Source organism: Haliotis asinina, chromosome 15 (genome assembly GCF_037392515.1).
Source record: "Haliotis asinina isolate JCU_RB_2024 chromosome 15, JCU_Hal_asi_v2, whole genome shotgun sequence".
Classification (NCBI taxonomy): domain Eukaryota; kingdom Metazoa; phylum Mollusca; class Gastropoda; order Lepetellida; family Haliotidae; genus Haliotis; species Haliotis asinina.
This window is the reverse complement of record NC_090294.1, coordinates 50,182,689-50,326,867: the sequence shown is the minus strand read 5'-3', so window position 1 is coordinate 50,326,867 and position 144,179 is coordinate 50,182,689. Positions and strand designations below refer to the sequence as shown.

Here is a 144,179-nt window from a genome sequence, read left to right as displayed (position 1 = left end):
ATGCTTCCGAATTCCAACATGCAAAATTGCATTCCTGAAAAACCCTCAGACAGTTCTTGCTTCCTAGCAGGTGGGTGTTTGTTTACTTCAGTGTTTATATAGACTGTGTGAATGACGGGTGTCATCGGCAGGCAGGTCGGCTTACCCTTTGGGGTACAACTGGTACCATGAGAGACTGTCAGTCGTACATTCAGTATGATATAGCCTCTGCTGTTGTGTTTCCCTCCAGGCCCAGTGGAAACTAAGTGGCCAGATAATCGAGACTTATCTGGTATTGCCGTGTTATATTTACTGGTATCCTGCATATTTATATTATTAAATCCATGACACGTTTTATGGACAAGAACGTCTTTTTTATTCTTTATAAAACGTATAACAGCTAATTCTATATCCTTCTTCATGGGGGCGGTGGGGTAGCCTAGTGGTTAAAGCGTTCGCTCGTCACGCCGAAGACCCGGGTTCGATTCCCTATATGGGTACAATGTGTGAGGTCCATTTTCTGGTGTCCCCCGCCGTGATATTGCTGGAATACTGCTAAAAGCGGCGTAAAACCAAATTCACTCACTCACTCCTTCTTCATGTAAATGCTGAATTGTGCACAGAGTAAATATACAGTGGTAAAACATATTTACACAGTGCAAGGAGGGTAAAAGTACAGTCACTCTGTCATTGTTTGGTGGTTTTGCTTCGTCGCGAGCTCAGCTTGAAACAGTGTAAAAGTCAGAGAAAAGCTATATTACTATAGTACTATGGAATGGAATAATAGAAATGTTTGGTTGATGCTGACGACCCGGGTTCGACTCCCCACATGGATGCAGTGTGTGAAGCCCTGTTCTGATGTTCCCCGCCATGATATTGCTGGAGTGTTGCTAAGCGCGGCGAAAGATTCACTTACACACTAAAATGCGCAAAGATCCAAGAGTCAGGCAGGGTTCACATAATGCACGTTACATTACATTACATTCAGTAGCATGCCCTATTAAACACGAAATACTTCCGTGTGGCTCTTTCCAAACATGAGAGGAAGAGTATGAGAGAGGAAAATTATATTTGTAAGTTTGAACTTTGGAGAACCGGTGGGCGAACAGAATATTACAAAGGGTGTGAAGCTTGAGTTATTAATTAAACAGAAAGTATACACGATATGTGAGTGTGATTAGAGTACACCATGAAATTTCAATGTCAAGTACACTTGTTTAATATCACGTGCACCAAGGGGGTACGACCACTGCGGTCATATTACCGAATGGTATTCGGCATGTGTCTGTTACCGATGGATATACAAAATCTGGCCTGAAGAAACCGAGTGTTGTACATATCTCGTGTTCTTGTGTTCATTATAGTGGAATTGCGTGGTTATGTATCAAGAGTAAAGTGCATTTCTAGAGGATAATGATCTTGTGAATACCAGTATATACTTTAATATCCACATAAAATAACCAAATATTATTTCATAACGTGGCATGCAGCATATCTAAAGGTTGCATAGTGGGTTTTGAAATTCTCATGAAGTAATAATTATTTTTTTTTTAATTTGATAGTACATGTAGTATCTTCCTTCAACATTACAAAACCTAAATTCAGTGATGACATGCAATATATATTTGGTCTCCAGGTGATGAAAGAGTTAACGAACAGAGCGGTCTCATCAGCATGCATACAATATGGATGCGAGAACACAACCGGATTGCCCGAGCTCTGAATCGACTAAATCCTCACTGGGACGATGAATGTGTCTTCCAAGAAACAAGGAAGATTGTTGGCGCCATGATCCAGAAAATCACCTACGAAGAGTTCTTACCAGTTCTCCTCAACAAGCACACCATAAAGTTCTTCCGATTGGAACCAAGCCAAGGGGGTTACAGGACCGTGTACAACGTGACTGCAGATCCCAGCATAAGAAGTGCATTTTCAACTGCAGCCTATCGTTTTGGACACACTTTAATCCGAGGAACATTCTCCGAACTAAAATCCCCCTATGAAATTCATGGAAAATCTTCGCTGACGTCTATGTTTGGTAACGCTTCTTTGATATTTGACACGGAAGGTCAGTCGATACCTTGGCTGCTTGGTGGAATGACCAGAGATCATGTCGAAACATTTGACCGTTTCATGACACCGGATGTGACGAATAAATTGTTCTTGGACAAGGAAGGAAACAGTCTTGACTTGGCATCGCTGAACATCCAGAGAGGGCGGGACCATGGTCTACCAGGATACAACGCCTGGAGGAGATGGTGCAAGCTGCCTGAAGCTGAAAACTTTGGAACTGGATGCAGCGGACTTGTTGACCACCCTGAAGACGCAGCTCGGCTTCTGGGACGGCTATACAAGTGAATCCATGACACGTCTCCGTTTAAAGTTAAATCAAATGAACTACAGAGCATTTACTGTCATGTATAACACATTTGTAAGGGCAACTAATATCCATCCCAAACGCTGCGTGGCAACAAGGACAAATAGTCGAGGGCAAAGCTCAGATACTATTACCCGGTTGCCCGTTGCTGTTGTGTATTAATATCTATAAAGGGGTCACCTGCAGAGGGATTGTGTCGGGACAGTGGCAGTGGTAGCGAATACGTGCTGTTATTATATATCTGAGATGTGCGTGAAATTCGTCGTTAACGATCGCGATGACTTTGATTATTAAAAGGCCGTGTAACATATAATAACATATAATGCCTAGAGAATAATAAGACAAATTGATCCTGTTACTAAAACATGAATTTAAAATTTGAACAGAACACAAAGTAGCTTTTGTTACACTTTACTGTGGATTTAACGAAATTAATCTACGTTGAATCAATAACATGAAAATTGTCAGAGAAAGTATCCATCTCGATCAACACACAGCTGATGGAATACCAGTGACGTCATTATTCTAAAATGTCTTGACCAATGATATCCTGCCATTCCCTGCTCCAGTCACACTGACGACATCGACCTGTTTCCTGGTGCCATTAGTGAACGCCCCCTCCCTGGAGGTATTGTCGGACCAACGGTTGCATGCATCATTGGCACTCAGTTCCAGCTCCTCAAAGAAGGGGACAGATTTTGGTACGAGACGGCAATGGATCCAGTCCGTTTCTCTGTCGGTGAGGCGTTAGCGTACCGCGTATATGCATCCTTGATGTCATGCTATTACCACCGCTGTTGGCGATGTCATCCCGAATACGGGTCCCAGCAACTGAGGAGTTGGTAGCCCAATCGTTATAGGGTTCGTTCATAACGCTGAAGTCCCGGGTTCAATTTTCCCTAATGGGTGAATGGATTTTCATGTGTCTCCCTTCATGATTTTGCTTGAATGTTGTATAAAGCCCAGCAACACCACACTCACAAGTTTGACTTCTTGATAGGATCTGATAATTGATTGTACAAATGAACTGATGTACAAAACTAAGTAGCGGTATTTATTTTAACCCAAATCTGCATATTATGAACGTGTTTGATTGTGACGTGCAAACCACAAACAATGTGCACCTTTTACAAAAACAGCACAGAATTTAAAATAATCCACAAAACAAGTGTTTACTATCTTTTGCGCGTCAGTTTGTATAAATAAACCCTAAGATTGACCTTTCAGAGATTGTCTTCCTATCCAGTTCTCCGGGAAATATATCTCTACGGGTTTTTGGCACAGGTCAGCTCCGCTCCCTCCAGTCTGTGACGATTGCCAAGGTTGTTTGTGAAAATGCCCGACTGGCTCTCATCCAGCCATATGCTTTCCATGTAGCGGACTATATGTAAGTGTCTCTTAACAACTGGGTTATATATGAATGTCTCGTAGCAGCTCGATTAAATATGTGTCTCTTAGCAACTAACTGCATGAATTGGATGTAAGTGCCGTTTGTCCAAACCCGCCACACTCAGCACAAATACTGCTATATGGCGTCTGTCTGTAAGTAATGGCGTCTGTACCATCATGACGTCATGAACATCACTAAGATTTGGGATTCGGTAATATGAACAAACCAAGTCGCCAAGTTTAATCCTGCAATCCATTTTGTCACACAGAACCCTTCTAAAGCAAAGCCACACACCTCCACAATCCTAAACACAAATTGTTTGACTCCTCACATTCAGAGGTACCAACATGTTGATATGTTTGGTTCATTGCTCTGCAGTACAAACCCTCTGGTCCGATGTAGAGACCTGCCTTATCTTGACCTTACACCCTGGGCAGAAAAAGCTCCTCTTCGTAGCGACTGGTCACGGTGGTCAAGGTGGTCACGGTGGTCAAGGTGCATCGGCGGGATGCAACATCGTCGACGGGAATGCAGCTCCAGCTACAGCCGGTGTCTTGGGCCAGACATTCAGAGAAGGCCATGCAGAAGGACGCCATATTATAACAGATACGGACGAAAGCTCGGGTAACTTTTATTCCGTTTATACCCCTAAATGGTGAAGACAGTATGACGTCACTGACACGTCATCATACAGGAGTCTGAGATTCTCCGTTCACTGGACGATGCATCCACGGACATGGAATCACGGGGAAATAACACACGAAAGTGTAAATAAATGACACGCTGTCACTCTTACGTGTTTTTGTCTTATTGTGATCCTAACACGTACATTAACGGTGATAGTTTACTTACACATTGTAAAGCCATGATACATACTTAATTATGATGTTGAATTATACACATTTATACAATTTCGTTCAATTGTTCTGTATCCACTGCTATATCTGGAATGAGTGGTAATTGTTGCTTAACGTCGCATCAAATATTGTACAGTGTCTCGCTGAGAGGTAAGCAGAATTTTGCATTACATTATTGTACCATGCTTGACCATGAATGTGTTGACAGAAGTGCATGATGTTTTTGTGAACATTCAAGATAAAATGTTTCAATACAAGCCAGGCTGTGAGAAACATATTCCTCAACAACACTGATCAGATACCAATGTCACAAGACATGAAAGTTTAGCATCAAATTCACAGGTAATAAAACTTATCGTATTTCTTTGAAAATAAAGACACACCAATGTGTCGTCCACCTATGTGTCTATAACGCGCGAAGTAAAACATGCTGTACACAAAATGTATGTGAACACCCTAAAATATGATTGTCGTATACATACTCTACATTTATAATCTAAGGTAAATGCAATGAGGAGGAGGGTAGTGACGAATGTGTCCACCAGTGACCTGATATTTTGTTAGTGGATCAACGAGAACAATCAGATATGACACAAACATGCTGGCTGACCAGGTTTAGCATGGTACTCTCACAACCTGGCTGTTTTTTTTAAACACTTCACTGAAAGAATGACCTAACCTCTCCTAGTCATTGCTATATCCAAACTGTGGTCTGGTTGTATTTGCTTGTGCCATACCCTAAATGATACAATTTTGCACGTATCAAGTAATGCCCTGGTTCCACGACAGTGTACGAACACATCAGCCAGCCAGCCAACCATGTGATAACAACCACCTCTATAGTCCGTTTGTCTCGAAGGCGGGCTGATGAATTGCAGTCTGGCTCGAATACTAATAAACATAACAAACTCCAAGTCTGCTCTGAAGTGACTACTGCTTCAGATCACACTAATCACAATGTTCATAACATGCAAGGAAATCATGCAATTAATCTGTTGTGGACAAGATGCACCTGTAATCAACACTATAAGCAGCATTATCTTACCTCACACCAGGGATACTCTATAACCAGGGATACTCTATAAAACTCTCTATATAGGCTCCCTGCTCACACATAAATGTATTCTGATTGGCCAAGTGCTCATCTATTAATTTCCGTGTAACCCGCATACAAGCGAGTAACATTTCTATGTACCCCGCTGTGAATGCCGAACTTATTTGGTACTTTATGGTAGTAAATCTTTATCTCAAATAACATTGAATGGCACATGATGTACGGAAATTACTGATGCTATATCTATCTATATTGTCTGCAAAATCTAGCGATTTTGTATCCATGCTTCAAACAACTCAAAAATAACATTGATGTGTTCGGTATGATAAATACGTCAGCAAACTAAAACATCGAGGGTACATCAACCGATGAGCTCCGAGGGACCGGTGAATAACGTATTTATCATACCGAAACACTGTGTACTACAAGCAACAAAAGTGGGTGCTAACTATTATCGTAAGCTATGAACCAAGTCAAACAGATGTTACATACATACATAGTGTTATATACTTACTAATATTTGTCTAGAACAATATCCAGCTCAAATTACAGTACCTTAGGAAACACAAACTGTGGTCATACAAAACAAACAACTTGCATTAGTGGACATATCAATTTATTTTATGACAAAATTCATGTTATGACATGGCAAACAAGTTAAAAACTTATGATCTTCTCCAAACATGAATCACTGGAAAGAGATGACCAACATTAAACTCATGTTGATTTCAGCACTGGAAGAGAAGCTTTGTTCAGTGTAGAGGACAATAACAGTCACAGTGACTGGCCAAAGCACTGACGTTCATTTCACATCTACAAAGTAATAGAGCTTCCTCCATCCACGTTAGCAGATTAACACAACACTGTTATCCTGGGAAGAGGGCATTGTTTGTCCACAGCTAGTTTCAATAACTTCACTTCATTGTCCATCAGCATCTGAGGGGCCGCTACCCTCTCCCCTTCTCAACTGTAAAGTATCATGCTTGGAAATAATCCAGAAGAAACATCTTGAAGGAGCATGCAATCATCAAGAAGTGGAACTACCACTTGCATTTTTTTCAGCTGTTCCTTTCCCCATAACGCAACATGACACAGGTCCACAGGCATACGTTTGAATCCTCTGTCATTTAAAACTACAGCAGCATTCAATCTGTCATTATCTATTTTCATTTTTGCTTGTTTAATGCTGTGCTAAGCAATTTTTCAGCTATATACATGTAACAAACAATCCACTTACTGACATCATGACCATAGACTGATACAGTTAAGATACAATGACACGTATAAAGCAAATCAGCGAGCCTGACCATTCAATCTTGTTAGTTGCCTCTTACAGCAAGCAAGGGCTGCTGACCACATCGGGCACTGACCACAAGCTTCATACTATGCTGTATCACAGATGATGTCTACAGCTGTATACTGTTCCTCATTCCAGCGCATCAATCAGTTCCCCCATGTCAACGTTCTCAATGTGGACACTTGTGTCAGTCTCCATGTTAGACTGGTGCCAGTGTTTGGGTTTCCGGCGCCCCCGAGGTCTCTGGAAGCTCCGTGTAGACCCATGACCAAAACATATATTCTGAGGCACTCTGGAAAATAGCACAACAGCTCTATAAACAGAACACACAGACTAGTGAGATATCAAGCTACTTGGTGAACCTCCACAAAGTATAAGTTTGCTTTCTGAAAGATTTGATCTGATGTAAATTCTTTTGCAAATCTCACTGCTGTTGACTGTCATGTTTCCAATTCAAAAACATTTCTGCCTCAATGAAGGGAAGAATCTTATGGAGGGCATACGTAATGTTTAAATTTTACCCTTTTAATATTTAAAAGGGTACATTTTCTTCAATTTTGATCTATGCACAAACAAAATTATAGAGATCATCCACAGTTTGGGACAGACTGTTTGAAGGATGGTCGTTATGCACCAAGTCATAAGTTCACATGAGCAGCTGGCGATAATGGTTGCATAACAATGCACGAAAATGTAAATAAATGACACGCTGTCACTCTTACGTGTTTTTGTCTTATTTGTAATCCTAACACGTACATTAACGGTGATAGTTTACTTACACATTGTAAAGCCATGATACATACTTATGATGTTGAATTATAAACATTTATACAATTTCATTCAATTGTTCTGTATCCACTGCTATATCTGGAATGAGTGGTAATTGTTGCTTAACGTCGCATCAAATATTGTACAGTGTCTCGCTGAGAGGTAAGCAGAATTTTGCATTACGTTATTGTACCATGCTTGACCATGAATGTGTTGACAGAAGTGCATGATGTTTTTGTGAACATTCAAGATAAAATGTTTCAATACAAGCCAGGCTGTGAGAAAAATATTCCTCAACAACACTGATCAGATACCAATGTGACAAGACATGATAGTTTAGCATCAAATTCACAAGTAACAAAACTTATCGTATTTCTTTGATAATAAAGACACACCAATGTGTCGTCCACTATGGAGATATTACAATAACCATCTTCAAACTAATAAACTCAAGATTACTGATGTCCTTGTTCAGTAATTAAATACATTCTAACATATATCACTCAAAATTAGCATCACAAATATTTATGAAGTAATCTGTATCAGTCAGTATGCAGTCTGCTGGGTATGAAGCTTGACTGTGCTTTGTACTTACTTGTAACTGTACACACGTCTAGCAGTGCCCTCTTGGGGAATGTTTTCCTTCTCCACCATGGTGACCTCCATGTCATCACCAGCCTCATTCTGGACACCAGTTCCTGAGTCACCCGCAGCTTGACTTTTCTGATTGGTTTCGTTGTTCACCCCGGTCCGACTCTGCTGAGCACTACCCATGTCGCCTCCTGCCTTATTCGGATTCACAGATGCCTTACTGAAATCACACACCGACTGAAACCATTAGGCCATTCCTGTGTTGGAATTCAATTAGTGCATTCAATTAAGGAAGTATGACAACATATAGATGAACAACTTCTATATTGCTATGAGAGCGACATTTCCGTGCAGGTTTTAACACCATTAAGCAAGTGCATTCAATTAGGTGCATCCACAAGTCAGGACAGGGAATCACATCAGACATCATTTATCATTGTCACTATGTCTAACTTGGAAACATGGCAACACAGATTATTACACCACCTTAATCAGTTCAAGGAAGATCTTTGACAGATAAGGTCTCTTGTAACTACACAATACAAGAGGCAAGATGCTGTTGTCTTGAAAAACATAACCATTTAAGAACACACATCAGACAGGTACCTGAACATTCTATGAACATATTTTGTCTGACATGCTGTGTCACCTCACCCTGATTTAGCTCTATCAAATCTGTAGTTGGCAGGGTATTTATGCCTCTTGACCATGTGGTTCTTCCTGATCTTTGGGGCAGCGAACTTCTGCTCACATCCTTGAACCAGACACACAAACTGAAACAGTCAACAGTCAGCATCTCAGACATGTCCTCTGTCAACAAGACATTCACCTCTGCAGATGGTTGGCACAATCACACAGCTTTTCAGTGAACGAGTGTGTGAAATGGTTTGAACAAGGAGATCGCTTTCTTACAGCAACATCCATGGTTGTGTGTACAGCAGCTTGTTTGTTCTGTGTGTTTGTTGTTTAATGCTGCACTCAGCCATTTTCCTGCTTTATAATGGCAGTCTGTAAACAATCATGTCAGGACCAGACAATCAAGTGATAGAGTGAGTGAGTGAGTGAGTGAGGTTAGTTTTATGCCACACTCAGCAATATTCCAGCTATATGGCCGCAGTTTGTAAATAATTGAGTCTGGACCAGATAATCCAGTAATCAACAACATGAGCATCAATCTGTGCAATTGGGAACCGATGACGTGTCAACCAAGTTAGTCAGCCTAACCACCTGATCCCGTTAGTCACCTCTTACGATAGCACAGTCGCCTTTTATGGCAAGCATGGGTTGCTGAAGACCAATCACCAATACCTTACTTAGTGAACATGCTGTGGTTAAAGAGTAAGGGAGATAAGTCAAAATGCCTCACCTTGTCCCCAGACTGGAGTGAGAAGAGAGGATCATGGGCTTCTCTCAGGTGTATCTCAAGCAAGTGGTTGGATGGATAGGAACGTCGACACTCACTACAGGTGTGACGGTGGACACTGTTGTAGTGACTCTCATACCTGGGACAGATGAGGGGGGACACACGAATGTTATTTCAAAGAGGAAAATGATGGATGGCAACATGACATTATGGAGCATTGGGATGTTTTGACATGCACAGATGATACTAATATCTTTGTATCCTTTCATTCCAGTATGTTATGTTACAGAATGAGCAAGTGAGTTTTGCACCATTTTAGCAATATTCAGCAATAGCATGGCGGGGAGACACCAGAAAGGTCTTCACACATCCTAACCCATTCTCTTCCCACAGAGGTTACACCTGTCATATATTCCTACGTAAACCTCTGTTCTAATACAGCCATATTTCCCGGTCATCGAGAAACCCCTTTGCGCCAAAAAATCGCAACAGGAATTATCTCCCTTGTTACTATCCAATCAGACCACCTGTTAAATAGACTTAGCTCCAATATGGTGGCCCCCATGGAGTTGGTTCATCAACGTGCGAAGGAAAGCTTTGGTATTTCATGCTTAACTGAAAATCAGAAACTGGCAATAGAGAGTGCAGGAATCGCTGTTTGTAGAAACACAAACTGGTAGTGACAAGTTTTCCCGATGCATTCGGAAATTACCTTGATCTAGCGAATGATCACTCTTGAAAAAACGTCTCTGATTGCACAACTAAATCTGAATACATCCAATCGTGAGTCTTGAACACTCGTACCATGAAAGGGCCGTATTAGAACAGAGGTTATGTAGGAAGATATGACAGGAGTAACCTCTGTGGGAAGAGAATGATTGTAACCTTGTTAGGAATGAAACCTGGGTCGACAACATGACAAGTAGATGCTTTAACCACTAGGCTACCCCACTGCCCCCTCATGTTTTAGAAGTAAACGTCCATAAACTTTCCCCGCAACATATATCACTTAAAATGTCATTCAAAGACTGTGGAACATTTTTTTGCTACGTCAAAATGGAGTGAGATTCAAAATAGTATATGTCACTACGATGTTAATTATATCAGCTACATTAGATGGGGAAGATGATGTGGCACAGAAGCTGGATGTGAAGGTGGTAGCACACAACAACAACAACAACTGTCCTGGCTAAGGGAACAGTTAATAAGAATTGTGTATGAAATGAGACAGGGACACACTTCTGAATCAGCCAGTGAATAAATTTATTTATTATTTTTGGTAACTGTCCACCAAAATCAAAAACTATAAAAGAATACCACATACTCTGTGGATGACTGACTACCCATGTAGATAGATCACAATCTATGATTTGTGTTTGACAGCCTTCTTTTACACTTCTGTACTGTGCTAGGCCACCATTAAAATTGCTGTCTAGTTACGTGTGCCCATCTCATGAACTGTCCATGATGCCACAAGACCCACTAACACGTAAACAAAGGTACATCCTAGCATAAGTAAATCTTCTTGTCAGGTGAAGAGTAGTCTAGTGGTTAAAGTATTTGTACATCACACCATAGACCTGGGTTTGATTCCCCACATGGGTGCAGAGTGTGAAACCATATCTGGTGTCCCCACTGCGACATTGCTGGAATATTGCTAATAGCAGCATAAAACCATATTCACTCACTGTTATCAAGTGCTGCAGCTGTAAGTATATCAGAGCATTGTGACTGTATTTATACAACCAACCTGGACCAGACAATCTGGTGACTGATGAAGCAATCCACACCGTCAGGGCTTGATAGCAACCCCACAAAATACACACATCCTGACAACCGATCAAGATACCTTACTCCCATAACCAGCGTCACTCACGCATTCTATCCCAGAATCCCTCTGGATTTCATGTACAAATTTGTAAACTTACCCTAGGAGTGTATCGAAGGTCTCAGGGCATCCTGCAATGCTGCAGGGAAACACAGGTATCCTGAAACAGAAGCCAGCAAAACTGAGCTACTATCATCTTTACAATGAACAAAACTGCATTTACACAATCAAGTCCTAAGTTCTTGGGACAATATTTGGTGACACCAACATGTGTAACTTTTTCAACAAATGTTCAGCACACAGTAACCAAGGTAACTTTAATCGACACTTAGCACAGAAATCTTGCCTGTGAACCGCATTCAGAATATTTTTGTTATGATCCAGTTTAAGAGAGCGAAGTTCTATCAGTTAACAGTGAGTACTATCATACACTGGCTGTGTTCACAGTTAGTGTATACTGCATGCAGTGTATACATTTCAAAAAGAGATTAAGTGGTTTCCCTTCCTCATGCCATGTCCAGCGCCTAAGACATAACATATGACACGACACTGTGATGCATGATCAGGAACGTTTCAGTATACACAGCTTGATAATGGTACAAGAATCTATACTGAAACACTTCATAATATGTTGTCATTCATAAATTAAGATCATGATCATGCCTTTCTTATTGCTCTATCTCATCAACTTCTATACTACCAATCACTCTGGAACAAATGGTAAATGAATGGGAACTTCTTCCTTAATCTGAACAATATTAACTTTCTTAAGAAATTATTGGACATTTCTATCTTATTTTCACAGTGTAATTCCAGCATGTATGAGTAATAGGAGTTTCTCCCCATGTTAAAATTCACATGGATATTCTGTATTTCAATGGGTATAAGTCCCCACATCCCAGATCAAAGTGATCCTGAAATGACTATCATTCCCCGTTGGTATATGTGACACTGTCAGTATAACCTTACAAGGGTTGAGATGGGTCCAAATTTTCTACCCGGTACTCCACCTCTATTACCCTCTCCTACCTGGATACCTGTCACATCAATTCCTGACAATATATTCTTCAGTTTGGAGGCTAAAATTTTTAGTTTTTCAATAACTTAACCATGTATCATATTAAAAAAGTGACTGTAAATTATATTATTATGTCTATATCTTCAAAGACAATGCGTTTTAATTATGAAGGAATATTAACATATTACATCGTCTAATCTATTAGTCCCATGAGCATAATGGGTCCGGGTACCCAGGTCCAACTCATAACCCACACCTCCCGGGTATCCAGCTTACCTGTCAAAGCCCTAAACCTTATTAATTATATTTTCACTTTTCCTGCAAAGCTGTTCCCACTAACCTCCTGCAGTCCTCTGTGTCTGTCTCCTGGGGCAACTGTTTGACAGAGTAGCAACAGAATCGGTCACCGTCCTCAAAGAACTGGTCTCGGATGTCTCGGGGCCTCTTCTGTGGTCTCCACTGCCAAACTGAGGTCTGGGTCTCCATCAAGCTGGAACATACACAACATACTGGAGATGGTAGAAACAATCCATTCACTTCTACAGATTATGTTATTAGATTTTAATTAGTTTTAATGACTTGAGCAAGCATCCATCAACATGATTCAAATGAATATATACTGAACAGCAAAAGAGATACATAACCACGAAAGTTTACTTGTACATGTATCAGATTCCATTTTTTCGAAAGTTGATTTTGCTGTCAGTATAGATACATAAAAGAAAGGGAATACTTGTTGGTCCACCTGAGTTGTGAACAACTGTGGGCAAGGACTAAATGTTGCCATCACTGTGTGACAGTACTAGCACAAACATGTCTTCTTGGTGCTCATTTCGCAGGCAGAAAAGTAGGCATTACCTATTCATTATGAACAAAATATTTCAAAGCGACCCTGCAGATAAATAACCTTTATTTGTGTAACAATGGTAACTGAAGAGTTGCTTTGATCATTTGCCACTTGCTAGTTTATGGACACAACTGGAACAGTTAGTCTACAGGAAGGTTTCATATCTAATAACTCAAAGCTCACTTCTCCGAATTGCTACCCCTTTCCCGGAACAACAAAAATCTAATAATAAGATAAACTATTAATTAAAGTGTATGTGTTTAATTCATTACTCCATAAATAGCACTGCAAATGACGGTAACTGGTGGCTAGTACATGTTGTTATGAAGTCAAACTTGACAGTCATATTGACATTTTAAATCTACACACTCTCAGATTGAACTGTTGAGAGTGCGTGGTCACATGGCACATACCAGAGTTACTTCCCCTTGTCTTCTGAGCTTGCGACCGCCTTCGTGAATTAAAATACAATCCAGCTACGTATTAGAATTAAACTTGTACATATAATGATATGAACTACACAGAGATGCTGTTTTGTTTCGAAGGTTTCTGAAATACGCGTTAAGGGCACAAAAGACAGTTCACTTCTCCGCCAGTGGGAACGATAGCCTGTCCATCAAGTCATCAATTTTATCCTGTAATATTTCAACAATATCTGCAGAAATAAACATATGAGTGTCGTCCAGGTCCTGTAACACAAACTTCTTTCCCAAAGCGTTCGTATCGTCCAAATGTAGCAGGAACTGTTTCATCGCCGGGTCACATTCGACCAACACACCTTTCATTACATTCACCATCTTGGCGCTCGGTGTTGTGTGTAATAATAGCCCGTGGAAATTGTTCCCCTCAAAACACGGAAAGTCAACATTGCACTGCTCTGAAATTGAACTGAAACAATTATCTGATGTCTCATGGTTTCGAGTTTCATAAGTTTTGACAAACAGTTCATCATAAAAAAATAAATGTTTAGATTTCGGACAATGTACCAGGGGTACTCTACAACTCTGTACAGGCTCCCTGAGTATACTTACAATATCTGATGGGTATCCTTGATACTGAGTAAGTTCGCTTCTTGTGATACATTTAGACATTCAAAACAAGGAAAGGGTCACAAAACGCAAAAGTATCGTGAGAACATGTGTTAACATCAGCTGTCCTTGTAAAAAGCCTGCTTTGAAACATTTTTGAATACATTAATAATTAATTCAGATATCTTATTGCATGTGGGGAATGGAATGGACATTAACAAAATGTTAACTGACACTATCACACTGCCCTAAAAATATAGTGTAAAACTCTCACAAAGCGTTCTAAAACACCTTTCCAGTTTTGTCAAATAATAAGAACCACAAGAAAGAAAAAAGTTATGGAACTATAACCCGCAAGCATCAGTGGTGAATCAGATCAGATCGGCAATATGTCACATTTTTCATACACCTCAAATACACCCTAACTTTCTTTTTTAGATTATGAAACTATCACTATTACTTGCAAACACATTTCACCTGATATTATATTCCCCTCATATGAATTAAAGGTGTATGTGAAAGATGTTTTTGAGGAAGTAACTAGCATTACTCAAACAACGGCGTATAGCATTTCAATGGCGAAATGTCATATTTCACACACCCCAATTACACCCTAACAATGTTTAAGTCATAAAACTGTCACTGTTACTTGCAAATACCTTTCAACTAAAGGTATGTTCTCCTTCTAAATATTTAACGAATGTGTGAATATATAGGCTCCCTGGTAAAACAGAACTCGTCATACTCTCTTTCGACCATCACCGAAAACGCTGCTCGGATTTACTCGAATTTCAAGAGCAGCGCCATTAACTATTTCAGCTTTAGTTTCATATGTTGCATGAGCGTTTGAAATGTATGGACAATTCTTTAACACGTCTTCAAATGTAACATTTCCGATCCCATTGTGTAATTTATTTCTTTAATTGAAACACATTCACGAAGATTGATATTTAAGTCGTCTTGCCATCTGTAGATTTGTAATATATGTGATAACGTATGTAGCAGGAATTTACTTTATGTACATTTGATTGTTTTTATGGTCGTTTCCAGGTTTTAATGTGTTGGAACAGCGTGGGATATAGGCAAGTTGATTGTACCCGGCATTCTGTGTTGTCCAATGTCAATAAACACCGGTCACACACCGACGGCTATGATAAAGAAGTGGATGCACAGTGTGAAAGCGACAGCGAAGGGCATATGCACATGGCATTTTTGCTGACGTCAGAATATTTCTATTTGCTCAAATCATTTCACCTGTTTTCATATTTATGTATTGACGGAATATGTAAATAAATAACACAAGACATTTCCACAATTTTGATAAAACTGATATTATTACATAACCCATTATGTTTCATTACCCTAATGCCCTTACCCCGTCATTAAATCCACCAATAGGTGAAAGCAGGTGAGGTCGGCTCCTTTCAAGATGGTTTTGTAATATTGGGAAGGAGAATAAGGCAACTGCTGTTCTTTTGTGTTTTTTTTTTAGTTTATATTAATTATTTTCTTTCTTTCTTTTTTGAGAGTGATTATTTAATCCTTAGGTTGGTTAATCTTCACAACTTCACACGGGAAGATGGCGGAGGGAAAAACTACGCAGGAGACCACTACTAAGTATACGGATGCCGTCGCGAACTTGATAAGTGTGTAGGAATATGCTCTCTTTATATGAAATTTATTGTTTAAAACTATTCACGTGTCACGAATAACAATCCCTACATCTGTTTTATCTTTACCTCTACTAATAGATATTGACGTTGGCTGTTTTGAGATCGTTTTTCTTGAAGTGCAATCCTCCTGCTCAAATGTACAGTGTTAATCGGTCAACTACTATACCTTGTACTATAAATTGTTATAACATTCTGCCGCTCACGATGACAGCAGGAAAAACGTTAAAAATGTCTCAGTACTTAAAATACATGTATGCACATACGAACTTCTCATGTGATATATAAGATGCAAACAGGCGCTACTCCACATGTATTGTTGTATATTGATCAGCACACACAGTTCCAATCACAGTATATGTTTCCCACAGGGAATTACCTAGTCTGATTTACCCACACCGTCCATAAGATACGTATATGGGGTAGCCTAGTGGTTAAAGCGTTCGCCCGTCACGCCAAAGCTTCGGGTTCGATTCCGCAGATGGGTACAATGTGTGAAGCCCATTCCTTGGATAGATTAGTGGTTAAAGCGTTTGATCGTATTGCAGAAGATGTACCGTTCATGGTTACAGGAAATGTGAAGCCCATGTCTGGTGTCCCTCGCCGTGGTATCACTGGTATATTGCTAAAAACATATACAACCATCGCATTCCAATTGTGCAGTCCGATTCTTATACTGTTGAGCACTGAGTTCCCCCTCTAGACTCGATTATTTACCGACCTCCGGCATACAGCTGGAATATTGCGGCGTCAAAGAACAAACATCTACACAATCCCACAACAAACTGACTTTAAAACTAAAGGGTCGTCAATAAATGATAGTGGTCATGGAATAAATGTGTCAAATGCATTGTCATCAACGGCGATACACCACTTCTGGTTTCGTTATATTCAGGACATAAATCCAGGAAGTGTCGCCACCAAGGGCGATACGGGCAATTAGATTACCATCAAACAGGGCAATTTTCATCCCGTATACATGACACAGATTTAACTGGCCTCTTCAGACAGGTGGTATGGCGTTAGGAGACCACCTGTAGCATCCCCCGGACCTCCATCCAGCTTAAACACTTACAGGTTACCTGTAGAGGTTTAGAGACAGGTGTAATGCTTGGCCGAGCCGTATTAGCGATCTGCGGTACGTTTTGGTTTAGATGATATTTATCCTGCTTGGATAAATTCAGAATCCCTTTTCACCTGGCATTAATCGTTTTTATTATATCTGTATGCACACAGGTAGACTTCACCGGAATACGGATTGTAGGGTAGGTCTGTGGTTTCCCCGCAGCATCGAGGGCCCGAGACTCGACTGCATCCATAAGTAGAGTCCGTGAAGTTCTGTTCTGGTTTCCCTCGCCCTGGTGCTGTTTGAATATTGCCGAAAAGAGGTAAAACTAGATTCACTGACGTTTAGCGTAACGTGGTCTTTTTTCGCCACATATTCCGGTCCTGCCTGATCACAGGTGCGTGACTGCCCCCAGACGAGGAAGAGTGGATGCAAAGATCTGAATCTTTGCACATTCTCGTTTTTTGCTTCCTGATATTTTACGTTTGTGAAAACCGTGCCTGGAACGAGAATTAATTCTTTTACAGAAATATTGTAAAGAGGCTGACACCTGGTAGTAGAGGATAGCGATCTGAACGTGGAACGTGAAGGCATTCAAATCAGAAAATTTGAACCCACTAAAAGAACCTTGCACAAAGGGTATGGGACACCATGGAGTCGTTCGTCTTTTGGTCCGAGTTGCACTTTCTATATGTGCCATAGGAATGACACGCTCTCAGAATGCTGATGATTTGGATCAGAAAAACAGCCCAAACAACGTAAGCTCGGCGCCTCAAAGTAACTCCCACCTCGACAAGACGTTCCCTACCCTGCAGTCGCCAATCTTCGCCTTTGAGAAGGAACTGGACGATGCCATCAGACGTCTTGGCCTAGACGACGAAACGTTTTTTGAAACAGGCGAGTTATTGTTACACTTTGTACATGTATCAATTAATTGTTGATGATTAACAATCAGACATGATCCCTTGTTACTAATTTCAGATGTTTCAGTGGCAACTCGTGCTCGTATACATGCCAATTAATAAGTGACTTTTGCAAATGAAAATGTATCACTATGTTTTTATGACTACGCTGTGGATTGTTATGTGTTTTATGTCATTCATGAAACTGAACATATCAAAAATAATTGGTCACGTGACTTGATCTGAAATATATCCGACAAAGGAAACCTTTTACGAAGTACGAAGTACGAACTACACGAACTACTCTGCGCCCTTCCCTGCAACCGTAGTTTACAATAATTATTACTTGTGAGAAGGTTATATTACCTGAGGCAAAAGAAAATCCACAACCATATTTAATGGCTGTTACAAATGAACCAAACTCAAAATAGTTATATAATGGTGATATCCTCCACACGACTATTGCACATATTAAATCAGTTCTTAAAGTTGCAGTGTTTCGGTAACTGGTTTCATCTTATTAATGTTTGTAACTTTTTGGTTCAGTTTTGACTCTTGCACTTTTTCTGACTACCAGTTCAAGTCTATATTCATCTTTGTTTTATCTACAGGCGTTGATTTCTTTGGCGGATCTTCTGCTATAGCCCTTCATTCCATGGTGATCAACACCAAGGCGGAGGCAGTGCGACTGGGCATTACAGAGAGACAGAGGATATACGCCATTAAAGCGGTATCCAAAAGGTAAACGTACTCGGGACGAGGGAATCACAGTTACAAACACTAACGCATAACTAGGTTTTACTGCTTGATGTTTTCCAAGTTCGATGTTTTGGCATGTCCGTGTTAGTATCAATCCTCTTGTGTTTTGGTAAAGATCAGCTAGAAATCATATCTTCTTGCACAAATACGTTTACCAAAGATTTATTTTTTACTGAAGATAAATGGTATCACTAAGAATTTGAAACCCCTGGGCTTTTTGATGCATTTTACAAATATGTTTGTGCTATGTGCAAATGCTTATACTGATAGGATGTTCTCATAAATTTCAAATATAAATTTAGCTGCAGAACGGGACTTCACAATTAAATATCAATGAAATAAGATATGGATTAAATACATTCCATTTATATGTTCCCTTACTTCATCTCATGAGTATACGTTTGAAGGATACTTAGGAAATACATTATTATATCATACTTATATTCAGATGTTTGAATATTTGATTTAACAGCCCTGCTTTTGTCAACTCCAGTCGGTCTGATGTAATTTCGGAACTGCGGAATTTCTTTTCGGAGAGCGACTCTGACTTCAGAGACTTTTTCCAAGACGTGGGAAAATGTCCCACCGACGAGATAATAACGTGTGACCCGAAGTCTCGTTTCCGTGCATCTGACGGGAGTTGCAATAACTTCAAGCATCCCAGATGGGGGAAGTCCTTCACCCCTTTCCGAAGGTTCATCCCCCCACAATACGATGATGGTAATATGCAATTTTATTTTATTTACTTGACAGACGAGTTATTAGAAACACACACCACACACACGCGCACGCACTCACACCCATATAAAGAAATTAAAAATGAATTAAAGATTAAATAAAACTCGGCTGTCAGGGTTCTTTTATTCACTTGACACTCGGGTTAATAGGAAACACACGTAAAAAAGATAACAGATTAAAACTTCTGATTCATAATGAATATAAGTGTTAGGAAAGAACGTGCTTAAGATTATATATGAACACATGTAGAATTTACTCATACTTCCCAATAAGATATGTCACTTGAGGTCATATGTCACTTTATAAAAGCCATTGTGCATTCCTAACGACTTTCCACACATAGCGAATAGAATCTAGCAAGACGCTAATCCAGGATTGCGAGTTCGCTCCCAAGTCATCTATTTACCCACAAATGAAACCGAAGTTTAATATCGCCTTTTATTAATCATTGTGTTGATTCAGATGCTAACATCGAAGAAACCCACTATTAACTTGGCTTTGTTTCTATAATTGTTGCAGCAACTGTATAAAATAAGAGCGACGATACACAGATAATGTAAAGAATTTCAAAAAGACAAAAGAAGTGTGTTTTGATTTTAGAACTAGCTCCCCAACAGTGCACCTTTGTTTATTAATGGTGAAGCAACTCACACAGTCACTGAATACAAGTACCTTGGAACGTTTAGTGATAGGTTAACGCGGAATACCACCACTGATGTCCTTTACAGTAAATGCCAACAACACCTCCATCGAATGTGCAAACTGTGATCTTTTAATCTTTCCCAATCTGTTATGATGTTGTTTTATATCTCTTTTATTCAGAGTACACGCACTTTTTCTTCTCATTGCAGATTCAAATCCCTTTTAGTCAAAAACAAATCAAAACTTAACAGAATTGTAACTTCAGTTAGAAAATCGTCGGGGTCACTTTCGATCATCTTTCTCTTAAAGCACATTCAACGTCTCAATAAAATCATAAATGGCCCAACACATATTTTGAATCAAGAGTATAAATGTTTACCATCTTGCCGCCGCTACACAGTGTCAATCACCAAGACTAACCACGAACGTCTTTTGTACCGCAAAGTATTGCAGTTTGAAAAAATGTTGATTGTCCTGTTATGGTCTTAATCATCTAATTAGTTTTTAACACATGTTTATTTTCCTTTTATGTTTTTAGTAAATCAATGTTGTGATACATTTTTTATCTGAAGCTGTGTGATCCAAAATTAATTACTTTCATGGCAATAAAGTATTGTCTATCGTTTATCTATTATCTAACAGTCGGTCAAAAGAAAGTACACGACCATGTTTGAATATAACAAACACACGGTGAAGTATTTGAATGAATAACACAAGCTGCATGCTGTCATTTCTTTAAGGCTATAATTGTATGATCAGGTGTGTCCAAGCCACGGAGCCATGGACGAGATGGTTCCCCCCTCCCGAACCCTCGTGTGGTCAGTCACACCCTACACGCCAGTGACGAGAATGTCCCCAACGCCCCGTCAATGAGTCACATCGTGATGCAGTGGGGCCAGTTTGTTGACCACGACATCACTAGTACACCGATACACACAGGTAGGTATATCACGACATCACTAGTACATCAACACAAACAGGTAGGTTCATCACGACATCAACGGTACACCGATACAGGTCAGTTTAGACATCATGATATCACCTGTACAGGAAGACGCAGGTAGGGCAGTTTATACACCACGACGTCACTTGTACAGGAAGACACAGGTAGGACAGTTTATACACCATGATATCACCTGTACAGGAAAACACAGGTAGGACAGTATATACACCATGATATCACTTGTACAGGAAGACGCAGGTGGCACAGTTGATACACCACGACATCACCAGTACACCAATACATACAGGTAGGTTAGTTTATACACCACGACATCACCAGTACACCAATACATTCAGGTAGGTTAGTTTATACATCACGACATCACCAGTACACCAATACATACAGGTAGGTTAGTTGATACACCACGACATCACCAGTACACCAATACATACAGGTAGGTTAGTTTATACACCACGACATCACCAGTACACCAATCCATACAGGTAGGTTAGTTGATACACCACGACATCACCAGTACACCAATACATACAGGTAGGTTAGTTTATACACCACGACATCACCAGTACATCAATACATACAGGTAGGCTAGTTTATACACTACGACATCACCAGTACACCAATACATACAGGTAGGTTAGTTTATACACTACGACATCACCAGTACACCAATACATACAGGTTGGTTAGTTTATACATCACGACATCACCGGTACACCAATACATACAGGTAGGTTAGTTTATACACCACGACATCACCAGTACACCAATACACACAGGAAGGTTAGTTTATGCATCACGACATCACCAGTACACCAACACACACAGGAAGGTTAGTTTATACACCACGACATCACCAGTACACCAATACACACATGAAGGTTAGTTTATACATCACGACATCACCAGTACACCAACACACACAGGAAGGTTAGTTTATACATCACCAGTACACCAACACACACATGAAGGTTAGTTTATACACCACGACATCACCAGTACACCAATACACACATGAAGGTTAGTTTATATATCACGACATCACCAGTACACCAACACACACAGGAAGGTTAGTTTATACACCACGACATCACCAGTACACCAATACACACATGAAGGTTAGTTTATACATCACGACATCACCAGTACACCAACACACACAGGAAGGTTAGTTTATACATCACCAGTACACCAACACACACAGGAAGGTTAGTTTATACACCACGACATCACCAGTACACCAATACACACATGAAGGTTAGTTTATATATCACGACATCACCAGTACACCAACACACAGGTATGTCAGCTCACCTTTAGTTAATGTTCCCGTTACTGGACATCCCGGTACTGGAGACGGAACATGAACCAGCCGACACTGCCAACCATTGATATGTCCTTCTTACCCCGTCATTGCAGGGCTGAATGGTTCAATTGTAAGATGCTGTATAGATGACCTCCCAACGGGTACCCCTGCAGAAATTGTCAAAAAGATCGCAGACAGGTATGTTCTTTTGATTTGACTGCAATATCTCGTGAATATTCGAGTCTGGATAAAGCAATCTAAGACATTCCAGTGATTGATATTATGAACAATAGTCGATGGGGACGGTGCCATGCCATCAACCAGATTTGGCCAGTTGATCCACACGTTCTTCCGCACAAGGGTTACAGGCTCGTACTTGGCATTTCAACGGGGTGCGAACATGTATGATAATGATATAACCGGCTATTAATAAATATCTCAAGATAAGAGTAAGATACATTCAGCACGAGGAAGCGTCACATAGGTGTGTAAGAGTGTAACACATGAACATATGCCAACAAGCACTGTGTATGTGGGCAGTGTGATTCACTGTTAAAACACATGCTTTTCCACGTCACTCTGATTGAATGAATGTATGCACCTGGGACCAAAACAATAACAAATGCACCATAAAAGAAGACAGAAGATACCCAAACACACGTGTCGATGCAGGTAGTGAGTTAACATGTATGTGCAGTTCATGACACTTGACAGTGGGTGTGGGCATAGAAGACTTCATGTCGGTTGCCCATAAACTGCACTCTTTGAAACTGAAACTGTTTAGATTTTCAAAGTATTTTAATTTTCTATTGAATGCAAGAAACAGGACCCCGTTTGATTATAAAAATGAGTGAGTGAGTTTGATTTTTCCCTGCATTTACCAATATTCCAGCAATATCACGACTGGGAACACCAGAAATGGGCTTCACACATTGTGCCCATTTGGTTATGAAAAACGTAGACATGTATATTTCCGAAACGTCAGTTCTATGTGGCATCATGTCATAACAGATAAGACCGAATGTAGGGCCCTGTGGTATCATGTCATAACAGATAAGACCGAATGTAGGGCCCTGTGGTATCATGTCATAAGAGATAAGACCGAATGTAGGGCCCTGTGGTATCATGTCATAACAGATAAGACCGAATGTAGGGCCCTGTGGTATCATGTCATAACAGATAAGACCGAATGTAGGGCCCTGTGGTATCATGTCATAAGAGATAAGACCGAATGTAGGGCCCTGTGGTATCATGTCATAAGAGATAAGACCGCATGTAGGGCCCTGTGGTATCATGTCATAACAGATAAGACCGAATGTAGGTCCCTGTGGTATCATGTCATAAGAGATAAGACCGCATGTAGGGCCCTGTGGTATCATGTCATAACAGATAAGACCGAATGTAGGGTCCTGTGGTATCATGTCATAACAGATAAGACCGAATGTAGGGCCCTGTGGTATCATGTCATAACAGATAAGACCGAATGTAGGGCCCTGTGGTATCATGTCATAAGAGATAAGACCGAATGTAGGGCCCTGTGGTATCATGTCATAACAGATAAGACCGAATGTAGGGTCCTGTGGTATCATGTCATAACAGATAAGACCGAATGTAGGGTCCTGTGGTATCATGTCATAACAGATAAGACCGAATGTAGGGCCCTGTGGTATCATGTCATAAGAGATAAGACCGAATGTAGGGTCCTGTGGCATCATGTTATAAGAGATAAGACCGCATGTAGGGCCCTGTGGCCCTGTGGTCCTGTGGCCAGTTAAATGTAGTATGCTGAACAGCAAAAGAAACGCAAGTTTAAAAAAATCAAAAGAAAAAGACAGCGTTCACATTAATGTCTTCTATTTTTTAAAACAAACCCCCAACCCCCCACCATGCTACGAACCTTCAAGGGATTATATCAATTTCAAGTCTTGATAAAATTTAGGGGAAAAGAATCCTGTATACGTTGATATCGTATAGGGATTTTGTTGTTCAGTATATTCTATTCCAAAGTTGTATGTCAGTCAGTTTTTTTATGATAAACCAAACCCTTATTATATGCCACAAGAGCGCTTTGCATAGAAATAATTACGTGTTTCTATTTCTTACATGTCCTGAAGGTGTTTGTCACTTGTTAAGTCGCAGAATACTTTAATAGTATATAACACTTATGACATGTTTTGATGTGTCCATGGGAGTTTATTCAACACCAGTTACTCCATGTACTGACATTGCTAATAAAAAATAAATCTTTTTTTCTTACAGGGATGTCTGTTTCCCCATCCCCATTCCGCCTAATGACCCCAAGTTCCGGAACCGGACGTGCCTAAACTTCGTACGCTCCATACAAGTTGCCAACTCCGACTGTCAGTTTGGTGAGATTTATCATGCCGTATTTGGTCACATGGAGTAACAAATGCTGTTTTACCTTTCAAAACCAGTATGTAAATGTATATCATGAATATCCATATCTGCATCAAGATTAAGCAGACACGGTTTCGTATCCCAGTGGTTTCAGTTCCTGGGTTCGATTCACCTCAGGTACACGTTTATGTACTTCAACCCATGGATGTCGGCCTTAATCGTGTATGTCGGCCTTAATAAGGGAAGGCCTTAATCGTGTATGTCGGCCTTAATCGTGTATGTCGGCCTTAATCAGGTATTTCGGCCTTAATCATGGATGTCGGCCTTAATCATGGATGTCGGCCTTAATCATGTATGTCGGCCTTAATAAGGGAAGGCCTTAATCAGGTATGTCGGCCTTAATCATGTATGTCGGCCTTTATCATGTATGTCGGCCTTAATCAGGTATTTCGGCCTTAATCATGGATGTCGGCCTTAATCATGGATGTCGGCCTTAATAAGGGAAGGCCTTAATCATGTATGTCGGCCTTAATCGTGTATGTCGGCCTTAATCGTGTATGTCGGCCTTAATCAGGTATGTCGGCCTTAATCATGTATGTCGGCCTTTATCATGTATGTCGGCCTTTATCATGTATGTCGGCCTTAATCAGGTATTTCGGCCTTAATCATGGATGTCGGCCTTAATCAGGTATGTCGGCCTTAATAAGGGAAGGCCTTAATCAGGTATGTCGGCCTTAATCGTGTATGTCGGCCTTAATCAGGTATGTCGGCCTTAATCATGGATGTCGGCCTTAATAAGGGAAGGCCTTACTCAGGTATGTCGGCCTTAATAAGGGAAGGCCTTAATCAGGTAAGTCGGCCTTAATCGTGTATGTCGGCCTTAATCATGGATGTCGGCCTTAATCAGGTATGTCGGCCTTAATCATGGATGTCGGCCTTAATCAGGTATGTCGGCCTTAATAAGGTATGTCGGCCTTAATAAGGTATGTCGGCCTTAATAAGGTATGTAGGCCTTAATCATGGATGTCGGCCTTAATCGTGTATGTCGGCCTTTATCATGGATGTCGGCCTTAATCGTGGATGTCGGCCTTAATCGTGTATGTCGGCCTTAAAATCTGTTAATCAAAATTGATAAAATATGTTCCAACAACCTTATATTTGCGATAATAATAGACAAACGGTTACTCTCTGAATATGAATGTTTTTGATAAAAACAAATAACTCCGTTTACCTGGAAAGGAAGCTGAACTTGGGGACATTCTAGGCGTCCTTCATGTAGGACTTGCAGAGTTAACCAGACTATAGTAATTATTGTTACATGTTGTATTACTGGCTGTTGTATCTATGATAGAGCCGGTTGAACAGCTGAACCAGATCACCGCGTACCTGGACGGGTCTCAGGTGTACGGCTCTACAAGGAAACAGCAAGATGAACTCAGGATGCATCAGAAGGGTGAGTGAGTGAGTTAATGACCAGTCGCTTTTAGCAGTATTCCAGTGATAGCGTGTATAAATGGGTTTCGCGTATTGTACCCGTGTGGGGGATCCTCGGGCGTTTAACCACTAGACTTCCCACCTGTCAAAGGTGAAGGACAATTGCAGACTCTCAAAATCACCCGTTTACATCGAAGCCGTCGGGTGATTACCTCTCTTGAAGGAATGGGCAAGGCAACTGGTAGGGTACAGGTATAGGTGCTTTGATACATGATCATGTGTAACTGAGTATTCGTTCTATATAGTCTATGTCTGTTATATCATTATTTACGTTTTCATTTCCTTCAAAATTTATGGTAGTTTGTGGTGTTTGTCAGTGATCAAAATCTGAACTCTTATCAAGAAGGTAATAACTTGAAGTGACATTTTGTTTTGATGAACACCAGTCTGTGTGACAAAACTTGTTGGTTTAAAATTTGTTAAAATGTTTGTTATAGTTGTTAAAACTATAGCACTATGTACTTCACGGATCGTGTCATGCTTTGCAGGACTGTTAAAGGTTTACGATCTGCAGCTCCTGCCAGAGTCAAAGATGAAAAACTGCATTCCTGCAAAACTACACCACTTTTGCTTCTTGGCAGGTAGGGGTGACGATGATGATGATGATGATGATTTTGAGAGTTTACGTGCTCTTCCTAAGCTGCGATATAGCACTGAACAATGCCAAGGATTGTGTATACTGCTGTTTGGCCAGTGCTTGAATAAACAGTCTAAACTGTTGCCATACCTACTTCAAAGATTTACGATTTTGTGATTATTGCCTTTGTTGAAGGAACACAAGGAACCATGAAGTTTTAAATGTCCAAAATATTATTTCATTAAATCGCAATACAGGTATTTTAACACAAGCAATGTAACTGGTGGCATGTGGCTAACTGCACATCACTGCACAGCTAGTAGAGCTATTGCATATTCATATAGTACCACAATGCATTTCATCAGGCGATGAGCGAGTTAATGAACACATGGGTCTGACCAGCCTTCATACAATTTGGATGAGAGAACACAACCGAATCTGCCGAATCCTGAACCAACTTAATCCTCACTGGGGAGATGAGAGGTTGTTTCAGGAAGCCAGGAAGATCATAGGAGCTATGATTCAGAAGATCACATATGATGAGTTTCTCCCAGTCCTGCTCAACAACCCCACCACAAAATATTTCAACCTTGACTCAAGCCAGTGGGGGTACACCGCTGTTTACAAAGACAACATTGACCCCAGCATCAGAAGCGCTTTTGCTACAGCAGCCTATCGTCTGGGACACACTCTCATTCGCGGGACATTCTCCAAACTGGCGTCACCCTTTCTAATATCTGGAGAAGCGACCTTGAAAACTCTGTTCGGAAACACTTCTTTCATACTGGACACGAGAGGTCAGTCCATCCCGTGGCTGATTGGTGGGATGACCAGAGATCATTCCAGAACGTTTGACCGTTTCATGACACCGGATGTGACGGATAACTTGTTCTTGGACAAGGATGGTGACAGTCTGGACTTGGCATCCCTGAACATCCAGAGAGGGCGGGATCACGGTCTACCAGGATACAACGCCTGGAGGAGATGGTGCAAGCTGCCTGAAGCTGACCATTTTGGAATAGGAAGTGGTGGACTTATAGACCACCCATCAGATTCTGCACGAATACTCGGAACTTTGTACAGGTAAATCATTACCCGTTGGTCATCTGAGCAGAAGCTTTTGGTTGTAAATACACTGACCAAGCAATTTCTATAAGCATTATGGAGCATTTATTTATGTGTCAAATGTAGAATGTTTTACACTTTCAACTGCATATCATAAGCATGTGGATATGCATTCTTTCTCGTGGATGATTCTGTTGTAAGTTTTCACGTGTTTGATATAAACCTATACTACACTGCGTCAGTGATATAGATTTTATTACGCTTTTAGCAATGTTCGAGAGTCTTTAGATGAGTGAATATGTTTGGTGGCATGCCGCCTGAGAGTTTCTAGGACTTCAGTCCTTTACAACGAAGCATATATGATACAGGCGGTCTCTTCTGTGACTATGTTGGAAATTGTCTTTGTTCACGAAAAGGTCCATAGAATTGTCATGTACCTTCTAGCACCACGCAGACAACTTGGGTTGAAGTACACACTGTTCCACTGTCCGCGGTAATAATGTTAGCGCTGTCAGTATTAACCTCGTGTATGGAAGTTAATACAGATGTGTAGAATCTAACACGAGTCTTCAGCTTCAAGACCAAAATCTTGAACTCTTACTTCACTCATCCAAAGTTTTGCATAATATCATCTTAATATCTCTTTCATGTGAAGCATTTTACCAAACCGTCTTGCAGAAGATAGCCTGTCGTTCCCTGTTCCAGTCACCCTGATGACATTGACCTGTTTCCTGGTGCCATCAGTGAACGCCCTCTCCCTGGCGGTGCGGTCGGACCAACTGTTGCATGCATCATTGGCACTCAGTTCCAGCTCCTCAAAGAAGGGGACAGGTTTTGGTACGAGACAGGGTTGGAGCCAGTCCGCTTCTCTATTGGTGAGGCTTTAAGATAAAGTACCTTTGCTCATTCCTTCATGTGTATCCTGCAGCATGTCACAACAAAAGGAAAACATTAAAAGACCCTAAAGACTCGGTGTGCTTCACTGTATAAGATGACTCGCCTGTGGGGAAGGACCATTTATCACGGGGGAGAAGAGATGTGGTGAATAGATGGGGTGGAGAAGGGGTCGGCTTTGGCCAGAACTACTTCTGGTTGTGGTGAGAGTGTTCGGCGGAGTCATCTGAAATAATGAGATACAAAATTATATATTCTCATTATTTATTTACTGGTCATATAATATTGGGACAGAATTGATGGTCAAATGCTACATTTTTTTAGGGAACGTGTGAAACACTACAATGAACAATTTCACAATTGTTCAGATTGTGAGTGAGTTGTCTTAAGAAGCTATATAACCACATACACGCCTGTAAGCACTAAATTAAATGTATCTGTTTCTGTTCCTGTGAATGTTTGACTTTAAATATTTATCTGATCTACTTATTAATGTATTGATGTTGCTTTCCAACAGGTCAGCTCCACTCTCTCCGCTCAGCCACACTGGCCCGGATAATCTGTGACAACGCATACATGCCATTAATCCAGCCCAGCGCCTTCAGGGTGCCGGACTTCATGTAAGTTGGATCCAAAGCTGATTGGTTGTTGACTTCTTAACGAACCAATGGCTGGCCCTCCTGTAGTCCGTTGTCTGACACTGGGTACTCCAAGGTTCGTTGGGCTTGAAGGTATTAGCTATGTCCCCAGGGGTGTTAGGTGGGTCCAAGATACTCAGGAATGACACGACCTGATCTGTCCGGAGATCCGTGTTGTGTTATTATTTCGGAAACTACTTCTTATATATATATGTGCTCGATACATTTAATAAATACTTGAAATACAGTCTATGCTGAAAGGGAATTTCGTTCACAAATTGTTGTAATGGGTCGAACCCATTTCCACCGATCTCGGGCGCTGCATATAAGTAAGGACGTATTCATTCATGTGGGTTTTTTTCAGCCACAACCCGTTGGTCCGATGCCAAGACCTGCCACAGGTTGACTTGACCTACTGGAGGGAAGTCCGTCCTCTCTGGAGCATGTGGTCAACGTGGTCGCCGTGCATCAACGGCATGCAACATCGTCAGCGGAAGTGCATCTTCGGCTACAGCACATGTATGGGTCCTGACATGGAGCAGAGGTCGTGCATGATGTTCCCACACATGGCCTTCGCGACATGGACGCTGTGGTCAAGCTGGTCACCTTGCACAAACAACCTTCGACACAGGCACAGACTGTGTGTACGGAGTTTCATCCCTGTACACACGTGTATTGGGGATACAGTACAGATGATGGGATGTGGTCAGCAGCACAAGTTATGCCAGTTCTCTGAGTACAGCGTAGCGCAGCAGGCTTGCCTGAGACAATTTTCATTTCGAAAGAACATCGGCTGAGGCGTTTCGCTCACTGGGAAGCGCCGAACTTAATATACTTAAGTAAGCAATGACTTCTCGGTCTCAGTTATATTTCTAAATTGACGACCGATCAACTACTAAATCTGTGTCTTTGTTGATAAGTGTTTATATGTGTGGTGAATAATATGAAATATTCCAGTGAAATTATCAGTTTTAATTTTGTGTTTATCATGTTTTATGGAAGGAGAATCAAGTGGTAACACATGTTACATCTGGGATTATACTTTTTCAGTGTTTACATGTAAAGACTCACACCTACTCGACAGCACACAAAGTTAGCCGTCAGCAAGTCGCACAGCTGGGAATCTAGACCACGGACCTTTCCTACTCCTCTAAGTGTTGACCAATACTTTTTACCAATCAGTGTTTAGTGTTTGTTTCTAATAGAATTGTTTTGTTTGAGGATGAAAGTCGTACACATGCGAATACATGCAACAATCAACTTTCAAGAGCGTTTCAACTTTACAGTACAAACAACTATGATCGTCAGGAAATACAAGTGGTGATGAACTCTCAAAACATTGATCAGTATAGTATCATATTAACATTGAATGACTCCCATATACTTCCATCTTTTTATCGTAAATCATAAACTAAGTTCAGCTGCTTTTTGTGACGAGTATATCTGGTGAGACATTATTCATTCAGCCCAAGTTAGCTCAGCGCGTGAAGGGAATTTTTTTTTGTGTACAGATGTTTCCAAGGACGAATTATCTTTCAGCGTATGAAAATGTTGGTCAAGAACATATCCAACTGTCCAGATGAAGGACCAGTATATACACATGAGCATTAATTAAGCACCCCAAAACTAATTGTCGATTGTAGCAAAAAGGGATCAAAACAGAGAAGTCAACCAGTTATATCTAAATACACATGCAGTACGCGCTGACTCAATTGCATGCTTTTCATGCTAAAGTTCCATAATGGTACAAGCGAATGAGGGATATAAAAAGGTGAAATGAAGTATTCTGATTGCATTCTTATCGACGCATCAATAACTGAACAGTGCTGAAAATGAACTTTTTGGACATGCCGAGGCGTAGGCGTTCTGAAAATAACAGATGGCAGATTATTGGTACGCATGAAGCTGGTTTGTCCTGTCGCAGCATTGGGTCAAGATTGAATATCAACCACACTGTCACTAGTCGCCTTGTAAGGAAACATGCGGCTACTGGTTACGTCAAGGATCGTCCGCGATCAGGAAGGTCGAGAAAGACCACTCCCCGTGATGACCGTGCCCAAGTTGGCCTAGTCAGACGCAGGCCCATGACCAATGTCAAAGATCTCAGAGAACAATGGAGAGTGGGTGTTCATCTCTCAACCAGTACCATCCGAAGGAGGCTCAGGTCCGCTGAACTCCGTGCACGTCGTCCAATCAGACGTCCCTTACTCACTGACAGACACAAGGCTCAATGTTTTGGCATAGAGTAATCAACGGCAAAACCACAATCTGAGGACATGGCGCAGGATCCATTGGTCCGATGAAAGCCGTGTTACTGATGGCCGTTGGAGAGTTTGGAGAAGGAGTAATGAGGCTTATCAACAGCGGATGATCCATGCCGCTGAACCCTTTGACGGTGGTTCTGTAATGGTGTGGAGGTGTATATCCTGAATCTTATCTCCATTCAAGGGACACTCCATGGTCTGAGATACCAACAGGAAGTACTGGAAGCTGCTGTTGTCCTGCATTTTGATAACTACCCCTTCGCCAGTTGGCCAGTATTTATGGACGATAATGCTAGGCCCCATCGTTCCAGGGCTGTTATGGCATACTTGCAGAACAACGCAGTTGACAGATTACCTTGGCCTGCGAGAAGCCCTGATATCAACCCAAAATGAGCATTTATGGGACCATCCCGGGCGTCAAGTTCAAGTAAGAGATCCACCTGTTCAAAATCTACAGGAATTAGCCCAGGCTCTTCGTGAGGAATGGCAGAGGATTCCAATGCGCATTCGGCGTTTGATTTCCAGCATGAGGAGGAGGGTGTCAGCAGTTATCCGTGCGAGGGGAGGATACACCAAACACTGATGTCACCATTACTGTTGGCATAGGATTAAACAGTGAACGTGTTTTGAGAACTTTGTGTACGTTGGATCACAGACATTGTCTGTGTGACCATAGGTTTGGACATGATTATTGATACCATTTTTAGTGCCCCCATAGGACCGTCAATAAATTACAGCAGTGCTGGTAGTTGGTGGGTTGACGCTTTAGACGGTTTAGTTAACGAAATTAGAACCATGTGTTTGGTTTCCATATCATGAATGACCAGTGTTCCGTGTTCAACACAATCTTATAGCATGAAAATGGGTGGTGCTTAATTAATGCTCACGTGGATATATCTGTTTGTGCAACTATAGTATTTGTATCTAAGTAAAATAAGTTTCTACAGGGAAATAAGGAAACCAGAAAACAATGGATAAACGTATTGTTTTTTATTTTAACTATGATAAACGTTTGGAACCATGGGTCGGTTGGTTACAAGGACAGCACCGTCTAGTTGCGAGACCTTCGTGGAGGGGGTCTTTGGCGGTTATTGTCAATCCATTTGTCCAGATCGATACTTGGAATGCTGCTATCACTGCACAATACCACGCCATTTCTGTAATTAACAAAAAAACCATCATTTACTGTAAATAGATTTCATTCACCGTCATGCTTAAACTCTCATCTCGTACCTCAAGTGGTGAGAAAACGCACAAAAGACCTTGATGGTTTTTACATGTTGAGTTAAAGATATAACCAAGTTGCAATATTCAGAGCTAGTTGCTGTTCGTGGTTTGTCTGGGTTCTATATCAGTATGTCCGGTAACAATGATTGAACCCATAAACTACGTGGGGTGAAAAACTACATTTTATATACCAGCCCCATTGAGGGGCCGTGTTCAACACTCACCCTGTGACATCCTTGGTCCTGAAAGCGTTGGGCTGGATGGACGTCGTGTCCGTGTTATCACACAGAACACGGGACAGGGAAGCCTTCCTAATTTCATCAAGTTGCTCTGAAAGGTCATTGATCAATAATAAATTTTACAATCACATCAGGTCTTCCAATCAAAACCAGCAGAAATCTGGAATATGTGCAAGCTTTACATAGATATAGACACTCATGTACAAACAAGGTACAATGTCTACATATGTATCATGCCGATAAACCCCGCCGCAATTTCGATGGAACAAAACATCCACGAACCCATCAAACCAAACGCGATTGTATTCGGGACTTAAATACTCTTGAAACCTGAATATTAAACCACTCATGTACACAAAGAGACATTTTCTTTTTCAAAAAGTACCATCTTCCCTTCACCACACATCCATGCTAGACCTAACAATTCAGTGATCAACAGTAAGAACATCGGCCCACGTATATGGGATACAATGACATGCGTCAACCTGCAAGCCTAACCATCAATCTCAGCGCCGCTCACAAGTATGGGATACTGCAGACCTCTTCATTGGTAACCCCAAAGCAAGTAACAACCTTTCAGCAGGAACACCAAATGCTGCAGGTGATGGTGTACTCATGGACATGAAGGGTATATTGAAAAATGGAAAGTTGAGTGTTATTGCTGTACAGTCTTGAACATAGCTAGCCAGTACTGTTGACTCTGTGATAAGGTTACCGCTTTCTTTAATACGGGCGTGTCACACGGAGGACTCACCAGGTCTAAAGCGAGTATCTCGATCGTCTGTCTCAAACCAGAATCTGTCGCCCTCCATTAGACGTTGGAACTGTTTTCCCAAGATACACGAGAAAGTTGGTCCCACCAAACCGCTGGTTACCTCCTCCGCCAGACCCCCAGTGAACAGGTCAATGTCATCAGGGCTTCTGTGGAGTAAAAGAACACATGCGATCATAACAGGAAAATGAATCTTACGAATGTTAACATTTTTTTACGAAACCTAATATTTCCACAGTGATCGGTTTCGTCAGGGGTGTTAGCGTGTTATATTACTGTTTCTCAGTAAAGTACAGATTCTATGACTTTTGTTGGATTGCATCTGTCTACAATGTTACAGTGTAACTATATTACCTAAAACGTACTAATATAACTTCTGTGAATATGCTACTTACTCGTAAAGCTCAGCCAGTTTTAATGCACTCATGTCATCAATAGGTTCCAGCTCAAGAAAGTTGTTGGCCCTTCGCAAGCCGCAGTGTTCACGCCAGGCATTGTAGCCAGGTAAGCCATGATCGCGACCTCTCTGGATATTTAAGGCTGCGAGGTCAAGGCCGGTTTGTGCCGCCTCCTCGAAGAGCTGATTGGTCACCTCAGTTGTCATGAACCTGTCGACTTTCCTTGCTTCTTGGGATGCCATGCCGCGGAGCCAGGCGCCAATGGAGGTCGTTGAGGACTGGATGAGATTTGTTCTTCCAAAGATGTCGTGGAGCAAGTTATCATCGTAATTGGTGTAGCTTGTGCTGTACTTGGAGAATATATTCCGTATCAGGGAGTGGCCGAATCTATAACACAATTATAGAACCGTGTGTTAAACTTATTATCCGCTCTATTAGTGTATACAACATGTATGCTGTGCTGACGGAGGGCAATTGAAGCAGTTTCGGGAGTGTTGCCAACACTCCGTCTTAACGCCTTTCGTAATTGCTTAATGAAAAAAAACATATCTGTTTTTCTTGATCAGGTGACCCGTGAAGGTCCCGGGGTAGAATAGGCCTTCAGCAACCCATGCTTGACATAGAAGGCGACTCAGCTTGTCGTAAGAGGCGACTAACGGGATCGGGTGGTCAGGCTCGCTGACTTGGTTGACACATGTCATCGGTTCCCAATTGCGCAGATCGATGCTCATGTTGTTGATCACTGGATTGTCTGGTCCAGACTCGATTATTTACAGACCGTCGCCATATAGCTGGAATATTGCTGAGTGCGGCGTAAAACTCAACTCACTCACTCACTCACTTGATCAGGTAAAGTGCGTTCCGATTCGCCCGGCTCTAACACGGATGTAACCCGTAATGTTCACATATCTGTGTTTAGCTGTAGCTGAAAGAAGGAGCCTGAACTACAAACTGATTACATCTGGGTCACGTGATTACATCAGTACACTACCTGTATGCAGCTGTAGCAAAAGCGTTCACGATGCTAGCGTCCTGGTCGCGACGGTGAACGTTCCTGAAACCGGATGACGCAAGTCTGAGATTGTACGCGTCAATCTGGTTGCCAAGAACAACGGGCAGAAATTCGCCGTATGTGATTTTCTGCATCATGGCACCAACAATTCTCCTCGTCTCTTGGAAGATTCTGTCGCTGTCCCAGTTGGTGTTTCGTGCCCTCAGACCGGTAGCGATACGGTTGTGTTCCCTCACCCAGATGGTGTGCATGCTGGCCAGAACCATCTGCTCGTTGACTCGCTCATCACCTGCAGCAAATGTTCACTTATTGGACTTACAGCAAACGACGTTTATATCAGACACGCTTACCACGAACTCACGAAACTTGGTCCACATGTTGTAAATTTCAGCCGAAGTATAACGAAGTTATAACGAACTGAAATTTATAGCAGTCTGAATTCCTTGTATCCGTATTTTACGCAACATATTTCATGTACGTTCAGACCAAGACAAGGGTTTATATATTTCTGCATATTTTTAAGTATACACGTCGAAGATTTTCATGACAGTGAATAATATTGTTGTAACCGACATCAGAATCCGGTTTTGATACTGGTAAATACACAGTTACGAGAACCCGAGAATTATCCTTGTCACCTTGGTTACTGATAAATTACATTTCCATTGAGGTAAACAAAATACAACCTCTGTAAATATATGTTGAAAAGAAATATGATTTCAGATATGCTATTTTTAGTCGTCACATTATACATATTAATCCTTTAATCTTTAATAGCAACACAAAACTACTTCAGCCATCGTGGGACGTCCTTATCCCATTTGTGCTAAAGCGATGTACTGTGAAAAAAGAATTATAATACTTTGGGATACGGAGAAAACGGCATCACCGAAAACTGACCAAACCAAATTGAGAAAACGGCCATCGCTCTAGAGAGAATGGCCTCTGCACCTGGACAATATGGCCTCTGTGCCGTGAGAAAACGGCCAACATAGTTGTACCAAGATATTTTTCACCAACACCTGGTGCAACTGGTTATTTTCAGCGACCCAATCACATCATTTTCACCCCTCTCTTACCCTTTACTTTTAATGTATTACGCTTTGACAGAAATGGACACTGATTTCTCCGTAACGTTGACGTTTATTATTCCGACTGTAGATTCTTTCAATCAGATGAGCCGTTGTGCACTTACCAGCTTTGAAGCAGTAGCTGCCGTCTTCAGATACACAGGCAGAGGTATCGGTGTCCTCTGGGAGGAGAGTAGTGTCCTTGGTCTTCATGAGGCCTGCAACAGTGACGGATACATGATATAAACACTCTAATGATAATGTCCATTATAACGCGCCAGTTTCCACATGCTTAAACACCGCTAACGTTTACCCCGGATAAACTAAGCTACCACTAGGATATAACTACCGGGTACCCACTGTCTGCTGGGGAACAGAGGCAGTGCTGAACGATCTCTTTTGCCTAAGGTGTTTGGTTGTGTATCACATGCGCTTCGTTGTAGGGCAGGACGGAAGTAATTAAAACTCTCGAGAGTCAGCCTGCAAACACGGTCACTCATGCAAGGACTCCAATCCAACGCTGATCAGCTTCATTTGATTTGTGACTTGAGTTCAATGTACAGGACCACATACCACCATACATATACACAATGCCATGGCAGTGTTAATTGTGGAGTATTCAAATGTTTTACACGTAATGTTATCAAAACCTTGGTTTAAACAGTCGTTAAAATAATGACAACTATAAATTCGAAACATAATTATGATACGCATGGAAACTAGTACCACTGAACAAACATTTGATCGTTTCACCCATAGCCAACATTTACCTACTAGTCAATACGAATGATTTATCAGAAGATATCACCGTATTACAAGATTAGAAAATATCGTAGAAAAACGCACGTAACGTGATTACACACACATGGTGACCTGACATGTGTCAAAGTCAGCATACCCTAATGTGACCGCGCCTATTATCTTCCTAAAAACTTGTAGTGAACTAGACGGCCTCGACTACTACCGTTCATTGGTCAGAAACGTTTTTATCTACACACACACACACACACACACACACACACACACACACACACACACACACACACACACTCACACACACACTCACACACACACTCACACACACACTCACACACACACTCACACACACACTCACACACACACTCACACACACACACAGCCATGAGATCCGCTGTGCCCCGGCAACAACAGTCTCGTCACACAGCATCCATATTTACCATTGTTTCCTCTCAGTTCGTCCATCTCATGGTCAGACGACCCGTAAACATTAGATGCGTCGATGTAGGCCGTGATCTGGTTTAGCTGTTCGGCGGGATCTGAACAACAATTGAAAAATCAATTCATGGGAAAGAATTTGTTCCTGGATTGGATAGAGGAAATAGTGCATGATGTTAAATGCCTACTCAGTCAGTGTCTTGTCTGATGACCAATATCTATCCGGACAATGCCATTGTTCTTTATACACCACCACTACACAGAATACATTGCGTAGAAAGATTTTTCAGTCATTTAAGGATGTGACTTGATCCATCAGGGCAAAACGTACTAGCATTAAACTAAACAGATTGTATATTTACTGTACGGAATATTGTAAACTCAGTCGTCAGCACACATGGTTAGTAAGTATGATTTTAGCTGTATTTTAACCGTGGTCTTCATGGTTGCTGACGATCAGTTCTGACTCTAGTCTTCGTCGGGGACAATGATAGGTTCTTGAAGATCTGTTCTGACCCTAGTCTTCATGGGGACAAAGATGGGTTGCTGAAGTTCTGACCCTGGACATGGAGCAAGGATGGGTTGTTGAAGATCAGTTCTAAACCGGATCTTTACGGGGACAAATATGGGTCGGTGACGATGAGGGATATCGTCTGACTGACCAGCTATGTAATACGAGAAGTTATAACATATGGGCGCCTGAGAGACTCACGTGTGTCACATCTGGGGTTAGGTACTTGGATGGAACGCACGAAGTTCAGGCAGGTTCTTGACGTAAAGTATTCATCTCCTGATGGAATGGTGATGGCGTCACAGACGTTTCTGAAACACAGATACATAACACTGTGAATCTGGAAAACAGAGAAAACATAATATATACATGTGATTTGACAATACACGTATATCTATTTACGAAAATATTACATGCCTACGTCAATCAAACGTAAGGTCGAAAACACAACAAAGACATCCCCATACTTCCTGCATTTGCACGTAGTCTATGCATGTTATATCCATGTTTCGCAAATTTTGTAAAATAGCATTTCCGGACACTCATTGTGATACCAAAGGCAACTAGTATATTTCGGAATACACTTTCCAAGTACTCGTTCTCAGAATGAATATATTAGAAAACTAGGAAACTGATATCATGTATCGTATGAATATTGGAGTATAGATTCTTTCCTTTGAATAATCACATTTTCATAATGTTACACTATAAATTAGAACATTACATGTTTGTGAAGAGGTCCCGTCCATTGGGCGCGTCGCTGGTGTATACATCCTCACAACACACATACTGGCTGATGGTCCCGTCCCCGTCTGAAAACATAGTCGGACATGACTACAAGCCAAACTAGATCTTTGACATCCAACCTAAGAAAACCTAGGCTCAGTGTTACACTGCTATAGTGAGTCTCAGTTTACAATTGAACAAATAATGCAGAGCCCAAGTTTACTTAGACTGCCTTTGATATCTATCTTCAACACAAAATTCAGTTGTCTGCACGTACGAATATTTTTCCTTCACTTCGCAGCATGCGTGCGTGTGTGTGTGCGTGCGTGCGTGCGTGCGTGCATTTATGTATGTATGTATGTATGTATGTATGTATGTATGTATGTATGTATGTATGTATGTATGTATGTATGTTGGTCAGTTGTTTTAATTTCAACAAGAGATACCAAGAAACACTTACTCTCAGCCTCCTGGAGCGGCGTAAGGGTGACGTCGTGGTCCAGAAACTGGCCAAACTGCATCACCATGTGGGTCACTCCGGTCGCGTCGGGCCGGTCCGTGTCGTCCGTGTGCATCGTCCTGCTCACCAGACGCGCGTTGGGCAGTGCTGCACCACTTACTGCCTTTCTAGGAGTTGAATTTCCTGGAAAAAAAACAAACAACATATATACTACAGTCTACTGCGATTCGTTATATCCGATTTTAGTTATACTTTTTCATATGTACCACTTAAAGAATCCGAATAGGCCTTGTTTATTCATCTGTTCGATATATTAGACTTCCTCACAACACATGTCCTAATATTGTGAGCTAACCGATTCATTTACTAGATTAGAAGTGTTCCACATACTATGGAGAATTCCTTACATATCCTCATATTGTAAAGAAATTCGGGAGTGGATAAAGCTATTACACATGCCAACATATCGCCAACAAGGAAATATTATAATATGATTCTTTTATATGATACAAATGGACACAAAAAAGTGGGTGGTACATATATAACAAATCTCATTTTCTAATGGATTTGGAGATATTTGGCTTCACCTCAAAATTCGAACAGATCAGGAATTCACCATATCATTTATTCAAAGACTAAAAGATATGTATTTTCAAATTTGATAGAAAAATTATCTAAATTTGAGAAGCAAATAAAACAATTGCCTAACGTTTTAAAACAATACCTATACCGAATTCCATTTATCGTGTTTAAATGTAAAAAAAGTGTGGATTAATTTCAGCTCGATTCCAGTGCTCATCGTGAACATTGTAGAACTTGTCAATTCTGTACTTTAAATGCAATTTGAGACCAATATCTTTTTTTCATGTATATCCTAACTACAGTAATCTTCGCCGCAAGTATGTACAAGATAAATATTACGTCCATCCAAACAAGCTTAAGTTTTCACTACTGATAAACAGTTCAAATACTAAAGAAATTGAAAACATGACCAAGTATACTACAAACAAAACGCATGGAACATCCGTAAGTTTGATAGTTATATATTAATGCACACGTGGTGAGGTCATATATACTCCAACGTAAATGAAAATTCTTGTGAGCTTAATGGGAAGTTTCAACGACTTGTTAGAACTTGCAGTGAAGCAACTGATTCAATGTTCGTTGAACACACTGGCACCATGTTTGATTCAAACTCCCGCACACAAAAACAAATGTATGCAAGGCAGTATAGGCCTTTGGAGTAAAGGAATAAACATTGAGTGTTCAGTTGCGTAAAGGAATTTCTAATTTTACACATATTTTTTAAAACCGATTGAAAACCTTTCACATCTTACAATAGGCTTTTGAAGAAAACAGTAAACCGGGTGTATTACAAAAGTAAAACTGAAAACTGCATCGCATGGCAAACTGGCTTTGGATAAGGGGTGCTTTCCGTGTATTTGTAGGCAAGATAACAATGAATGTAGTTTTACTAACTATCTCCATATTGTGGGGGTATCAGTCTTCTCATTGGAATGAGCGCGCTGCCCCAGCCAGGGTGATCAAGGTTGTTACAGGTGCCGTCTGCAGTTCTGAATTTGGACTCCTCTACATCGCGAGGACATCGGATATCTGGGGCACAGCTGCTCGTATCACTGCAGTAGAAGTTGTCAGTAATTAATACCCTCGTCTCATCTCTATACCATGAAAATATGCAGTGATCCTTCTGTCGACATATGGGACACAAGGGTCCTCGTGCTTTAACTATAATAAACCCACATATAATTACCCACGTAATTCATTATACAGTAAACGGAGTTAGGCCGATATGTATTCCTCAATCTATATTTAAAGTAGTCATATTTGACCGACACATAGTAAATGCATTAATTCACGGAAAAACAGAAAAAAAACTACAGTATTTTAAAACTCTCTACCTTCAGCATAATTTGGAATCCAAAGCGGTAATGCCAGAAAATAGTCTGATAATTTGCTGAAATACGTTCCAATGGGTGCAATGATTCAATAAACAGAACGACGTTTTTTTCTTACCCATTAGAGAACTGCTCTCCGAGCCTGAGGGCATCCCGTGAACTCCTCCTGCCGCCAGTCTGGACATTGCCAGATCTCTGAGTTGAAACTGTGGTGGTAAACAACAGAATTGAGATATGTGGCCGATTTGCCATTAATCATATTGTTATGCATTTAGATTTAGATGATTTTATGAATTTTTACTACGAATGAGTTGCAATTAATAGTGTTAATCACTTGACTGGTCCAGACTCGATTGTTTATATACCGCCACTATGTAACTGGAATATAGTGTGGTGTAAAACTAAACTCACTAACTCACGACTGAGGTTGCCGCTTCACAGGAAAACAATCACCCCCAACATGGGAAGAGCAACGTGTTGAGAACTTATATTTCATGATCAACACAATACAAGGAACACTGGTTAACAGGACGTAACGTCATTTGAAAACATTTGATGTACCTTGATATGCTAGGAGCACCAAGAGCGCCACATGGACTAGCGCGTTCATCGTGTTGGCCTGGAAATATAAGAAGGTTGAACACTGTTGTAAACGTAGATTGCCAGACAGCAGGAATACCAATATTTTCATACAATATGAGCCTTGTAGGTCACAGTCATCATACTACATACACATTTTCCCTTTTGTTTGTTTTGTAGTTGGTTTTTTGTTTGTTTGTTTCTCAGTGTCTGTTGCTGCTTTTGATTGTTTTGGGGATCGGGTTTTTTCAAGATATGCACTTTCGTCTCTAAGTCAGTTTCTAAGAATGGTTCGAACTTATTTTGTCAGTGGATTCGTTTGGATAACCCAGTGGTTCTATATACACAACACCCGTTATAAACACATACAGAGACAAGGAAATTATTCAACAGATAATGAAAACAGAGGAAACATAGCGTCTAACGTGTTAACGAAATGTCAGCACATCTGAAGTTGAAAACTTTAACTATTCTGCATTGGTCAAACACGAATTCATCAAGAAACAGCACTTACCGAACTGACCGTATGGCAACAATCTAACGCTTCGCAGCAGCGAATGAAACATGGAGGAAAGATGCCTGTCTTATATATCCTCAAATTTGTTCATTACATGGTCGAATGATCTTATCGCATATAAGCTAAACGGGCTAATATAAGCCTGTTTACAAACAGCTCGAGGTTGACCATTTGTTGATTTGTATCTCAGTACCATAACGGCCACTGACCCTATACAAGGGTGGTCAGTTAATGATTCATCAACACAAGTTCGTGATATACCCCTGCAGTGTGCTATTGTAAGGGATTTCGTGTAGTTAAGGGAAACGGTTTCTTATCTTGCACTTTATGGAATAAACACAGACAACATATCGTCTGATACTCTGGATGGGGAGGGAGAATGTGACTCTGTAATTTTATCCGAAATTATGAGAAACATATTTTCAGCCATATTTTGTGTGTTCTTAAACTGTTTGGCAGATAATCGTGCTTGATTATTGTTTGACCTTCACAAATCGTTTAAAGATACCGCGTATACCGAGCTTTTACTGTCTTATCTTACCACTATATAACTTGTCCTCATTTGTCAACAACATAAAACAGTTTGGGAAACATTTCTCGAATACGTGTCATGACATACGATGAAAACGCCCCCTAAATCAGTAGAAATTGCCTTCGTCATTTCTCAAGAGAACCTTTCAGCTTCGGATTAGAACGTGTCAGTGAGACAATATTTGTTTCTCGAAAACACAAAGTTCTAAGAAAAGCCATTTGTCTTGCTTTTAACATGGCAGTGTTACTTCACCTGGTGGCAGTTAAACAACGAATATCGCCTTCAGCAGCAATTCCTTTACTGAAAACCTGCTTCTGTAGGTTACTTGTTGTTGTGAGACCTTTCCCCCGTCCCTGCGGGCAATGTGGGATGTCATCAAATTTTGACGAGAAGCCAAGTTGCATGTGCTTTCCAAGTGTCTCTCATGAGCCTAGCAATGGTGAAACTCCTGTCTGATAACGTGCCCTTAGTTTGTCATGTACATCGTCCCTTCTTTGCTTAGGCGTTTGTCTGTTACGAAAGAAGATTCCCATGTGTTTTGTTAGATGGGCTATTGACCATGACGGGGCCACCGATCAGGTACCATTTCACCTGATAACGGTACCATCTTCATAAAAATTTAAGATTATGTGGAATCTTATAATGGATTCTGCTTTCTGTTGGTTCTGTCATAATTGCGATCGAAACGACAAAAGCAAGAAACAAAAATTCTATATTAATAACACAAATCACCATGAATTATTGTAAAGCTTCTGGCACTGAATCTAATGTATTTCTGAAATTGATGATGAAGGCCTTAGGCATGTGAATTAATTAGATTTACTAACACACCTAAACGTCACCAAGTCACCTGTGTGTATACATCGTATTTTCTGTAACTTGGCCGAAAATATTGGTGTTTTTTATCGATTATATAACGCGCGCCTTTAAATCATCATCAACATGTGCCTGTGTCAAATCTGGTGTATAAACAATTGGACTTCAGTGTTTATTCCCTATTAGCCTCTACCTCGGGGGTGGGATAATTGAATAACAGCAGGGTACTGACAGACGGCCATATTGTCACGATAAATCCAACTATCCACGTGACGGACAAACTCACTAACACATGTGTTTATGTCCTGTGCTATCAACTGGAAACATCCCCGAGCACAACAATGATAATTGCAATGATTAAAATCACGGAGGCACGAGGAAACTTTCACATGGAGATATGCTCCATCTGGTAAAACAGGCTTTAAATAGGTACGGTTAACTGAGAATGTCTAGTAACCTTCTGACCATCCCGTGCCAAATTGGGCATGCACTGTTAGTGCGAATACGCAACACGAGGTAGTATGTCAACAAGCATGTTGACGACGATCGTGATTAACCATGGGGTGACTAAATTTGAAATACAGTCGCGGTATATATATGTACGCTGAATGACGCAGGGAGATTTCACGCGCGTCACAAATAGGTGGACAAGAACTGAGTCGTTTTGCGTTGCAAAATTACGACATTCACGTGTGTTTATGTAGACTGCGACGGAATTTATTTACTTCCATTTTCACTTCCATCGACGTGTACTGGTTTCTACTGGGGGCAATATGAAGCCACTTGCGGGAGGTCTCCCCGCCATGATGAAGCTGTCTCACATCACTGCCCCATTGGACAGTTTATAAACACATTCAGTTTTATTGGAACATGAAGATTTGCAACAATACTGTTTGTATCACTGAATGGTATGTTTGACTGCGATTGTAATCATCTACGTTAGTGAAAGCGGGTGTTTTTAGTGGTTGTGTTAAGATTCAAAATTAACAGTGAAACCTGTCGGTGTTTCGGATAATTTCAGTGATAAATACACACAGAAAGTCGATCTGATATTGTTGAACTCAGTCAAACAGTTTTTCTTCTGTTTGAAATTAGTTACGTTGGAAGCTGGCATTAGACAAATTACAACAGCACCCGTTCGCACCGTGCCACAGCAGGTAATTAGCAGACTACATTGACGATGTCGACAGAGAAATACGTTGACGACTGACGTCGAGTTGGTCCACATAGAGCGACAACTGGCGTGCAAGGTATTTTTGTCAGAACGACTGTGTTACCAAACTATAGAGTGTGGTGGTGGATAGAGCTCAGACTGCCGTTGTACAAAGCAACTTAAGCGCTAACCCTATCTTAAGCTTGTGTTAAGGTATGGGAGTTTTGGTCACCTCAGTACTAACCGTACTTTAAGCCTGTGTTAAGGTATGGGAGTTTTGGTCACCTCAGTACTAGCCGCACTTTAAGCCTGTGTTAAGGTATGGGAGTTTTGGTCACCTCAGTACTAACCGTACTTTAAGCCTGTGTTAAGGTATGGGAGTTTTGGTCACCTCAGTATTAACCCTACCTGAAACCTGTGTTGAGGTATGGGAGTTTCGGTCACCTTAGCGCTAAGGTCGCTGTGTGCAACCGGACCCTGGTCACCCTGGCCACAAATCAGTTGAAACTTGACTGAGAGTTTCTAGGACTTCAGTCCTGCCCCACTCCCCTTCCCCCCACCTAACGAAGCATATGTGATATATTTGATCGCCCATAGTGAGTTGATATTTAACGTCGCATCGACAATATTTCAGCCATATCGTGAATCGTCGTTTGCGTCAAAAGCGGTAGCGTTGGATCACGTCGTCGTTGGCGTCAACAACGGTAGCGTTGGATCACGTCGTCGTTTGCGTCAAAAGCGGTAGCGTTGGATCAATCGTCGTTTGCGTCAAAAGCGGTAGCGTTGGATCACGCCGTAGTTGCCATCAACAACGGTAGCGTTGGATCAATCGTCGTTGGCGTCAACAACGGTAGCGTTGGATCACGTCGTAGTTGCCGTCAACAACGGTAGCGTTGGATCAATCGTCGTTTGCGTCAACAACGGTAGCGTTGGATCACGCCGTAGTTGCCATCAACAACGGTAGCGTTGGATCAATCGTCGTTGGCGTCAACAACGGTAGCGTTGGATCACGTCGTAGTTGCCATCAACAGCGGTAGCGTTGGATCAATCGTCGTTGCCGTCAACAACGGTAGCGTTGGATCAATCGTCGTTTGCGTCAAAAGCGGTAGCGTTGGATCACGCCGTAGTTGCCATCAACAACGGTAGCGTTGGATCAATCGTCGTTGCCGTCAACAACGGTAGCGTTGGATCACGTCGTAGTTGCCATCAACAACGGTAGCGTTGGATCAATCGTCGTTGCCGTCAACAACGGTAGCGTTGGATCAATCGTCGTTTGCGTCAAAAGCGGTAGCGTTGGATCACGTCGTCGTTGCCGTCAACAACGGTAGCGTTGGATCACGCCGTAGTTGCCGTTACAGCAGGAACGTCGGATTACATCGTCGTTGGACACAAGCTATGGTTTACTTTGTATTTCTGTGACAAGTATATCCACCAAGCCTTATTTGGCAAATTATTAAATCATCCTTTACGGTTTAATTTTGTGTATGCTCTCTGAATGTGGAATAACTACTCACAGATCTGATTTTCAGAAAAGTCTATTAGTGATCACTGGTGTTTGCTTATATCTATTTTATCAAATCATCAGTGAACATGGCCGGTGAGATAGTCTTGTGGTTAAGGAGTTTGCTCGTCACGCGGGAGGATCGGGTTCGATTCCCCACATGGGTACAATGAGTAAAGCCCACATCTGGTGTCCCCAACGGTGATACTCCTGGAATATTGCTAAAACTAAAACCATACTCATGCACTCTGACGTCTGAAATGTCGTCAATGACCCCAGTATCGCAAAGAATGTTTTGGAAAATACGCAGCCATGTGTACGAATGCCGACTTATCGTAGTGTGTTCATAAAGTCACGTTATACGTATGTCGGTTACGTTACGCCTATCACACACACACACACACACACACACACACACACACACACACACACACACACATACACACACACACACACACACACACAATTGCATAAAGATATCTAATTCCTGTTACTCTGGCTTCCCTAGCTGAAAAAAATACCCCTCAAGTATTTCATTACTGATAATAAGCCTTTCAATTTTCAAAGCCACAAAAATTGAGTGCACATTTTCAACCATTCATATTACCCAATTCTAAAATACCGTTTTATTTCACATAAATAATACACATGAATATAGGAGCTTATTAAACAATGAGTTGACTGGTTCACCTCTGCTTCACTTGTGACCCAGGGGCCCATTGTGAGAACATTACAGTCTGTGACGTGAAGACAATATTGGTGTTCAATCTGTCATTTCTATCAAATAGAAAGTACAAAGACGATAGATGATGATGAAATATAGCCTTGTACAGTTCAATTAATGTACTTGTATGAATTATGGAATTGTTCAGATCGCTCCTCCGGTACTTTAATAACGACCAGCGTGTAGTTAATAAAATTGTCGATCTTGCAATATTTGGCAGATAATATAATGATTTAATAATGATATGATACATCTCGTGATAGTATACTGACGATACATTGCTTATTACTCCGTTGTTGGTATATAGATCTAAATGATCATTATTATTATTGTTATTATCATGACTCATTTCTACACTACAGGACCTGTGACTCCTTTCTACACTACGGGACCTGTGACTCCTTTCTACACTACAGGAACTGTGACTCCTTTCTACACTACAGGACCTGTGACTCCTTTCTACACTACAGGACCTGTGACTCCTTTCTACACTACGGGACCTGTGACTCCTTTCTACACTACAGGACCTGTGACTCCTTTCTACACTACAGGACCTGTGACGCCTTTCTACACTACGGGACCTGTGACTCCTTTCTACACTACAGGACCTGTGACTCCTTTCTACACTACAGGACCTGTGACTCCTTTCTACACTACGGGACCTGTGACTCCTTTCTACACTACAGGACCTGTGACTTCTTTCTACACTACAGGACCTGTGACTCCTTTCTACACTGCAGGACCTGTGACTCCTTTCTACGGGACCTGTGACTCCTTTCTACACTACGGGACCTGTGACACCTTTCTACACTACAGGACCTGTGACTCCTTTCTACACTACAGGACCTGTGACTCCTTTCTACACTACAGGACCTGTGACTCCTTTCTACACTACAGGACCTGTGACTCCTTTCTACACTACAGGACCTGTGACTCCTTTCTACACTACAGGACCTGTGACTCCTTTCTACACTACAGGACCTGTGACTCCTTTCTACACTACAGGACCTGTGACTCCTTTCTACAGGACCTGTGACTCCTTTCTACACTACAGGACCTGTGACTCCTTTCTACACTACAGGACCTCTGAATCCTTTCTACACCACAACACCAGTGACTCCTTTCTACACTACAGGACCTGTGACTCCTTTCTACACTACAGCACCTGTGACGATCCGGGTTAGAACTGATCTTCAGTAACCCATGCTTGTCGTAAGAGGCGAATAACGGGATCAGCTGGTCAAGTTCGTTGACTTGTTTGAAACATTCCATCGTATTCCAGTTGCGTAGATCGATGTTCATGTTGTTGATCCCTGAATTGTCTGGTCCAGATTTGATCATTTACAGACCGCCGCCATATAGCTGGAACACTGCTGAGTGCGGCGTAAAACTAAACCTACTTATTCTACAGCACAGAGACCTTGGGGACATATACAAGTTTAACTAATAATGTTTCAATCTTAGATATATAATATGTTTCTACATTCATAATACGGTAAATGAATTCGGTTTTTTAGATGTAGAGTTTGACACTTCAAAGTGTGCATCAGTTGCACCAACTGGTCACTGTTCTTGTGTTACTCCGCCTTCAGGAATATCCCTGCAATATCACAGCGAGGGACACCAGACATGGACTTCACACATTGAACCCATGTGGGAAACTGTAACCGTGTCTTCGGCGTGATGAGCGAACGATTTAACCGCGGGGCTACCCACCGCCCTAGATTGTTGGAAGTTCCAAACATACTGTACAGGATATAACAAGTTACAATCCTTATACGCATGTCTATGGTATATGGGGTGAGCTGTATACGCGTTCGTATATATTCATGTATTAAATTTGTTCACTCATGCAGTTGTTCGCTGCTTTATCTTGACTTTATTTCATAGACATCTCTTCATAACTGAAGCATTGTTTTTATGCAGTTCGTTACCCGGAATCATCTAAACAGTTTTAGAAGATACGGATACCGAAGATGTCGACGTGTTAGAACTTGAAAGGATCATCTGAAGTCCACATTGACGAGTACTAAAAACTCTTACGCTTTGTTGCTACCCGGGGTAGCAGGTGCTATTCATACATTTCTATGCTGCCCAAAGCAACAATAAAATGGCTGAAGGTTTAAATGCATGTCAGGCTTGTACTCCGATGTTCGTGATCAGTGGTCCATGAATACGGTTATCATAACTGACTTGCTGTTTTCACTGTCTGGAATCTGGTTCGACAACATTGACATTTCATTGTTCTCTGGCGTTGACGTGTGGAGAGTTAAACTTGCCCTGCGTCAGCGTTTCGCGATAAATTGAAGGATATATAAGTGCAGACATGGTTTGAATCACTGACTGCATCAAACAAACCTTGTTAAAGCGCCAATAGGTTTGAACTGGTACCCCTCCAAGATAACAGTGAAGGTGTACAGTGTTGCATTCTCACGTTTTCGATGTTCATCTCATGATCTATTTATAGAAACTGGACGCACTAGTAGTATTAATCGACAAGATTGTCTTTGTCAACATTGTGATTTAAATACTGTCGAGGATGAGTACCGTTTCCTTCTTGTTTGTCTGTTGTATTCTGGTCTTTAAAGAAAATACTTACCAAATCATTCTTATAGACATTCATACGTTATTAAATGTAACGTCGTTACTAAAAACTACAACCAGTTTTATGCTTAGAATGTCTACATTCCATGCAACATTACAAAGAAGACTCAAGAAACAATGTAAATATTTAATACTAGGTGAATATGAATGTATACATGCTTTATGTCCCATAGGCCTATCTTTTTTTAATACGGACCAACGATTGACTGATAAATCGAATATATAATGTCATGTCTGCCATGGTTGATCTCTTATATTTCCCATTCCTCGTTCCTTTCACCGAACTGCATGGTGAACCAAGAAGAAGAATATTTCATTCAAGTGTTACACGTTGTAAGTGACTGACAGACTTTAGTTTTACGCTGCTTTTATCAATATTCCAGAAATATCACTGCGGGGGACACCAGAAATGGACTTCAGTGTATCCATGTGGGGAATCGAACCCGGGTCTTCGGCGTGACGTGAGAACGCTGTGACAGCTAGGCTACCCCGCCACCCTAAACGTTGTAAGCATGGCTGTGCATATATTTACAGAAGTAATGAAATGTAGGGTGAGGTGATACCTAACACAGAATATACTCATATTTGTCGAGAAAATATCAAGATGCATACAGTTCCAAAACTCCAATAGGTTTACAATAAGGAGAAGAATACAAAAGTACTTCCTCCGATATGTTCCTTTGAGTGTTGTTGATGGATGTTCATTGTGTTACCCACTGTGGTGGTAGCTGTTGGTAACTGTAGTGTTAAGTCTTATTGCATGTGTTTGTCTGTACGGTCAATAACCCCACCTTCATATTTCAGTCACTTCGAGAAAGATATGCTTTTACTCGTTTGCCCCTCAGTTTACCGAAACATATTTGTCACTCTGCAAACTGTTTTAGTAAAATTACAGTTATCCCATTTCAAATAAAAGTTTCCATTTAGAATCATATGTATTCATGCTAGAACCGGATAGAGGGGTTAAATTCAAACTACACCTAAATAAAATTCTTCGAAGGCATTTAGAAGTAGGTGTAAGGATACACAACAAATGTCACGGAAAACAACTTCTATATTTGACTCTCATACTTCCTGCCCCTTCTTCGAGTAGCTGAAGACCACTAGTACTGCTTCGGTACACTTCACTTTTACCAGTGATCTGTGAAATAAACCTGTCTTGACCTGTGAATACATTTCAATAACATCATACATGTATTGACAGGCCCTCCCATTCTGAAGAGAACAGTTGACATGTCTATTAGTTGAACCCTGCTGTTTACGTCCCAGCTTTCCTTATCTGAAATCTGCTAAGTTCAGCAATTTCTTCATAAACATTGTCAACGAGACATTACGGTTGATCTGCTACTCAAAGGGCTACCTCTTTCACATTGATCTGACAATGGCGCAGAGTACTAGTGACTCCCGTCATGCAGGCTCGTCTACCGTGACATCCTTGGACCTATCCTCTTCCGTAACTACTTAATACTTTTGATATCAAAGTTATTACCATTCGCTGCATCTGATGTCAGCGGAGAGAGCGCTATGAGGAATTTTATCAGTTTATGAGGCAAAACTGAAGTGCCATGAATAATAATATTACACTAAGAAAGTGTAATCCAAAATATACTACCAATCAAAAGTTTTTCACTAGTGTAAATTTAGCCACTTACTTCAGTCAACTGTTCTAAACTAGATTTTGCAAACTATCCCATACTGTTTAAAGGCACTGTTTACACGTGAACTGATATATTGCAAAAGAAATTCGGTAGGTTGAAAATATTTGTCATGAATAAAAATGTATATGATGAAGATGGACATCAGTGAAAACTGACGAATTCCTTCCAAAAAAATCTTGTTCACTTGCAAGATATTTGCGTTCCAACAATTTAATGCAAAATTCCAAGGCAATTCATCTGCATAATGTTTGCAGTTGGTTGCCCCATTCATTGTTCATATTTGTTGTTTAATGCGGACACGTGACATTCATAAGCAGCTACTTTCGTAAATGTGATACGATTCGTTGCCTTTTACAAGCATAGTTAGTTGATCTTCATTTTAACCCGGATCTTCACGGGTGTGTTTAAAGGGTTGACTTTTGGGAATCTTGACAGAGAAGCAACATTCATTCGTTCGTTCGTTCGTTCGTTCGTTCGTTCGTATAGGGAACAAACGGTGTCTTACTCCTAAACCTAAAACAGTCTATTAAGTATTTCCTGAAATGATATAACAATTACAATTAGTATATTCCGCAGCGTCTGTTTTCTTGAATGCTTCGTGCTACCTGCAAGACATGCTTATCCATTCATGTAATGTTCAAGGCTATTTTCTTCTTTACGTTATCTTTGCTGTCTGTAGCATGTGCCATTTTGTTTGGGTGTTACCTTTATATACATTTATTCGACAAGAATGAGATGTGTAAGAACAGTCTTAGTTAAACCGATCTTCGCCGACAAATTAAAATTCACCCTTCCAAATGTTTATGAGAATAATCATTTAATGTAAAACTTGACTGCATTTGAATTCATATACTGACATCTACTTCTCAAGAAAACTACAGCCTGAGTCCCACCCGGTGGTCCTATAGTAAACAATCAGATGTGACACATGTCATGTTTGGTACTACACTCTCTCAGTATTTGTGCCATGTATGTGATATTTGAGGAATCATGATGCATTTGTGTCTGTATTGGTGTGTTTTAACCAGCGAGTCCCAGAGATATGTCTACAAAATAAACAGTAAGATTCAGATGGAGGCCGAGAATAGTGCTAAATTTGTCAGGTCATGTGGTGTATCACTCTAGAAAAACGTAGTAAGGATTTTATTACATCTTTATTATGCATACTTTCTGGGACCAGACAAATTACACTTGACATATCATTAAGATTTCCGTTATAGTCGTTATTCTGAGTAAAGTCAAGACTGTGGCACCCACTGGCACTTACTGGCACTTCTTTACTCTGTATTCTCTAGAGTCTGGCAGACAGACTTGTATACACATGTATATCCCGAGATGACCCGGATTATGGTTCTGTATATGATTAATATCAACCTTCTTTCTTCTATGTAACTTACGTGAAAACAAAGCCTGTTACGTGAAAATCAAGAAAGATGATGGACTGATCCTACATGCGAATTAAATCTGAATTCCTTTTAGTAGGGAAACGAACGATGAAACTTTTGTTCATACATTCTGTCGAATTTTTCACTCTGAGCAACGGTGAACCATTTCTTCCAACCACCTGTTTCACCTGAAAGAAAACCCAAATAACTTAGTTATTGGAGAGTGAGTGAGGGAGTGAGGGAGATTTTACCCTGCCTTTATCAATATTCCATCAATATCACGGGGTGACACCAAAAATAGACTTCACACTTGTACTTATGTGGAGAATGGAACCTGAGTTTTGGTCGTGACGGGCCCAAAACCACTAGACTACCCTAGCGCCCTAATTCCAATTACGTATCAGCTATGTGTGTATAAGAAAACACCAGCCTCGAAATAAATGGCTGTTATGATGCCCCGGAAAGCAGGAATGACCATTACTTATCCCTCAATGTCCACAAGTATCTTACCTGTCCTGAAGACTCCAGATGACCCCTCTACCCACCGGTTAAGGTGTGTTGGATCTTTGTGCACGGACGCCTGTTTGAGATTAGGAAATTTGCACGCATCAGCGATTTCTTCGCAGACATTGTCAGAGAGAGGACGACATAGGAACTCAGCAAGGCGCTTTACTTCCTTCACACTATTCTGACAAAAGACGGAACAATATGTTGTGATGACAATGTCAGATAAATCAGATGTGTGTTTGCATTTATGAAGACGTGACTGACTAAATCTGACGTACGTTTAGCACATCTGCATGGAACTTCAAGACATCGCCGTGGACATTAACCTGTCAGTTCATTATAAAGCAATACTTCATACATATATACTGCACAAAAAGATTAGGTGTGTTACTTAAAATATTTCTGAATTTTAAATTATAGCAAGTTTAAAAGTTTAGACGTCATTGATTATTGATAAACACCTCACTCACTCACTCACTCACTCACTCTTACTCACAAAGTCAGATACTCACTGTCTTCAAATCTTCAAACTGTATTTGAAGAAAGGGCACATCCGGGTAGTCTTCTTTGAACCTGTTCCAGGTCAGCATGTGATCAAACACCGAGTCATACAGTACTGAAATCAACATATTGTGACTAATTAGTTGTCATGATGCAGCTGATTGTCAAAGTCACGTGCAATAAAACTGGATGAAAGTGTGTGAGTGTGTTTGTGGGTGTTTGTTTATTATAGTACTGATACAGGCAATTTACACTTGCCGTATCATTTAAGATTTGAGTCAGATTCGTGTTTCTCTTCATGGTGAAGAATGGGTTTTCCCTTCCACTGACGTTCTATAATATATTCCTTGTCTTCCCTTGCAGTTATCCAGCATGTGTGTCGGTGGTAGTTTACAAGTCTAAGGGACACAACTCTGCATCTGCCAAGGTGTCATGAATGTGTTTGATTCCCACCTCCTTTGGTATAACTGTGATGGGTGCTTCTATCGATGGGACTATTCAGTTCATGTTTGGGATTAGTGGGGGCTGTGGAATGATTGTGAAAGATGCCTTTATCTGTGGGACCATTCAGTTCTTTTCTGGTATTGCTGGAGAATGTGGCGTGACTTTTGCGGTGTGGTACGGTGCCGTGTGGTGTGAAATAGTTTGGTTTTACGTGATGTGGTGTGATATAGTGTGATATTATAAGTTGTTCACTGGTCACGAGGGGGGCATGGAGTTATGTACACTCGATGTAGTAAACAAACATCGAGTGTACATCAACCTATGGGCTCCGAGGAACCAGTGAACAACGTATCTATATTACCGAACAAGTCAATGCTGATTTTGAACTGTTTGAAGCATGGATATCGGATCGTACACTTTAACCAGCCTGTGTGAATCAAACGATTCGAATCTTGTATCTTGCTGTCTTTCCAACAAGTACTGTCTTTGTAAAATCGCCGCGGTGTAAGAAAACCACATTTAGAGTTATCTCCCTGCCATCGATTTGCATTCGCTTAACATAGGTAATTTCCGAGCCTGATTCAAATTTATCCAAGACAAAGAAGTACTACCACGAAGTACCGAAAGAGTTGCCAGTGGGGCAGCGGGGTACACTGAAATGTACCTCGCTTGTAAGCAGGGTACATTGAAAATAATAGAAGAGCGCTTATCCAATCACAAAACGACTTTTATGTGTAAGGTAAGATGAAGTGTGATGTAGTGTGATATAGTGTGGTGTGGTGTGGTGTGATATAGCGTGGTGTGGGTACGGAGTTTGGTACTAACAGTTTCCTTTGATGAAGGCATCCAGGAAATTGTCCCAGGAACCAGTGAAAGACGGAACCTGGGTGTTCTCCATCCAATCCTGATGCGTGAGATTCATGAAGTAAGATACCGCAATATCTTTCGGGTTTCTCTGAACGTTGATGACAGGACACTTCCGTTCCCATATTTGTCTTGGCAAAATACTGAAAACCATGCATCATGTCGTATCATCAGTTTGATATCATCATCTATTAACCTTACCTTGGTCTAAATGCTCATCTATGTCACACTTAACTCACACTCCATGTAACACTCCACATACATGCATTCATCTCGTTTACACATGCCTTGGTCCATACATTTATCTGTGTCACAATTACCTTGGTCCATGTACTCATCTACTTAACACTTACCTAGGTTTATAATCTATGCACGTCACACTGACCTAGGTTTATAATCTATGCACGTCACACTGACCTAGGCCTATAATCTATGCACGTCACACTGACCTAGGTCTATAATCTATGCACGTCACACTGACCTAGGTCTATAATCTATGCACGTCACACTGACCTAGGTCTATAATCTATGCATGTCACACTGACCTAGGTCTATAATCTATGCATGTCACACTGACCTAGGTCTATAATCTATGCACGTCACACTGACCTAGGTCTATAATCTATGCACGTCACACTGACCTAGGTCTGTAATCTATGCACGTCACACTGACCTAGGTCTGTAATCTATGCATGTCACACTGACCTAGGTCTGTAATCTATGCACGTCACACTGACCTAGGTCTGTAATCTATGCACGTCACACTGACCTAGGTCTGTAATCTATGCATGTCACACTGACCTAGGTCTATAATGGGACAACAGTACTCTTGGTGAAGGCATGTTGTCAAAATCCTCTTCCAGTCTGTCAAGATGTGAACCTCTCAGCCAGTGTTTGGCATACTTGGCTTCTCCGGCAACAATCATGTTTACAATTTCCCATGTCCAGTGGGCGCCTGCCAACAGAAGGTATGTGCTTCTTCAATTTCACTCTCATTTCTCATATTTACCATTTACTGAATCGCAAAAGAACCGTCCCATCGATAGAGGTTCCCTACTGCCCGCTCTAATTAACAGTCAAACCAGGGTTCAGACCTGACAATTATGACTAACACATTTTGGGAATTACATTTTGAGGTACCATGGAGATACCTCAAAGTCAGTATCGTGTTTGGTCTTTACAGCCATCTTTGAAACCGCTGCGTAGCCTGTACATGGACAAGTTTAGAAGGTCCAGATCACGAGCACTTCGGATCCATGTAGTCTGCGAAATGCCTGATAGAGTTCAGTCACAGTTGTCGACTTTTGTTAGAGGTCATCCAGTCTTCTTTGAATCTCGTCTGAACGGTGTTCTACTGAACTTAAATCTGGACTGACTGCATGCCTTTGTAGAGTTTGGATGCATTGTTGTGTGAGGAAGTCCAATGCTGCTTTGGCAGTATGTGCACTAGCGTTGTTTTGCTGGAAGATTTCTGTGACATTCAAAGTGCAGGGCAGCTTGCGGTCTAATGACCTGGTCCATATATTGAGTGGCTGTCACGCCATTTCCTCCTCCTGGACTCTGGAACACCAGGTGTCAACTGAGTGGTTCAGACCGATTATACCTCACCCCACGGTGGTTCGACCACCCCAGGAGTCTCTTTGAACAATACCGTCACTGGAAAACCGTTCAAAACGCCAAACACAATGATATACATTTATTCAGTAATTCGGCGTCATCGCCTAGAATACGATTATATTTGACAGAACACGTCACGTGGTGAACAGTACAGCAATATTTCTATTTCCACCGATATCTCAATTTTAACACATTTTTAAGAAAAAATGGCGAGAACTCGTAAGGTATCCTCATTATTTGTATTTAATGTATTACGCAAGACTTTCATTGAATAGTACTTTACAAGAAACGTTTTAAATACTGGGTGTGAACTTTTTCCATAACTTAAGTATCTTGTCCCCCATATTTCAGACCCATACAGCAAAATTGGTGAAACTTTGCTATCAAATATTTTACAAGCCGCAGAAAAGGATATGCAAGTGGGATCACCGGGTTTGGTTGTAGTGTGACCGAGCTCTGCAATTACACCCAATTACAGCAATAAGTGCCATCTTTAAACGAACTTTGTGCATACGTCATACTTCAAAGACGACTCAAGCATCGTCTGGTTGGAAATGGGCATTCTAATTGAGCTTTGGAGAATCGGGATAGTCTGTCCGTACACGAGGCGACCGACATGTAGACATCACGGTATAGCGATACCTACAGGAACCCGTTTGTGTTGTAGGGTTGCATTGCTGTTTCTGACAATGCTACTTGTATCAGGGGATGTGGAATCCAACCCAGAACCAGGACCAGGGCTTCGTGGCGCTGTAGAAACTCGACTATCAACCAAGAATGTATCAGGTGAGGTAGACTCACCAGAAAGAACCACTCAACCCTAAATGACCTCGCTATAACACTACAAGCTATCCAATCAGAGCTTTCCTCCCTTAATAATAATTTTGATATGTTCACATCTGATTTCAACAAGAAATTAAATTCACTGTCCGAGGAAAATACTGTCTTGAAAATGAGATTGGAAACTATGGATGCAAAACTTGACACTCTAGAAGCACAGTTAAGGCGAAATAATCTACTGTTTCATGGCATTAAAGGTAAACAGGGTGAAACTTGGGAGGAGTGTGAAGATAATGTCAAGGACTTTTTGAAGTTTTGAAGGATGCTATGAAGATTGATCCAGCTGATATATCATTTGGAAGAGCGCATCGTCTCCCATCAAAGTCGGGAATTATACCTTTCATTGTGAAATTCACCTTCTTCAAGGACAACATTTGTGTTCTTGACACAGCTCGGAAAATATTGAAGGGTCATAAAATATTTCGGGTATCTGAGGACTTTACAGAACGGGTACGCAGAGCGAGACCCCAACTATTCCCATTTATGCAGAAGATGAGAGGAAGGGAAGACGGCTTTCCTGAGTTATGATAAACTGATTATCAATAGTGACGTTGGATTGGCAAGCGTCGGGATTGGGTATCAAGGCAAACCTCTACTTCAAAGTCATCGCAGATGGAAGAACAGTGTGCTACGTCGACGGAATAGGATCTCGGCAGTGATCAAACACAATACCGACTATCGTGAGAAAAAAAGCACAGTTTTAACATTGTTGGTAATGCCAGTTTCGATGATGAGTTGTACATTGCAGTCCGCAGATTGTCTTAAATGGACATTGAAACGATTAGCCACCCTCCATGCAGTCTGGCCAACTTGCAGTCGTCTCAAGACCTTGCTTTCTCTAGTACGTCGTGGCATGGGGACGTTCGGGTGAGTTTGAGACTCTATTCAATGGAGTTGCATACATGAAATTGTCATTTTCGCAAATGTCATACGGAACTTTTTATCACTTCTGCCTTTGTGTTTGGTACATATGCCATTTCATCAGACAACACACTGATGTTAGTAATTAATGGCAATCTGGTTGAAAAATATGATAATAAGACAGTACAGTCATACTAAAAACACACCTTGTAAGAACAAAACATACGTCTGGTTTCGAAAGGTGACGTTTCTTTTGCGGTTCAATATATTTCCATAACAGATCGTTAACAGAGCCTTGGGCTGATTCTATTTTCTTACTGAATGCAATACAGAAGTACATACTGCATATATACAACGTGAGGAAATAGGTCCATTGCAGTAACAGATTAAATAATATATTTTTACAATCTTCACCAAACAAATAATTACCTGATTTTTTTTATTTTTGCTCTTCTCGAAGGTCAATATATATTGTCAATAATCTCTGTCTAAAAGACACTCTGTGAAAAAAAAATAACTCGCGTATTTCAATATCAATATTATTCACAGGTAAAAGTCTTTGAATGAATTTAGAAGTGAAATACGTAAGAATGAAGATTTTATGGATATCAACTTCTTTATTATGAGAACACAACGTTTCGGAGTTAACGCTTACCCCTTCATCATTCAACTTCTTTATTATGAGAACACAACGTTTCGGAGTTAACGCTTACCCCTTCATCATTCAGCTTCTTTATTATGAGCGTTAGCTCCGAAACGTTGTGTTCTCATATTAAATAAGTTGATATCCATAAAATCTTCACTCTTATTCACAGCTAAAGCCTGATTTAGGTTGTATTGAGTTTTGGTGGTATGTTGCACTCAGCAATATTCCAGGGAGATGGTGGCGGTCTGTAAATAATTGCGTCTGGACCAGACAATACAGTGATCAACACTGACATCAGCATGAGCATCGATCATCTAGGCTGGTCATCAGCGAGTCTGACCACGCCATCTTCCACACATGGATTAAGTGCTGACATTCAGAGACTGGAGACTGACCACCCGATTCCGTTAGTCGCCTCTTACGACAAGCAGGTGTTGCTGAAGGCCAATATTCTAACCCGTATCTTGCCTGATTTAGGATAGGTGCACAGGTATATATCATCATCTCGCACTCGACGGGTCTTCATGGTGGACAATCTGTTGACGCTTGCAGCATCTACCACTTGGTCACCAAACATGCCCAGTTGTAGCCGGAACCCAGCTCTCATACCTTCCTCCGCGCGGGTAGACATATTTATTTCTAGCAAACAATACAAAAAATACGCATTGTAATGGACATTATAATTATATATATATTATAGTATCTGATATCCCGGATGTTTTATTTGGTGTTGGACTGCTGTTTTACCTCCATGTCAACATACTGAGATCTACTTGCTGAGATCATTTGATTTTGATAAAAACAAATTCTCATGCTGTCTGGGAGAAAAAATAGAGAATATATCTTTTTAATACACTGCTATGAAAATATCAGCAATGTTATAGCGGTATCACAACGGTTCTGAACCAGACAATCCAATGATAATTTCTGAACCAGAGAAGGTCCACAGTGAGTGACGCTATGGTTTACGCTGCGTTTATTCAAGAAATGTCCCGGCAGGTTTCAACAGAAATTGGCTTCACGTGTTGTACCCAGGAGGGAATCGAACCCGAGTTTTCTGCTAGAGTTCAGGGTTAAGTACTAGTCTACTCAACGTTCCCCAGAGGTTCACAAGACAACAGACAAATGAGTCTCGGTCTCATCTCGACAAATCTGATGTTCATGCAAAACGTGTCCAGGTTTTGAAACTTGATCAACTCGAAAACCGTTCACTTTCTGCATAGCTTATCCATATGTAGTATCAGTTATCACAGAATACAGATCTAAAAATAATGGTAAGTTGTTGAAGGAGAGAGAAAAAGACAGAAAAAGAGACAGACACACAGAGAGATAAAAATCATTTCTCCGTCATCTCATCTGGGGTGGAATGCAATCTGACGTTACCCCAATATTTAACAAAAAGGACACGAAAATATTGTACTCACCTCGCTTGTAAAACTGAGGAGAGATCTGAGATGGTTTCACGTGGAGTAATGAGCCACCACAATGAGGTGTCCCACTTTAATGGATGATATTGTCAGCTACAGAAACAACACAGCCTTGCTCCCACGACTATAAAGCAGGGGATTCAGTTATAGTCTGCTTCGGTAAAGTATTGTCCAGTCTGCCATGTAGATGGTAGGAACCTGAGATCCAGCATCTGTGGTCAAGGGATTCAGATATTATCATCATTTTCATAGTCTTAAGGTTGGCAGGCAACGCCTAAGGAGATACCTTTGAAAAATGTCTGAGATGGCTATGATATTTTTTTGAAACTACTAACAATGTCATCATCTGTGTTCACTGTTGCTGGGCAACCAACCACACAACACTTTCAGTGAATTCTGAGAATGATACTCTCCGTAGTCATAGGTCTATGCTTCAAAATATATCAAACTCCCTCTCTCACGAGAATTTGGAATAATCCATTTCATAAAGTTTGCCATTTAGCAATGGTCTTTGTTGTCTGTGATATCATTCCACATCATCTGGGTTAGATATTGCATCGTTCATTGTTTAAAACTTATTTAACACTGGCTAAGACTTCGAAGCTGACTTTGGTCAGCTGTCCTCAGACCCTGACCTTAACAACGGTCAGACGATTGAGTAAGTGGTGACACACTCTCTGTGCCCTCTATAAACTCTGCTTTAACGTGACAAACAAATAGTTTATCAGTAGCGTGCCCTCCATTAGGCACTAGTACGTGCCTCCACTTAATTGTTACGACAATTCACCACCATGCCCTTGACATCAACATCACGCAAGAAATCCTTCAGTGCAACCAGAAGGATGGAGTCCTGTCAGCTAACCCAGTAAACACAGACCTTGTCATTGAACAAATTGCTGCTCGGAAGGCGAGACACATGGATTTCATTTTCTTTATACATACAAACGCACGCACACACGCACGTACACACACATACACACATACTGAATCTTCTATTCAATATGTATGTATTCTCTACAACGCTACATACAACAAATGACTTCGGCCGATATAACTACCACTTGGCTACTGTTGCTTCTGTATGCATATAAATTGCATACTGACTCCCTACACCCAGTAAATCAGCTGGTAACAGTTTGTAACATGTGTTACATTTGCCAATTCCTAAAGGACACTGTGTATTGACATCACCATGTGTCAGTGGAAAGACAGTCCTGCTATATCACATACAACCTGTAACGCTGTACATAGACACAAATTACATAATATAGGAAAGTGCACTGAAATCTACAAATCATCATAAACATAATTGTGAAATAAGTATTTGCTTTTCGCCGCTTTTAGCAACATCCAAGCAATGAGGTGTCCCACTATAATGGATGATATTGTCAGCTACAGAAACAACACAGCCTTGCTCCCACGACTTTAAAGCAGGAGATTCAGTTATAGTCTGTTTCGGTAAAGTATTGTCCAGTCTGTGGTGTAGATGGTAGGAACCTGAGATCCAGCATCTGTGGTCAAGGGATTCAGATATTATCATCATTTTCATAGTCTTAAGGTTGGCAGGCAACGCCTAAGGAGATACCTTTGAAAAATGTCTGAGATGGCTATGATATTTTTTTGTAACTACTAACAATGTCATCATCTGTGTTCACTGTTGCTGGGCAACCAACCACACAACACTTTCAGTGAATTCTGAGAATGATACTCTCCGTAGTCATAGGTCTATGCTTCAAAATATATCAAGCGCATTAATTTGGAATACCTACACATGATAAAATTTTGATATTTTGAAATGGTCTTTGTTGTCTGTGATATCATTGCATCTCATTTGGGTTAGATATTGTGTCGTTCATTGTTTAAAATTGGCTAAGAGTTTGTCAGTGGGGAGTATTCATCTGAATCAGACTTTGGCCAACTCACCACAGAACCACTGAGTAAGTGGGGACACACTATGATTTGGATCTAGAAACCGAGATTGTAGCTATCATTTTATTTTATCATATGTGAAAACATCATTTCATTAAGATATTTTGTGAAAGGGCATATATCGTAATGTGTTGGTGCTAGTTCAGCGCATAAATGCTTCTACATGTTTTAATTTTTCGAAAAATAATCAATTTTTTTATAAATTGTATGCAGTTCCCACTTCTGTGTCACTTCTCATGTGTATCTTAGATATGTCGTTTTTGAAATTAGATAAATTTTCTTTTCTCGGTAGGGATTTACATCCCAAACACGGTAGAGCAACGTAAGTGCACATTTATTTCTTATTCAAGCCTTTTAGGTGTTTTACTCTACCTTGTTCTCATCGCTTGAGTAAATTACACACAATTACCCAAACCCAGACTGTATATTACAAGTATTTGCTGGAATGAATGATGATTAAACGCACATAATCTTTCTTTTGTTCAGTTACTTAAAAACAAATCAAGTGTGCTTTCTTTTGTCGGTCATGATTAATTTAAGAATATTTTCATATCACGGGTAACAGTAAAATATTAATCAAACACATTTCTATACAGTTGCTATATACTAGTAATTGTTTTCGATCTGAGTTTCATCTGTCTATAGGTAATCACTGACACCTTCACCTTACTGTCACGGCAAGCGGTACTCGATGGAAGGGATATCCTCATGAGAAGACTGACATCAGCTCACCGCGCGCGGGCCCACACTCAAGGCTCAGTGTCAATATGGCGTCTCCATTTCCGAACTGACCCTTATTGTGAATTTCAGGTCTATATTAACCGCGCGTAGGACGTCTTCCATGAACCGAAAGAATTTCGTCAGGTAAGTCAGTTAGTGTGTGAGTGGGGAAGGCTCAGTGCCGTTTTCGTCATATTAATATCACTACGAGTGAGGCCATAATAAGGTTTTTAACCGTTTACCCCTCTCTAGGGAGATAACTGGAATCAGAACACAACTCAGTACTCATTAAAATTCAGTTCAAAGTTCTTTTCTTGAAAGATTTATAAACAACTCTAACAATTCATATTTTCGTACATAAGCGAATTTATTTTCAAGCTGAACTTGTTAAGACGTGTTTTAATTACAAAGTTAGGGCTGTGTAATTTTAGGTTTATGTCTGATAAGATAATGTACTGGCATAGTTATTGCAAGGTCCAGTATGGTCAGGGGGGTTTCCATTCTGTTTCTTGTGTATGGGAAGTAGAGTATTTTGATATAATTCAGATAATCCACATCATCCTAACACTTCCTGATGATACTGAATCCTGTGTACTCTTTAATCCTGCAGGAGACTCCACGTAGAAAATGTGCCCCAATTATATATCTCATTCTACCAGTTAAAACTAAATCTTCCTTAATTGTCATTCAACTGACGCACAGGACGATCTGAACCCCGTATTATCCAAACATAGGTTGTCGGTACATTGGATGTCCTACCTGGGGATTACAGCCGGATAATCCCCATCACACGCGTACCGGATAGCTGACTATCCATTGGACGAACAAGCGATAGTACTTTCAAACCAAGCCTAGCTTGTTAACTTCCCGCTTACGATGTCAGTGTTTAGTTTATGGTCTGTTACTTCGTATATCCAATAATAACATCAATTAATTAATGAATCGATCAACGAGTGTTGTCTTTGTTGTGTAAATATGTTGTTTTAGAAGATATATAAATGTTGGATGTAACTGCAGATTCATTCACCCTGTGATACCTGACGAGTTGTACAACGCTTATAATTACCTTACAGAACTCCTTCAAAGAAACGTATTACAGAATGTCAAGAAGACAACTTAAGGTAAGAATAACAGGTTTATTCATTTGGTCGCTGACTCAATTTCAATGTAAATGCCATTCGTAGGTCACCATTTGTCATGAGTGAGTTGGGTTTAAGGCGGCTTTGAGTATTTTAGTTCACTTGCTCGATAACGGTTTTAGTACACCGAAACGTCGCACCCAATGCAATAAAGAAGTTGACTATCTATAGAATGGGTTTACCATTATTTACGTTATGTCTAGTCTTTGTGGGGAAAAATCCCAAAGCAGTGCAAATTGAAGACGTTCTTGGCATTGTTCAAACACACAAAAACGCGTCATGGTACTGCCAAACTGTGATATATACACATGAAATGGGATTCACACCCACGATGTAGATTTCGCACGCGCATATGGGATGTATTTCTTTGTCTACGGAGCCAGTGGAGAACCCAGTTTGCGTGTACAACATGTAGCCTCGGAAACAACGAAATTCTTTGCACATATATATTTGTTGTGTTTCTATTTCAGTTTTATGTGGAATCTGCGGACTTGGAGGATCTAGCAACTGTTGCTGACATGTCCCCGGACGTCTTCATCCCAAAGAGTCCTTTTACAGACGAGGAAGACTTAGATGATAGCGGCTTTGAATCTTTGAGCAGCGACAATGAGGTATGTTGATCAAAGTTCAAGGCTTCCCAAGCATGACATACAATTGCATGGGTGAGCGAATTAGGTTTTACAATGAATTAGACAAGATTTTAGAATGAATTAGACAAGGTTTTACAATGTATTAGGCAGAATTACAGTGAACTGTTTTTTTTATATACATGCCCATGTTTGATATTGCAGATGCGAATAATAACATTAAAGTCGTGAATTAATTAAAAATAGTGATGTGCTTTCAAGATATCCAGGAGTTCAAGATGATCTATTTCATCCGTTTACGTATTTTTAGCAAATGTATCATATGATGGTGACCAAGTGGTTATTACGTATCTTAAACCCCCCAAAAGGAAAGACTAAAGTTCAGGATTCAAGTCCTTTTCACAACGTTTTCCAGGTAATCACACTGTAATACACCCGTATTATGTTTCATTGTACATGGAAGCTGTATCTGTTATCAGGTATCTCCTCTGGCACTAGAAAATAGGACAAGGAATGGTTTCCATGGCGCCAGAAGATCTCTTTTCTCAGGGAAGAGGTCACGTGAAGAGAAGGAAGAAGACCTCACTGTTTCGCTGATCAAAAAACCTCGATCACCTCATATCAACAAAGCCCAAGTTGAGCTGATATCAAAAGATATGAAGACAGCAGTCGAAAAAATGCAAAACCAGGACGATCTTATTGGTGATGGTTCACAGGTTAGTTGAAAAAGATGTGCATAATAAATGATAAATGATGTGTCAGTAACATGAATTTCCACTCAAGGAAATCACGACTGAGGATAAGTTTACGTTTAGAGATAGATCAGTGCTTGAAGATTCTGAAGATGACGAGATAAACTAGAAAAAACTTCAGATTCAAATAAATACCGAAATTATCTTTGTTCCAGAACCATAGTCTCCCAACTATAAAAGGCAGGCACAAGGATCTCAAGTCTGTCACTCCTCACACAGTCTGTCAGCTTCTGGCCGGAGAGTATGATGACGTCATTCAAAACTACAGGATCATCGACTGTCGTTACCCTTACGAATATGAAGGAGGTCACATTGAGGTAAGCCACTGTCTTCATCAGACAGCTTTAATAGCTGCGATATATGTTTGCGTTCAAACATCAACATCGATATATTTTGCACTTTTTTACTTTTCCAATTTTACATTAATTTGGGTCTTTTGTTTCAGGGTGCGGAGAACCTTTACACCGAGGCTCTGATCTCAGAGTTAGTGACCAGTATTCAGGGGAGGGAATCCACTCAAAGGAACATTCTTGTCTTCCATTGTGAATTTTCATCGGAGAGAGGTCCTAAGCTGTAAGTAATTTTTCAGCATCACTTTATGCAACCTACTATTCTAACGGCTTCTGAGCTGATAAAATGTTTGATGCTTTCATAGTCCCCAAGAATACTATTCTTTATACAGCTTTAATTTATACATTTATTCTTCATCTCATACAGATTGAGACACCTGAGAAACCTTGACCGGAAGTTGAACAGTGAAAGTTACCCTTTTCTCTTCTACCCGGAAGTATACCTGCTAGATGGTGGATACAAGGCCTTCTATGAACAACATCAGGTTGGCTGACGTAACTGGTTATATTTATTTATGAGGATTGTGTAATTTTGTTGTGTTCATTTTATTCGGCATTACATTTGACACCAGAGAAGCAGCAGAGACGTAGAAATCTTTTGAGAAAAGCGAAATCTTAAAGACATGTGAAATATTCCGTTGTCTTATTTCATCATAACTTGATTTATAGTTTTGTTTCTCGAAATGAACCTGACATTTCATTGCCACCGTTTCTTCTAGTGTCAGTGTGAACCAAGATCCTACCTTCCCATGCTGCATCAGGATTACTCCAAAGAACTACGTCACTTCCGGGTTAAGTCCAAGTCACGGACAGCAGGACAGAAACAGAGAATGCGCTTTGGTCGATTACAAATGGATGTGTCTCCACTCAAGTTACTTCTGCAGTGAAAGATGAACTGTTAACTGTGACTTGTTGCCTTTGGGCTATGCTGATGGCGTCGTTGCTGATGTTGTTGAATACGTTCTTGATGCTGGTGTCTACATGTTGCAACAGCAGAAGACTATGAGTACGTTTGACCTGTTATGTTGAGGTCGTCCGTTATGTTTGACCTGTTATGTTGAGGTCGTCCGTTATTCTGTGACATTCCTTTGTTCATCCATCAGGTAATAAACTCCACACACACACTTTCTTGCCATCTGTCATTTCTTGGTTGTCACATTACAACCTTAAAATAGTGATATTATACCTGTGCGGTTTTATGAATCGCAAATATGTATAATTCTAACACTTGACAGTTAAATAGAAATTTCCGAGAAAGCAAACTTCACTCTCACCTTCTGAAAATGCGTACTTAATTATTACCAGTATTAAAACGAGACAAAACACTCTCTATGTCCAGACGAACGTCTGCTAAAATCAGAGTCATTTGTGTGACTAAGTTATAAGGCTGAGTCGAGGAATCACTATCTTGTAGTGATGATACCACGTCCTTTCGAATTGGTCAAATGTCGCTAACACATGCATGTCAATTGCTAACAATATCATTTCATTAACCTTGCAAAACCAATAGCATGTCTAAAATAACGATGAATCAAACGGCGATGGAAGGCTTAAACAGCCATCTACAAATCGCCAAACGTTTATCAGTGTACTGAGGATCCACGCAAAGTTACCAAACTGGAAACATATTCACAATAATAATGATTAACTAACAAATGATGTAAAGGTCACGTGGATAATACCTAGCGAGGGATGAAGTAAACAGTTATCTACAAATCGCCAAACAGTTATCAGTATACTCAATGTACTGAGGTTTTAAGTATTGGAAGCTCTCATAGTAGATGTGGCAGCCTCCATAATGCAATCGGTGTTCCCTAAGTCTTTTCTGTGTGATGGCATCCTGGTTGGTTTGTTGCTTAACGCCGCACTCAGCAATATTCCAAGCATATGACGGCTGTAAGTAAATAATCGAATCGAGTATAGTACAATTAGAGTTACCTCCCCTGAATTTGTAGCAGACGTCATTTTCCTCAGCACTGTCAACAATGTCTGCTAAAGATAAAAGAAGGTTGATTTTTGAGTTGTGTAATCAAGGAATTGATGATGTAAATACATTGGCAGAGAGAACAGGAACTCCTCTTTCAACTGTGTATAGGATTAGGAAGAATTTTAAAGAGGGAAAGGATTTGGGGCACTAGAAAGGAGCAGGGAGACCCAGAAAATTGGACTTCTCAGATCGCGTCCGGCTGGGAATTTTAGCGTCTAAAAAGCAAAGGGCAAGCATCTCCAACATCAGGTATGAAATGACAGAAAGGGGATCAACAGTTGTATCAAAATCTACAGTTAGAAGAAATTTGATTGATCTTGGATGGGAGAAAAAGACTGGAATTCCTTCTCCTCTCATGAAACAAGAACATAAAGACAGGCGTGTTGAGTGGTGTTTGGCACATGAAAACTTTGACTGGGAAAATGTGATTTTTACTGATGAAAGCTCAATATGGGTATATCCCAATAATGTGAAAATATGGACAAAGTCTGCGTCAGCACCGTTGTATCGACGACCTAAATACAGCCCAAAGTTTCATGTATGGGGAGGGATATCCTTATTAGGAACGACCCCGCTGTGTGTGTTTGACGGAAACCTGACAAGTCAACGCTACACTAACATATTAGATAATTTTCTCCTTCCATGTGCACATGTGTTTTATGGAAATGACTGGATTTTGCAGCAAGATAATGATCCTAAACACACCGCAAAACATGCCAAGCAGTGGTTTCAGGAGAAAAATGTGACTGCATTACCATTTCCTGCATATAGTCCTGACTTATATCCCATTGAGAACATTTGGGGGATGATGAAGGAATGTGTGAATCAAAATGGGTTGACAAAAATTGAAGACATGAAGAGAGAAGTGGTCCGATACTGGGACAGCATAACTCACGAGACACTAACCTCTCTGATAGGAAGTATGCCTACCTGTCTTAGACTGTGCCGTGAAGCTCAAGGAGACTTGATAAAATATTAAATTGTTACCTACACAACATGAAAAGGTCAGTTCACTTTCACAATACATTCAGTTTTATCTGATTTGTTCTCGTTTAATAATATGAAATGCTTTAGCTATTCTCAATAATTTTGAACCATACTGTATATGCAATAACATTGTCAGTTTGTCAGTAATTATGGTTTTTTCTCGCTTTAGTTTTTTTTTAATATATGGACAAGATCAATATGGAAATGGATGATGACAAAGGTGGACATCGGTGATGGTGGGCGTCCATCAGAAATCAAGTACATTTTTTGGTAAATCACAACTGCCATAGAATATTATGATAAATAACTGTTTCATGACGTGAAGTACTATGCCAAGACAAACTATAAGCATGCGATTTTAACAGTCTGGACACTTTATACTAAATCCTTCAGAACATGAAATACATTATTATATGGGTGTCATTGTACATTTGCTGGAAGCAACTGATATCAATATAATTCTCACCACCTGCACCACCGGCGGTGCCGGAGTACTTCAATTATGACTTGACATCGGTATAAAATCTATACCGAAACATCGCTTCATATAATAATGAAGAAGTTGTCATCTTTAAAGAATTGTACTTTACTACATCACGTCTTACACTGTATTTGTCAGAAATAGCTGCACTTGCATAACTATATGTAACGTAGACAGTTAAAGAGTTTGAAGGCAAATGACAATATCTGATGATGATTTGCAGATTTAACGCGCGCTTTCCGACAATACGTATGTTGTACATGGAGACACAAACAATATCTGCGTAAACTCGTGTATACATACGTGTACTAAAACCAAAGAAAGCAGTTTTTAATCGAGTCATTATCCCTTTAACCGTACACTTTCCATAACACCTAATGAAAACACTGTCAACCACACGCACAATTTGGGCTTGGTGTGAAAGTGCAATCGCTTGTCTTCCTCATAGATATGGAGTTACCTGTACGAGGGTGTGACTGGATTATCCTGGGTTAATTGCCAGATAGTAAATGAAACGTCCGTTGGTTGATAACACAAAAGTCAGGTGGGTTTGTCAGTCAGCTGAATGACACTTTTGGACAATATGTATTTACTTTGGGAACGAGATCTTTAATGTGGGTACGCTTTCTGCGTGGTTAAGGTATAAAGAATGTTTAATGTTTAATTCCCGGAAGAACACTTATTATGCCTGGTGTAAAAGTTAAACTTTCATGTTGTTGCAGGATGTTATGGTTTGCTTGCTCGAACATGACGTGATATTGTCTCATTATAGTTTGCAATGAGAAAGTGTAATTACAAATGTAGCATGTGTTACAGGTGTGTTGTCGGCGACGTCTTGTGGTTAAATGAAGGTGAAAGTAAGCTGGATTTTATGTTGCTTCAGTGGTATTCCAGGCAACACCAGTATGGGTGATGATAACATGTTTTATCTGGGCAATCTGAACAAAATCTTTGTACGTGTACGTTGTTATTTATTCAAGTGAAAAATATAGATGATGACATTAAATCATATATTTGTTGAATCGTGTATTTTATCTGTGGCCATAGTGTTCAACATCGTTGCTGTTTCGACCTTCCTGAACACCAACACCAAGAACATCTTTACACAATTTGTCTCAAATCAATGTACCTTAATAATGCAGGAATGAGTCATGTTTCACATATGTAACAATATATCTACATGGAAATATTACTTTCTTTCGTCCCCGATTTTGTTTATATTTACGAACATTATAGTCTCGGTTGAAAAAGAAATTAGCAACATCTACACAGTGAAGAGAAGATAGTTACTATCTTTCACAATGGTATTAAATATTGTTCCACAGACTTTCAGTCTTGGAAGGCCAAAAACAACATAGCAAAGAATGGTGACTTCCGTGTACAACGAGGTGGGAACATCAGTAGCCGAGGCACAAACGTTCGTGTCGCGTCGTTCTGTTGACATCGTAACCACCCTTTGCCTTCAACTAAAGGTATTAATTGTGTGATATACTCAAGCAACTGAAACAATGTGATAACCCAACAGGGTCACAACACCATCAACATGCACACTCGATGTGTGAGGAGTAATGTTTGCATCTTCCAAAGCTGAATTTAAACATGAAACTACCAAGAAATACCAAACAATTCACTTTGTTGTAATATTTCAGTCAGCACCCATCTAACCAATACCTTTCTCGTGCCATCGCGTTATCGCTTTATCGTCTTGTGTTATCGCTTTCTCGTCTCGCGTTATCGCTTTCTCGTCTAAGTGAATTTAGGCAAATTGTTAACAAGATACTGCGTGCAAACATTCTTCGCAAAAGGCAATGGCAGTCTGTTCGGGTCTCTTTTGAAGCCGAAGTAGAACCCGAAAACAATAATAAGGTATAAGCAGTCCACATCGTGGTTCAGTTTCATTTAACATCCATCTAAGCATTAACACGGTTTCTGCAGGCATCAGTCTAATCCAGCTTATCCAGATCATCCTACAGCCCTTCATAAGTCTGCTTCTTTTACACCTGAACATAGCCAGTGAGGAATCCATGCAGAAAGTGTGCCCACATTAAAATTCTTCTTCCCAAAGTAAATACAAATTGTCCTTAATTGACATTCAACCGACGTGCAAACCTACTTAAATTAGGAGTTATCAACACATGGGCTACCGGTATTCAAGCAAATGCAGCTAATCAAGATCATCTTAACAGACCCTTGATAATCCTGCTTACCTGTTATCTTAAACCAGCCAAATAAATGGAGAATCCATGAAGACAGTGTGAATACATTAAAGAGTAAATACAAGCTGTTCTTAATTGTCATTCAACTGCCTACCAAACCTACCTGAAATACGCGTTATCAACACATGGTCTAACGGTTCATGCACATGAAGCAGACCTTCTGGATTAGAGCAGTGAAAAACAGGTCTGCTTCGTGTGAATTTCACCAGAACTGTTACGCCAATTTTAATTATGTTTTTCCTGCCAGCTAATCCGGATAATTTGGATTATGCGCATGGGTGATCAGCCAGGGCTGCCTCAATATAAGGAATTCAAATTTGATAAATGTGTTTATTTACATTACTTTTTATTACATTTACATTAATTAGTTATTCATCATACATTTTGACACAATTTAGGGCAATTTCCAATGAGAAGATGCAGAATCTGCATAGTCCATTTGTGTAATTTCATCATTACAAGGGCGTTGCTTCAGGTTCTGGAGGGTCTGCTCCAACCTCTTCTTTGAGGGCGGTTTTCCTCCAGTCTGGTACCGGTGTAGTTTTGATTCAGTTGACATCTGAATTGACTTTATGAAGGTGATTGCCTCAAAGATGTTGGGATGGACCTTCTTCACAATCTTGTTAAGACGACTAAGACAGCCTTCAAAATGATAGTTGGTTCGTGCTGGTGTTGTGGTGGTTCTACTGGTGGGTATGTCCCACTATTACAATGATACTATGATAACATTTATTAACTGACGATCTTCATCTTTATAAATCGCTCCTACCCAAGAAACGAAGAGGCGCGCTTGACAGTAAAGCACCTTAAATTGGTACCTAAATGTTGAAACAGAACCATTCCACAGTCAGTGGTCTAACCTAGGCAAAAGGATGCAGTCCAACGTTCGTCCAGTCAAACCTGAAAATATACAGTATACACTACACAGTTAAACGCTGGGCTAACTAACCATAGTGAACTTCGAGAGGTATTTAGCAGCTGGTGTGCGGAACAGTGGGGACAGTTCTATGGATATGTAGCTTCTTTATTGTAATATAAGCAACGTTTTGGTGTAGACACTTGCCAAGCACGTGATGTACTATACTGCAGGAAACGCTTATGTGAGTGATATTCGATCAATTTATGTCGCTCTTAGCAAAAATCCAATCAACTGGAACCATTAACAATGATGCATGATGAAGTCAAGTGCCCATGCAAATAACAAGTTGACTCTTTGCTCTGTATCACGTTTATCTGATATCATACATATCATCACTTAGAGTACGTTATGAATAGATTATTGAGACAGTTTAAATGGTGTTTATATGTCGAAAGTTGATGTGTAAAACATTCTGTTTGCCATATCTGACAGCGTCATAGCTTATATATACACTGTTTACATATCTCTGTACACCATGTATTACATGTATATATCTCAAAGGGTACAGCTGCTTGTGGGCACGTAGCATTTGATAAGCTGATTGGTGACATGTGTATCCAATTAACCTTTTTTCAGCCTGTAACATTTTCGTTGTCAGACGGGGACTTGAAACTCGTTCAATGTATGTAATGATCTACCTGTATTATCTACGATCTATGTGATTGGGTTACGATAACATGTGTCAGCGGGCCTGACTACCTGATCCCGTTTTGTCACCTCTTACAACAAGCATAAGTTGCTGAAGACTAATGTAATCCCGATCTTGTTCCCCGGTAAAATTGGGAGTATGGAAGTTACTGGTTGTTAAGGCTTTGCGGGATATTATCTCATTTCCTGATACTCTTCTTTATGGCGTCACGGCAAAGGTGTAGCTTTAAGATAGGGAATAAATCCTAATAAAAGCTTAAAGAGAAATATTTCTGTATTTTGTGGAACATGATGTTACGGAGTATATTTGTATTGCCTTCATCATGTATGAAGAAACAATGAAACGGAAAGCTATAAAATTTGAAACAACCGTGATAAGACAACAAGGGAAGCCGATAGTTAATTAGCGCTAAACTGGTAGGGTGGATGGGCAGATGGAAGCCAAGGATTGTTCATCAACAAGTTAAATGGCAATAGAGAAATGTAAACCAACTAATTAATCCAGGCCTTATTAAACTTTTCACAGGCTTTCAAAACACTCATTTATTTGAACAAAAACACTCTCAAACTAAATATGCTTTATGGTTCAACTTCTATATTATACAAGGTCGTAACGTTTCGAGACAGTTCCTAGTCTCTTCTTCAGGTGAAGTGAAGGTAAAACTAAAGGGATGTAGTATGTATACACATAACAGTAGACAGATAACAATGGGTAACAAGATATACAGGTTTCTGTTAATTGATGTACAGGCTTCGATTGATTGATGTACAGGCTTCAACTGATGTACAGGTATTTACTGATTGGCATGCAGGCTTCTATTGATTAGGTTAAAGAGTTACAAGTAAAGAAGTTTGGATAAAGGTTAGTCACTGAGGATAAGGTGGTTCCATGCATTGGGTAGGTAAACACCACCGTCTCTGACGATTGAGGGCTTGTTCCGCTTGATTGCAATGGCTTTTAGGAGCTTGCGTCTTTTGAAGTCATTGGCATCCTAACTAGTGTCCTGGTGTTGTCCCAAACAATTTTATGATTACAGTTGTGCATGATGTGTTCACATACAGCAGACTTCTGATCCAAATTTTGAAGTGATGTTTTGTGTTCTTTTAACCTGACAGCCAGTGGTCGACCAGTTTCTCCAATCTATGTCTCTTTGCAACTACATTTTGAAACGGTGTGACCTTGTATAATAAAGAGGTTGAACCATAAAGAACATTTAGTTTGATTCCACCAACGTCTAAATGCCTTTGAAACAACTGAAACAACTTGAAACAACCAAAAACACTCTCGGTTTCTGAAGTTATTGTTGGATTGGTTTATTGTCTTTTCGCCAGCACCTTCACTGGCTATTAGCGGATTAGGATTAAAGGTCAGCAGGGCAGCCCGGGGGTCATCTCACTCACCTGAATTCGCTCACATGCCATGTACTCAGACCACAGTTAATAATAATTAGTGAACTCAGTTATCATCACTAATCACCAGTAATCAAATATGACGCGGCGAGACCAGTTATAAGAGAGAATTTTGACTTTCAATGTTGCATCAACCAGACAATGCCATGGATTCATTTATCAATGGCTTGAAGGAACTCGTGACAGTAGATCATAGACCAGTGCCAACCATCTTCCAAGAAGAGAGAAACAGTAAGTCTTGTAATCATCATTGTAGATATTGATATCTTCAGCTGCCAGTCACCAAAATATGTTCAAGTTGATTAACATCATCAAATCTGTACAATGCTTCCCTTCGACCAAAAAGCACAGAAAATATCGACAACTCCGAGGGAGGATCGACATCCAGAAATATACACTTTTAACTGGCACCATCTCACCACTTGTTTATGGTGACGCAGTGTCCCATCTGGTGGGACTGTAAATTGAAATGCGACAAATTAAAACGTGATATATATGTAAATTTATGTGTGAGTGATGTAAAGTTCATAAAATTGTCCGTGATATATTGCATTTTAAAATGTGAGTGTGAAGTCTTTACGTAAATTTTCTTTGTATGTGTAAATTTAAATGTGACGGTGTTAAAGTATGGTGTGAAGTGTGAGATGAACCCTGCCTAATCTGTTTGTTTTAAGGATTAGAACGATTCACAGCTTTTAATCCCATAACAATACCTGGAGGCAAAAAGAGAACACGCCGTTGGATTATTGGCTAGACAAGTTAAAAGATTAATGACAAAGTTGCCATAGAATTTGAAAGCATATGCATTTTATTCTATGCGACTAAAACAAATGGTGATTCAGTTTCCTGTTGGATTAAGTCATACGCAGGCAAGGCGACATGCACAGACAGGGCAGATTTAAGGTTGACATCGCTTTGTCGCTCTGTCACTCTATTGCTTTATCGCTTTCTCGCTTTTTCGTCTAGTGCTATCGCTTTCTCGTCTAGTGTTATCGCTTTCTCGTCTCGTGTTATCGCTTTCTCGTCTTGTGATATCGCGTTCTCGCTTTCTCGCCTCCAAATTTTAAGGTGAGAAAGCGATGGCCCAAATCAGCCACAATATACAAACGTTATTTTGATTCCTTCTTTCTAAAAAGCTGAATTTAAACATGAAACTACCAAGAAATACAAAACAATTCATTTTGTTGTAATATTTCAGTCAGCACCTATCCAACCAATACGAGGGTTTATACAGCCGTAATTCTGATTCCTTCTTTCTAAACGACATTAACTACACTAACATTATTCACATTGGCGTTGCTCAAGTTGTCTAGAATAACACTAAAGTTGCTTAAAACTATCGTACTCTCACATGCATTTGATCTCTAAATGTACTGCGTAGAGAAGTAGAATGTAGCAATATACATTACACATTAGAGTGAACGAAGTAACTGTTAGGTGAACACAACTTCTGGAACAACGAAACAATGCACGATGCACGTTTCACAGGAAATTGCACAGTTCTGTGCAGTCCGTAGAATCAGTTCTGTCTTAAAGGGTAGCAGCTTGTTTGGATCTTTCATAAAGAACAGATAGAACATGAACATGAATAAAAAAGATAATTCGTTTTACAGGTTTTACAGGTATATCCACAGTTCAATTTCATCCACACCATCCTTCGAGCCCCTTGATGAACCTGCTAACTTTACACCTATCTACTATGGAGTACCCACAAAAGTGTGTCCATAATCAGTCAAACACATACGGACTAAGACTCAGCCTAAGTGAATTTAGGCAAACTGTTAACAAGATACTGCGTGCAAACATTCTTCGCAAAAGGCAATGGCAGTCTGTACGGGTCTCTTTTGAAGCCGAAGTAGAACCCGAAAACAATAATAAGGTATAAGCAGTCCACATCGTGGTTCAGTTTCATTTAACATCCATCTTAACACGGTTTCTGCAGGCATCAGTCTAATCCAGCTTATCCAGATCATCCTACAGCCCTTCATAAGTCTGCTTCTTTTACACCTGAACATAGCCAGTGAGGAATCCATGCAGAAAGTGTGCCCACATTAAAATTCTTCTTCCCAAAGTAAATACAAATTGTCCTTAATTGACATTCAACCGACGAGCAAACCTACTTAAATTAGGAGTTATCAACACATAGGCTACCGGTATCAAGCAAATGCAGCTAGTCAAGATCATCTTAACAGACCCTTGATAATCCTGCTTACCTGTTATCTTAAACCAGCCAAATAAATGGAGAATCCATGAAGACAGTGTGAATACATTAAAGAGTAAATACAAGCTGTTCTTAATTGTCATTCAACTGCCTACCAAACCTACCTGAAATACGCGTTATCAACACATGGTCTAACGGTTCATGCACATGAAGCAGACCTTCTGGATTAGAGCAGTGAAAAACAGGTCTGCTTCGTGTGAATTTCACCAGAACTGTTACGCCAATTTTAATTATGTTTTTCCTGCCAGCTAATCCGGATAATTTGGATTATGCGCATGGGTGATCAGCCAGGGCTGCCTCAATATAAGGAATTCAAATTTGATAAATGTGTTTATTTACATTACTTTTTATTACATTTACATTAATTAGTTATTCATCATACATTTTGACACAATTTAGGGCAATTTCCAATGAGAAGATGCAGAATCTGCATAGTCCATTTGTGTAATTTCATCATTACAGAGGCGTTGCTTCAGGTTCTGGAGGGTCTGCTCCAACCTCTTCTTTGAGGGCGGTTTTCCTCCAGTCTGGTACCGGTGTAGTTTTGATTCAGTTGACATCTGAATTGACTTTATGAAGGTGATTGCCTCAAAGATGTTGGGATGGACCTTCTTCACAATCTTGTTAAGACGACTATGACAGCCTTCAAAATGATTGCTGGTTCGTGCTGGTGTTGTGGTGGTTCTACTGGTGGGTATGGAGATCCCCCTCTATCCACTGGCTGGTCACATAGTCCGGTACATCGGGCATCATCGGAAATGATTAGCTAATTAGGGCATCTCATAGCTAAGCCCCTAAACGAACACCAATCAGTTAAAAAACCCGATTAGTGAACATCAAAGGAAACATAAGGTCTGCTTCATGTGCATAGTTTGAAACCCAAAGGTCTGCTTCGTGTGCAGACACCGGTCTACCGGCGTTAGTAAAAAAAACGTGAAGCGTATCAACAATGCTGCGCTGCATTTGAAAGAAGCCTAGACATTTAGTGTAACACATAGATATCACATTTAGATAGTAAAACATTGATGCCACCTGTCCTTATGCACACGCTGGGATATAAAATATTTACTCTTAGCCACGTGGCTTCTGATACTGAATAAACGTCCTTGAATTTGAATTATGTTTACAATATTCGCTACTTGAGGTTTAGATTTCATTTCTGTCTGTTACTAATATAATTGTCCCACTATTACATAGTCGTAGATAGTGTTTTAAATGTGGCAGGGATACCCTAGGGGTAAAGAACATGATTGAATTTAAGCAGTGGGGCTTTTTTTCCAATTTTCGCCCTAAATATTTAGCACTTTTACTTTTTCATACTACTGAAAACGTGTTTGCCGAATTGAGACGAATATAACATACTTGTCACCAGTAAAGATCATGATGATCTAAGGAGTCATTATATCTAGTCTAAAAAAGTGTCCTGTCGATCAATCAACACTTTCTGTAAATTTATGTGAGCAGAAAAATACCAACTAATGGATTATTTGGCTACTTTTAGACACCATGTACACTGAAACACATATGTACCACTTACCGGTACCATAGTAGTCATTTACCAGGAGCTACGGGCCATTGGCCTGAAATAAACGAAAACTACATAAATAAATTTATATCGGAAACAAACAAAAACGAGAAGCACCAAATTGCACTTGGTTATTTGTGAAGTTGAAAAAGAACGTGAGACCTGTGAAAAAAATACAAAATATTTCACTGTGCTAAGTATTTTAACATTTATTCTAACATTAAAATGGTTTCATAACTCTAATCCAGCTAATCCAGATCATCCCAACCCCTTGATAAATCTGATTACTTTACATCTTAACCCAGCCAGTAGTGAATCCTTGAAGAAAGTGTTTCCAAAGTAAATGCAACTTGTTCTTAATTGTCATTCAACTGACGACCAAAATTACCTGAATTATTAGTTATCAACACATTGGCTACCGGCACATTTGATGTTCTATCGGGTGATTAACCCGGGATTATCCCCTTAACACTCTCGTCCACTTACCTCCATATCTATGGCGGACACAAGGTTTCCCACTTTCACACCAAGCCCAGCTTCTTACTGCTTTAACATTTAACTATGCTTTCATAATCCATTCTGTACAGTTAAATAGATAATTAGTCGATCAACGAGTGTTGTCTTTGTTATGTAAACATGTTATGTTGTTTGTAGCGCTTGACTGAAGGCGACACGGTTTTCTGATCTGCAATATTTTTTATGTTTTATGCAATACTGAACTGCTGTTCTGGATCATAATAGACCCCATGAGCCCACCGACTGAGTGTATGAGCACCTCAATGTATCGACACGACAGAAACAACATTGTCATTGAATGTCAGCCATCAATCAACGACTCATTTGAATATGCATTATGGAAAATGGTTTCCAAAAACATTTGTTTTCACATTATTGGGATCTACAGACCTCCGTATTCTGACAAACATCGATGGACCGTGAATCACTTCACTGATGACATCACCGAGTTTCTTACTCATGTTCTATCAACGACAAAAACAAACTGTAATTGGATGATCAAGCAAGCTAAAGGCGCTATCATCATTGCAAATATCATCGATGCTAAAGGTGATACTAAACAGTTATACCGGATTTTCAAGGGTGTCACTGGAGATACCCAATACGCTCTACCTGAAGGCATATCACATGAACAACTAGCTGAGGACTTCGCTGACCTTTTCATGAACAAAATCATTCACATCCGGAATAGTCTACAGCATATTGACAAGTATATTTCAAAAGACGCTTTGGCAGCTATGTTCGGAAATTTCACTCCACTATCACCTGAGAAAGTAAGGAATATCATCAATTCAATGAAAACGAAGTCCTGTGAACATGGCCGTATGTCCACCTCACTCTTAAAATGTCTACTTGATGCCACAGTATCCACAATAACACCCATAATCAATTCCTCATTGATGAACGGTGTTTTGGCCTCACAGTGGAAATCTGCAATCGTTAGACCGCTTTTGAAAAAGGCGGGGCTTGAACTTATCCTGTCCAATTACAGACCAGTTAGTAATCTGGGAATTCTGTCTAAAGTCTTAGAAAAAAACGGCTTTTCAACAACTCATGTTCCACTGCGACTCTAATAATCTCCTACCCGATTATCAGTCTGCCTATCGACAACACTACAGTTGTGAAACAGCAGTTGTGAGATTGGTCACAGATCTTCTCTGGAATATGGAACAACAGCAAGTGTCGGCACTTGTTGCAGTGGATCATAGCGCTGCCTTTGACACTGTAAATCCTCTTACAAGTACTAAATCGACGATTTGGGGGTTTGCGACTCTGTTTTTCACTGGTTCGACACATACCTACGCCCAAGAACGTGTAAGGTATATGTTGGAGAGGAATATTCCAAGACCGGGTCACTGGACTTCTCAGTACCTCAAGGTTCCTGTCTTGGTCCTGTGTTGTACTCTATATATGCCAGCACTTTGGAGGTCATGGACTCGTTTGATCCCCGGATTGCAGGATCAGAGGTACAGGCTCTCAAGCAACAGCAAGATCTCTCAGTTGAAGTAAGAAACTGGATGGACAACAATAGGCTGAAAATGAATCCATCAAAAACGGAATTTATCTATTTTGGATCCCGCCAACAGCTACAAAAATGTTCTACAAAAAACATTAACGTCAACGGAGAAGACATTCCACTAGCACATAGGATCCGGTATCTCGGCCTAGAACTTGACGAACAACTGTCATTTTCTCACCACATAACATCTAAATGTAAGAAGGCTATGTATGGTCTTCAGACAAATAAGAAACGTGAGACATCTATTGACACAAGACGCGTATCATACACTGGTCCTTGGAACTGTTATTTCACACATGGACTATGCAAATGCTGTCTTCATCGGACTTCCGGACACACAGATACGGACGTTACAAAGGGTGCAGAATTTTCCAGCCCTACTTTTTCTCCAGGCTGACAAATACTCCAGCTCCAAGACCGCCCTGAAGACTTTGCACTGGCTTCCGGTTAGGCTACGAATAAAGCACAATGTGCTTACAATGGTATGGAAGTGCCTCAATGGACTGTCCCCGATCCCCGATCACTTCTGACAAAAGCTGAGTTTGGAAGGGAGAACATGAGCAGTCAGTACATGGATACCACATGTTAAAAGAAAGGCCTTTGCCAACAGATCCTTCAACGTCCAGGGCTGAATCTGGTGGAATGACGTACCTGATGAAATCAGGAGAAAACAGAAATTGGACCAATTCAAGCAAGCCCTTAAGACTCACCTCTTCTCACAATTTTGAAAATCTGCCCTCGTTCTGTGTATTGTGTAAATATCCTGCCATTTAACATTCTTGTCTGTATACATCTTATATTGTACAGTGCTATTGAAGATTTTTATCAAAATTGGCGCTATATGAAATCAACAGTTTAAAGTTTTAGTTTTAAAGTTTAATGTGTTGGTTTAGTACAAGTATATACACATTGGAGAGACCAGACAGCATCATTCGGTTGAAAACTGTCTTAACAGAAAAAGCCAAACCCAGCAGACACTATTAGGTTACTACAATGTTCAGAAAGGAACGGCTAAGTTCTCCTGATGATTTCCAGCCTCAAAGCCTCGTTTTCGATGATGAAGATTCACGGGATACTGGCTTTGAGTCTCTCTGCAGTGACAGGGAGGTTAGCGGAATAGCATGCAACACGTGTTATGTGTACATTAGAAAGGTCAAAAGTAAAAAAAGCACTTATTTGGAGATTTCCCATTATCATGAGATAATGAGATGAGATTCTAACACCGTTATCAAGTAAAACCGAAAACGAAACGTCGTATCCACTGCAAGAAAGAAGTTCTCTGTCCATAAAAGTCTTCATCCTCATCATTCCAACTTCTAAAATGCCACTTAAAGAAGACTTGTTGGACACACAAATATCTTTCTCTTATGATTCGTATAACAGTCAATAACGATGGCGTCAAATCCTTAATTTCATTTTGTATTATATGTTGTATGGCAGCACAAACTGTAAAGATTGTTCACAACCACAACTCATTTTCCTGAATAAAAATATGTTTTAATCAAGGAAAAGTTTAACAAGAAACTACATGCTAATATTTTGTATCAGGTTCTACAAGCATGATCCTAATCCAACTTATCTAGATCATCCTTACAACCCCTTGATAAACCTGCTTACTTTACTGACGGACAAACCTACCAGGATTAGGAGTTATCAACACATGGTCTATCGGTACATTTGATTTTCTATCTGGTGATTAACCCGGGATAATCCTCCTAAGACCACCCTATAGGAAGTTTCATAACTACGGGGGACACAAGCGATCGCACTTTCATACCAAGCAGTGCTTTAATATTTGACTGACTATGTTTTCAGTATCCATTCTAAACTGTGTACGGTTAAATGGATAAAGTACGGATCAACGAGTATTGTCTTTGTCAAGTAAATATGTTGTTTTACTACAGGTATACACCAAAGGGAGGCCATAGACACAGCGTTATTCGCAACCGTCTCAAAGGAAAGAGCAATATTCCTGACACTTAGTATGTTTACAATGTTTACAAGGAAAGTCACACTTAGCCAGAGGTTTTCCGTCTGCAAGAAACCTCGTATAGCAATTTTTAGTCTCTTTTGAAGACCATGGTTTCATAATGAAGTTTTGATGAGTAAATTGGATTTCAAGCCATAATGGTTCCTGTTAAAATATCACCTACCTCATTTCCATCACATTTATACAATCTATAATACACATTCCAAGATTACAGTACATCTATCCAAAATGGGTTCTCAATCGAAACAAATGTATTCATATTAGCTCCGTGTTTAAACATATCATCCATACGAACACATTGTATATAGTTATTGTTTCTAATATATTTTTGGAGATATGATAGGTTTAAAGAAGTGATAATAATGTGACATCTATCTTTCTAAAGCCCCCTTCATCATAATCTCGCAAGAAGTGCAGACACTACTTACAAACTTTGTTCCATTTTGTCAAGAAGTCATATAAACTTTCTCCACATAAACATCAGACAGACAGCATAATGTTCTTAATCCACTCATAACCACATCGTATATGTTTATGTGATATTTACGAAATATTGTCCACAATATTGCATTGAAGCAAAAATTTGAATTTCGTTGTCTTAAATGTCTTGAAGTATTCTTTGGGGCATTGAAAAAGACTACTGGAGTTAAAATTAGAATTTTCCGGAAGTCTTCACTTGTGGTGATTATTAACAGCCATCACCAAAGACAGATCAAATGACAAATGATCGATGGCTCTAGATTTTCCTGGCGTTACTGAGCTAGGATACTGCTGTGCGAAGTATACTTTCTTCACGCTAACACGGTATTTGAAACTCCGCGTGATATAACATTTCATTTGTTCGAATATTTGTGCACTGTGTGTTAGATGTGTGTCATCGTTAATACACAATGCCTTGTATACATAATGTATCATCATTCTTTCAAACATACAAGTGAAGTTTCACTAACGACATGCCAACTTCAACAGAATGAATGGCACCATTCTCCTCTTATTTTATTCAGTCCTTAACAATGCAGAAACTACTTACAAAATGTCTTCCGTAATGTCAAGAAGTCATCAACACTTCCTCTAAACAAACATCAGACAGACAGCATAATTTCATTAATCAACTCATAGCCATATCGCATACGTTTATATGATATTTAAGTCTTCACTTGTGGTGATAATTAACAGCCATCATCAAAGACAGATCAAATGACAAATGACCGATGGCTCAAGACCTTCCTCGCGTTTCTGAGCTAGGATACTGCTGTGCGAAGTAAACTTTCTTCGAGCAAATACGGTATTTGAAACTCCGCGTGACACAGCATGCCACTTGTTTCAATACTTTCAGAAAATGTATGTCTGTGGAACAAAACGAAGAAATGGAGGAAAACAAACATTGTGTAAGTCTGCATTTATTCATATTGTAAAAATACTATAGATCACATCATGCTTGATAACGGTGGTCAACATAAGTGTAAAGTGTTCAGTTATTGCCTCAACATTCAGGCACCAACACAACATAAACAAGAAATATTAAATAACAAGTCCCCCAAATCTCATGCCCCAAAACCAGGTGAAATGTCCAATGTCACTAATTCATCCTCCACATTACCAAAGACACATCTTGAGTGGTGACGCGTCTAGTTGGTGACGTCGACTGCGCATGCTCTGTTTGTCTCCTGCTGTCCAGGACTTGGACTTGACTCGGAAGTGACGTAGTTGTTTGGAGTAATTCTGGTGCAGCATGGGAACGTAGTTTCTTGGATTGCATTGAGACTGAAACATAGTAGTAACTGTACATAATGCATGCACTTTAACAAAAAGATTTATGGACAAAAGTATCACATTATTCATTAATAATTAATAATATTATATTTAAATGTTACTTCAGTGCTGGAATTCGGATATTGCATTATTAGATTTGTACCTATTTAAACGTTTCTCAACTTACCTGATGTTGTTCATAGAAGGCCTTGTATCCACCATCTAACAGGTATACTTCCGGGTAGAAGAGGGAAGGGTAACGGTCACTGTTCAGCTTCCGGTCAAGGTTTCTCAGGTGTCTCAATCTGTATCCAATAATATATCGTTAAATGAAATGGTGCATTAACAAAGATAACTACTTTTTATTTCATTGGTACATCACCCATTTAATCGAAATCTTAAATCTGACATCGTTCACGTCAGCTTCTCATACACTTACAGTTTGGGGCCTCTCTCTGAGGAAAATTCGCAGTGGAAGATGAGGATGTTCCGTTGAGTGGTGTCACGCTGCGGTAGACCGGTCACTAAATCCGTGATCAGAGCCTGGTTGTGAAGATTCTCCGCACCCTGAAGTTGATATATAACAGTATATAAATCACTCACATTTAGAATATTGATTTCTGTCATTTCAGATTCCTTTTTTTATATACATAAGTGCCATATAGGTTTGTACGATGAAAGAATTATCAAGAAGCCTTACCTCAATATGACCGCCCTCGTATTCGTAGGGGTAACGACAGTCGATGATTTGGTAACTGGAAATGAGGTCAGCATATTTTCCAGCAAGAAGCTGACTAACTGTTTGTGCAGACACAGACTTGAGATCCTTGTGTCGGCCTTGTATGGTGGGGAGACAATGAACCTGAAAGTGAACGAAACTTTCATTATAACGCAGCTTGTATGTCTGTCTTACAAAGTGATTAAGTTCGTTTTTGCATTCCCATTATATAGGCACTACAGAAGTTCTTAATTAAAACCGTTGGATGCGGAAAAGGTACTTTGCACTAACCTGCGAACCATCGCCGATCAAGTCTCCTTCGTTTTCCATTTTGTCCAAAGCAGACTTCATCGCTTCTGACCTCACTTCTTTCTGTGCTCTTTTATTGACACTATCGACGGTCTTCTGTTTCTTGATCTGCCTTGCCACAACATATTCATCCTCATCATCGTCATTGTCACGTGGTCTCTTTTCTGTGAAAAGGGACTTCCTTGGGCCGAGAAAACTGGTTTTCTTGAAAACCAAAGATTGTGGAGACACCTGAAGGAAAATCCATACATTGCATTTCGATTGTTTAATCCAACAGTTTTCTGTTTAATAGACTAGCCCTGCTCAGTTATCAGTTAGTGCGTGTACGTTTCTGTCTTACTTTTTGTGCACATAATTTACCTTTATGTCTCTCTAATGTATACAAAGCATGCATAATATATTATAGCGCCAACCTCACTGTCACTGCAGAGAGACTCAAAGCCGCTATCCCGTGAATCGTCATCGTCGAAAACGAGGCCTCGTGTCTGGAAAACCTGTGGGAAATTGTGACTTTCCTCCCTAAACATTGCTGTAAACGAATACTTTCTACAGGTCCAAATATTTGGATTAAGGGGTTTTCTGCTAAGCCAGTTTGCAAGCGAATGATGCTTTGCCTGTGCTCTCCCATATCTATATACTTGTTCTAAAATAACATATTTACATAACAAAGACAACACTCGTTGATCGTTTCATTATCCATTTAACAGTGAATCATTCATAATGGTTAATGAAAACATAGTTAAACGTTAAGGCATTTAGGGATTGGGCTTGGTGTGAAAGTGCATTCGCTTGTGTTCCCCAGTAGTTGTGGAGCTAACTGTAGGAAGGTGTAAGTGGGATTATCCCGAGTTAATCACCGAATAGAACATCAAATATACCGGTAGACCATGTGTTGATAACTCCTCTTTCTGGTAGGTTTTCCAGTCAGTTGAATGACAATTAAGGAAAATTTGTATTTACTTTGGGAACAAGATCTTTAATGTGGGCACGCTTTCTTCACGACTTTCCCCAATTGCATGGTGAAGGTATAAAGTATACAGGTTTATCGAGGGGCTGTTAGGATGATCTGGATTACCTGGATTAGACTTGCGTGCACAAACCGTGTTAATGCTTAAGTGGATGTTGAATAAAATTGAGCCACAATGTGGACTGGTTTAATAAGTTATTGGTTCCTGGTTCTGTTTCAACTTCGCAAGAGACCTCGACAAATTGCTCTTGTCTTACAGAAAACATCTATCTGATATCTCTGCTATGTCTGATGTCACTTTGCATTTTGGAAGCGTCTTTCCACCATAGATGCAACACTACTACTACAATCAGCTATTCATAAATTTCTAAATGAGAAAGAAACAAGTGTGTTCTTGTTTTCCAAATCTGTCAGAGACATTTGACAGTGTATATAGAAATGGACTACTGTTGGGTTTCTAAAATGACCACAGGAAGCGTATTTTGAGTGTATGGGAATAAGTGCATGCTAGTATTATATCTTTTAGCGTGGTGTGTGATGGATCCTGTGTAAGTAGAAACATGTTAGATGTGAGGCATGCATTGTAGGATGCGTGTTTGGCTGATTGTGTGTCGTGTTAGTGTGTGAATGGAATATACATATGTGGCTGCATTCCAAGTGCGTTTTGTCTTCTTCTTTCCATACGATGGTGTGAAGACGATTTGTTTTAAGATGACGACCACAATTTCTAATACTCAAAAAAATTCTGTGTGAACTCCTTTACTGGTTGGGTGAAGGTGTAAAGTAAGCAGGTTCATCAAAGGGGTTGTTAGGATAATCTGGATTAGCTGGCTTAAATTCATGCTTGTAGAAGCTGAGTTAATGTTTGGTGGATGTAAACTGAAAATAGATAACGGTGAAGAGAATTTTATTTCTTACTCAAGTCTCATGTTTTATCTAATCTTTATAAAAGATCTAAACAAGCTGCTGCCGTTAAAGACAGAATTGGTTTTTGGACTGTTTCTTGTAAAATGTATAATTCCAGAGTCTTGTGTTCATCTGACAGTTATTGTGTTTACTCGGAGGTGGCATGATATTCATTGCAACATTTCTGTTGAAATTCTTTGCGATATACATGTAGAGGCCGAATGCATGTTCAAGTAGGTTGCGTAATGGACGTGTAGTCAAGCTTGGGGTAGTCATAATGGGAATGAACCATTAAAATCCGGGTAATCGTTTATGCTTAGAGATGTGGAGTTACAATGAATGGGTATCCCTACATAGATGTAATGTAATATATATATATGCAGTGTCAAAGCATTCTTGGTGTTGGTGTTATACAACAAATGATGTTGTTTGGACTGAACGTGGTCGCTAGAACATTTGTGCACTGTTTGTTAGCTGTGTGTCATCGTTAATACACAATGCCTTGTATACATAATGTATCATCATTCTTTAAAACTTACAAGTGTGGTTGTTTCAGTAACAACATGCCAACTTCAACAGAATGAATGGCACCATTCTCCTCTTATTTTATTCAGTCCTTAACAATGCAGAAACTTCGTACAAAATGTCTTTCGTAATGTCAAGAAGTCATCAACACTTCCTCTAAACAAACATCGGACAGACAGCATAATGTTCTTAATCCACTCATAACCATATCGTATATGTTTATGTGATATTTACGAAATATTGTCCACAATATTGCATTGAAGCAAAAATTTGAATTTCGTTGTCTTAAATGTCTTGAAGTATTCTTTGGGTCATTGAAAAAGACTACTTGAGTTAAAATTAGAACTTTCCGGAAGTCTTCACTTGTGGTGATTATTAACAGCCATCACCAAAGACAGATCAAATGACAAATGATCGATGGCTCTAGATTTTCCTCGCGTTTCTAAGCAAGGATACTGCTGTCCGAAGTATACTTTCTTCAAGCAAAGACGGTATTTGAAACTCCGCGTGATATAACATTTCATTTGTTTTACTTCTTTCAGAAAATATCTGTCTGTTGAACAAAACGAAGAAATGGAGGAAAACAAACATTGTGTAGGTGTACATTTATTCATATTGTATAAACACTATAGATCACATCATGCTTGATAACGGTGGTCAACATAAGTGTAAAGTGTTCAGTTATTGCCTCAACATTCAGGCACCAACACAACATAAACAAGAACAATAAATAACAAGTCCCCCAAATCGGATGTCCCCAAATTGTCCAATGTCACTAATTCATCCCCCACATTACCAAAGACACATCTTGAGTGGTGACGCGTCTATTTGGTGACGTCGACTGCGCATGTTCTGTTTGTCTCCTGCTGTCCAGGACTTGGACTTGACTCGGAAGTGACGTAGTTGTTTGGAGTAATTCTGGTGCAGCATGGGAACGTAGTTTCTTGGATTGCATTGAGACTGAAACATAGTAGTAACTGTACATAATGGATGCGCTTTAACAAAAAGATTTATGGACAAAAGTATCACATTATTTATTAATAATTAATAATATTATATTTAAATGTTACTTCAGTGCTGGATATTGCATTATTAGATTTGTACCTATTTAAACGTTTCTCAACTTACCTGATGTTGTTCATAGAAGGCCTTGTATCCACCATCTAACAGGTATACTTCCGGGTAGAAGAGGAAAGGGTAACGGTCACTGTTCAGCTTCCGGTCAAGGTTTCTCAGGTGTCTCAATCTGTATCCAATAATATATCGTTAAATGAAATGGTGCATTAACAAAGATAACTACTTTTATTTCATTGGTACATCACCTATTTAATCGAAATCTTAAATCTGAAATCGTTCACGTCAGCTTCTCATACACTTACAGTTTGGGGCCTCTCTCTGAGGAAAATTCGCAGTGGAAGATGAGGATGTTCCGTTGAGTGGTGTCACGCTGCTGTAGACCGGACACTAAATCCGTGATCAGAGCCTGGTTGTGAAGATTCTCCGCACCCTGAAGTTGATATATAACAGTATATAAATCACCCACATTTAGAATATTGATTTCTGTCATTTCAGATTTCATTTTTGTATTTAAATACAAAAGTGCCATATAGGTTTGTACGATGAAAGAATTATCAAGAAGCCTTACGTCAATATGACCGCCCTCGTATTCGTAGGGGTAACGACAGTCGATGATTTGGTAACTGGAAATGACGTCAGCATATTTTCCAGCAAGAAGCTGACTAACTGTTTGTGCAGACACAGACTTGAGATCCTTGTGTCGGCCTTGTATGGTGGGGAGACAATGAACCTGAAAGTGAACGAAACTTTCATTATAACGCAGCTTCTATATCTGTCTTACAAAGTGATTAAGATTTTCTGCATTCCCATTATATAGGCAGTACAGAAGTTCTTAATTAAAACCGTTGGATGCGGAAAAGGTACTTTGCACTAACCTGTGAACCATCGCCGATCAAGTCTCCTTCGTTTTCCATTTTGTCCAAAGCAGACTTCATCGCTTCTGACGTTACTTCTTTCTGTGCTCTTTTATTGACACTATCGACGGTCTTCTGTTTCTTGATCTGCCTTGCCACAACATATTCATCCTCATCATCGTCATTGTCACGTGGTCTCTTTTCTGTGAAAAGGGACTTCCTTGTGCCGAGAAAACTGGTTTTCTTGAAAACCAAAGATTGTGGAGACACCTGAAGGAAAATCCATACATTGCATTTCGATTGTTTAATCCAACAGTTTTCTGTTTAATAGACTAGCCCTACTCAGTTATCCGTTGGTGCGTGTACTTTTCTGTCTTACGTTTTGTGCACATAATTTACCTTTATGTCTCTCTAATGTATACAAAGCATGCATAATATTATTATAACGCCAACCTCACTGTCACTGCAGAGAGACTCAAAGCCGCTATCCCGTGAATCGTCATCGTCGAAAACGAGGCCTCGTGTCTGGAAAACCTCTGGGAAATTGTGACTTTCCTCCCTAAACATTGCTGTAAACGAATACTTTCTACAGGTCCAAATATTTGGATTAAGGGGTTTTCTGCTAAGCCAGTTTGCAAGCGAATGATCTTTGCCTGTACTCTCCCATATCTATATACTTGTTCTAAAATAACATATTTACATAACAAAGACAACACTCGTTGATCGTTTCATTACCCATTTAACCGTGAATCATTCATAGTGGTTAATGAAAACATAGTTAAACGTTAAGGCATTTAGGGATTGGGCTTGGTGTGAAAGTGCATTCGCTTGTGTTCCCCCGTAGTTGTGGAGCTAACTGTAGGAAGGTGTAAGTGGGATTATCCCGGGTTAATCACCCGATAGAACATCAAATATACCGGTAGACCATGTGTTGATAACTCCTATTTCTGGTAGGTTTGCCAGTCAGTTGAATGACAATTAAGGAAAATTTGTATTTACTTTAGGAACAAGATCTTTAATGTGGGCACGCTTTCTGCATGAATTTCCCCAATTGCATGGTGAAGGTATTTAGTAAGCAGGTTTACCGAGGGGCTGTTAGGATGATCTGGATTACCTGGATTAGACTTGCGTGCACAAACCGTGTTAATGCTTAAGTGGATGTTGAATAAAATTGAGCCACAATGTGGACTGGTTTAATAAGTTATTGGTTCCTGGTTCTGTTTCAACTTCGCAAGAGACTTAGACAAATTGCTCTTGTCTTACAGAAAACATCTATCTGATATCTGTGCTATCTCTGATGTCACTTTGCATTTTGGAAGCGTCTTTCCACCATAGATGCAACACTACTACTACAATCAGCTATTCCTAAATTTTCTAAATGAGAAAAAAACAAGTGTGTTCTTGTTTTCCAAATCTGTCAGAGACATTTGACAGTGTATATAGAAATGGACTACTGTTGGGTTTTTAAAATGACCACAGGAAGCGTATTTTGAGTGTATGGGAATAAGTGCATGCTAGTATATCTTTTAGCGTGGTGTGTGATGGATCCTGTGTAAGTAAAAACATGTTGGATGTGAGGCATGCATTGTAGGATGCGTGTTTGGCTGATTGTGTGTCGTGTTAGTGTGTGAATGGAATATACATATGTGGCTGCATTCCAAGTGCTTTTTGTCTTCTTCTTTCCATACGATGGTGTGAAGACGATTTGTTTTAACTTGGCGACCACAAATTCTAATACGCAAAAAAATTCTGTGTGAATTCCTTACTGGTTGGGTGAAGGTGTGAAGTAAGCAGGTTCATCAAAGGGGTTGTTTGGATAATCTGGATTAGCTGGCTTGAATTCATGCTCGTAGAAGTTGTGTTAATGTTTGGTGGATGTAAACTGAAAATAGATAACGGTGAAGAGAATTTTATTTCTTACTCATGTCTCATGTTTAATCCAATCTTTATAAAAGATCTAAACAAGCTGCTGCCGTTAAAGACAGAATTGGTTTTTGGACTGTTTCTTGTAAAATGAATAATTCCAGAGTCTTGTGTTCATCTGACAGTTATTGTGTTTACTCGGAGGTGGCATGATATTCATTGCAACATTTCTGTTGAAATTCTTTGCGATATACATGAAGAGGCCGAATGCATGTTCAAGTATGTTGCGTAATGGACGGGTAGTCAAGCTTGGGGTAGTCATAATGGGAATGAACCATTAAAATCCGGGTAATCGTTTATGCTTAGAGGTGTGGAGTTACAATGAATGGGTATCCCTACATAGATGTAATGTAATATATATATATGCAGTGTCAAAGCATTCTTAGTGTTGGTGTTATACAACAAATGATGTTGTTTGGACTGAACATGGTCGTTAGAATATTTGTGCACTGTTTGTTAGCTGTGTGTCTTCGTTAATACACAATGCCTTGTATACATAATGTATCATCATTCTTTCAAACATACAAGTGTGGTTGTTTCAGTAACAACATGCCAACGTCAACACAATGAATGGCACCATTCTCCTCTTATTTTATTCAGTCCTTAACAATGCAGAAACTACTTACAAAGTGTCTTCCGTAATGTCAAGAAGTCACATAAACTTCCTCTAAACAAACATCGGACAGACAGCATAATTTCATTAATCCACTCATAGCCATATCGTATATGTTTATGTCATATTTACGAAATATTGTCCACAATATTGCATTGAAGCAAAAACATGGATAATTTTGTTGTGTTAAATGTCTTGAAGTATTCTTTGGGTCATTGAAAAAGACGCTTGAGTTAAAATTAGAATTTTCCGGAAGTCTTCACTTGTGGTGATAATTAACAGCCATCACCAAAGACAGATCAAATGACAAATGATCGATGGCTCAAGATTTTCCTCGCGTTTCTAAGCTAGGATACTGCTGTGCGAAGTATATTACTGTCTTCAAGCAAATACCGTATTTGAAACTCCGCGTGATGTAAATGCCACTTCTTTCAATCCTTTCAAAAAATATATGACTGTTGAACAAAACGAAGAAACGGAGGAAAACACACAATGTGTAAGTGTGCATTTATTCATATTATATAAAAACTTTAGATCACATCATGCTTGATTACGGTGGTCAACATAGGTGTAAAGCGTTCAGTTATTGCCTCAACATTCAGGCACCAACACAACATAAACAAGAACAATAAATAACAAGTCCCCCAAATCGGATGCCCCCAAAACAGGCAAAATGTCCAATGTCGCTAATTCATCCTCCAGATTACCAAAGACACATTTTCAGTGGTGACGCGTCTATTTGGTGACGTCGACTGCGCATGCTCTGTTTGTCTCCTGCTGTCCAGGACTTGGACTTGACTCGGAAGTGACGTAGTTGTTTGGAGTAATTCTGGTGCAGCATGGGAACGTAGTTTCTTGGATTGCATTGAGACTGAAACATAGTAGTAACTGTACATAATGCATGCACTTTAACAAAAAGATTTATGGTGAAAATTATCACATTATTTATTAATAATTAATAATATTATATTTAAATGTTACTTCAGTGCTGGCATTCGGATATTGCATTATTAGATTTGTACCTATTTAAAAGTTTCTCAACTTACCTGATGTTGTTCATAGAAGGCCTTGTATCCACCATCTAACAGGTATACTTCCGGGTAGAAGAGGAAAGGGTAGCGGTCACTGTTCAGCTTCCGGTCAAGGTTTCTCAGGTGTCTCAATCTGTATTCGATAATATATCGTTAAATGAAATGGTGCATTAACAAAGATAACTACTTTTATTTCATTGGTACATCACCTATTTAATCGAAATCTTAAATCTGAAATCGTTCACGTCAGCTTCTCATACACTTACAGTTTGGGGCCTCTCTCTGAGGAAAATTCGCAGTGGAAGATGAGGATGTTCCGTTGAGTGGTGTCACGCTGCTGTAGACCGGTCACTAAATCCGTGATCAGAGCCTGGTTGTGAAGATTCTCCGCACCCTGAAGTTGATATATAACAGTATATAAATCACCCACATTTAGAATATTGATTTCTGTCATTTCAGATTTCTTTTTTGTATTTAAATACAAAAGTGCCATATAGGTTTGTACGATGAAAGAATTATCAAGAGGCCTTACCTCAATATGACCGCCCTCGTATTCGTAGGGGTAACGACAGTCGATGATTTGGTAACTGGAAATGAGGTCAGCATATTTTCCAGCAAGAAGCTGACTAACTGTTTGTGCAGACACAGACTTGAGATCCTTGTGTCGGCCTTGTATGGTGGGGAGACAATGAACCTGAAAGTGAACGAAACTTTCATTTTAACGCAGTTTGTATGTCTGTCTTACAAAGTGATTAAGTTCGTTTTTGCATTCCCATTATTTAGGCACTACAGAAGTACTTAATTAAAACCGTTGGATGCGGAAAAGGTACTTTGCACTAACCTGTGAACCATCGCCGATCAAGTCTCCTTCGTTTTCCATTTTGTCCAAAGCAGACTTCATCGCTTCTGACGTTACTTCTTTCTGTGCTCTTTCATTGACAATATCGACGGTCTTCTGTTTCTTGATCTGCCTTGCCACAACATATTCATCCTCATCATCGTCATTGTCACGTGGTCTCTTTTCTGTGAAAAGGGACTTCCTTGGGCCGAGAAAACTGGTTTTCTTGAAAACCAAAGATTGTGGAGACACCTGAAGGAAAACACATACATTGCATTTCGATTGTTTAATCCAACAGTTTTCTGTTTAATAGACTAGCCCTACTCAGTTATCCGTTGGTGCGTGTACTTTTCTGTCTTACGTTTTGTGCACATAATTTACCTTTATGTCTCTCTATTGTATACAAAGCATGCATAATATATTATAGCGCCAACCTCACTGTCACTGCAGAGAGACTCAAAGCCGCTATCCCGTGAATCGTCATCGTCGAAAACGAGGCCTCGTGTCTGGAAAACCTGTGGGAAATTGTGACTTTCCTCCCTAAACATTTCTGTAAACGAATACTTTCTACAGGTCCAAATATTTGGATTAAGGGGTTTTCTGCTAAGCCAGTTTGCAAGCGAATGATGCTTTGCCTGTGCTCTCTCATATCTATATACTTGTTCTAAAATAACATATTTACATAACAAAGACAACACTCGTTGATCGTTTCATTATCCATTTAACCGTGAATCATTCATAATGGTTAATGAAAACATAGTTAAACCTTAACGCATTTAGGGATTGGGCTTGGTGTGAAAGTGCATTCGCTTGTGCTCCCCCGTAGTTATGGGGCTACCTGTAGGAAGGTGTAAGTGGGATTATCCCGGGTTAATCACCGAATAGAACATCAAATATACCGGTAGACCATGTGTTGATAACTCCTATTTCTGGTAGGTTTTCCAGTCAGTTGAATGACAATTAAGGAAAATTTGTATTTACTTTGGGAACAAGATGTTTAATGTGGGCACGCTTTCTGCATGAATTTCCCCAATTGCATGGTGAAGGTATAAAGTATACAGGTTTATCGAGGGGCTGTTAGGATGATCTGGATTACCTGGATTAGGCTTGCGTGCACAAACCGTGTTAATGCTTAGGTGGATGTTGAATAAACTTTAGCTACAATGTTTGATAAGTTATTGGTTCCTCTTTCTGTTTCAGCTACGCAAGAGACCTCGACAAATTGCTGTTGTCTTACAGAAAACATCTATCTGATATTTCTGCTATGTCTGATTTTTGTCTGTTATGTCTGCTACTTTTCATTTCGGAAGCGTCTTTCCAACATAGATGCAACACTACTACTACAATCAGCTATTCATCAATTTCTAAATGAGAAAGAAACAAGTGTATTATTGTTTTCCAGATCTGTCAGAAACATTTGACAGTGTATATCGAAATGGGCTACTGTTAGAATTCTAAAATGACCACAGGAAGCGTATTTTGAGTGTGTCGGAATAAGTGCATGCTAGCATATCTTTTAGCGTGGTGTGTGATGGATCCTGTGTAAGTTAAACATGTTGGATGTGAGGCATGCATTGTAGGATGCGTGTTTAGCTGATTGTGTGTCGTGTTAGTGTGTGAATGGAATATACATATGTGGCTGCATTCCAAGTGCGTTTTGTCTTCTTTCTTTCCATACGATGGTGTGAAGAGGATTTGTTTTAAGATGACAACCACAATTTCTAATACGCAAACAATTTTTGTGTGAACTCCTTACTGGCTGGGTGAAGGTGTAAAGTAAGCAGGTTCATCAAAAGGGTTGTTAGGATAATCTGGATTAGCTGGCTTAAATTCATGCTTGTAGAAGCTGAGTTAATGTTTGGTGGATGTAAACTGAAAATAGATAACGGTGAAGAGAATTTTATTTCTTACTCATGTCTCATGTTTTATCTAATCTTTATAAAAGATCTAAACAAGCTGCTGCCGTTAAAGACAGAATTGGTTTTTGGACTGTTTCTTGTAAAATGTATATTTCCAGAATCTTGTGTTCATCTGACAGTTATTGTGTTTACTCGGAGGTGGCATGATATTCATTGCAACATTTCTGTTGAAATTCTTTGCGATATACATGTAGAGGCCGAATGCATGTTCAGGTATGTTGTATATTGGACGGGTAGTCAAGCTTGGGGTAGTCATAATGGGAATGAACCATTAAAATCCGGGTAACCGTTTATGCTTAGAAATGTGGAGTTACAATGAATGGGTTTCCCTACATAGATGTAATGTAATATATATAGATGCAGTGTCAAAGCATTCTTGGTGTTGGTGTCATACAACAAATAATGTTGTTTGGACTGAACATGGTCGTTAGAATATTTGTGCACTGTGTGTTAGCTGTGTGTCATCGTTAATACACAATGCCTTGTATACATAATGTATCATCATTCTTTCAAACATACAAGTGTGGTTGTTTCATTAACAACATGCCAAGTTCAACAGAATGAATGGCACCATTCTCCTCTTATTTTATTCAGTCCTTAACAATGCAGAAACAACTTACAAAATGTCTTTCGTAATGTCAAGAAGTCATCAACCCTTTCTCTAAACAAACATCGGACAGACAGGATAATGTTCTGAATCCATTCATAGCCATATCGTATATGTTTATGTGATATTTAAGACATATTGTCCACAATATTGCATTGAAGCAAAAACATGAATTTCGTTGTGATAAATGTCTTGAAGTATTCTTTGGGTCATTGAAAAAGACTGCTTCAGTTAAAATTAGAATTTTCCGGAAGTCTTCACTTGTGGTGATAATTAACAGCCATCACCAAAGATAGATCAAATGACAAATGACCGATGGCTCAAGACCTTCCTCGCGTTTCTGAGTTAGGATACTGCTGTGCGAAGTATACTTTCTTCGAGCAAGTACGGTATTTAAAACTCCGCCTGACATAGCATGCTACTTGTTTCAATACTTTCAGAAAATGTATGTCTGTTGAACAAAACGAAGAAATGGAGGAAAACAAACATTGCGTAAGTCTGTATTTATTCATATTGTAAAAATACTATAGATCACATCATGCTTGATAACGGTGGTCAACATAAGTGTAAAGTGTTCAGTTATTGCCTCAACATTCAGGCACCAACACAACATAAACAAGAAATATTAAATAACAAGTCCCCCAAATCTCATGCCCCCAAAACAGGTGAAATGTCCAATGTCACTAATTCATCCTCCAGATTACCAAAGACACATCTTGAGTGGTGACGCGTCTAGTTGGTGACGTCGACTGCGCATGTTCTGTTTGTCTCCTGCTGTCCAGGACTTGGACTTGACTCGGAAGTGACGTAGTTGTTTGGAGTAATTCTGGTGCAGCATGGGAACGTAGTTTCTTGGATTGCATTGAGACTGAAACATAGTAGTAACTGTACATAATGCATGCACTTTAACAAAAAGATTTTTGACAAAAGTATCACATTATTTATTAATAATTAACAATAATATATTTAAATGTTACTTCAGTGCTGGAATTCGGATATTGCATTATTAGATTTGTACCTATTTATACGTTTCTCAACTTACCTGATGTTGTTCATAGAAGGCCTTGTATCCACCATCTAACAGGTATACTTCCGGGTAGAAGAGGAAAGGGTAACGGTCACTGTTCAGCTTCCGGTCAAGGTTTCTCAGGTGTCTCAATCTGTATCCGATAATATATCGTTAAATGAAATGGTGAATTGACAACGATAACTACTTTAAATTTCATTGGTGCATCACCCATTTAATCGAAATCTTAAATCTGAAATCGTTCACGTCAGCTTCTCATACACTTACAGTTTGGGGCCTCTCTCTGAGGAAAATTCACAGTGGAAGATGAGGATGTTCCGTTGAGTGGTGTCACGCTGCTGTAGACCGGTCACTAAATCCGTGATCAGAGCCTGGTTGTGAAGATTCTCCGCACCCTGAAGTTGATATATAACAGTAAAAAATCACCCACATTAAGAATATTGATTTCTGTCATTTCAGATTTCTTTCTTGTATTCAAATACAAAAGTGCCATATAGGTTTGTACGATGAAAGAATTATCAAGAGGCCTTACCTCAATATGACCGCCCTCGTATTCGTAGGGGTAACGACAGTCGATGATTTGGTAACTGGAAATGAGGTCAGCATATTTTCCAGCAAGAAGCTGACTAACTGTTTGTGCAGACACAGACTTGAGATCCTTGTGTCGGCCTTGTATGGTGGGGAGACAATGAACCTGAAAGTGAACGAAACTTTCATTATAACGCAGCTTCTATGTCTGTCTTACAAAGTGATCAAGTTTGTTTTTTCATTCCCATTATTTAGGCACTACAGAAGTTCTTAATTAAAACCGTTGGATGCGAAAAGGTACTTTGCACTAACCTGCGAACCATCGCCGATCAAGTCTCCTTCGTTTTCCATTTTGTCCAAAGCAGACTTCATCGCTTCTGACGTTACTTCTTTCTGTGCTCTTTTATTGACACTATCGACTGTCTTCTGTTTCTTGATCTGCCTTGCCACAACATATTCATCCTCATCATCGTCATTCTCACGTGGTCTCTTTTCTGTCAAAAGGGACTTCCTTGGGCCGAGAAAACTGGTTTTCTTGAAAACCAAAGATTGTGGAGATACCTGAAGGAAAATACATACATTGCATTTCGATTGTTTAATCCAACAGTTTTATGTTTAATAGACTAGCCCTACTCAGTTATCAGTTAGTGCGTGTACTTTTCTGTCTTACTTTTTGTGCACAAATTTACCTTTATGTCTCTCTAATGTATACAAAGCATGCATAATATATTATAGCGCCAACCTCACTGTCACTGCAGAGAGACTCAAAGCCGCTATCCCGTGAATCGTCATCGTCGAAAACAAATCCTCGTGTCTGGAAAACCTGTGGGAAATTGTGACTTTCCTCCCTAAACATTTCTGTAAACGAATACTTTCTACAGGTCCAAATATTTGGATTAAGGTGTTTTCTGCTAAGCCAGTTTGCAAGCGAATGATGCTTTGCCTGTGCTCTCTCATATCTATATACTTGTTCTAAAATAACATATTTACATAACAAAGACAACACTCGTTGATCGTTTCATTATCCATTTAACCGTGAATCATTCATAATGGTTAATGAAAACATAGTTAAACCTTAACGCATTTAGGGATTGGGCTTGGTGTGAAAGTGCATTCGCTTGTGCTCCCCCGTAGTTGTGGAGCTAACTGTAGGAAGGTGTAAGTGGGATTATCCCGGGTTAATCACCGAATAGAACATCAAATATACCGGTAGACCATGTGTTGATAACTCCTATTTCTGGTAGGTTTTCCAGTCAGTTGAATGACAATTAAGGAAAATTTGTATTTACTTTGGGAACAAGATCTTTAATGTGGGCACGCTTTCTGCATGAATTTCCCCAATTGCTTGGTGAAGGTATTTAGTAAGCAGGTTTATCGAGGGGCTGTTAGGATGATCTGGATTACCTGGATTAGGCTTGCGTGCACAAACCGTGTTAATGCTTAGGTGGATGTTGAATAAACTTTAGCTACAATGTTTGATAAGTTATTGGTTCCTCTTTCTGTTTCAGCTACGCAAGAGACCTCGACAAATTGCTGTTGTCTTACAGAAAACATCTATCTCATATTTCTGCTATGTCTGATTTTTGTCTGTTATGTCTGCTACTTTTCATTTCGGAAGCGTCTTTCCAACATAGATGCAACACTACTACTACAATCAGCTATTCATCAATTTCTAAATGAGAAAGAAACAAGTGTATTATTGTTTTCCAGATCTGTCAGAAACATTTGACAGTGTATATCGAAATGGGCTACTGTTAGAATTCTAAAATGACCACAGGAAGCGTATTTTGAGTGTGTCGGAATAAGTGCATGCTAGCATATCTTTTAGCGTGGTGTGTGATGGATCCTGTGTAAGTTAAAACATGTTGGATGTGAGGCATGCATTGTAGGATGCGTGTTTGGCTGTTTGTGTGTCGTGTTAGTGTGTGAATGGAATATACATATGTGGCTTCATTCCTAGTGCTTTTTGCCTTCTTCTTTCCATACGATGGTGTGAAGAGGATTTGTTTTAAGATGACAACCACAATTTCTAATACGCAAACAATTTTTGAGTGAACTCCTTACTGGCTGGGTGAAGGTGTAAAGTAAGCAGGTTCATCAAAAGGGTTGTTAGGATAATCTGGATTAGCTGGCTTAAATTCATGCTTGTAGAAGCTGAGTTAATGTTTGGTGGATGTAAACTGAAAATAGATAACGGTGAAGAGAATTTTATTTCTTACTCATGTCTCATGTTTTATCTAATCTTTATAAAAGATCTAAACAAGCTGCTGCCGTTAAAGACAGAATTGGTTTTTGTACTGTTTCTTGTAAAATGTATAATTCCAGAGTCTTGTGTTCATCTGACAGTTATTGTGTTTACTCGGAGGTGGCATGATATTCATTGCAACATTTCTGTTGAAATTCTTTGCGATATACATGTAGAGGCCGAATGCATGTTCAAGTATGTTGCGTAGTGGATGGGTAGTCAAGCTTGGGGTAGTCATAATGGGAATGAACCATTAAAATCCGGGTAATCGTTTATGCTTAGAGATGTGGAGTTACAATGAAAGGATATCCCTGCATAGACGTAATGTAATATATATAGATGCAGTGTCAAAGCATTCTTGGTGTTGGTGTCATACAACAAATAATGTTGTTTGGACTGAACATGGTCGTTAGAATATTTGTGCACTGTTTGTTAGCTGTGTGTCATCGTCAATACACAATGCCTTGTATACATAATGTATCATCATTCTTTCAAACATACAAGTGTGGTTGTTTCATTAACAACATGCCAAGTTCAACAGAATGAATGGCCCAATTCCCCTCTTATTTTATTCAGCCCTTTGCAACGCAGAAACTACTTACAAAATGTCTTCCGTAATGTCAAGAAGTCATCAACACTTCCCCTAAACAGACACCAGATAGACAGCATAATTTCCTTAATCCACTCATAGCCATATCGTATATGTTTATGTCATATTTAAGGAACATTGTCTCCAAAATTGCATTGATGCAAAAACATGAATTTTGTTGTGGTAAATTCTTGCAGTATTCTTTGGGTCATTGGAAAAGACTACTGGAGTTAAAATTAGAATTTTCCCGAAGTCTTCACTTGTGGTGATAATTAACAGCCATCACCAAGGACAGATCAAATGACAAATGATCGATGGCTCAAGACCTTCCTCGCGTTTCTGAGCTAGGATACTGCTGTGCGAAGTATACTTTCTTCAAGCAAATACGGTATTTGAAACTCCGCGTGACATAGCATGCCACTTGTTTCAATACTTTCAGAAAATGTATGTCTGTTGAACAAAACGAAGAACCACTAATTCATCCTCCAGATGACCAAAGACACATCTTGAGTGGTGACGCGTCTATTTGGTGACGTCGACTGCGCATGTTCTGTTTGTCTCCTGCTGTCCAGGACTTGGACTTGACTCGGAAGTGACGTAGTTGTTTGGAGTAATCTTGGTGCAGCATGGGAACGAAGTTTCTTGGATTGCATTGAGACTGAAACATAGTAGTAACTGTACATAATGCATGCACTTTAACAAAAAGTATTATCGACAAAAGTATCACATTATTTATTAATAATTTATAACATTATCTTTAAATGTTACTTCAATGCTGGAATTCGGATATTGCATTATTAGATTAGTACCTATTTAAACGTTTCTCAACTTACCTGATGTTGTTCATAGAAGGCCTTGTATCCACCATCTAAAAGGTATACTTCCGGGTAGGAGAGGACAGGGTAACGATCACTGTTCAGCTTCCGGTCAAGGTTTCTCAGGTGTCTCAATCTGTATCCGATAATATATCGTTAAATGAAATGGTGAATTAACAAAGATAATTACAATTTATTTCATTGATACATCACTCATTTAATCGACATCTCAAATCTGAAATCGTTTGCGTCAACCTCCCATACACTTACAGTTTGGGACCTCTCTCTGAGGAAAATTCACAGTGGAAGATGAGGATGTTCCGTTGAGTGGTGTCACGCTGCTGTAGACCGGTCACTAAATCCGTGATCAGAGCCTGGTTGTGAAGATTCTCCGCACCCTGAAGTTGATATACAACAGTATATAAATCACCCACATTTAGAGTATTGATTTCTGTCATTCCAGATTTGTTTATTGTTTTTAAATACAAAAGTGCCATATAGGTTTGTACGATGAAAGAATTATCAAGAAGCCTTACCTCAATATGACCGCCCTCGTATTCGTATGGGGTAACGTAATGATTTGGTAACTGGAAATAAGGTCAGCATATTTTCCAGCAAGAAGTTGACTAACTGTTTGTGCAGACACAGACTTGAGATCCTTGTGACTGACTTGTATGGTGGGGAGACAATGAACCTGAAAGTGAACGAAACTTTCATTATAACGCAGCTTCTATGTCTGTCTTACAAAGTGATTAAGTTTTTTTTGCATTCCCATTATTTAGGCACTACAGAAGTTCTTAATTACCGTCGTTGGATGCGAAGAGGTACTTTGCACTAACCTGTGAACCATCGCCGATCAAGTCTCCTTCGTTTTCCATTTTGTCCAAAGCAGACTTCATCGCTTCTGACGTTACTTCTTTCTGTGCTCTTTTATTGACAATGTTGACGTTCTTCTGTTTCTTGATCTGCCTTGCTACAACATGTTCATCCTCATCATCGTCATTCTCACGTGGTCTCTTTTCTGTGAAAAGGGACTTCCTTGGGCCGAGAAAACTGGTTTTCTTGAGAACCAAAGATTGTGGAGATACCTGAAGGAAAATACATACATTGCATTTCGATTGTTTAATGCAAAAGTTCTCTGTTTAATAGACTAGCCCTACTCAGTTATCAGTTCATGAGTGTACTTTTCTGTCTTACGTTTTGTGCACATAATTTACCTTTATGTCTCTCTAATGTATACAAAGCATGCATAATATATTATAGCGCCAACCTCACTGTCACTGCAGAGAGACTCAAAGCCGCTATCCCGTGAATCGTCATCGTCGAAAACGAGGCCTCGTGTCTGGAAAACCTGTGGGAAATTGTGACTTTCCTCCCTAAACATTTCTGTAAAGGAATAGTTTCTACAGGTCCAAATATTTGGATTAAGGGGTTTTCTGCTAAGCCAGTTTGCAAGCGAATGATGCTTTGCCTGTGCTCTCCCATATCTATATACTTGTTCTAAAATAACAGATTTAGATAACAAAAGCAACACTCATTGATCGTTTCATTATCCCACAGGCAAAGTGTAGCGCAAAATGGGTTGCGCAGCAGAACGAAACTGACCACACTTCGTATATGCGGGCGAAGCGAGCAAAGGTTGGCAACAAACTTCCCTCGCTTCCGTCTGAAAAATATTTTTCATGTCAAAATAAAATATCGCCACCATCAAATATAAACACACATTTACTCACAGGGTTGTGCTCTCAGATTTCCAACCTCATACTTAACAATTACTCACGTGAAATATATTTTAATCAACGTTTTAAGCGCCGCTGGTGCTCTCACAGAGCATTCTTCGTTTCCATTACCCCTGCCAGCTTCCGGTTCAGCGGAATGAAGGAACAAGAATAAGCAGAAATTAAGAGGACACATCATTTTGCCCAAATTTCTCATTAAAGTGTTCCAGATTATTTATCTGATATGTTGTGGTTATTGTTAGAATTTTAGTAACAGTTATTCTAAAAAGGCTCACTGATGACGTAGCGAGTGGATGAATGCAAGGGAGGTAATTGCGCAAGTAGTTATTTTTGCGGGAAATACAAACGCAGTAAAATGTTGGCCATACGCTCGGACAGATGCCGTCAGCTGGTACGTAATATGAAGTAAAATTAAACTTATTTCTTTTCTTGTTGCGCACAATGAATGGTAGATGGCATAAGAGAGTTTTACTATTTTCCTCTGATGTTATGATGTTTTGACCAAAATGTTGTCTGATGTAAAATCAAAAGGTAGTTGTGACAAAAAATAAACCATACTTTGTGATTTTTTGTGAACCCAATTTCCACTGTATACTTAATACCTAGTCAAATTTTGAGTCAGGCTGTAATAAGAGACAAGACCATTTTTTTATGTGGTCAACAAGTATTCCACAACTCCTGTGTGTTTCCCATAAATACACTCCTGGAAAAAACAACAAAACTATTCAACCCATTTCTAAACTGTATTTCTTTGATATCTGTATATATCATTACTTACCATCAATTTAATCATCATCATCATCATCATCATCATCATCATCATCATCATCACAACCACCACCACCACCATCATCATCATAATCATATATAAAGCATAAAATATACCAACTATATTCACGTGAAAATATAAGAGCACTGGTCAGTAGTCTAGCCTTGTCTGGATTCAAACTTGAATTTGTTTCAATGGAAACAATAGCAATAAAAAGAACATAGAAAATTATTAAAATCCCCATGTAGCAAAAGGCCATTCTTCTCTGCTTGACTGATACATTTACAAAGTTTCATAAATATATATTGAAAGGTTTTTGAGTTACTATCCAGAAACAAAGCCTATCCTCATTTCCAGTCTAAGTCCATCCTGTTGGTATGGAAACAGAAAATATTACATTACCACAAATCAACATTTAGGACAAGGACCACCTTGCTAGTTGCTTGATACATGTGCAGAGTTTCATGCATAATATTCAATGGTTTTCGAGTTGATGATCTGGAAACCTGACAGACAGTTGGTGAGATTGACCTCATTTTAACATCCTCTGCAACAGTGTTGTTGTTGATACTAATCTGGTCTCAGCCATGATATAATCAACGACGTTGTCTTTTACTGGTAGATGGTCCATCTGTCAAACCAACTACTTTTGGTCTTAATGCTTGTTTCTTTTTACGAGGTAGTGCTGCCTTAAATGATTTGACCTTATCTACAAGAGATATTTTCAGGAAATGGTCACATACATCAAAATACAAATCAGTGAGCAAATTGTGCAGAACGTCTAAGGAATCATCTTCATTCCCTTCACTTGATTCAGCAGATATGAAGAGTTCTAACCACATATCTAGCAATTCAGACTGGGCCATTATTGCCACCTGTAGTGTGCCATGAATATTTGCATGTTGCAAATGAAAATGTTGGAAAGTTGTCCGACTCTGAATGAAAGCATGCAATTGCAGAAAAAAACTGAATGTTTGATCTGATATGTGCATCAGACCTCTGGAGGAAAACTGTTTGAAGTCTACCTCTGACAAACTTGCTTTGTCCTCAGTTTGGCTACTAATTGCAGATTCAGTAACCCTTATATTTTGAAGCAGTCTTTGCTTTGCATTTTCTATTCTTGACTGTTTAGAGCTCTTCCTTGTCAAGGCATCAATCTTAGTAAGCACTGATTTTCTGAGTCTCTGTCTTATTCTTGTTATACAAGCACCAGCAATGTAACGTACTTTGGCTCGAGCTATGGCAGTCACTTCTTCAGCATTGTAGACAACATGTTCTCCCTGAGCATCTACGATCTGACTGGCCTCTTCATGGACGAGATCGTGCAAGATATAAAAGTAGAGTTTGGTTGATATCTTCTTGCTGGAACTCTTATCTGGGACTTTGGAAAAAGTTGCTGATAGCGTGCCTTGTGATTGTCAGAATTCAAGAAAACTGTTAACTTTTGACACAATTCTTGAAAATGGTTTGTTTTGGATAGCATTTGCTTTCTTTTAGTTAAGAGTTTTTTCACAACCTTTTCTGCCTTGGCATAGTATGCACTGAGATCTCCAATCGTGTCTGGGATTTTGTTTCCTCTCTTTTCGATAATGGAAATGAATCCTGCCAATTTTACAGTAATTGTTTCATTTTCAAACTCATCCACTGGTTCATCATCACTGTTACTACCTGTCCCAATTGTCTCATCGGTATCACTGTCTGCACTGTCACTGTTTGCATCACTGTCACTTCCAATATCCCCTCCTGCAGCCACAAAGCCATGGCCGAGGTGGGGTCCAGGTAAGGTTGCGCAGCATGATAAGTCATCTTGAAGTGTTGCGCGCTCTTGGGCATAAAAGTCATAGACATCTGCCTTGTGTTGTTTCTCAGCTTTGGTCCTGTCATAGTTGACTATCTGCAAACAGTTCTTACTGACACAGCGGCCTACAGCAACTCCAAACTGGCCAGGCAAGAAAACATTTTCACAGTTTACTATCACGGGACTTAGAGTGTGTCCTTGGGCTCGGTGCACTGTTATTGCATGAGCTAACCTGAGAGGGATTTGACTTCTTGTTCCTCTCACTCGCTTCTGTGTGATGTCATAAACCTCAAAGATCATTGGCCGAATGGGAACCAATTTTCCGTTAAAGTCAACAATAGGTCCATCATCATCCAAGCTATGTACCGTGCCCTGTGTACCATTCACCAACTGCGGGGTCATATTCCTTATTAGAACAATTGGTGAACCAACTTTAAGTTTCAAGACTTGCTTAGCCTGAGATCGAGGTTTGTCTCCCCTGAATCTTTTGCCTTGAAGAGGTGAATTTCACCATCCATTTCATTCATTTTACAGAAGTTTTCAAACTCCACCTCAAAATTTGTCCCATAAATTCTAACTGGAGGGGGTTGTCCTTCGCCATATTGAAGAGGTCTTCTGAGACTTTCCATCAGGTTATGCGTTTCTTCAGTTGGACAGCCATCACACAACTCATTTATGGCAGATATGAGGTCTCTTTCTGTCTGTCTCACAACTTCCTTTAAAGTAATCAAATGGCGAAACACTCTTCTGAACCTATCACTTTGAAATATGAAAGACCCGTCACCATCTTGGAAATGATTTGGTACAGGGGGCAACTGTTTGAAGTCACCTGATGCTATAACTTGAATCCCTCCAAAAGGTCTCTTATCTTTCCTGATTGCGCCACACACATTTTCTATTACCTCAAACATCGTGCGACTCATCATGCCAACTTCATCAATAATGAGGACCTCTGTTGTTAAGATGTTGTCTTTTGCATCATGAAAGACATCACTCTGTAGAAGGAAATCTTCAAGTTCAGTGGCTGAATATCTGCCATCCATATACCCACACCAGTGGTGTATAGTCTGTCCCGCGACCTCTCCATACTGCAGGCTTGCAATCCCTGTCAAAGCAGTTACAGCAACCTTTTTGGGCTTCAAGGTTTGCACCATTTTCCTGAAACAGAAACTCATTCCATAAGAGCATGGACTTTGCCATTGTGCTAACAGATTGTACTTTCCTAATCATAACATAGTCTTGACATAAAGCTGGATCTTTATCTTTGAGTGTTGTTACAATAGTATATAAACATTACTGAATAGTTAAAAAGGCAAAAAAAAATATTGTCACATTTGGGATTTCACTTTCGTAGTAAAGAACAAAGTCTAGTACTTTTTTGGTTGAGTCCCATCAGGCATTCGAACCTTCACCCTAATCACTTTGAGCCAAGCACCTTATCACCAGCACACAAAGTCTTATTTTCACACAATGAGAAGAGGTCTTTCTCATAAGAAAACAACAGTCTCCCCTACACCCAGGAATCTGACCCAATGACAACTACACAAAAACATGATAAAATAGGGTCGTGGGCTCTGTAGCTCATCAGGTTTTGCATTAACCACAAAGTGGGAAAAAAATAACAGATACTTTGCCTTTAGAATGTTATAAGACATGATATGAAGTATGGAACTAGAGGGGAAGTAAATTGTTACATATACGCTCACCTGTAATGTTAAAGATGAATAACAAAACATTTTGTTATTCGATTAAATAAACATCCCAGTAATAGTAAAATTATATACCAGGAATGAAACTCATGATGAGAGTTTCGTGTCCACTTTTGATGCTACTATACCATGTATACTATCATTTCAGGTTGATTACATCTATTGAGTGCAGCACAATTGATACCCAGTTCCTGACAAGTAATCTATGTATCTAGTATCTAGAAATCTATGACAAATATTCAGAAGAATGAAAAGCTGCTGCACATTCAGTCTGCAGTAAACAGTCATTTTTCAAATTGCTTCCAGTGTTATTCCCAAATATGGTGCTTAAGAAACGGAAACAAAATAAGAAACAATTCCAAACTTATCAGGCCAGTTTCAAACTGCATGATGAAAGTCACAAATTCACATTGCCAGAGAGCTGTTCTATTTCATTAGCAGATAATACCATCTTCATCAAGTACCCTTTGGAAACAGTGATAGATGGAAACATTCAGTATGTTGAACTGAAATTTGGATGTATATTTGAAGTGAAAATCAGAGGTCATGTTCTTGATCACGAGCGATATGGATTTGAAAGATCACCTCCTCGTGACAATACAACAATAACAAACACCATTGAAGCTGTACAAAAATTAAAGCTATGCAAAGGTATCACTGATGAACAAGAATGTGACTTTCTAAAATACAGCCGTGTTGTTAATGAACAATGGTCCAAACTTCATGATGAGAATATGATAGAGTATCACACACGTGCAAACTCCTGTCTTATTGTCCTGAACTGGAATGCAGTAGATGGACGGTGTTTCAAATGTATAAACAATTTATCCAAAAAATCATGCAACAAACCTGAAACTCCCCCCAAACCCAACATCAACTCGGCTCAGAAAGCCAGCAATATAGTTTCAAGTCATGCATCTTTACAAAAACAAGGAGATACTGACCATTCACTGTTGGAGCACAACAATAGTCACCAAAAATCTAAGTGCACAAATACAGCACAGACCAAAGAGAGTAACACTTCTTCGATGACACATGAACAATTCTCAGAAAACAAACTCAAACCATCTCTTGAACTTGAAATCTAAGTGCACAAATACAGCACAGACCAAAGAGAGTAACACTTCTTCGATGACACATGAACAATTCTCAGAAAACAAACTCAAACCATCTCTTGAACTTGCACAAGAGGACCATCAAGATATGCTTCAAATACTAGAGAGTCATCTGTCTGCTGCACCTGAGAACTTGAAAGTGCTCATGGAATCACAGCTTAGAAATTGCAAAGAAGGACTTGACAAGCATCATAGGAGATGGGATCCCAGAGTAATTACAATATGCCTGTCATTGTATTGTCGTTTACCGCAGGCTTATAAAGACCTGATAAACAGTGAATTTCTGGTCCTCCCTTCTGAAAGATTACTAAGGTATTATAAGAACTCAGTCAAACAAACAACTGGCTTTGTTGAAGAAAATCTTTCATGGATGTCAAAGGAAGCTGAACGACATGATGTGACAGGATTGGGAAGGCATGGCGGGTTACTCCTGGATGAGATTCAAATACAGGATGACTTACAGGTAATTACCTAATCAACAGATCAACTCAATATGCTTTAAATAGTTGGCAAATGGTGAAAATGATATGCACTACTATATTATACATAGTTTAGACACAGTTAGCCTTCAATATGCTTTAAATAGTTGCCAAAGGGTGAATTCAAAAACAGAGTATTTGTGTTTATACATTGTCCTTAAACTCTTAAAGTTGAAGAAATTGAGTTCTAAATAATCATGATAATGAAATATTAATGCATGAGGTCTTTTTTTAGCTGGTAAGTAAGCATTCAGCCATGAACTGTTAGTAAATACTAACACTGAACAACAACACTAACATTTTAAGTTGAAATAGATCACTAAACTGAGCTTCTCTTATGAATTTCATTCACTGTTTGCAGATTTTGCGTCAAGGAAATGAGTGGAAGCTCATTGGTGCTGTTGATGTGGGTCCACTTTGCAATGACATATCAATACTGATAAAGAAGAAGAAGGATGTACAAATGGCTACCCATGGAATGCAATTTGTTTTTCATGGGTTGTATGGATTCAGATGGCCAGTGGCATATTTTGCCACAAATCCTATGTCCTCCTGGCAACTCTACTTTAATTTCTGGGAAGCTGTTGAGAGACTGAGTGACATCGGGTTTGTTTTCGATTACGTAATGCTTGATGGTGCCAGCACCAACAGAAAGTTTTGGGAAAAAACTCCAACAACTTTGAAGTGACTGATATTTATGAACCAGATCATGTAATATGTGTCTGGCAGGACATAAAACATGCCTTTAAAAAGATCAGAAATGGAATTGAATCAAGCAGGTTGGAAAATGAATGCAAGAACCAAGCAGGCCGTTACATTAAATGATAAGCCGGTTGCGTGGAAACATTGGGAAGATGCTCATCAATTCAATATCCAAAGTGGATTGAGAATCCATCACAAGTTAACAGATGAACATTTTGAACTTACTTCGGCAAGCAAAATGCGAAACCATCTGGCAACAGATGTTTTAGACAAAAACATGCTGCATCTTATGGAAATTTACCAATGCACACACCCCAACCCTGAAAGCCTGGATTCGTCAATACTTTTGTTAAAACACATAAGTCCTGTTGTTGACATTTTCATGCATAAGCGGCACCATGTCAGAAGCCTTGAGGACAGTAGGCTGAGTGACATTAGAAAATGTCTGAAGTTCTTTTCTGACTGGGAAGACAGTGTTGCCCATCAAGCAAAGTATTTACTAACGAAAGAAACACGTGACGATACATGCTCAGCGCTAATAGGATACCTGAAAACTTGTGAAAACTTAATACCGCAAGGGGCAACAATCAGTCCTGGATTCTTTAATTCAGACTTGATTGAGAACTTCTTCTGCCAACAAAGAGGCATAACTCATGGTCTTAACACCAACCCTACCCTTCTACAGTACGGACCAGCTGTAAATGCAATCTGCTTGGGACAAACATCAATTTACAGATGTAACTCCAGCAACAAAAAAGCTGGCTTTTTCAGAGCTACTACACCTGGTCCGCTTGTACCTAGGAGGAAAACAAAACTAGCATACAAGAAAAAGTGCAAGTAACCCTGTTGATAAACACTACAAAACACATGACCTATGAGGTGTAACAGCTCCAAGGAGTTACTCAAACACTTTGGGTAGAATAGTGAAAAGGAAATCTGATTTATTGTTATTGTGCAATTTAAATCATACAGATATTATGTTTGCATTTTGGTAACAACATTCCAGGTCCCTTTAACACACAAAATTGATTCTCACAGTAGAGTGGACAAACATCTCTAGGACACTTTACTAATGATACTACTACAGATGTCCAAATGATATCCACATCTGCCCATGATATCCTGTGTTGCATATTTCATTATCTAATTTAATCATTTAAGGCTTCAGTGGGACTTACTCAGACGTTTTCTTCAATTATTTGAGAAATTATAAATACATTTTCTCATAAAAGTGTTCCATGTGATCTAAGTACTGATTTGATAAGAGTTCCGCCCGTACCCCCCCCCCCCCCCCCCCTTCCCCTTCCAAAGCATTAACTTACGAATTGTCACTCAATTTAATCACTAGGAATACCATCAATATCGTGTGTAAAGGGGGGTACGGGCGGAACTCTTTCCACCGATTTCACGAAAAGCTATTCTTTTCATTTCTTGATCAATTCTTATCGATACAAAATAGTTCTATTACAAAGCAAAATATCGTTTTCACTGTAAACGAAAACCGTGACACCTCATGACAAATCCACTTGATGACTTGAAATCTAAAACAAAACATCCATACCTCAAAGTAAATGTCTTTCCTGTCCCGCATTGTCCTGTTATAAGGAGATTGTGGCCTGCCTCAGCAACAGCAATGCAGTTCCTTTGCTCCTCATTCATGGTTAATCTGCACGATCACTGTCATCTGCGAACTTTGCGGAGGACATGCGACTCGACAAGTGTTTTCAGAATTACCTAACCTGTTCCTTCATTCCGCTGAACCGGAAGCTGGCAGGGGTAATGGAGGCGAAGAACGCTCTGTGAGAGCACCAGCGGCGCTTAAAACGTTGATTAAAATATATTTCACGTGAGTAATTGTTAAGTATGAGGTTGGAAATCTGAGAGCACAACCCTGTGAGTCAATGTGTGTCTATATTTGATGGTGGCGATATTTCATTTTGACATGAAAAATATTTTTCGGACAGAAGCGAGGGAAGTTTGTTGCCAACCTTTGCTCGCTTCGCTCGCATATACGAAGTCTAGTCAGTTTCGTTCTGCTGCGCAACCCATTTTGCGCAACACTTTGCCTGTGATTATCCATTTAACCGTGAATTATTCATAATGGTTAATGAAAACATAGTTAAACCTTAACGCATTTAGGGATTGGGCTTGGTGTGAAAGTGCATTCGCTTGTGTTGCCCCGTAGTTGTGGAGCTAAGTGTACGAAGGTGTAAGTGGGATTATCCCGGGTTAATCACCCGATAGAACATCAAATATACCGGTAGACCATGTGTTGATAACTCCTAATTCTGGTAGGTTTTCCAATCAGTTGAATGACAATTAAGGAAAATTTGTATTTACTTTGGGAACCAAATCTTAAATGTGGGTACGCTTTCTGCATGAATTTTCCCAATTGCTTGGTGAAGGTATTTAGTAAGCAGGTTTATCGAGGGGCTGTTAGGATGATCTGGATTACCTGGATTAGGCTTGCGTGCACAAACCGTGTTAATGCTTAGGTGGATGTTGAATAAACTTTAGCTACAATGTTTAATAAGTTATTGGTTCCTCTTTCTGTTTCAGCTTCGCAAGAGACCTCGACAAATTGCTGTTGTCTTACAGAAAACATCTGTCTGGTATATCTGCTATGTCTGATGTCACTTTGCATTTCGGAAGCGTCTTTCCAACATAGATGCAACACTACTACAATCAGCTATTCATCAATTTCTAAATGGGAAAGAAACAAGTGTATTGTTGTTTTCCAAATCTGTCAGAGACATTTGACAGTGTATATAGAATGGTTTCTAAAATGACCACAGGAAGCGTATTTTGAGTGTGTCGGAATAAGTGCATGCTAGCATATCTTTTAGCGCCGTGTGTGATGGAAGCTGTGTAAGAAAAAACATGTTGGATGTAAGGCATGGATTGTAGGATCCATGATTTGATAGTCCTGTCCTGTGTATATGGTAAATGCGGGTTTAGCTGATTGTGTATTATGTTAGTGTGTAAATAGAATACACATATGTGGTTGCATTCCTAGTGCGTTTTGTCCTCTTCTTTCCATACGATGGTGTGAAGAGGATTTGTTTTAAGATGACGACCACAATTTCTAATACGCAAACAATTTTTGTGTGAACTCCTTACTGGCTGGGTGAAGGTGTAAAGTAAGCAGGTTCATCAAGGGGGTTGTTAGGATAATCTGGATTAGCTGGCTTAAATTCATGCTTGTAGAAGCTGAGTTAATGTTTGGTGGATGTAAACTGAAAATAGATAACGGTGAAGAGAATTTTATTTCTTACTCATGGTCCATGTTTTATCTAATCTTTACAAAAGATCTAAACACGCTACTGCCGTCAAAGACAGAATTGGCTTTTTGTTCAGTTTCTTGTAAAATGTATATTTCCAGAATCTTGTGTTCATCTGACAGTTATTGTGTTTACTCGGAGGTGGCGTGATATGCATTGCAACATTTCTCTTGACTTTCTTTACGATATACATGTAGAGGTCGAATGCATGTTCAAGTATGTCGTCTATTGAACGGGTCCTCAAACTAGGGGTGAACCATTAAAATCCGGGTAATCGTTTATGCTTAGAGGTGTAGAGTTACAATGAAAGGGTATCCCAACATAGATGTAATGTGTTATACAACAAATGATGTTGTTTGGACTGAACATCGTCGTTAGAATATTTGTACACTGTGTGTTAGCTGTGTGTCATCGTTAATACACAATGCCTTGTATACATAATGTATCATCATTCTTTGAATCTTACAAGTGTGGTTGTTTCATTAACAACATGCCAACTTCAACAGAATGAATGGCCCCATTCCCCTCTTATTTTATTCAGTCCTTTACAACGCAGAAACTACTTACAAAATGTCTTCCGTAATGTCAAGAAGTCATCAACACTCCCTCTAAACAGACACCAGATAGACAGCATAATTTCCTTAATCAACTCATAGCCATATCATATATCTTTATGTGATATTTAAGGAATATTGTCTCCAAAATTGCATTGATGCAAAAACATGAATTTTGTTGTGGTAAATTCTTGCAGCATTCTTTGGGTCATTGAAAAAGACTACTTGAGTTAAAATTAGAATGTTCCGGAAGTCTTCACTTGTGGTGATAATTAACAGCCATCACCAAGGACAGATCAAATGACAAATGACCGATGGCTTAAGACTTTCCTCGCGTTTCTAAGCTAGGATACTGCTGTGCGAAGTATACTTTGTTCGAGCAAATACGGTATTTGAAACTCCGCGTGACACAGCATGCCACTTGTTTCAATACTTTCAGAAAATGTATGTCTGTTGAACAAAACGAAGAAATGGAGGAAAACAAACATTGTGTAAGTCTGCATTTATTCATATTGTATAAATACTATACATCACATCATGCTTGATAACGGTGGTCAATATAGGTGTAAAGTGTTTAGTTATTGCCTCAACATTCAGGCACCAACACAACATAAACAAGAACAATAAATAACAAGTCCCCCAAATCTCATGCCAAAAAAACAGGTGAAATTTCCAATGTCACTAATTCATCCTCCAGATTACCAAAGACACATCTTGAGTGGTGACGCGTCTATTTGGTGACGTCGACTGCGCATGTTCTGTTTGTCTCCTGCTGTCCAGGACTTGGACTTGACTCGGAAGTGACGTAGTTGTTTGGAGTAATCTTGGTGCATCATGGGAACGTAGTTTCTTGGATTGCATTGAGACTGAAACATGGTTGTAACTGTACATAATGCATGCACTTTAACAAAAAGATTTATGGAGAAAAGTATCACATTATTTATTAATAATTAATAATATTATATTTGTTACTTCAGTGCTGGAATTCTGATATTGCATTATTAGATTAGTACCTATTTAAACGTTTCTCAACTTACCTGATGTTGTTCATAGAAGGCTTTGTATCCACCATCTAACAGGTATACTTCCGGGTAGAAGAGGAAAGGGTAACGATCACTGTTCAGCTTCCGGTCAAGGTTTCTCAGGTGTCTCAATCTGTATCCGATAATATATCGTTAAATGAAATGGTGCATTAACAAAGATAATTACAATTTATTTCATTGATACATCACTCATTTAATCGAAATCTTAAATCTGAAATCGTTTGCGTCAACCTCCCATACACTTACAGTTTGGGACCTCTCTCTGAGGAAAATTCACAGTGGAAGATGAGGATGTTCCGTTGAGTGGTGTCACGCTGCTGTAGACCGGTCACTAAATCCGTGATCAGAGCCTGGTTGTGAAGATTCTCCGCACCCTGAAGTTGATATACAACAGTATATAAATCACCCACATTTAGAATATTGATTTCTGTCATTCCAGATTTGTTTATTGTTTTTATATACAAAAGTGCCATATAGGTTTGTACGATGAAAGAATTATCAAGAAGCCTTACCTCAATATGACCGCCCTCGTATTCGTAGGGGTAACGGCAGTCGATGACTTGGTAACTGGAAATGACGTCAGCATATTTTCCAGCAAGAAGTTGACTAACTGTTTGTGCAGACACAGACTTGAGATCCTTGTGTCGGCCTTGTATAGTTGGGAGACAATGAACCTGAAAGTGAACGAAACTTTCATTATAACGCAGCTTGTATGTCTGTCTTACAAAGTGATTAAGTTTTTTTGCATTCCCATTATTTAGGCACTACAGAAGTTCTTAATTAAAACCGTTGGATGGTACTTTGCACTAACCTGTGAACCATCGCCGATCAAGTCTCCTTCGTTTTCCATTTTGTCCAAAGCAGACTTCATCGCTTCTGACGTTACTTCTTTCTGTGCTCTTTCATTGACAATATCGACGGTCTTCTGTTTCTTGATCTGCCTTGCCACAACATATTCATCCTCATCATCGTCATTGTCACGTGGTCTCTTTTCTGTGAAAAGGGACTTCCTTGGGCCGAGAAAACTGGTTTTCTTGAAAACCACAGATTGTGGAGACACCTGAAGGAAAATCCATACATTGCATTTCGATTGTTCAATCCAAAAGTTTTATGTTTAATAGACTAGCCCTACTCAGTTATCAGTTGGTGCGTGTACGTTTCTGTCTTACGTTTTGTGCACATAATTTACCTTTATGTCTCTCTAATGTATACAAAGCATGCATAATATATTATAGCGCCAACCTCACTGTCACTGCAGAGAGACTCAAAGCCGCTATCCCGTGAATCGTCATCGTCGAAAACGAGGCCTCGTGTCTGGAAAACCTGTGGGAAATTGTGACTTTCCTCCCTAAACATTTCTGTAAAGGAATAGTTTCTACAGGTCCAAATATTTGGATTAAGGGGTTTTCTGCTAAGCCAGTTTGCAAGCGAATGGTGCTTTGCTTGTGCTCTCCCATATCTATATACTTGTTCTAAAATAACATATTTACATAACAAAGACAACACTCGTTGATCGTTTCATTATCCATTTAACCTTGAATCATTCATAATGGTTAATGAAAACATAGTTAAACGTTAAGCCATTTAGGGATTAGGCTTGGTGTGAAAGTGGATTCGCTTGTGTTCCCCCGTAGTTGTGGAGCTAACTGTAGGAAAGTGTAAGTGGGATTATCCCGGGTTAATCACCGAATAGAACATCAAATATACCGGTAGACCATGTGTTGATAACTCCTATTTCTGGTAGGTTTGCCAGTCAGTTGAATGACAATTAAGGAAAATTTGTATTTACTTTGGGAACAAGATCTTTAATGTGGGCACGCTTTCTGCATGAATTTCCCCAATTGCATGGTGAAGGTATAAAGTATACAGGTTTATCGAGGGGCTGTTAGGATGATCTGGATTACCTGGATTAGACTTGCGTGCACAAACCGTGTTAATGCTTAAGTGGATGTTGAATAAAATTGAGCCACAATGTGGACTGGTTTAATAAGTTATTGGTTCCTGGTTCTGTTTCAACTTCGCAAGAGACCTCGACAAATTGCTGTTGTCTTACAGAAAACATCTATCTGATATCTGTGCTATCTCTGATGTCACTTTGCATTTCGGAAGCGTCTTTCCACCATAGATGCAACACTAGTACTACAATCAGCTATTCATAAATTTTCTATATGAGAAAAACACAAGTCTGTTGTTGTTTTCCAAATCTGTCAGAGACATTTGACAGTGTATATAGAAATTGACTACTGTTGGGTTTCTAAAATGACCACAGGAAGCGTATTTTGAGTGTATGGGAATAAGTGCATGCTAGTATATCTTTTAGCGTGGTGTGTGATGGATCCTGTGTAAGTAAAAACATGTGCGTGCAGAAACCATGTTAATCCTTGGGTGTATGTTGAATAAAATTGAGCCACAATGTGGACTGGTTTAATAAGTTATTGGTTCCTGGTTCTGTTTCAACTTCGCAAGAGACCTCGACAAATTGCTGTTGTCTTACAGAAAACATCTATCTGATATCTGTGCTATCTCTGATGTCACTTTGCATTTCGGAAGCGTCTTTCCACCATAGATGCAACACTAGTACTACAATCAGCTATTCATAAATTTTCTAAATGAGAAAAACACAAGTCTGTTGTTGTTTTCCAAATCTGTCAGAGACATTTGACAGTGTATATAGAAATTGACTACTGTTGGGTTTCTAAAATGACCACAGGAAGCGTATTTTGAGTGTATGGGAATAAGTGCATGCTAGTATATCTTTTAGCGTGGTGTGTGATGGATCCTGTGTAAGTAAAAACATGTGCGTGCAGAAACCATGTTAATCCTTGGGTGTATGTTGAATAAAATTGAGCCACAATGTGGACTGGTTTAATAAGTTATTGGTTCCTGGTTCTGTTTCAACTTCGCAAGAGACCTCGACAAATTGCTGTTGTCTTACAGAAAACATCTATCTGATATCTGTGCTATCTCTGATGTCACTTTGCATTTCGGAAGCGTCTTTCCACCATAGATGCAACACTAGTACTACAATCAGCTATTCATAAATTTTCTAAATGAGAAAAACACAAGTCTGTTGTTGTTTTCCAAATCTGTCAGAGACATTTGACAGTGTATATAGAAATTGACTACTGTTGGGTTTCTAAAATGACCACAGGAAGCGTATTTTGAGTGTATGGGAATAAGTGCATGCTAGTATATCTTTTAGCGTGGTGTGTGATGGATCCTGTGTAAGTAAAAACATGTGCGTGCAGAAACCATGTTAATCCTTGGGTGTATGTTGAATAAAATTGAGCCACAATGTGGACTGGTTTAATAAGTTATTGATTCCTGGTTCTGTTTCAACTTCGCAAGAGACCTCGACAAATTGCTGTTGTCTTACAGAAAACATCTATCTGATATCTGTGCTATCTCTGATGTCACTTTGCATTTCGGAAGCGTCTTTCCACCATAGATGCAACACTAGTACTACAATCAGCTATTCATAAATTTTCTAAATGAGAAAAACACAAGTCTGTTGTTGTTTTCCAAATCTGTCAGAGACATTTGACAGTGTATATAGAAATTGACTACTGTTGGGTTTCTAAAATGACCACAGGAAGCGTATTTTGAGTGTATGGGAATAAGTGCATGCTAGTATATCTTTTAGCGTGGTGTGTGATGGATCCTGTGTAAGTAAAAACATGTGCGTGCAGAAACCATGTTAATCCTTGGGTGTATGTTGAATAAAATTGAGCCACAATGTGGACTGGTTTAATAAGTTATTGGTTCCTGGTTCTGTTTCAGCTTCGCAAGAGACCTCGACAAATTGCTGTTGTCTTACAGAAAACATCTATCTGATATCTGTGCTATCTCTGATGTCACTTTGCATTTCGGAAGCGTCTTTCCACCATAGATGCAACACTAGTACTACAATCAGCTATTCATAAATTTTCTAAATGAGAAAAACACAAGTCTGTTGTTGTTTTCCAAATCTGTCAGAGACATTTGACAGTGTATATAGAAATTGACTACTGTTGGGTTTCTAAAATGACCACAGGAAGCGTATTTTGAGTGTATGGGAATAAGTGCATGCTAGTATATCTTTTAGCGTGGTGTGTGATGGATCCTGTGTAAGTAAAAACATGTGCGTGCAGAAACCATGTTAATCCTTGGGTGTATGTTGAATAAAATTGAGCCACAATGTGGACTGGTTTAATAAGTTATTGGTTCCTGGTTCTGTTTCAGCTGCGCAACAGACCTCGACAAATTGCTGTTGTCTTACAGAAAACATCTATCTGATATCTGTGCTATCTCTGATGTCACTTTGCATTTCGGAAGCGTCTTTCCACCATAGATGCAACACTAGTACTACAATCAGCTATTCATAAATTTTCTAAATGAGAAAAACACAAGTCTGTTGTTGTTTTCCAAATCTGTCAGAGACATTTGACAGTGTATATAGAAATTGACTACTGTTGGGTTTCTAAAATGACCACAGGAAGCGTATTTTGAGTGTATGGGAATAAGTGCATGCTAGTATATCTTTTAGCGTGGTGTGTGATTGATCCTGTGTAAGTAAAAACATGTGCGTGCAGAAACCATGTTAATCCTTGGGTGTATGTTGAATAAAATTGAGCCACAATGTGGACTGGTTTAATAAGTTATTGGTTCCTGGTTCTGTTTCAACTTCGCAAGAGACCTCGACAAATTGCTGTTGTCTTACAGAAAACATCTATCTGATATCTGTGCTATCTCTGATGTCACTTTGCATTTCGGAAGCGTCTTTCCACCATAGATGCAACACTAGTACTACAATCAGCTATTCATAAATTTTCTAAATGAGAAAAACACAAGTCTGTTGTTGTTTTCCAAATCTGTCAGAGACATTTGACAGTGTATATAGAAATTGACTACTATTGGGTTTCTAAAATGACCACAGGAAGCGTATTTTGAGTGTATGGGAATAAGTGCATGCTAGTATATCTTTTAGCGTGGTGTGTGATGGATCCTGTGTAAGTAAAAACATGTGCGTGCAGAAACCATGTTAATCCTTGGGTGTATGTTGAATAAAATTGAGCCACAATGTGGACTGGTTTAATAAGTTATTGGTTCCTGGTTCTGTTTCAACTTCGCAAGAGACCTCGACAAATTGCTGTTGTCTTACAGAAAACATCTATCTGATATCTGTGCTATCTCTGATGTCACTTTGCATTTCGGAAGCGTCTTTCCACCATAGATGCAACACTAGTACTACAATCAGCTATTCATAAATTTTCTAAATGAGAAAAACACAAGTCTGTTGTTGTTTTCCAAATCTGTCAGAGACATTTGACAGTGTATATAGAAATTGACTACTGTTGGGTTTCTAAAATGACCACAGGAAGCGTATTTTGAGTGTATGGGAATAAGTGCATGCTAGTATATCTTTTAGCGTGGTGTGTGATGGATCCTGTGTAAGTAAAAACATGTGCGTGCAGAAACCATGTTAATCCTTGGGTGTATGTTGAATAAAATTGAGCCACAATGTGGACTGGTTTAATAAGTTATTGGTTCCTGGTTCTGTTTCAACTTCGCAAGAGACCTCGACAAGTTGCTGTTGTCTTACAGAAAACATCTATCTGATATCTGTGCTATCTCTGATGTCACTTTGCATTTCGGAAGCGTCTTTCCACCATAGATGCAACACTAGTACTACAATCAGCTATTCATAAATTTTCTAAATGAGAAAAACACAAGTCTGTTGTTGTTTTCCAAATCTGTCAGAGACATTTGACAGTGTATATAGAAATTGACTACTGTTGGGTTTCTAAAATGACCACAGGAAGCGTATTTTGAGTGTATGGGAATAAGTGCATGCTAGTGTATCTTTTAGCGTGGTGTGTGATTGATCCTGTGTAAGTAAAAACATGTGCGTGTAGAAACCATGTTAATCCTTGGGTGTATGTTGAATAAAATTGAGCCACAATGTGGACTGGTTTAATAAGTTATTGGTTCCTGGTTCTGTTTCAACTTCGCAAGAGACCTCGACAAATTGCTGTTGTCTTACAGAAAACATCTATCTGATATCTGTGCTATCTCTGATGTCACTTTGCATTTCGGAAGCGTCTTTCCACCATAGATGCAACACTAGTACTACAATCAGCTATTCATAAATTTTCTAAATGAGAAAAACACAAGTCTGTTGTTGTTTTCCAAATCTGTCAGAGACATTTGACAGTGTATATAGAAATTGACTACTGTTGGGTTTCTAAAATGACCACAGGAAGCGTATTTTGAGTGTATGGGAATAAGTGCATGCTAGTATATCTTTTAGCGTGGTGTGTGATTGATCCTGTGTAAGTAAAAACATGTGCGTGCAGAAACCATGTTAATCCTTGGGTGTATGTTGAATAAAATTGAGCCACAATGTGGACTGGTTTAATAAGTTATTGGTTCCTGGTTCTGTTTCAACTTCGCAAGAGACCTCGACAAATTGCTGTTGTCTTACAGAAAACATCTATCTGATATCTGTGCTATCTCTGATGTTACTTTGCATTTCGGAAGCGTCTTTCCACTATAGATGCAACACTAGTACTACAATCAGCTATTCATAAATTTTCTAAATGAGAAAAACACAAGTCTGTTGTTGTTTTCCAAATCTGTCAGAGACATTTGACAGTGTATATAGAAATTGACTACTGTTGGGTTTCTAAAATGACCACAGGAAGCGTATTTTGAGTGTATGGGAATAAGTGCATGCTAGTATATCTTTTAGCGTGGTGTGTGATTGATCCTGTGTAAGTAAAAACATGTGCGTGCAGAAACCATGTTAATCCTTGGGTGTATGTTGAATAAAATTGATCACAATGTGGACTGGTTTAATAAGTTATTGGCTCCTGGTTCTGTTTCAACTTCGCAAGAGACCTCGACAAATTGCTGTTGTCTTACAGAAAACATCTATCTGATATCTGTGCTATCTCTGATGTCACTTTGCATTTCGGAAGCGTCTTTCCACCATAGATGCAACACTAGTACTACAATCAGCTATTCATAAATTTTCTAAATGAGAAAAACACAAGTCTGTTGTTGTTTTCCAAATCTGTCAGAGACATTTGACAGTGTATATAGAAATTGACTACTGTTGGGTTTCTAAAATGACCACAGGAAGCGTATTTTGAGTGTATGGGAATAAGTGCATGCTAGTATATCTTTTAGCGTGGTGTGTGATGGATCCTGTGTAAGTAAAAACATGTGCGTGTAGAAACCATGTTAATCCTTGGGTGTATGTTGAATAAAATTGAGCCACAATGTGGACTGGTTTAATAAGTTATTGGTTCCTGGTTCTGTTTCAGCTTCGCTAGAGACCTCGACAAATTGCTGTTGTCTTACAGAAAACATCTATCTGATATCTGTGCTATCTCTGATGTCACTTTGCATTTCGGAAGCGTCTTTCCACCATAGATGCAACACTAGTACTACAATCAGCTATTCATAAATTTTCTAAATGAGAAAAACACAAGTCTGTTGTTGTTTTCCAAATCTGTCAGAGACATTTGACAGTGTATATAGAAATTGACTACTGTTGGGTTTCTAAAATGACCACAGGAAGCGTATTTTGAGTGTATGGGAATAAGTGCATGCTAGTATATCTTTTAGCGTGGTGTGTGATGGATCCTGTGTAAGTAAAAACATGTGCGTGCACAAACCATGTTAATCCTTGGGTGTATGTTGAATAAAATTGATCACAATGTGGACTGGTTTAATAAGTTATTGGTTCCTGGTTCTGTTTCAGCTTCGCAAGAGACCTCGACAAATTGCTGTTGTCTTACAGAAAACATCTATCTGATATCTGTGCTATCTCTGATGTCACTTTGCATTTCGGAAGCGTCTTTCCACCATAGATGCAACACTAGTACTAAAATCAGCTATTCATAAATTTTCTAAATGAGAAAAACACAAGTCTGTTGTTGTTTTCCAAATCTGTCAGAGACATTTGACAGTGTATATAGAAATTGACTACTGTTGGGTTTCTAAAATGACCACAGGAAACGTATTTTGAGTGTATGGGAATAAGTGCATGCTAGTATATCTTTTAGCGTGGTGTGTGATGGATCCTGTGTAAGTAAAAACATGTGCGTGCAGAAACCATGTTAATCCTTGGGTGTATGTTGAATAAAATTGATCACAATGTGGACTGGTTTAATAAGTTATTGGTTCCTGGTTCTGTTTCAACTTCGCAAGAGACCTCGACAAATTGCTGTTGTCTTACAGAAAACATCTATCTGATATCTGTGCTATCTCTGATGTCACTTTGCATTTCGGAAGCGTCTTTCCACCATAGATGCAACACTAGTACTACAATCAGCTATTCATAAATTTTCTAAATGAGAAAAACACAAGTCTGTTGTTGTTTTCCAAATCTGTCAGAGACATTTGACAGTGTATATAGAAATTGACTACTGTTGGGTTTCTAAAATGACCACAGGAAGCGTATTTTGAGTGTATGGGAATAAGTGCATGCTAGTATATCTTTTAGCGTGGTGTGTGATTGATCCTGTGTAAGTAAAAACATGTGCGTGCAGAAACCATGTTAATCCTTGGGTGTATGTTGAATAAAATTGAGCCACAATGTGGACTGGTTTAATAAGTTATTGATTCCTGGTTCTGTTTCAACTTCGCAAGAGACCTCGACAAATTGCTGTTGTCTTACAGAAAACATCTATCTGATATCTGTGCTATCTCTGATGTCACTTTGCATTTCGGAAGCGTCTTTCCACCATAGATGCAACACTAGTACTACAATCAGCTATTCATAAATTTTCTAAATGAGAAAAACACAAGTCTGTTGTTGTTTTCCAAATCTGTCAGAGACATTTGACAGTGTATATAGAAATTGACTACTGTTGGGTTTCTAAAATGACCACAGGAAGCGTATTTTGAGTGTATGGGAATAAGTGCATGCTAGTATATCTTTTAGCGTGGTGTGTGATGGATCCTGTGTAAGTAAAAACATGTGCGTGCAGAAACCATGTTAATCCTTGGGTGTATGTTGAATAAAATTGAGCCACAATGTGGACTGGTTTAATAAGTTATTGATTCCTGGTTCTGTTTCAACTTCGCAAGAGACCTCGACAAATTGCTGTTGTCTTACAGAAAACATCTATCTGATATCTGTGCTATCTCTGATGTCACTTTGCATTTCGGAAGCGTCTTTCCACCATAGATGCAACACTAGTACTACAATCAGCTATTCATAAATTTTCTAAATGAGAAAAACACAAGTCTGTTGTTGTTTTCCAAATCTGTCAGAGACATTTGACAGTGTATATAGAAATTGACTACTGTTGGGTTTCTAAAATGACCACAGGAAGCGTATTTTGAGTGTATGGGAATAAGTGCATGCTAGTATATCTTTTAGCGTGGTGTGTGATGGATCCTGTGTAAGTAAAAACATGTGCGTGCAGAAACCATGTTAATCCTTGGGTGTATGTTGAATAAAATTGATCACAATGTGGACTGGTTTAATAAGTTATTGGTTCCTGGTTCTGTTTCAACTTCGCAAGAGACCTCGACAAATTGCTGTTGTCTTACAGAAAACATCTATCTGATATCTGTGCTATCTCTGATGTCACTTTGCATTTCGGAAGCGTCTTTCCACCATAGATGCAACACTAGTACTACAATCAGCTATTCATAAATTTTCTAAATGAGAAAAACACAAGTCTGTTGTTGTTTTCCAAATCTGTCAGAGACATTTGACAGTGTATATAGAAATTGACTACTGTTGGGTTTCTAAAATGACCACAGGAAGCGTATTTTGAGTGTATGGGAATAAGTGCATGCTAGTATATCTTTTAGCGTGGTGTGTGATGGATCCTGTGTAAGTAAAAACATGTGCGTGCAGAAACCATGTTAATCCTTGGGTGTATGTTGAATAAAATTGAGCCACAATGTGGACTGGTTTAATAAGTTATTGATTCCTGGTTCTGTTTCAACTTCGCAAGAGACCTCGACAAATTGCTGTTGTCTTACAGAAAACATCTATCTGATATCTGTGCTATCTCTGATGTCACTTTGCATTTCGGAAGCGTCTTTCCACCATAGATGCAACACTAGTACTACAATCAGCTATTCATAAATTTTCTAAATGAGAAAAACACAAGTCTGTTGTTGTTTTCCAAATCTGTCAGAGACATTTGACAGTGTATATAGAAATTGACTACTGTTGGGTTTCTAAAATGACCACAGGAAGCGTATTTTGAGTGTATGGGAATAAGTGCATGCTAGTATATCTTTTAGCGTGGTGTGTGATGGATCCTGTGTAAGTAAAAACATGTGCGTGCAGAAACCATGTTAATCCTTGGGTGTATGTTGAATAAAATTGAGCCACAATGTGGACTGGTTTAATAAGTTATTGGTTCCTGGTTCTGTTTCAGCTTCGCAAGAGACCTCGACAAATTGCTGTTGTCTTACAGAAAACATCTATCTGATATCTGTGCTATCTCTGATGTCACTTTGCATTTCGGAAGCGTCTTTCCACCATAGATGCAACACTAGTACTACAATCAGCTATTCATAAATTTTCTAAATGAGAAAAACACAAGTCTGTTGTTGTTTTCCAAATCTGTCAGAGACATTTGACAGTGTATATAGAAATTGACTACTGTTGGGTTTCTAAAATGACCACAGGAAGCGTATTTTGAGTGTATGGGAATAAGTGCATGCTAGTATATCTTTTAGCGTGGTGTGTGATGGATCCTGTGTAAGTAAAAACATGTGCGTGCAGAAACCATGTTAATCCTTGGGTGTATGTTGAATAAAATTGAGCCACAATGTGGACTGGTTTAATAAGTTATTGGTTCCTGGTTCTGTTTCAGCTTCGCAAGAGACCTCGACAAATTGCTGTTGTCTTACAGAAAACATCTATCTGATATCTGTGCTATCTCTGATGTCACTTTGCATTTCGGAAGCGTCTTTCCACCATAGATGCAACACTAGTACTACAATCAGCTATTCATAAATTTTCTAAATGAGAAAAACACAAGTCTGTTGTTGTTTTCCAAATCTGTCAGAGACATTTGACAGTGTATATAGAAATTGACTACTGTTGGGTTTCTAAAATGACCACAGGAAGCGTATTTTGAGTGTATGGGAATAAGTGCATGCTAGTATATCTTTTAGCGTGGTGTGTGATGGATCCTGTGTAAGTAAAAACATGTGCGTGTAGAAACCATGTTAATCCTTGGGTGTATGTTGAATAAAATTGAGCCACAATGTGGACTGGTTTAATAAGTTATTGGTTCCTGGTTCTGTTTCAACTTCGCAAGAGACCTCGACAAATTGCTGTTGTCTTACAGAAAACATCTATCTGATATCTGTGCTATCTCTGATGTCACTTTGCATTTCGGAAGCGTCTTTCCACTATAGATGCAACACTAGTACTACAATCAGCTATTCATAAATTTTCTAAATGAGAAAAACACAAGTCTGTTGTTGTTTTCCAAATCTGTCAGAGACATTTGACAGTGTATATAGAAATTGACTACTGTTGGGTTTCTAAAATGACCACAGGAAGCGTATTTTGAGTGTATGGGAATAAGTGCATGCTAGTATATCTTTTAGCGTGGTGTGTGATGGATCCTGTGTAAGTAAAAACATGTGCGTGCAGAAACCATGTTAATCCTTGGGTGTATGTTGAATAAAATTGATCACAATGTGGACTGGTTTAATAAGTTATTGGTTCCTGGTTCTGTTTCAACTTCGCAAGAGACCTCGACAAATTGCTGTTGTCTTACAGAAAACATCTATCTGATATCTGTGCTATCTCTGATGTCACTTTGCATTTCGGAAGCGTCTTTCCACCATAGATGCAACACTAGTACTACAATCAGCTATTCATAAATTTTCTAAATGAGAAAAACACAAGTCTGTTGTTGTTTTCCAAATCTGTCAGAGACATTTGACAGTGTATATAGAAATTGACTACTGTTGGGTTTCTAAAATGACCACAGGAAGCGTATTTTGAGTGTATGGGAATAAGTGCATGCTAGTATATCTTTTAGCGTGGTGTGTGATGGATCCTGTGTAAGTAAAAACATGTGCGTGCAGAAACCATGTTAATCCTTGGGTGTATGTTGAATAAAATTGATCACAATGTGGACTGGTTTAATAAGTTATTGGTTCCTGGTTCTGTTTCAGCTTCGCAAGAGACCTCGACAAATTGCTGTTGTCTTACAGAAAACATCTATCTGATATCTGTGCTATCTCTGATGTCACTTTGCATTTCGGAAGCGTCTTTCCACCATAGATGCAACACTAGTACTACAATCAGCTATTCATAAATTTTCTAAATGAGAAAAACACAAGTCTGTTGTTGTTTTCCAAATCTGTCAGAGACATTTGACAGTGTATATAGAAATTGACTACTGTTGGGTTTCTAAAATGACCACAGGAAGCGTATTTTGAGTGTATGGGAATACGTGCATGCTAGTATATCTTTTAGAGTGGTGTGTGATGGAAGCTGTGTAAGTAGAAACATGTTGAATGTAATTCATGCATTGTAGAATCCCTGATTTGATGGTCCTATCCTGTGTATGTGGTAAATGCCTGTTTGACTGTTTGTGTGTCATGTTAATGTGTGAATGGAATATACATATGTGGCTGCATTCCAAGTGCGTTTTGTCTTCTTCTTACCATGCGATGGTGTGAAGAAGATTTGTTTTAAGATGACGACTACAATTTCTAATATACGCAAACAATTTCTGTGTGAACTCTATACACTCTATACTCTACACTTTATTTCTTTTTGTTGTGAGTACAACATTGACAAGTCAGCTTATCTGTATATACACAATTGGAAACAAACCAAATTTACGAAACTATTATTGTGTAAATAGATTATGGTAAGACGACCAGAATGTCACAAAGGAGTTATATTTGCACTGGGAGTATGCATTAAATTTATGTAGCTGGTAATTGTAATTCAATATTGGTTTCAAACCAGTCAGAGAAGGTACAATGTTTGCTGCCTTTCTAGAATATAATTATTTTGTATTGTTTAGTTAATATGAATATGAAATTCAATACGTCATTTCTTGTCTCTTTAAGTCCGAGAATAATTGTTTCTTTGAGTGTCTGTTTCATTCTCAATCCATTCCAGTAGATCTTGCCACAACTTTTTGACATGTTTGCATTCATATAATAAATGAATGATCAATTCTATTTCAGCGTCACAAAAAGTCAAAGTGGTGATTCTATTAGTTTGTATAAATCTTTATCAGTTGTAAGAATCCTGTGTAAAATACGGTATTGAAGCCATCTGTGTCTAGAACTATACGAAGCTCGAAATGGTATAAAATTGTATGTTTTCCATAGACTGGGTGTGATGTCTTTGTTCAACTCTTTTCCCCACTTACTTTGATAAACCAGTTTTTCGTGTATAGTATCTCTGTGAAGAAGCCTGTTGTAAAATATGCTACATCCTTTCATAGCTTTGAATAGTATTTCCAAATTAGGGGGAATAAAAGGTTAGTCTTTTTGAATATCAAATTGGAACGAACTCTGTTTCGAGTATGATTTCAGTGAAGATAGTAACTCTGTATATTCAAGGAAATTTGTTTTAACCCCAAACAGTTCTACGAATTCTTTAGAAGAAAGAAATGTATTGCCATCTTTTAAGAGATCATTTACAAATTTTACTTTTGATTTTAGATAGTGATCATATAGTACTGGTTTTCTCCTTATTGTTATCTTGTCATTTGCCCACATATATTGTCTGCTGAAGAGATCCTTTTCGTATTTACTTTGTTATTCCTCCTAGGGGTGTAAGGTCGCTCAGAGACCACATTTTCATTATTTTGTCATTTATTTTTTATTTTATCTTTATAGTTCTTTTCCACCGTTTCTGTTTTATTATGCTGAAATAGAATGCCTAAGAGTACAAAGGGCTTTTGTGTCCAGTCCAGGTGGTATTCCCTGCAGTATTGCAAACTTGAATATTGTTTAGAACCAGAGAAGGAAGCGTATGTCTCCAGTACATGTAATGTTTCCCTGAACGACCGGTCTGACCCGTCTAAGATTTTAGTTGTATCATCGGCGAATTGAGTCAGTAGGTATTCTAAGTCAGTCATAGTTATTCCTCTTATCTTTTTGTATTGTCGTAACATATGGGCCAGAATTTCTGCTACTATGAGAAATATATACGGCGAGAGGCGATCGCCTTGTCTGCAACCCCGCGTATTTTGGAAGAATTCTGATGGAAATCCCTTTACAAGGACACTAGAATTTATGTTATTGCAGAATGTTTTAACCAAGTTTTGATAGGGGGCCCGAAATTGAAAAAGTCAAGACATTTCTCGATAAAGGACCATTCCACGGAGTCGAATGCTTTTTCAAAGTCTATAAGTATCAAAAGTCCAGGTTTATTCGTATATTTGTGTGTAGTCCATAATGTCATTAATCAGTCTTCTACATTCTCCGATGTATCTACCTTTCATAAAACCTTTTTGGTCTTCATTGATTATATTAGGAAGTATGTTTTTAATACGAGCTAATATCACGGCTGAGGCTAGTTTGTATGATACGTTTAATAGTGAAATGGGTGTGAAGTTTTTCAAATTGTCCTTTGATTTATCTTTTTGGGGGATACATGTTATAAGACCTTGTTTTTGACTTATAGATAGCTCTCCTTTCCTATATGTTTCATTCAATGAATTAATTAAGTATTTATTGATGTCTTTCCAGAATAATGTATAAAATTCAGCTGTAAAGCCAGATGGACCAGGGCTTTGTTTTCCATTTTTCATATTTTTTAAAGCTGAAAGCACTTCGTCGTATTGTATTTCGCCTTCGAGAGAATGGGCGTCGTTGTCAGATAATCTAGGTATTTCACTATATTTGAACAAAAATTCTAAATCGACATCTTTTACATGTTTGCTAGTATATAAAGTTTGAAAGTAGGTCTTTGCATGGTTGATTATGTCCTTTGTTTCGCTTATTGGACCTTCATCAGTTAGTTAGCGCTTTGTTTAGGAAATTCTGTGTTTCTAAAGATAAGAAGAATGTCGATGATTTTTCTCCTTTTTCATACCATTTTGCTTTTGATCTCAATATAATGCCTTCTGTTTTGTATTTATTTAATTCAAGTTGTTGATCTTTTATTGTATTAATCTCTTCTATCAATTTTGACTTAGTCTGTTCACTGTCGGTACTGTCTAGTTTCACTTCGAGGCTTTCAAGTGTTTCATTGCATTCTTCTTCTAGTTCAAGTCTTCCTTTCTTTTTCTGAGATGAACATGTTATTGTGTGGCCTCGAATATTACACATCAGTATCTCGAAAAACAATTGTTCATTAATCTTTAAACTAAGCTGCATCCTTTACAAGTAGTTTTGCCAATATATTTATCAACGCCAGAACGTCCATAATGATAAACAGATCATTATTTCTACAAATATCAATTAGCTTATGTCCATGGTTATTTGTTCTACCAGTGTCAGTAGAAGATCTATTAATACCCAATCCAAGTGAAGAGAACATAGATATTACATCTCTTTCATTAAAAACATCTTCTGGAATACCAATGTTATTACACATAGAATGTGAGAGTTGAATAAAATCAGTAAGGGTCTTTGTTCTAGCATTAAAATCACACAGTAGCAGTATTTCACAAGCATTTGCAAATTTATTTATATCATTATCTATGGGGGATTGTCCTGGGTTAATTACCAGATAGAAAATGAAACGTCCGTGGGTTGATAACACAAAAGTCACGTGGGTTTGTCAGTCACATGAATGACAATTTAGGACAAAATGTATTTACTTTGGAAGCAAGATCCTTAATGTGGGTACGCTTTCTGCATGGTTAAGGTATAAAGAATGTTTTAAGTTTAACTCCCGGAAGAACACTTATGCCTGGTGTAAAAGTTAAACTTTCATGTTGTTGCAGGATGTTATGGTTTGCTTGCTCGAGCATGACGTGATATTGCCTCATCATAGTTAGCAGTGAGAAAGTGTAATCCCAAATGTAGCATGTGTTACAGGTGTGTTCTCGGTGACGTCTTGTGGTTAAATGAAGGTGAAAGTAAGCGGGATTTTATGTTGCTTCAGTGGTATTCCAGGCAACACCAGTATGGGTGATGATAACATGTTTTATCTGGGCAATCTGAACAAAATCTTTGTACGTGTACGTTGCCGTGAAACTGTTTATTCTAATGAGAAAAATAGACGATGACATTAAATCGTATATTTGTTGAATCGTAAAATGTCGTGTTTTTTAACTGTGGCAATGGTATTCAACATCGTTGCTGTTTCGACCTTCCTGAACACCAACACCAAGAACATCTCTACACAATTTGTCTCAAATTAATGTACCTTAATAATGCAGGAATGAGTCATGTTTCAAATATTCATATGTAACAATATATCTACATGGAATTACTTTCTCTCGTCCCCGATTTTGTTAATATTTTACGAACATTATAGTCTCGGTTGAAAATGAAATTAGCAACATCCAGAGAGTGAAGAGAAGGTAGTTACTATCTTTTGCAATGGTATTAAATATTATTCCACAGACTTTCAGTCTTGGAAGGCCAAAACCAACATGGCGAAGAATGGTGACTTCCGTGTACAACGAGGTGGGAACATCAATAGACGAGGCACAAACCTTCGTGTCGCATCGTTCTGTTGACATCGTAACCACCCTTTACCCTTCAAGAAAAGATATTAATTGTGTGATAAACTCAAACAACAATGAAACAATGTGATAACCCAATAGGGTTGCAACGCCATCAACATACACACTCGATATGTGACAGGGGTAATGTTTACCTTTTTCAAAGCTGAATTTAAGTATGAAACTATCAAGAAATACAAAAGAATTCACTTTGTTGTAATATTTCAGTCAGCACTCATCTAACCAATACGAGGGTTTATACAACCGTAATTCTGATTCCTTCTTTCTAAACAACATTAACTACACTAACATGAATCACACTGGCGTTGCTTAAGTTGTCTAGAATACCAATAATGTTGCTTAAAACTATCGTACTCTCACAGGCATTCGATCTCTAAATGTACTGCCTAGAGAAGTAGAATGTAGCAATATACATTACACATTAGAGTGAACGAAATAACTGTTAGGTGAACACAACTTCTGGAACAACGAAACAATGCACGATGCACGTTTCACAAGAAATTGCACAGTTCTGTGCAGTCCGTAGAATCAGTTCTGTCTTAAACGGTAGCAGCTTGTTTGGATCTTTTACAAAGAACAGACAGAACATGAACATGAATAAAAAAAGACAATTCGTTTTACAGGTTTTACAGGTTACACCCACGGTTCAATTTCATCCACAATATCCTTCGAGCCCCTTGATGAACCTGCAAACTTTACACCTTCTCCTGTCTACTAGGGAGTACCCACAAAAGTGTGTCCATAATCAGTCAAACACATAATCAGTGACACACACAGGGACTAAAACACAGCCTAAGGGAATTTAGGCAAAGTGTTAACAAGATACTGCGTGCAAACATTCTTCGTAAAAGGCAATGGCAATTTGTTCAGGTCTCTTTTGAAGCCGAAGTAGAACCCGAAAATAATAACATATAAGCATTCGACATTGCGGTTCAGTTTCATTTAACATCCATCTAAGCATTACACGGTTTCTGCAGGCATGAGTCTAATCCAGCTTATCCAGATCATCCTACAGCCCTTCATAAGTCTGCTTCTTTTACACTTAACATAACCAGTGAGGAATCCATGCAGAAAGTGTGCCCACATTAAAATTCTTCTTCAAAAAGTAAATACAAATTGTCCTTAATTGACATTCAACTGACGAGCAAACCTACCTAAATTAGGAGTTATCAACACATGGGCTACCGGCATTAAGCAAATGCAGCTAATCAAGATCATCTTAACAGACCCTTGATAATCCTGCTTACCTTTCATCTTAAACCAGCCAAATAAATGGAGAATCCATGAAGACAGTGTGAATACATTAAAGAGTAAATACAAGCTTCTAAATGCCTTTCAAAGACTTAAATACAAGCTGTCCTTAATTGTCATTCAACTGCCTACCAAACTTACCTGAAATATGCGTTATCAACACATGGTCTACCGACGTTAGCAACAACAACGTGAAGCGTATCTACAATGCTGCGGTGGATTTGAAAGAAACCTAGCCATTTAGTGTAACACATAGATATTACATTAAGATAGTATAACATTGATGCCACCTGTCCTTGTGTACACGCGGGGATAGAAAATATTTACTCTTAGCCACGTGACTTCTGACACTGAATAAACGTTCTTGAATTTGAATTACGTCTACAATATTCGCTACTTGAGGTTTACATTTCATTTCTATCTGTTACTGATATAATTGTCCCACTATTACTTAGTCGTAGATAGTGTTGTAAATGTAGCAGGGATACCCTAGGGGTAATGAACATGATTGAATTTAAGCAGTGGGGCTTTTTTCCAATTTTCGCCCTAACTATTTAGCACTTTTACCTTTTCATACTACTGAAAACGTGTTTGCCGAATTGAGACGAATATAACATACTTGTCATCAGTAAAGATCATGATGATCTAAGGAGTCATTATATCTAGTCTAAATATGTGTCCTGTCCATCAATCAACACTTTCTGTAAACTTATGTGAGCAGAAAAATACCAACTAATGGATTATTTGGCTACTTTTAGACACCATGTACACTGAAACACATATGTACCACTTACCGGTACCATACTAGTCATTTGCCAGGAGCTACGGGCCATTGGCCTGAAATAAACGAAAACTACATAAAATACAAATATCGGAAATAAACAAACAAAAACGAGAAGAACCAAATTACACTTTGTTATTTCTCAAGTTGAAAAGGAACGTGAGACCTGTAATAAAATACAAAATATATCACTGTGCTAAGTATTTTAACATTTATTCTAACATTAAAATGGTTTCATAACGATAATCCATCTAATCCAGATCACCCCAACCCCTTGATAAATCTGCTTACTTTACACCTTAACCCAGCCAGTAGTGAATCCTTGAAGAAAGTGTTTCCAAAGTAAATGCAACTTGTTCTTAATTGTCATTCAACTGACGACCAAAATTACCTGAAATATGCGTTATCAACACATGGTCTACCGACGTTAGCAACAACAACGTGAAGCGTATCAACAATGCTGCGGTGCATTTGAAAGAAACCTAGCCATTTAGTGTAACACATAGATATTACATTAAGATAGTATAACATTGATGCCACCTGTCCTTGTGTACACGCGGGGATAGAAAATATTTACTCTTAGCCACGTGGCTTCTGATACTGAATAAACGTTCTTGAATTTGAATTACGTCTACAATATTCGCTACTTGAGGTTTACATTTCATTTCTATCTGTTACTGATATAATTGTCCCACTATTACTTAGTCGTAGATAGTGTTGTAAATGTAGCAGGGATACCCTAGGGGTAATGAACATGATTGAATTTAAGCAGTGGGGCTTTTTTTCCAATTTTCGCCCTAAATATTTAGCACTTTTACTTTTTCATACTACTGAAAACGTGTTTGCCGAATTGAGACGAATATAACATACTTGTCATCAGTAAAGATCATGATGATCTAAGGAGTCATTATATCTAGTCTAAATATGTGTCCTGTCCATCAATCAACACTTTCTGTAAACTTATGTGAGCAGAAAAATACCAACTAATGGATTATTTGGCTACTTTTAGACACCATGTACACTGAAACACATATGTACCACTTACCGGTACCATACTAGTCATTTGCCAGGAGCTACGGGCCATTGGCCTGAAATATACGGAAACTACATAAATAAATTTATATCGGAAACAAACAAAAACGAGAAGCACCAAATTGCACTTGGTTATTTGTGAAGTTGAAAAAGAACGTGAGACCTGTGAAAAAAATACAAAATATTTCACTGTGCTAAGTATTTTAACATTTATTCTAACATTAAAATGGTTTCATAACTCTAATCCAGCTAATCCAGATCATCCCAACCCCTTGATAAATCTGATTACTTTACATCTTAACCCAGCCAGTAGTGAATCCTTGAAGAAAGTGTTTCCAAAGTAAATGCAACTTGTTCTTAATTGTCATTCAACTGACGACCAAAATTACCTGAATTATTAGTTATCAACACATTGGCTACCGGCACATTTGATGTTCTATCGGGTGATTAACCCGGGATTATCCCCTTAACACTCTCGTCCACTTACCTCCATATCTATGGCGGACACAAGGTTTCCCACTTTCACACCAAGCCCAGCTTCTTACTGCTTTAACATTTAACTATGCTTTCATAATCCATTCTGTACAGTTAAATAGATAATTAGTCGATCAACGAGTGTTGTCTTTGTTATGTAAACATGTTATGTTGTTTGTAGCGCTTGACTGAAGGCGACACGGTTTTCTGATCTGCAATATTTTTTATGTTTTATGCAATACTGAACTGTATGACAACCAACTGGCGTTTATGTGTGTGCTGTTGTTCTGGATCATAATAGGCCCCATGAGCCCACCGACTGAGTGTATGAGCACCTCAATGTATCGACACGACAGAAACAACATTGTCATTGAATGTCAGCCATCAATCAACGACTCATTTGAATATGCATTATGGAAAATGGTTTCCAAAAACATTTGTTTTCACATTATTGGGATCTACAGACCTCCGTATTCTGACAAACGTCGATGGACCGTGAATCACTTCACTGATGACATCACCGAGTTTCTTACTCATGTTCTATCAACGACAAAAACAAACTGTAATTGGATGATCAAGCAAGCTAAAGGCGCTATCATCATTGCAAATATCATCGATGCTAAAGGTGATACTAAACAGTTATACCGGATTTTCAAGGGTGTCACTGGAGATACCCAATACGCTCTTCCTGAAGGCATATCACATGAACAACTAGCTGAGGACTTCGCTGACCTTTTCATGAACAAAATCATTCACATCCGGAATAGTCTACAGCATATTGACAAGTATATTTCAAAAGACGCTGAGGCAGCTATGTTCGGAAATTTCACTCCACTATCACCTGAGAAAGTAAGGAATATCATCAATTCAATGAAGACGAAGTCCTGTGAACTTGGCCGTATGTCCACCTCACTATTAAAATGTCTACTTGATGCCACAGTATCCACAATAACATCCATAATCAATTCAATGAAGACGAAGTCCTGTGAACATGGCCGTATGTCCACCTCACTATTAAAATGTCTACTTGATGCCACAGTATCCACAATAACATCCATAATCAATTCAATGAAGACGAAGTCCTGTGAACATGGCCGTATGTCCACCTCACTATTAAAATGTCTACTTGATGCCACAGTATCCACAATAACATCCATAATCAATTCCTCATTGATGAACGGTGTTTTTGCCTCACAATGGAAATCTGCAATCGTTAGACCGCTTTTGAAAAAGGCGGGGCTAGAACTTATCCTGTCCAATTACAGACCAGTTAGTAATCTGGGAATTCTGTCTAAAGTCTAAGAAAAAAACGGCTTTTCAACAACTCATGTTCCACTGCGACTCTAATAATCTCCTACCCGATTATCAGTCTGCCTATCGACAACACTACAGTTGTGAAACAGCAGTTGTGAGATTGGTCACATATCTTCTTTGGAATATGGAACAACAGCAAGTGTCGGCACTTGTTGCAGTGGATCATAGCGCTGCCTTTGACACTGTAAATCCTCTTACAAGTACTAAATCGACGATTTGGGGTTTCCGACTCTGTTTTTCACTGGTTCGACACATACCTACGTCCAAGAACGTGTAAGGTAAATGTTGGAGAGGAATATTCCAAGACCAGGTCACAGGACTTCTCAGTACCTCAGTGTTCCTGTCTTGGTCCTGTGTTGTACTCTATACATGCCAGCACTTTGGGGGAGGTCTTACAGAGTCCTACCAGCATATATGGGTATGCTGATGATCATGCCCTTACGGACTCGTTTGATCCTCGGATTGCAGGATCCGAGGTACAGGCTCTCAAGCAACAGCAAGATCTCTCAGTTGAAGTAAGAAACTGGATGGACAAGAATAGGCTGAAAATGAATCCAACAAAAACGGAATTTATCTATTTTGGATCCCACCAACAGCTACAAAAATGTTTTACAAAAAACATTAACGTCAACGGAGAAGACATTCCACTAGCACATAGGATCCGGTATCTCGGCCTAGAACTTGACGAACAACTGTCATTTTCTCACCACATAACATCTAAATGTAAGAAGGCTATGTATGGTCTTCAGACAAATAAGAAACGTGAGACATCTATTGACACAAGACGCGTATCATACACTGGTCCTTGGAACTGTTATTTCACACATGGACTATGCAAATGCTTTGAATGTCATTTAGAAGTGTAGATACATAAGAATGAAGATTTTATGGATATCAACTTCTTTATGAGAGAACACAACGTTTCGGAGTTAATGCTTACTCCTTCATTCACCTGATGAAGGAGTAAGCATTAACTCCGAAACGTTGTGTTCTCTCATAAAGAAGTTGATATCCATAAAATCTTCATTCTTATATGCAAATGCTGTCTTCATCGGACTTCCGGACACACAGATACGGACGTTACAAAGGGTGCAGAATTTTCCAGCCCTACTTTTTCTCCAGGCTGACAAATACTCCAGCTCCAAGACCGCCCTGAAGACTTTGCACTGGCTTCCGGTTAGGCTACGAATAAAGCACAATGTGCTTACAATGGTATGGAAGTGCCTCAATGGACTGTCCCCGATGTATCCCCGATCACTTCTGACAAAAGCTGAGGTTGGAAGGGAGAACATGAGGTCGAGCAGTCATGGGTACCACATGTTAAAAGAAAGGCCTTTGCCAACAGATCCTTCAACGTCCAGGGCTGAATCTGGTGGAATGACGTACCTGATGAAATCAGGAGAAAACAGAAATTGGACCAATTCAAGCAAGCCCTTAAGACTCACCTCTTCTCACAATTTTGAAAATCTGCCCTCGTTCTGTGTATTGTGTAAATATCCTGCCATTTAGCATTCTTCTCTGTATACATCTTATATTGTACAGTGCTATTGAAGATTTTTATCAAAATTGGCGCTATATGAAATCAACAGTTTAAAGTTTTAGTTTTAAAGTTTAATGTGTTGGTTTAGTACAAGTATATAGACATTGGAGAGACCAGATAGCATCATTCGGTTGAAAACTGTCTTAACAGAAAAAGCAAAACCCAGCAGACACTATTAGGTTACTACAATGTTCAGAAATGAACGGCTAAGTTCTGCTGATGACTTCCAGCCTTAAAGCCTCGTTTTCGATGATGAAGATTCACGGGATACTGGCTTTGAGTCTCTCTGCAGTGACAGGAAGGTTAGTGGAATAGCATGCAACACGTGTTGTGTGTACATTAGAAAGGTCAAAAGTAAAAAAGCACTTATTTGGAGATTTACCATTATCATGAGATAATGAGATGATATTCTAACACCGTTATCAAGTAAACCGAAAACGAAATGTCGTATCCACTGCAAGAAAAAAGTTCTCTGTCCATAAAAGTCTTCATCCTCATCATGCCAACTTCTGAAATGCCACTTAAAGACGACTTGTTAAACACAAAAATATTTTTCTCTTATGATTCGTATAACAGTCAATAACGATGGCGTCAAATCCTTCATTTCATTTTGTATTATATGTTGTATGGCAGCGATGGTAGCACAAACTGTAAAGATTGTTCACAACCACAATTCATTCTCCTGAATAAAAATATGTTTTAATCAAGGAAAAGTTTAACAAGAAACTACATGCTAATATTTTGTATCAGGTTCTACAAGCATGATCCTAATCCAACTTATCTAGATCATCCTTACAACCCCTTGATAAACCTGCTTACTTTACTGACGGACAAACCTACCAGAATTAGGAGTTATCAACACATGGTCTATCGGTACATTTGATTTTCTATCTGGTGATTAACCCGGGATAATATCCCTAACTCCACCCTATAGGAAGTTTCATAACTACGGGGGACACAAGCGATCGCACTTTCATACCAAGCAGTGCTTTAATATTTAACTATGTTTTCAGTATCCATTCTAAACTGTGTACGGTTAAATGGATAAAGTACGGATCAATGAGTGTTGTCTTTGTCAAGTAAATATGTTGTTTTAGTACAGGTATACACCAAAGGGAGGCCATAGACACAGCATCATTCGCAACCGTCTCAAAGGAAAGAGCAATATTCCTGACACTTAGTATGTTTACAATCTTTACAAGGAAAGTCACACTTAGCCAGAGGTTTTTCGTCTCCAAGAAACCTCGTTTTCGATGACGGTATAGCAATTTTTAGTCTCTTTTGAAGACCATGGTTTCATAATGAAGTTTTGATGAGTACCTTGGATTTTAAGCCATAATGGGTCCTGTCAAAATATCACCTACCTCATTTTCATCACATTTATACAATCTAAAATACACATTCCAAGATTCCAGTACATCTATCCAAAATGGGTTCTCAATCGAAACAAATGTATTGATATTAGCTCCGTGTTTAAACATATCATCCATACGAACACACTGTATATAGTTATTGTTTCTAATATATTTTTGGAGATATGATAGGTTTAAAGAAGTGTTAATAAAGTGACATCTATCTTTCTAAAGCCCACTTCATCACAATCTCGCAAAAAGTGCAGACACTACTTACAAAATTTGTTACATTTTGTCAAGGAGTCATATAAACTTTCTCCACATAAACATCAGACAGACAGCATAATTTCCTGAATCAACTCATAGCCATATCGTATATGTTTATGTGATATTTAAGGAATATTGTCTGCAAAATTGCATTGAAGCAAAACCATGAATTTCGTTGTGTTAAATGTCTTGAAGTATTCTTTGAGTCGTTGAAAAAGACTACTTGAGTTAAAATTAGAATTTTCCGGAAGTCTTCACTTGTGGTGATAATTAACAACCATCACCAAAGACAGATCAAATGACAAATGACCGATGGCTCAAGATTTTCCTGGCGTTACTGAGCTAGGATACTGCTATGCGAAGCATACTTTTTTTCAAGCTAATACGGCATTTGAAACTCCGCGTGATAAAACACTACTGGTAGTCTTCACTTGTGGTAATAATTAACAGCCATCACCAAAGACAGCCTACCCAGCACAGTACGTCACATGTATTTTCTACGTGGTGTATTATCCCTGTGCTAACGTGTCTTATATTTGTTACTTCACATTCTTAGTAAAGAAGTGATTCCATGACATTTTGAAAATCGGTCATGTCCGCGATTCAAACCCATACAATTAGTGTTATGCCAGCACATAAAGTCAATCTAAACCACTGGTAGTTTACACCACCGACTATGATTACAAATTCGAAAATTATTACGATCACTATTTTAGTGGGAAAGTGTAAGTCAAAATATAACTAGGATATATTAAGCAACACTTCCATTCCTACGCTGACACTCGAGTCCTCAACCTGTGACCGAATGTCAAATGACCAATGGCTCAAGATGTTCCTGGCGTTTCTGAGCGAGGATACTGCTGTGCGAAGCATACTTTCTTCAAGCAAATACGGCATTTGAAACTCCGCGTGATATAACATTTCACTCCTTTCAAAAAGTATATGTTTGTTGAACAAAACGAAGAAATGGAGGAAAACAAACATTGTGTAAGTCTGCATTTATTCATATTGTATAAATACTATACATCACATCATGCTTGATACCGGTGGTCAACATAGGTGTAAAATGTTCAGTTATTGCCTCAACATTCAGGCACCAACACAACATAAACAAGAATAAATAACAAGTCCCCAAAATCCCATGCCCCCAAAACAGGTGAAATATCCAATGTCACTAATTCATCCTCCAGATTACCAAAGACACATCTTGAGTGGTGACGCGTCTGGTTGGTGACGTCGACTGCGCATGTTCTGTTTGTCTCCTGCTGTCCAGGACTTGGACTTGACTCGGAAGTGACGTAGTTGTTTGGAGTAATTCTGGTGCAGCATGGGAACGTAGTTTCTTGGATTGCATTCAGATTGAAACATAGTAGTAACTGTACATAATGCATGCACTTAAACAAAAAGATTTATGGACAAAAATATCACATTATTTATTAATAATTAATAATATTATATTTAAATGTTACTTCAGTGCTGGAATACGGATATTGCATTATTAGATTTGTACCTATTTAAACGTTTCTCAACTTACCTGATGTTGTTCATAGAAGGCCTTGTATCCACCATCTAACAGGTATACTTCCGGGTAGAAGAGGAAAGGGTAACGGTCACTGTTCAGCTTCCGGTCAAGGTTTCTCAAGTGTCTCAATCTGTATCCGATAATATATCGTTAAATGAAATGGTGAATTAACAAAGATAGCTACTTTTTATTTCATTGGTACATCACCCATTTAATCGAAATCTTAAATCTGAAATCGTTCACGTCAGCTTCTCATACACTTACAGTTTGGGGCCTCTCTCTGAGGAATATTCACAGTGGAAGATGAGGATGTTCCGTTGAGTGGTGTCACGCTGCTGTAGACCGGTCACTAAATCTGTGATCAGAGCCTGGTTGTGAAGATTTTCCGCACCCTGAAGTTGATATATAACAGTATATAAATTATCCACATTTAGAATATTGTTTTCTGTCATTTCAGATTTCTTTTTAGTATTTAAATACAAAAGTGCCATATAGGTTTGTACGATGAAAGAATTATCAAGAAGCCTTACCTCAATATGACCGCCCTCGTATTCGTAGGGGTAACGACAGTCGATGATTTGGTAACTGGAAATGAGGTCAGCATATTTTCCAGCAAGAAGTTGACTAACTGTTTGTGCAGACACAGACTTGAGATCCTTGTGTCGGCCTTGTATGGTGGGGAGACAATAAACCTGAAAGTGAACGAAACTTTCATTATAACACTGCTTGTATGTCTGTCTTACAAAGTGATTAAGTTCGTTTTTGCATTCCCATTATATAGGCACTACAGAAGGTCTTAAAACCGTTGGATGCGGAAAAGGTACTTTGCACTAACCTGTGAACCATCGCCGATCAAGTCTCCTTCGTTTTCCATTTTGTCCAAAGCAGACTTCATCGCTTCTGACCTTACTTCTATCTCTGCTCTTTTATTGACAATATCGACGGTCTTCTGTTTCTTGATCTGCCTTGCCACAACATATTCATCCTCATCATCGTCATTGTCACGTGGTCTCTTATCTGTGAAAAGGGACTTCCTTGGGCCGAGAAAACTGGTTTTCTTGAAAACCAAAGATTGTGGAGACACCTGAAGGAAAATACATACATTGCATTTCGATTGTTTAATACAACAGTTTTATGTTTAATAGACTAGCCCTACTCAGTTATCAGTTAGTGCGTGTACTTTTCTGTCATACGTTTTGTGCACATAATTTGCTTTTGTGTCTCTCTAATGTATACAAAACATGCATCATATATTATAGCGCCAACCTCACTGTCACTGCAGAGAGACTCAAAGCCGCTATCCCGTGAATCGTCATCGTCGAAAACAAATCCTTGTGTCTGGAAAACCTGTGGGAAATTGTGACTTTCCTCCCTAAACATTTCTGTAAACGAATACTTTCTACAGGTCCAAATATTTGGATTAAGGGGTTTTCTGCTAAGCCAGTTTGCAAGCGAATGATGCTTTGCCTGTGCTCTCCCATATCTATATACTTGTTCTAAAATAACATATTTACATAACAAAGACAACACTCGTTGATCGTTTCATTATCCATTTAACCGTGAATCATTCATAATGGTTAATGAAAACATAGTTAAACGTTAAGGCATTTAGGCATTGGGCTTGGTGTGAAAGTGCATTCTCTTGTGTTCCCCCGTAGTTGCGGAGCTAACTGTAGGAAGGGGTAAGTGGGATTATCACGGGTTAATCACCGAATAGAACATCAAATATACCGGTAGACCATGTGTTGATAACTCCTATTTTTGGTAGGTTTGCCAGTCAGTTGAATGACAATTAAGGAAAATTTGTATTTACTTTGGGAACAAGATCTTTAATGTGGGCACGCTTTCTTCATGAATTTCCCCAATTGCATGGTGAAGGTATAAAGTAAACAGGTTTATCGAGGGGCTGTTAGGATGATCTGGATTACCTGGATTAGACTTGCGTGCACAAACCGTGTTAATGCTTAAGTGGATGTTGAATAAAATTGAGCCACAATGTGGACTGGCTTAATAAGTTATTGGTTCCTGGTTCTGTTTCAACTTCGCAAGAGACCTCGACAAATTGCTCTTGTCTTACAGAAAACATCTATCTGATATCTCTGCTATGTCTGATGTCACTTTGCATTTCGGAAGCGTCTTTCCAACATAGATGCAACACTACTACTACAATCAGCTATTCCTAAATTTCTAAATGAGAACGAAACAAGTGTGTTGTTGTTTTCCAAATCTGTCAGAGACATTTGACAGTGTATATAGAAATGGACTACTGTTGGGTTTCTAAAATGACCACAGGAAGCGTATTTTGAGTGTATGGGAGTAAGTGCATGCTAGTATTATATCTTTTAGCGTGGTGTATGATGGAAGCTGTGTAAGTAGAAACATGATGGATGTGAGGCATGCATTGTAGGATGCGTGTTTGGCTGATTGTGTGTCGTGTTAGTGTGTGAATGGAATACACATATGTGGTTGTATTCCAAGTGCGTTTTGTCTTCTTCTTTCCATACGATGGTGTGAAGACGATTTGTTTTAAGATGACGACCACATTTTCTAATACGCAAAAAAATTCTGTGTGAATTCCTTGCTGGCTGGGTGAAGGTGTAAAGTAAGCAGGTTCATCAAAGGGGTTGTTAGGATAATCTGGATTAGCTGGCTTAAATTCATGCTTGTAGAAGCTGAGTTAATGTTTGGTGGATGTAAACTGAAAATAGATAACGGTGAAGAGAATTTTATTTCTTACTCATGTCTCATGTTTAATCTAATCTTTATAAAAGATCTAAACAAGCTGCTGCCGTTAAAGACAGAATTGGTTTTTGTACTGTTTCTTGTAAAATGTATAATTCCAGAGTCTTGTGTTCATCTGACAGTTATTGTGTTTACTCGGAGGTGGCATGATATTCATTGCAACATTTCTGTTGAAATTCTTTGCGATATACATGCAGAGGCCGAATGCATGTTCAAGTATGTTGCGTAATGGACGGGTAGTCAAGCTTGGGGTAGTCATAATGAGAATGAACCATTAAAATCCGGGTAATCGTTTATGCTTAGAGATGTGGAGTTACAATGAATGGGTATCCCTACATAGATGTAATGTAATATATATAGATGCAGTGTAAAAGCATTCTTGGTGTTGGTGTTATACAACAAATAATGTTGTTTGGACTGAACATGGTCGTTAGAATATTTGTGCACTGTTTGTTAGCTGTGTGTCATCGTTAATACACAATGCCTTGTATACATAAT

General features: G+C 39.3%; 9 protein-coding genes and 1 pseudogene across 11 annotated transcripts in view; 3 read left to right on the top strand and 7 right to left on the bottom strand.

The window, feature by feature from the left end:
- LOC137265103 (myeloperoxidase-like) overlaps positions 1-4,389 on the top strand; it is a 9,794-nt gene extending 5,405 nt beyond the window's left edge. The window contains exons 8-12 of the mRNA XM_067800414.1: positions 1-70; positions 1,616-2,333; positions 2,926-3,095; positions 3,641-3,743; positions 4,125-4,389. The exon at positions 1-70 is cut by the window's left edge and continues 32 nt beyond it. Of these exons, the coding sequence (XP_067656515.1) occupies positions 1-70; positions 1,616-2,333; positions 2,926-3,095; positions 3,641-3,743; positions 4,125-4,374 (1,311 nt within the window). The 3' untranslated portion in view covers positions 4,375-4,389. The remainder of the gene's footprint in view (positions 71-1,615; positions 2,334-2,925; positions 3,096-3,640; positions 3,744-4,124) is intronic.
- A 1,867-nt stretch (positions 4,390-6,256) lies between these two features.
- LOC137265453 (zinc finger protein 511-like) lies at positions 6,257-14,191 on the bottom strand. Of its 3 annotated transcripts, none has more exons than XM_067800856.1 (7): positions 13,783-14,191; positions 12,863-13,012; positions 11,605-11,664; positions 9,680-9,815; positions 8,968-9,086; positions 8,318-8,533; positions 6,257-7,246 (listed from the first exon to the last, which is right to left on the bottom strand). In XM_067800856.1, the coding sequence occupies exons 2-7, from the start codon at positions 13,006-13,008 to the stop codon at positions 7,084-7,086; spliced, it is 840 nt and encodes a 279-aa protein (XP_067656957.1). In that variant the 5' UTR covers positions 13,009-13,012; positions 13,783-14,191; the 3' UTR covers positions 6,257-7,083. The 3 variants fall into 3 exon arrangements, with proteins under 3 accessions (XP_067656957.1, XP_067656956.1, XP_067656958.1); XM_067800855.1 differs by lacking the exon at positions 13,783-14,191 and adding an exon at positions 13,642-13,780; XM_067800857.1 differs by lacking the exon at positions 13,783-14,191 and adding an exon at positions 13,722-13,777.
- Positions 14,192-17,837: 3,646 nt separating this feature from the next.
- LOC137265102 (peroxidase-like) lies at positions 17,838-30,264 on the top strand (annotated as a pseudogene).
- Positions 30,265-32,708: 2,444 nt separating this feature from the next.
- On the bottom strand, positions 32,709-41,866 carry LOC137265718 (peroxidasin homolog). The gene is made up of 13 exons (XM_067801158.1): positions 41,818-41,866; positions 41,375-41,462; positions 40,820-40,977; positions 39,341-39,523; positions 38,879-38,966; positions 38,356-38,465; positions 37,646-37,744; positions 36,575-36,667; positions 35,359-35,668; positions 34,365-34,754; positions 33,952-34,118; positions 33,183-33,288; positions 32,709-32,888 (listed from the first exon to the last, which is right to left on the bottom strand). The coding sequence occupies exons 1-13, from the start codon at positions 41,864-41,866 to the stop codon at positions 32,783-32,785; spliced, it is 1,947 nt and encodes a 648-aa protein (XP_067657259.1). The 3' UTR covers positions 32,709-32,782.
- A 10,609-nt stretch (positions 41,867-52,475) lies between these two features.
- Positions 52,476-60,574, bottom strand: LOC137265906 (sulfotransferase 1B1-like). The gene is made up of 7 exons (XM_067801382.1): positions 60,430-60,574; positions 59,474-59,644; positions 55,843-55,996; positions 55,003-55,184; positions 53,745-53,848; positions 53,236-53,413; positions 52,476-52,913 (listed from the first exon to the last, which is right to left on the bottom strand). Exons 2-7 carry the CDS (start codon positions 59,634-59,636, stop codon positions 52,816-52,818), a joined length of 879 nt encoding a protein of 292 aa, XP_067657483.1. The 5' UTR covers positions 59,637-59,644; positions 60,430-60,574; the 3' UTR covers positions 52,476-52,815.
- Positions 60,575-64,181: 3,607 nt separating this feature from the next.
- LOC137265100 (M-phase inducer phosphatase-like) lies at positions 64,182-66,796 on the top strand. The gene is made up of 7 exons (XM_067800413.1): positions 64,182-64,202; positions 64,691-64,831; positions 65,287-65,523; positions 65,715-65,876; positions 66,005-66,132; positions 66,277-66,394; positions 66,629-66,796. The coding sequence occupies exons 1-7, from the start codon at positions 64,182-64,184 to the stop codon at positions 66,794-66,796; spliced, it is 975 nt and encodes a 324-aa protein (XP_067656514.1).
- A 13,919-nt stretch (positions 66,797-80,715) lies between these two features.
- Positions 80,716-85,149, bottom strand: LOC137265099 (M-phase inducer phosphatase-like). Its single transcript, XM_067800412.1, has 7 exons — positions 85,090-85,149; positions 84,781-84,942; positions 84,520-84,647; positions 84,268-84,385; positions 83,929-84,092; positions 80,947-80,989; positions 80,716-80,790 (listed from the first exon to the last, which is right to left on the bottom strand). The coding sequence occupies exons 1-7, from the start codon at positions 85,147-85,149 to the stop codon at positions 80,716-80,718; spliced, it is 750 nt and encodes a 249-aa protein (XP_067656513.1).
- A 3,148-nt stretch (positions 85,150-88,297) lies between these two features.
- Positions 88,298-89,517, bottom strand: LOC137265098 (M-phase inducer phosphatase-like). The gene is made up of 5 exons (XM_067800411.1): positions 89,458-89,517; positions 89,151-89,312; positions 88,885-89,012; positions 88,634-88,751; positions 88,298-88,465 (listed from the first exon to the last, which is right to left on the bottom strand). Exons 1-5 carry the CDS (start codon positions 89,515-89,517, stop codon positions 88,298-88,300), a joined length of 636 nt encoding a protein of 211 aa, XP_067656512.1.
- A 3,158-nt stretch (positions 89,518-92,675) lies between these two features.
- On the bottom strand, positions 92,676-93,904 carry LOC137265097 (M-phase inducer phosphatase-like). The gene is made up of 5 exons (XM_067800410.1): positions 93,845-93,904; positions 93,536-93,697; positions 93,270-93,397; positions 93,019-93,136; positions 92,676-92,843 (listed from the first exon to the last, which is right to left on the bottom strand). The coding sequence occupies exons 1-5, from the start codon at positions 93,902-93,904 to the stop codon at positions 92,676-92,678; spliced, it is 636 nt and encodes a 211-aa protein (XP_067656511.1).
- A 46,704-nt stretch (positions 93,905-140,608) lies between these two features.
- Positions 140,609-141,834, bottom strand: LOC137265096 (M-phase inducer phosphatase-like). Its single transcript, XM_067800409.1, has 5 exons — positions 141,775-141,834; positions 141,470-141,631; positions 141,204-141,331; positions 140,951-141,069; positions 140,609-140,775 (listed from the first exon to the last, which is right to left on the bottom strand). Exons 1-5 carry the CDS (start codon positions 141,832-141,834, stop codon positions 140,609-140,611), a joined length of 636 nt encoding a protein of 211 aa, XP_067656510.1.
- Between the last annotated feature and the right edge of the window lie 2,345 nt (positions 141,835-144,179).

Excerpts from the sequence above, each read along its gene's own strand:
- LOC137265453 (XM_067800855.1), bottom strand. The coding sequence starts at position 13,715 with ATGACTGTCAAGTTTGACTTCATAACAACATGTACTAGCCACCAGTTA. Across the intron at positions 13,013-13,641 it reads TTTGCAGTGCTATTTATGGA|CTTGATGGAGACCCAGACCT; the intron begins GTAATGAATTAA and ends TGTATGTTCCAG. Across the intron at positions 9,816-11,604 it reads ACCTTCGATACACTCCTAGG|GTATGAGAGTCACTACAACA; the intron begins GTAAGTTTACAA and ends CATCTGTCCCAG.
- LOC137265906 (XM_067801382.1), bottom strand. The coding sequence starts at position 59,636 with ATGTCTACCCGCGCGGAGGAAGGTATGAGAGCTGGGTTCCGGCTACAA. Across the intron at positions 55,997-59,473 it reads GTGCACCTATCCTAAATCAG|GCGCCCACTGGACATGGGAA; the intron begins GCAAGATACGGG and ends TTCTGTTGGCAG. Across the intron at positions 53,414-53,744 it reads AGTTTGAAGATTTGAAGACA|AATAGTGTGAAGGAAGTAAA; the intron begins GTGAGTATCTGA and ends GTCTTTTGTCAG.
- LOC137265718 (XM_067801158.1), bottom strand. The coding sequence starts at position 41,866 with ATGAACGCGCTAGTCCATGTGGCGCTCTTGGTGCTCCTAGCATATCAA. Across the intron at positions 33,289-33,951 it reads AGATACTCGCTTTAGACCTG|AGCAACTTGATGAAATTAGG; the intron begins GTGAGTCCTCCG and ends ATGACCTTTCAG. Across the intron at positions 32,889-33,182 it reads AGGACCAAGGATGTCACAGG|AAATGGCGTGGTATTGTGCA; the intron begins GTGAGTGTTGAA and ends TGTTAATTACAG.
- LOC137265100 (XM_067800413.1), top strand. The coding sequence starts at position 64,182 with ATGTCAAGAAGACAACTTAAG. Across the intron at positions 65,524-65,714 it reads TTATTGGTGATGGTTCACAG|AACCATAGTCTCCCAACTAT; the intron begins GTTAGTTGAAAA and ends TCTTTGTTCCAG. Across the intron at positions 66,395-66,628 it reads CCTTCTATGAACAACATCAG|TGTCAGTGTGAACCAAGATC; the intron begins GTTGGCTGACGT and ends CGTTTCTTCTAG.
- LOC137265097 (XM_067800410.1), bottom strand. The coding sequence starts at position 93,904 with ATGAAGTCTGCTTTGGACAAAATGGAAAACGAAGGAGACTTGATCGGC. Across the intron at positions 93,698-93,844 it reads TGATCGGCGATGGTTCACAG|GTTCATTGTCTCCCCACCAT; the intron begins GTTAGTGCAAAG and ends GTTCACTTTCAG. Across the intron at positions 93,137-93,269 it reads TCAGAGAGAGGCCCCAAACT|ATTGAGACACCTGAGAAACC; the intron begins GTAAGTGTATGA and ends TATCGAATACAG.
- LOC137265096 (XM_067800409.1), bottom strand. The coding sequence starts at position 141,834 with ATGAAGTCTGCTTTGGACAAAATGGAAAACGAAGGAGACTTGATCGGC. Across the intron at positions 141,632-141,774 it reads TGATCGGCGATGGTTCACAG|GTTTATTGTCTCCCCACCAT; the intron begins GTTAGTGCAAAG and ends GTTCACTTTCAG. Across the intron at positions 141,070-141,203 it reads TCAGAGAGAGGCCCCAAACT|ATTGAGACACTTGAGAAACC; the intron begins GTAAGTGTATGA and ends TATCGGATACAG.
- LOC137265099 (XM_067800412.1), bottom strand. The coding sequence starts at position 85,149 with ATGAAGTCTGCTTTGGACAAAATGGAAAACGAAGGAGACTTGATCGGC. Across the intron at positions 84,943-85,089 it reads TGATCGGCGATGGTTCGCAG|GTTCATTGTCTCCCCACCAT; the intron begins GTTAGTGCAAAG and ends GTTCACTTTCAG. Across the intron at positions 84,648-84,780 it reads ACGAGGGCGGTCATATTGAG|GGTGCGGAGAATCTTCACAA; the intron begins GTAAGGCTTCTT and ends TATCAACTTCAG.
- LOC137265098 (XM_067800411.1), bottom strand. The coding sequence starts at position 89,517 with ATGAAGTCTGCTTTGGACAAAATGGAAAACGAAGGAGACTTGATCGGC. Across the intron at positions 89,013-89,150 it reads ACGAGGGCGGTCATATTGAC|GGTGCGGAGAATCTTCACAA; the intron begins GTAAGGCTTCTT and ends TATCAACTTCAG. Across the intron at positions 88,752-88,884 it reads TCAGAGAGAGGCCCCAAACT|ATTGAGACACCTGAGAAACC; the intron begins GTAAGTGTATGA and ends TATTGGATACAG.